This window comes from Magnolia sinica, chromosome 8 (genome assembly GCF_029962835.1).
Source record: "Magnolia sinica isolate HGM2019 chromosome 8, MsV1, whole genome shotgun sequence".
Classification (NCBI taxonomy): domain Eukaryota; kingdom Viridiplantae; phylum Streptophyta; class Magnoliopsida; order Magnoliales; family Magnoliaceae; genus Magnolia; species Magnolia sinica.
In genome coordinates this window covers 45,395,948-45,540,126 of record NC_080580.1, presented here as the reverse complement: position 1 = coordinate 45,540,126, position 144,179 = coordinate 45,395,948, and the positions used below count along the sequence as shown (strand labels likewise).

General features: G+C 41.3%; 1 protein-coding gene across 1 annotated transcript; it reads left to right on the top strand.

Moving 5' to 3' along the window:
* Positions 1–66,857: 66,857 nt before the first annotated feature.
* On the top strand, positions 66,858–140,846 carry LOC131253286 (U3 snoRNP-associated protein-like EMB2271). The gene is made up of 7 exons (XM_058254235.1): positions 66,858–67,400; positions 68,622–68,964; positions 69,235–69,459; positions 97,203–97,434; positions 97,711–97,886; positions 137,212–137,277; positions 140,527–140,846. The coding sequence occupies exons 1-7, from the start codon at positions 66,979–66,981 to the stop codon at positions 140,614–140,616; spliced, it is 1,554 nt and encodes a 517-aa protein (XP_058110218.1). The 5' UTR covers positions 66,858–66,978; the 3' UTR covers positions 140,617–140,846.
* Positions 140,847–144,179: the final 3,333 nt, after the last annotated feature.

The following is a 144,179-nucleotide window of genomic DNA, read 5'->3' as shown; positions in this document are numbered from 1 at the left end:
GTCTCAGAGGATGCTTGAGGTCAATACAAAGGGCTTGTCACCTAATCAGTGTAGGCTGACAGCTCGAATACAATGTCCCATACCACCGTATTCGGCTCACGAGGCGGTGTTGCTCACTAGTCACTACAAGGAGGCTCATCACCCCAGCGTAGGCTGACAGCTTGACCACGGTGTCCCATACCACCATGTCCAGCTCATGAGTCTTAGCGGATCGAGGTACCAAGGTTAACGGGGTTTCCACTGGTGAGTTTGGTACCTTAGGTTCAAGCAATAGCATCTATACATGGTGAGCATACATCGGGTCAATCGGGTTACTTGACGAGCCCAATTAGTACGAGCACACATCGAGATGATCGACATGAAGTGCGTAAGCACTCTGTGTGGCCTAACCACTGCCGACAATCGAAGTACAGCTCAGATTCATTGAACATGTCCTATGTGGTGAAAACAACTTCAACTACTTTGTCGGAACCTGTTACCAATTGCCTGGACTACGTAATAGTCCCAAACACCTTCCAAATAATAGCATTCACATATAGTAAGCCAAAACAATATGTGGTGACTGAAATCAAATACAGATCTCCCATGAGCATTTCAACAAACACATAGGGTACATGTTAGCATACATAGGCATTTCAACCATAAAGCACGTAGTAGCGATATAGGTTACATAAAAGAAACTATAGCCATAGTTAAGGAAATTGACAATCCTATCTCAACACCCTCATTACATGCATTTCAACAAGTATTTCCTCATTGGGGCATTTTATCAGACGCTTAGACTACACATATTACACATATGTAACAACTCAGTTAAAACACATATTATAGCAAATCCTTTCACAAAGGAGATGCCACGTATACAACGATCATGCATTTACAATTAATAATCATGGCAAGCACCAATCATAATTCTATATTCATTCAAGAATATCAACAAACACATGGATTTCACTTTATTCAACATAATTCATATATATGTGTAAAGTGCGGGAAACAACGCATTTAAGCATGTGGTAGCATCCAAGTCAGTCACAAATTATTAACTAAGATTGAAAGCCTTGAAAACCATAACTTAAACATTTATAATCTGCACCTTTCACCGGTAGACTCGTAACAAACTCAGTTTAAAAGCTAAGTCTTTGTCTACGGCACCACAACGACCTATAACAGGGAATAAGTTAGCTATTCCACCACTTACACTATTGGAAACCCTAAAATAGATTAGGGTTAGGTTTTCTTACCTAAGAACAGAATTAGAATCACCGAAATAATGATATGGGAAGGGTGGTTAACACGTGGAGCAGCGGGATTGAATCTAAGGAACAAACTCCAACTTTCACTCTCATTTTCTCTCTCTTTCCTTCTCTTTTCTCTCTCTTCTCTCTCTAGGGTTTGAAAATTCGTATGTGGAGGGAGGGAGAGGGTTTAAGTCCCTTATATAGGCCCAGAAGTGATGAGAATGGTCCCATGGCCATGGTACACTTAAGTTATAACCAAATACGGACTGTTCCATCCAACGGAGCACATCTGAGGGGCCCTTTTCTACATGCGATCGGACTTAAGCTCCCTGACATTGGATCTAGGTCGAGTTAAGTTTTTGGTCCGATCAGATTTACAGATCAGCCATGGTGGACCAGTTCCAGTTCAACGGTCACCGGTACTCGATCAGGGCCACAAATGCACTAACATGTGTTAGAAATTTTTCCTGATTCGAGGGTGTAATTGGGTCAGATTTCGACACTCTGAATCCTTAGATTTGTCCTATGAGCGAATGACTCAATTCACTTAAGTTTCAGTTCGTTTTCTAAAGATATTCACATTTCTCACACACTTCGCTCCGGGCTCAAGTTGTGCATTTTTGGGTACTATTAGGACTTGATTTTCGAGTTGGTTGTCAAGTCCAGTAATGCGGTCATAACCATATAGTTTTGTAGTAATCGGACTTTCGACGTGCAGTCCAAGTCCGATACGGAGTTTCAATGTACTCCCGAGAGCATCTGGGTTTAGGGATTGATTTTAGATTTCAAGGTAATGTAGCGTTAATGATTCTACACGTTTTGGGTCTTGCAGTTCATATTTAAAGTGATTAGTGCTAATTCCACAGGTAGTCTCGTTTAGCACTTATAATTCTTGTCTAATTTCTAAAGGATTTGGTCCGTAGTGATTTCTGCCTGAGGTGGTACTCGGGTCTCTGTACGAATTTTTCTGAGACGTTACAATACTCCTACCTTAAAAGATACAAGTATGTCTGCAGCTGCAACCACAACATTATGAGATAGTTCGTGAACCCCAATACTTGAATCCAAGGTTGTTGGAGTCGGAATGTCAACAGGACCAGAAAAGAATTCCAATCTCCGAGCTACCAGTTAGATGGGAGAAGGACGCGCAATGGAGGATTTCTCAACATGGACAAGGATATCAACAATTGCAATAACAACTGGTGAAGCTTATATAGTATCCTGGTTCACTTCTATGCTCTGAGGAAAAAATAAATTCTTCGCTTCTACTTGAGTGCTAAATAAGGGAATTTCTGCTTCTCTAGATGTCGAAACCTCCACTATAGTCGGGAGAGCAGTGTGGCTCTGAGCAATTACCTCGGCAGCTTCTACAATACAAGGGGAGTATGAAGCATCGAAAGAATTAAAAATGTTTGCACCTGGAGAACTGCTAGAACCCCCGTAATTAAGTTGTTCTTCTTCAAGAGAAGTCACTCTAACCAGAGAAGAAGTATCTGGATGATCTGACTAAATTTCAATGGGTGAAATATCAGCTTTGTCCTCACCTTCCTCACCAACATCCACTTCGGCATCCTCTTCTTGATTTTCATCTAAAACGTTCCCTTCATCAGTCAAGCTGGTAGAAGAAGATGTTTCACTGATTGAAGTATCTGCAGAATAATTTGATGAACTATCTTCTTCAGAAACTGTTTGTTTTTCGATAAAAGCAGTCTTTACGGGAAGAAGACGAACACCTTGAGAAGGAGAAGGATGTTATTATGCTAAAACTTTTAGAGATAAAGATTTGGCTTGTGATCAAGTCATGGGAGAAGCTGTAGTAGCGGTCTGACACGCAGTAGGAGAAATCACAGTCATAGTTCGATCTATAGTAGAAGGAGCCACAGCTGTAGTTTAACCCTCTGCTTCTCGAGTGGGAGAAGAAAGAATGGCGTCAGGGGTCTCGAATTCATCAACGGGTGTGATTTATCTTTCTGCGTGCTTGATGAGATCTAAAGGGGATCCGAAGGCAATCCACCCATCCAATGTGTTGGGCGACTTTATCTCCCTAATGGGTTCTTCTGTAGAAATTTCTGACAAAGCTGCCCTGGAGTTGCGGCATGATCTCTTTCAACAAAGTATCCTATCCCTTGTTCTGGTCTGTAATTTCTCAGTCTGGGAGGTGGAATCCAGATGGGATGATCGACGAGAAGACAATTACGCAACAATTAATACTAGTGTGACCACCAGCGCATCCAAGAATATGAAGCTTGCACTTGATGATTGAATCTGGGAAGGACAAAGTGGGAACCGAAGTTCCTGGCCAAGAGCTGCTTCCATAGTAGGGCCCAGTTGTATGAGCCGACTCCATAACTTTACATTATACAGGTAACCTCTTCTCCTGCTTGAGGCACCGTTTGGTCCTAACCAAATCGTCTTACAAACCTACTGGGGTAGTAGGGCTCTCTCTAAAATTCCACTCCTTCTTGAAGAGGCAGACTGCAAGATCGAATGCAAATCAGAAAAGTTCTTTTTATAGGTTCCAAATCATTATTGTCTTTGACTTCTCTGTCCTCAGCCTAATGAGTTAGATAGAATGGATAAAAGTCTATGGATTCCATGTTCTTAATTTTATCAACGACCCATTCGTATGCCTTCTTCACCATTTTACGCTTGAGATAATAGCATAAGGGAGGACGATCAGGATTAACATAAGCCTTCTCGGGATCATTATATGTCCATGGAAAGTATATTCCTAACCAACCAGAAAAATAGTGCCATGAGGTGAATGAAGATGTAGCTCCAACTACTGGGCTTAAGCAATGCACCACGACGTTTCCAAAAGCCCTGTACAGAGAGCATAAAATGGGGGGAGCTAGAGAATATTTCTTTTTACCTTCCATCATGGCTCCTACGGCAACAAACAAAGTCGAACAAATGGAATCTGACCATTTCGAACTAGGCAGGATGACTAGACTTAGCCAATATGCAAGGAAAGTAGCTAGTTCAGTTTCGGGGCTAAAAGTGGTCGGGCCTCTTATTCTTCGACGAGCAAATTCCAGCTCCGAGGAATGACTGCCAGAAAATCTGAGGAGAAGAGGAAAATATGAGAAAACACATAAATATATTTTTTTAAAAAGAGAGAGAGAGAGAGAGAGAGAGAGAGAGAGAGAAGAAAGGAAAGGAAAAGAAATATTAAAATTATATACTGCAAATATCTTAAGAAGTGTGCAAGGCACTGGAGTGGAGATATTTTGTGTACATCTGGAAAGTGTGACATCTCCCTGAAAAGCTCAATAGTAGAGGCAGAAATGTGAGGCACTCTTCCGGGGGCGACATAAGCAAATTCTGCATTGGTAGGAATATATTCATCAAGGAAAGAGCCTGTGAAAGGAAGGTCGGTCATTCAATGAAGATCCCATAGGGTGATGCTCACTTCACCAATTGGTAGATGGAAAGAGTTTGTGGCGGAAGACCAGTGCTTCAAAAATCCTTTATAAATCAGGGTATCTTTATGGAAGAAATCAGAGGTGGCTTCTATAACTACATATATGTTCATCACGATGAGGACTTCTTTGTATTTTTGAATGATGGCCCTAACCCATGAGCTGTAGAATTGGTGTTGAGACAAGAGACCACGTGTCCTGAATTCATCTTTTCCCCACAGAGAGTCGCAATCGCGAAAGCGTTGTTGGACAGTTACGAAGTAATGAGTGGGATACAGAGTATGGGGATTATAGCATTGAGTGAAGAAGCACGGGTATGATATTTGACCAGTCTTCTGTACTAGACATTTCTCTGTAAGGTAACCTTTCAGAATCTTTAGTTCTTTTATAACCCAGTTTGCTACATATAATAGCCAGTTCTATGTCATGTGATTGGAAGGCTCACTCTGAATTATAGAAAGATTACGTTGAAGATCCAAAGGAATGATGACAGTCTCGTTCTTATAAGGATTCTTAAATTTGATCATGTCTACCTAAGATTTGATCATATCCTAGACGTTCTGATAATGTCTCTTATTATGATCTTTTATCTTGTCCTGGAGAATTTCATCTTTGCTCTTCTACTTCTTGCTCTTCAAAATGGAGCGAGGGGAAGATTCAGCAGGGGCAGGGCGAGAGTCATCAGTTCGAAAGTTGGCAGCAGATTTCAGCTAGTTTTCGCAATCAGATTCGTGACCCTCTTTTGGCAGTCCCTCCAGTTCTCTCATTAATACGACATGACGAATGGGATCAGGAAGACGTTGTATTCGATCAGCAAAATTAATAATGGGTAGAGCTGGTATTCTGAAAAAAGAAGAGTAATTTTCAGTCGATCGAGTCTTTTTCTGGGGACGATCTTCTAATGGTTGAGGATTTGAGGATTCAGCGGCATGTTTGTCAGGGGAGGAATGCGGTCTTTGAGAACGAGTCGTTGAAGAAGGAAAGTTCAGAGAAAATTCGAAGCGCTTAGGAATTTTTTTTGACAGAGGTTCTGGTTATGCAGAATGGATTGTGAGTAAAATGCAGTTGTACATTGGAGTAGGTTGTGCGTAAAATGCCGTTGTGCCCAAAAGTTCGGTTGTGCGCTGGAGTAGGTTGTGCGCAGAATGTTGTTGTGCGCAAAGGTGTGTTGTGCGCTAAGAAGCGTTGTGCAGAAGAGGTATCGCACAGAGAGGATCAAATGAGAATTCTGAATGAGTGGAATGGGACCAAGTCTGGCTTATATAGAGCTCCTAGCCTGAGTTGTGCATAGACATATGTTGTGCGCTGAGATGGTTGTGCATAGGATGCATTGTGCACAAACGTATGATTGTGCGCATGGAAGGAAAAGTACAATTTATTAAAGATTGATCCTACATTTTTTACTTTAAAGATAGAAAAAATAAAAATGCAGGATCAAGGGGGCATCTGTTGAGGCATAAAATTGATCAGAAGAAGAAAGAAGATTCTCGAAAAGAAGATAGATTTTCCACCATTAAGTTGTGCGGCGCACAACAGAAGGTGATTGAAGAGTAGTGTTGTGCGGTGCACAACACTAGTTACTAAGGGAGAGTCGTTGTGTGACGCATAACTGTTAGGGTCGCACAATGGATATGAGGGGTTGGCACGTGCGGAAGTCTATAAATACTCCATTTCTCTCTATAGTTGATTCATTGGAATAGTATCAGAGAAGCAAGAGAGAATCCAGACTTCAAGACAATCCAGGTACTGGAAGTACCTGTTGTGCAGTGCACAACAGGTGGGGCGCACAACGGAGTGGGGCGTACAACAGGTGGCCCGCACAACAGAGATGGGGCCCACAATCACTGATCCAGACAAGTGGCCCACACAATGGCCATGTGTGCACAATGGCTTTGTTGTGTGCGCACGATGGGTTTGTTATGTGGACAGTCAGCTTAAGAGAAGTGGTCGAAAGAGACACTAATTTGGGTTGAAAGATTAGAACATCTTCTCAAAAGCATGGAATCAATCAAGACAAACTACATAATTAGGACATTTGATATTGCCATTAGATTGTATAAATATTTTACTCTGGTATCAAAGGAGATAAAGGATGTAAATGAATTCAGAATAAATAAATATTGTGATTGTTCTCTTCATCATTCCTTTGTTAATTATTGAGTAAAATAACTCTCCCAAACCAAATGCGTTTACCTCTTATTGAAACAGTGTCGACCAAGGGCCGTATTACATCCACTATATTTATTTGATCGCTAGAAGTGAGATTTCCAATATAGTACTTGCACTAAAGAGGAAACAAATTGAATCATGGGAGCTTTGGAATTCTAAGACACCTGCCCAAGCCATAAAGGCAGATAGCACAAGGCTAACATAATAAAGGAGAAGAGTAGCAATGGCTAACTCAACAAAGAGGAGAGTAGCAAGGGCTAACTCAACAAACTGATAAAGGCAAGGGCAAGGCTTGTATCCATTGCCCCACATAAAATAATAAAGATCACTCATAATTAACATCATATCATAATTCCCAAAGGGAAAATAATTGTTGGCGGTAAATTAAACAATTGTGGGGAGAGAATCATAATAACGTGAAGTAAGAGGTAGGATAAATTATATCAATTAAAATCAAGGTAAGCTTAAAAGAATCCCTCACCTTTGAAACTTGATTTCTTCTTAATGTATCTAGATTTATGTTTTCGTGCCCCATTCCTAGCATAATTAACATGACTCTTCAAGTTAGGCTATCTTATTATATGAGCTATATGATTAGGATCAATCTTAGGCTAAGATTTAGGGCTAGTAATGAATTGATTTTCTGATTTAAATCAAATTAGGTGTAGATACCTTTTGGTCCGAACTACCCTCAATCTAATCAAGCTTTGGTTTTAATGAGTCATCCTTCTGAGTTAACTTAGTTTAACTCAGTTTATCATCTTACAATTATAGGTTAAGATTAACGCTTGAATAGCTCTTTGTGAGCAACTAAGGAGTGATGTTCTTACCCTTCTACTACTACCACGGCTCGAATAAGGACTCGATTCCTTCAATGTTTTTCTTCCTCAGTTGGTAGCTCTCTTTCTCTCCTTCGTTCCTTCTTCTCTCATCTCTATCTTTCACTTTCTCTCTCTTCTTTTCTGTGTGTTTACAACCCCAAGTGTAGGGTCACAATGTAGTAATAATCTCAGTGAGACTGAGGTCGAATCCTGTGAGACCCGACCCGAGTTCGCATGTGTGCATGTGTGTGTGTGAGTATGCATTCCGTCCATCTTGATCTCGCGGTCCTACCGGTCGAATCCCGGCGACCCGTGACCCTTGGATAGTGTTTGCGGTCATCCGTGAGCCCAGTCATGAAGACCCGACTCGGATCGAGTTGAGACCTATACCATTGTGACCGCATCGTCGTTGCGATTCCAACGACGCGTCTTGTGCATTCATCCGACTTATAGATCAAAAGTTGTGAGCATTTCATCATGTGGCCCACTTTTTGTACAAAAGCATATGGACCACTCTCAGGCACAAGTTCCCATGCACACCACCCACACACACTACAATTCCCATGGAATAAACACTATCCATCATAAACACTACCCACACCTAACCTACCCTAGCAAGCATTGTTTGTATCACCATAGGTCATGATTTCTTTCTCTAACCAAGGAGGGAGAGTAATGATGACTCCCCCCAGCCCTCCCTCTCCCAATTTCCAGCAACTTCCCCTTCCTTTCTTCCTCCATCTAGCCACCACAAATTCATCTTGACCATTGAACCTTTAAGCTTGGAGCTTGGAGTACCTAGTGTTGGTGGTAGCTTGAAGATTCAAGGTGGGTGATTATAATTGTTGATCTTATTTTCTACCCTTTGATCTTTTTTTTCTTTCTAGATGGATCATATGAGACCCACCAATCCATGGTGGGGATCCCATTTGATCCCATGGATGTGGCCCTTTGGCCCATCCTACATGCATGTCATGATCCATGATGAGGTCATTCTCCATGGACCCCATCATGATGTATTTAATAATCCACTCTATCTTAAGGTCATCTAGACCCTAAGGATCATGTTGGGATGGCATCCCAACCATCCATAGCAATTATATATCATGCATGTAGTGATTTTATGTTGCATGTAAAATCAATGTAGTTGTATGGGTATGATTCACTCTTGGGAGGGCCCACTAGTGGCGGGGCCCTATCCCCATGGCCGGATTACTCTCTTTCCTTCTTCTCTTTCTCTGATGTATGGATGATAGTGTGTGTGTGGCCCATTTATAGTGGGCCTTGGATGTCCCAAAATAAATAAAAATAAAAATCCAGCAAGGTGGGATGCTCTTATCACCTAACTCCATGATCATCGGACACCTTAATCAATGCAAGCAAGTGTCGTAGTCCTAGTATGTGATCTGGACTTATGTAGGGCCCACTAAGGAAGGCCACACACCCTTTTTATGGCTGGGATTATTGAGATATAGGCTGATGTGTCCAGCCATGTATTGCTGTCCAAAAACTTGGACTGTTGCATGGATTGTCATGTTCAATCTTTGGCATGGATTTTTGGATCATGAGTGTCATTATTTTCTTTATAAGTATGGGGTGTAATGAGAAGATGTGGACCCCACCATGAGGTGTGATGGGTCATACCTCAGATGGTCCATGATATGGTACCCAAAAAGGAGGCCCATAGGGGTGGGCGGTCCACCTTGTTGGGCTGTCCAACCCACATGTATGGAGGGAAAACATACACTTCAGCTTGATTTCTCTGAAGGATGGGCCACTTTTATGGACCCCACCTTACTTTATTTTATGAAGAAAATACTAAACCTCCATTTTCCCCCTCTTGGATGAAGGTTGGGCCCACCTTATTGGGTAAACAATGCATGGACAGCAACATCTCTTCCTGGACAGATTGAAATTCCTAATTTAATTAAAATATTTATGAGTGTCCAAAAATCATAAAATTTTGCAGAGAGGTGTTTCACTTATGGTAGGACCCACCTACATAATTTTGGGGTCAATGGACACCTGTACACACCATGGTGGTGGCTGGACTGGCCTATTACAAATACAGTGTCCAGATCAGTCCGATTTTTAGGACAGATTGATTTCTTTAAATAAATTAAAATATTTATATATGTCTAAAAATTTTGAAATTTTATGGAGATATGTTCCACCCATTCTAGGACTCACTTACCAAATTTCAGGGCCAATGGACCTCTGTGTACACCGTGGCAAGGGCCGGACTGGCCCACCATGTTGGGACGTCCAGGTCAGTCCGATTTTCTGGACAGTCTATTTTATTTAAATAAATTAAAATATTTCTAAGTGTCCAAAAATCTTGAAATTTTGTGGGGGTGTAGGTCACCTATGGAAGTATCACTCTGTAAAATTTTAGATCCAAAATACATTTGAGTTGCCCGTGGTATGGCTGGAAGTGGTCTGCTAGGCAGGGACGCCCAGGCTGGGGCATCTAGCCTGCTTCGTGGGCCCACCTCGATGTGTTGAATGTCCCACCACCCATCCATGTAGGGTCCTTAGGGGATCGATCATACTTGCCCCCTTTTTATTCAATTAGAACACATTAGGTGGATTTTTGGGCCAGATACCCCAGGCCCATAGGGCTGCCTACACATGAGACATCCCTGCCTTAGGCTACTGCTGGGCTTGCATTCTAATGGTCTGGCCCATTTCATATATGTATTGTATATCCTCTCTCATCTGGTGGGGCCCACAGTGATGTGTAAGCCATCCAGAATTAATTATACTAAGAAATACTTCTAATGTTGAACTCCAACCAACCCAGAAATTTGGGTGGGCTGGAATTTGGCATTGAGCCCAATAACTGTTGCCTATAGATGTTCTTTGGGGCAATATGGCCCACTAGATTTGAGGAGGATTTATGTCAGTATCTTATCATCTTAATTTTTATTTTTTTGGGCTTAATTAGTGTATGATTAAAGGCCCATCCCAAATAGGATTCTTCTTGGGCTAGTCTCTTAGTTAAGTATGGGCCTTATAGCCTTGGTTGGGCTGGAACTTTTGATAGGCCAATTGAACCCTTGGGTCCTATATTTACCATGTCATTGTGATGGGCCTTATGGGCCAAATACTCAAGTAGTTGGGCCCTTATTTGCCCACTATAATAAATCCATACTTGGGCCGAGATGTGAGGCCCAACTTACATGTGTTAAAAATTTAAGAACTTCCCATATGTTGGGATAATGGGCTGCCCATTAGGCCCACCACAATGAATGAACCTATGACCCTTATGGTTGGGCCCTAACCTTGCTTAAGGGCCCACCAGGTTGCCTTTGTTTTTGGGCTTAGTGTATGGCCCACTAGGCCATGGGTTGATTGTGCCTTGGACCTTTCTTTGCATATGTAGTAGGCTACCTTTTGGGACCCAGTTGAGGTTGGATGTCCTCCTTGGTGGCCCTAAGGTAGGCCCATAGAGGCCCTTATAGGTGGTTAAAGGCCCACCTTGGACTGTTCCTCCTTAGGATTTTGACTCTCTTAGTTTGTGGGTCATCCCAAAGTACTGGGCTCCCACTAGAGGACTTCTCTTCTTCTTAGAATACCTGTCGATGTGCCTAGATCTTGACCCTCCTTGGGACAGACGATTTCATGTTCCTCAGGTAGCACACTTACATCGTTGCAACCCATATGCATCATCTATATGAATTGATTGCATTGTATAGTGGTCATTCAGGGATGGAGTTTCTTCCCTTTTGCACATTGAGTGCCTGAAACTTGTGCATGATTTGTGTGTGCGACTCATGCATTGGCATCGCATTTCATGAGGATACCGCCCTTGCTTCATCAGGGCCTTGCCTCCATAGGGACATTTGTGGATGGCCGCATGTGTGGACACCGGAAATATTACTTGAGCATACTGGGTGCGTAGGATGCCCATGGGTGAGATTCCCAAAACTTCCATGGTACCAAGGATCTGCTCCAACGCCGTGACCGGGTGGAATACATGAGCGCACGAGGGCCTTATACCATTAGGCCGTGACTCCCACTGTCGTGTAGTCGGTTGGATAGGGGTGTGGCCTTACCTGCCTGATGTGAGGAGGCATTGCTAGGCTGAGTCTGACCAGCTCGTAAATGGGTCCACTACCTTCATGCCTTGTTGGTGATTGGTTGTCCACAGGCGGGTAGAGAGGTCTCTTACGCTCGTTTGACTATGCGGGGTCTGCAGAGCGGCAGTCATTCAGCAGTGTAATGGACCCCGGTGATTTCCTTATGATTGAAAATGTACTTGACTTATGGTTTGGATATGAGCACTGACATTACTTACATCGCATTAGCATTGGCTGTACAAGCCCCCCTTTCATACATTGCCTTGGTATGGCACTCATTACTTATTGCATCGCATTCATGGTAAGCCTTGGTAAGACTAGTGATATGTTCATTGATTATGCTTCTCTCCTTATACCTCCTACTATTCTTCTGTGCACCATTGTCACACACTTACACCACCCTCTAAGCTTCTATAAGCTTATGCACGATTGATACGTGCAGGAGACTCTAGGTAGGTGCCGTAGCAGCAGAGCGTGGAGTAGAGTTGAGCAGTGAGGACTCCAGTGTTGCTGATTTCTCTCTCTTTTCCTTTTATTCTCATGTATGTCCTTTTGGACCTTTTGGATGATTGTAAAAGTTCAAATTTTTAGTGGATTTTGTGATGTGTGCCTTTGTTATTCTCAGATGTACTTGCTGTGATCTTGGGTATGCTCGCATTGGAAGTGATTATATTGTTATGAAAATCCTCCTTGTAGGATCCAGGATCGGAACCTACCTCAGGAGCCGAGAATGGGGTACTACGGAGGCTGTTGCGGCTAGAACCGGCCATCGGGTTCCTTGTGAGTCCGGTTACCGAGTCTGGGACGTGATAAATCCAGAGGGACTAAACTTGTACATTTTTTAAAATAACTAGAACTAAAACTAGAACTAGAAGAAGGTTTGAATTAGAAATCTAGAATAAAGGGAGTAATTGTGAATATTGTAGATTTAAACAATAAATTCAAAGGTGGGAACTAGGGTGCCAAGGATCCACTTGTAGCTATCAGGATGCTACCTCATTTGATTCAGGAAACACAATTGGAATAGAGTCCCATCTTATCCAATTGGAAGAAGAAATAATCAAATCTTTAAACTTTTCATTGAACCAATCCACAATGGAGGAGAATTGTGATTTTTAGAATGGATTCCATCACCCTACCATGCCCAGCAGACGATGGTGAACAACAGGATTTACTAATCCCACAATCTCAAAACAAGAAAAGAAGATATCTAAAGCTATCGCAGTGTCACTGTAATTTAAGTCACAATAAACCATTGAAAACTAAAAATATTCCTTAAAATCAACTATAAATGTAACGCCCAGAAATTCGGGGGTCGAGCATAACTCAGCTCCCGAGTTCCAAAACATCACTTATGCAACATATTTAATGATGGATGTATGTTGACTGTATTAGTGCATAAAACATGGAATAGATTAAGCCAAAACATAGATATGATTCAGGGATAAGTGAATAAAGTAAGTGGAAGACTTATAGAAAAATATGTGTACAAGTGTAAATTCCTGAAGTACATATACAAGCCAGGTCGTATGAAAGTGTTATTTAACAAAATTGTAAGTATCAAGTTACATCGTTTAAGTTCCCAAAAATAATCCCAAAGATCCCGCGCATCAGACCAAGGCTCGCTAGAACCCGTCTGAAAACTGCATATACGAGAACGCAGCCTCATCATCATCCATTTCTCGCTCTGCCTCAGACGTCGCATCCACATCTGCAACATCAGAACCTAAGACAGAGTCTGGTGGGTGTTTAACACCGCCCCAGAACGTGGGAGTGAGTGATCAACTCAGTGGAACAATAAGGCACTGGTTAACATGTTATCAGTTCAATCAAGCAGTAATGATAAAGCAGAACAATTAAATAAATCCTAAGTACTCTTGTTAATACAAGGATATATGCAAAATGATGCGTGCCCTCACGCATACACCCTCAGCGTCTTCATCTTACGTTACGCATGACATTACCTCAAAGTGCGCCACATCTACAAAGCACATGTAAATGTAGTGCATGGATATGATAACTAAGTTGTTATTAGTCCATTTCACACAGCAGGATTGGGAAGCTAAGATACCTTCCTCATATCATCATCCAAACAGTGATCCACACTAGGGTCATCAATCCTAGACATCTCATACGATCATATGTTTGAGGTCGTAGCAAAGGGCTCGTCACCAATCAATGCACGCCTTTCATGCCCTTACTACCACAGTTCGGCTCGTCACCTCCTTGCGGTATCCAGGTATGCTCGAGGTCACTACAAAGGGCTCGTCACCAATCAGTGTAGGCCGACAGCACGAATATAGTATCCCATACCACCATAATCAGCTCACGAGTTTAGTTGCTCACTGGTCACTATGGGGAGGCTCGTCACCCCAGCGTAGGCCGATAGCATATCAGGAAAGGAACGTATACGGTACTTTATAAATACACATAGAATACACAAATCTCAATATAGCACATGCATATTTTATACGTATACGGTACTTTATAAATACACATAGAATACACAAATCTCAATATAGCACATGCATATCAGGAAAGGAATATAAACACAACATTTGGCATGCGAAATCTCATCCATAACAAGAATAAATCACTAACTGGCATTGAAAGCCTTGAAAACCATAACCTATACACTTAAAGTCCGCACCTTAAGCAAGGAAAGAACACCGAACTGATTTAGACGAGTTGTCTTCGTCAACGGCGATAGGATACCCTAAAACAAGGATAGAAATGAGATACAACAACACCAAGACTAATCTAAGCTCTAACATAGATTAGGGTTAGGTTAACTTACCCCAAATAGAACTCAGAATCGTCAGAAGAACGATTCAAAGTGAAGGTTCAAAGATGAAGAAGAACAAGGAAGAATCCAAGATGATTCACCAACTTATCTCTCTCACTTTCTCTCTCTTTTCCACTCTCTTTCCAAGCTAGGGTTAGAGAAAATTCGTATGGAAAAGAGGGCTAGCATTTAAGGACTATAAATAGGCCTATTATTGATGAAAATAACCCCAGGGACAAGGTATACTTAGGTTATAACCAAAGCATGCCTTCCTCGATCCAATGAAGCACTTCTAGTGGGCCTTTAACCACGAAAGATCGGACTTAAGCTCCTTGACCATGGATCTAGGTCAAGCTGAGTTTTCGTACCGACCGGCTCTTCAGATCAGCCATGGCGGACCACACTCAATTCAACGGTAACGGAATCTCGATCAGGTCCACAAGCACTAGGATATGTCTGGGCCAACTATCCTAATCAGAGGGTGAAATTGGGTTAGAATCCAAAGGTCAGATAGCTTAAAATCGTCGCGCAAGCGACACGACTCAGACTTCATAAAAACTTAATAAATTCCAACCGTTCTCACACTCTTCACTCCGAACTCAATCAAATCGACCCAGAACATCACATGGACTTGATTTTCGAGGTGATGGTCAAGTCCAACTCGGTGACCGCAACAGCCTAAGATCATCGCTATCGGACTTTCGACGCGCGGTCCAGGTCCGATCCAGATCTTCCAAAAATTTTCCAGAATAACTGGATTTAGCGATGGATCCCAGATTTTAGAGTAACGTAGTGCTAACTAATCTACAAGTTTAGAGCCATGCAGATACAATTTAAAGTGATTGATGCGAATTTCACAAGCAATCGAGTATAGCGCTAATTACCCCAAAAACAACTACTTAAGGAAAGATTAGCACAAAAATTCCAAGGTCGTTACAATAAATCAATGAAGTTCAATATAAACAAGAATCACAGCAAGATAAACATCATAATCACACTTCAAGCCTCACCTCTTAGCCCTGTCTAAGAGGTTTAGTTAACCATAGACAAGATTAAACCAAAATCTCTTAAACAAAACAAGAAAACAAACTAAGGAAGAAGAAGAAAGACTCTTGGTGGCAGCTCTCCACCCTAGATGATACTTAGGAACATCTTAGGGACTCCTATTTATAGTTGTGAATCGCCATCCTACACACCGCCTTGGAATTTCCACAATTGGATCACAAAACCGCCTCAACTTACGTGGTTGCGTTATCCATCGGTTGGATTGAAGTCAACTTCGGTCGGACCGAAGTCACATTCAAGTCGAGACAGGATTCTGTTTCAGCAGTTTCCCGATTTCAATCAAATTGAACTTAAGTTATCAGTCAGACCGAATTAATCTTTGGTCGAACTGAATTTACTCCAAAATTCATCGTTCTTTGCTAGAGCTTTTTATGCACTTTCGATCACACTGAATCCTCCCTTCGGTCGAACCGAACTGGGTTTCAGTCAGACCGAATTAAACTATGGTCGAACCAAATTAGCTTTTAAATTTCAACTTTGGACTCTAGACTGTTTTGTGCGATTTTGGTCAGACTGAACTTGTCTGTTTTGTGTTGTGGGTTCTGAAGTCTTTCAAGTCCTTTCTTCATCCTTTGTACTTGGTTTCCTTGAATCTTTGGCATGTGAACTCTTCATTCTTAGTATGCTAAGATCCATCCTTTGCCTTGGTGATTCTTAAGCATCAAATCCATGCTTTTAGCATTCTTTTCAATACAAGCTCTCAGATTCACCTTGCAACACAAACATGTATAAAATATACTAATAAGCATTATCATAGTCCTAAAACCAAGATATAAATGGGGGAAAATTTGTAATATTTGACATTTAACACACTCCCCAACCAGCATTTTGCTAATCCCAAGCAAAATATGCATGAAATAAACTTACATTCTCAAAGTTCAAAACTTCTTTCAAAAAATAGTCTTTTATGCAGATGAGTATGAATGAGTATAATCTAAAGAAGCGAAAGTAAAATTTTAAAAACCTAGAACCGAACCAAGTGAGCAATCAATCAATTAGGTTCTTCATTAATCATTCAAGAGCATAAGTTCATATATCAAGTTTTTCCAACGTGCTCAATAAAGTTTAACTTACTTTCCATAAAAATTATATCAATTCATAATGGTAGCCATGCTCATCAGCTCAAGATTAATTGAATAATCAAGTATTAATTTCGAACTTATCCCATTTTCCTTATTTTTCCAATTTTTTATTTTATATCAACGGTCACTTTTTATTTATTCATTCTTCTCAATCTTTTCATCATCATTCTTTTCAAATTTTTCATTCTTTTCATCATACATGACCTTTTTGTCGATCTCACTATTTTTTTACTGGTTCTTTTCATCTTTTAAGGTGGATGAAATTCTCCAAACTTAATCTTCACATCTATCAATGATTTACATGCTAACAATCAGTAATTCTAGCACAACTCTCAGAGAGCAAATTGAATGTGTCTTGTGATTTAGATCAACATCATATTCAAACTTTCTCTTAATCAATTAAGTGCAAGAACTTTAAGTAATAGACTACTCAATTGATCAAATTCCAACAATTCAAATTTCAATCTTCATCTTATCATACTCAAAACATTCTTAAAGAATGCACAAACTATCGCTTTTGAAACAGGTTTTTCCTTTGAAAATTTGAAATTTTCCACAGTTTTTGCTTAAAAACTAAGAAAAACTGATTAGTTAACCTAATCTACACACTCCCAACCTAAAATCTACATTATCCTCAATGTAAAAGATATCTTCTGAAAGGACAAGCTATAGATGTCCTAAAGGGGGGTGAATAGGACAATACCAAATAATTCAATACAATGTGGAATAATATATCAATTAAATACAATATTGCAAACTATTAAATCCTTGATACTAAATAGTTCGTAGGACAACCTTTCACCTAAAAGATTTAGGTAGGACAACCTTATGTCACGACGTCTTTGAAATTAAAAACTCAAACTAATGCAAAGAATAAGAAAAACACAATAGCATAATTAATAATATCCAATCACCACAATACACAAAAGAATTATAGTGGTTCGATGCCTCAATGCAACCTACTTCACTCCCAAAATTACTACCCTCATAATTTTGGCTTTCACTATTTCAATATTTTCCAAGGTCACCTTAACATCCTTATATAGTTATTGCGATTTTCACGAGCTATCACAATCAAACACGCTTTGTGATTTTACAGGGTCACCACAAACAAACCCAATGAGATTTCTGGGCAATCTTAGAAAAACTCAAAACTGAAGTAATTAAAACAAATAGTACTTATCTTCGATTCGGTAAGTTGAAGTCATAACTGTATCTTGAGTGCAGCGATCTTCTTGAAGGATCTTTCTCTACAACACAATAAAAGAATATGAATTTTCATGATTTACAATGTAAGAGAAAGCCTCTATTTATAGCCAAGGATCTGTGTAGTTCGGCTGGCCCAAGATTCAGTTCGGTTGGCCAAACTTCAAAGATTACGTTCCTATGAGAATCTAAAAATCGCGGGATAAAATCTTTGAAAACTTCGGCTAACCTAAGCCCATGTTCGGTTGGCCGAACACCCAATTCGGCTGGCCTAAGCTCAAGTTCGACTGGCCTAACTAGCCTGGATTCTGAAATTGTTCCATTGCTGGAAACTTAACCGAACCACCTTGGGCTAGATGAAGTTAGGTTCGGCTGGTCGAACCTACCGTAAAAAAAAGGATCTTATGTGATCTAAATTTTGTCTGAATTTTACATGGTTGGTCCAAGTAGTTAGGCTCGCCAAACCGGACATCGCGTTGGCCTAACTAGTGTGTATATAATATAAACTGTAATTTAAGATATGGATGAGTGAAATATACTTAACCTATGGTCCAACTAGGTTTATACCACCTGTAGGTTGACTCATACAAAGTGTGCTGAACTTTGAATCATAAATGATCTTGCATTGAGATGTTGAATCTTCTTCCCAGATACTTAATCGAGTTGATAGCTTGTCTTCAATTGAGCTTGTGATCGTAACCGGACTACGAAATTTGACAAACTAATATGTGCTTGTAATGACCCGGAAAATTTCGTGCAAAGACCCGAGTATTACCTCAAATTGTTTAGAAGTTAATGTGAGTTAACTAGCGCTAAACTCGATTGCTTGTGAAATTAGCACCAATCACTTTAAATTTGATCTGCAAGACTCTAAACCTGTAGAATCGTTAGTGCTATGTTACCCTGAAATCTAGGATTCAACACTAAATCCAGTTGCTCTCGGGAGTACTTGGAAACTTTGTATCGGACCTGGACCACGCGTCGAAAGTCCGATAGCGATGATCTTAGACAATTATGATCACCTTATTGGGCTTGACAATCACCTCAAAAATTAAGTCCAGAAGATGTCCTGAGTCGATTTGCTTGAGTCCGGAGTAAAGAGTGTGAGAAAGGTGAGAAATTAAATATGAATTTATGAAATCTGAGTCGTGTCACTTGCGCGCCGATTTTAAACAATTTGACCGTTGGATTCTGACCCAAATTTACCCTCGGATCAAGGAAGATGGCCCAGGCATGTCATAGTGTCAGTGGACCTGATCGAGTTTCGGTGACCGTTGAATTGAGACTGGTCTACCACGGCTGATCTGTAAATCCGATCGGTACAAAAACTCAGTCTGACCTAGATCTATGGTCAGTGAGCTTAAGTCCGATCGCACGTGGAAAAGGGACCACCAGAAGTGCTCCGTTGGACCGAAATAGACCCAATTTGGTTATAACCTAAGTATACCTTGGCCCTTGGGCTATTTTCATCAATATTAGGCCTATATAAATACCTTAAACCCTCACTCTAAAATTCCATACGAATTTCCTAAACCCTAGCTAAAAGAGAGAGAGGAAAAGAGAGAGAAAGTGAGAGAGAAGTTGGTGAATCATCTTGAGATTCTTCCCGATTTTTTTGCGTCCCTAAACCATCACTTCTGAATCGTTATTCCGGCGATTCTAAGTTCATTCTTGGGTAAGTCAATCAAACCCTAACATGTTTTGGAGCTTAGAATAGTCTAAGTGTTGATGTAACTCTTTTTATTCATGCCTTAGGTTATCTAGTCGCCGTTGACGAAGACTTATCGTCTGAATCTGATCTGTTGTGCACTTCTTGGTTTAAGGTGCGGACTATATTCGTATAGGTTAGGGTTTTCAAGGCTTTCAATGTCGGTTGATGGTTTATTATTGTTGTGGGTGTAAATTTCACATGCCAAATGCGATGTTTATATTGCGTTTCTGATATATATGAGTTATATTGAGATTTGTGTATTCCTTGTATATGTAGAAAGAATCGTATACATATGAAATACGAACATGTGTTTGCCATGATTAATTGTCGTGTATTCGTGCTAGTTGTATGTGTGTCAATTCCTTGGCGAAAGGAATGGTCCAAATGTGTGTTATCACCAACATACGTCATGTATGTTGGAATATGTAGTCTAAGTGTTTGTAGAAATGTCTGAATGATCAAGTGTGTAATATATTATCCTATTTACGGGCGTTGAGAATAGATTCTCAACTATCTTATTGATGTGTATGATTTCCTACATGCAATTTACATTCTTTGTTGTTTAAATTCAGGCACAACTTATGTGTATATCCATGTTAAGTTGATATTCATCAAATGCTCACATACTGTATGATTAGAATTGTTGATCCATTACTGTTCTGAATTACTGGTATGAATATCTATTATACCTGAATGTGTTTGGGACTATGAAATAGTCCAGGGAATCGGTAACAAACTTTAAGTTTGTGGCCGAGGTTGTTTTCACCACGTAGGACGTATTTGACGAACCCGAGTCGTATTAAGGTTGTCAGCAGTGGTTTGGCCACACGGAGTGTTTGCACACTCTATGTCGTTCAACTCAATGTGCACTCGTGCTAGTCGAGCTCGTCAAGTAACCCGATTGTCCCAGTGGATGTGCACCATGTATGGACGATATTGTTTGAATCTAGGGTACCAAACTTACCAATGCAATCCTGTTAACCATTGTACCTTGATCCGCTAAGACTCATGAGCCGGGCATGGTGGTATGGGACACCGTGGTCGAGCTGTCGGCCTACACTGGGGTGACGAGCCTCCCTGTAGTGACCAGTGAGCACACCTAACTCGTGAGCCAATTATGGTGCTATGGGACACTATATTCGTGCTGTCGGCCTACATTGATTGGTGACGAGCCCTTTGTAGTGACCTCGAGCATACCTTGATACTACATTGAGGCGATGAGCCTTAGGGTAAGTTCATTCATGGGAAAGTCAATCAAACCCTAACCTGTTTTGGGGCTTAGAATAGTCTAAGTGTTGATGTAGCTCTTTTTATTCATGCCTTAGGTTATCTAGTCGCCGTTGACGAAGACTTATCGTCTGAATCTGATCTGTTGCTCACTTCCTAGTTTAAGGTGCGGACTATACTTGTATAGGTTATGGTTTTCAAGGCTTTCAATGTTGGTTAATGGTTTATTATTGTTGTGGGTGCAAATTTCACATGCCAAATGCGATGTTTATATTGCGTTTTTGATATATATGAGCTATATTGAGATTTGTGTTTTCCTTGTATATGTAGAAAGTATCGTATACGTATGAAATATGAACATGTGTTTGCCATGATTAATTGTCGTGTATTCGTGCTAGTTGCATGTGTGTCAATTCCTTGGTGAAAGGAATGGTCCAAATGTGTGTTATCACCAACATACGTCATGTATGTTGGAATATGTAGTCTAAGTGTTTGTAGAAATGTCTGAATGATCAAGTGTGTAATATATTATCCTATTTATGGGCATTGAGAATAGATTCTCAACTATCTTATTGATGTGTAAGATTTCCTACATGCAATATACATTCTTTGTTGTTTAAATTCAGGCACTACTTATGTGTATATCCATGTTAAGTTGATATTCATCAAATGCTCATACTGTATGATTAGAATTGTTGATCCATTACTGTTCTAAATTACTAGTATGAATATCTGTTATACCTGAATGTGTTTGGGACTATAAAATAGTCCAGGGAATCGGTAACAAACTTTAAGTTCATGGCCGAGGTTTTTTTCGCCACATAGGATGTATTTGATGAACCTGAGTCGTATTAGGGTTGTCGGCAATGGTTTGGCCACACAGAGTGTTTACGCACTCTATGTCGTTCAACTCAACGTGCGCTCGTACTAGTCGAGCTTATCAAGTAACCCGATTGTCCCGGTGGATATGCACCATGTATGGATGTTATTGTTTGAATCTAGGGTACCAAACTTACTAATGTAATCCTGTTAACCATTGTACCTTGATCCGCTAAGACTCATGAGCCAGGCATGGTAGTATGGGACACCATGGTCGAGCTGTCGGCCTACACTGGGGTGACGAGCCTCCTCGTAGTGACCAGTGAGCACACCAAACTCGTGAGCCAATTATGGTGGTATGGGACACTATATTCGTGCTGTCGGCCTACATTGATTGGTGACGAGCCCTTTGTAGTGACCTCGAGCATACCTTGATACTGCATTGAGGCGACGAACCTTAGGGTAGTAACTAAGGTATGTAGGCATGCATTGATTAGTGACGAGCCCTTTGCAGTGACCTAAAACCATATTATCGTATGAGATTGTCTAGGACTGACGACCCTAGAATGGATCACAGTTTGGAAATTGATATGAGGAAGGTACCTTAGCTTTTCAATCCTACTGTATGAAAAGGACTAATAACAACTTGGTAATCATGTTCATGCACCACATTGCATGTGCTTTGGCGTTGTGGGCACTGCGGGAGATTGTCATGCGTACCATAAGATGAAGACGCTGAGGGAGTGCAGGCGAGAGCATGCATTATTTCAACATACATCTTTGCATTAACAAGAGTAATTAGGACATGTTTGATTGTATTGCCGTATCATTACTGCTTGATTGATTTAATAACATATTAACTCTTACTGTATAGTTCCACTGAGTTGATCACTCACTCCCACATTCTGGGACGGTGTTTCAACACTAACCAGACTCTGTCTTAGATGCAGATGATGATGCGACCCCTGAGGCAGAACAAGAGTATGAGGATGACGAGGACACGTTTTCTTTTATGCAGTTCTCAAGCGGGTTCACGTGAGCCGTGTCCTGATCTATGGAGATTCTGGGTTTTCTTTCTAATAAATGATTTCATTTTGATACTTATATTTTGAAAACAAACACTTGTAATTATGACCTGTCAGAGCATACATATCTCAGGGACTTACATAGATATATATATATATATATATATATATATATATATATATATATATATATATATATATATATATATATATATATATATATATATATTTCTTTAAGTCTTTCGCTTGCGTCTTTCACTTATCCCTGAATTATGTTTGCAGTTTGGCTTAATCTACTCCATGTTTTATGCACTCATATAGACAACATACATCCATCATTACTTGTGTTGCATAAGTGATGTTTTGAAACTCGGGAGTTGAGTTATGCTCGACCCCCGAATTTCAGGGCGTTACAAGTTGGTATCAGAGCATGATTTGGATTAAACCAGACCTGGGTTATGGTCACACAATGCACGCTGATGCCACCTTAGTGCAGGAGGGTGCGAGATTAATCTAGAATTTGTGTAAGTTTTCCCGTTGGTCCTATTGGTAAAAGTTGACTGAAAACGATCGCCGAGATCGAGTCCGTGCACACTCCTGATCACACACAGCGACCCCAAATCTCTTCTAGACCGTCCATTGACAGGTTTAGATGGTGTATCATCCTTTTCCAGCCATTAGAAAGCCGGTAATAGTGTATATATATCAGATTCTATTCTAAGTGACCCGATAAGCGTCGAATCGGACTAGGGGCCCAATCGGGGCAATTTCAGGGGGACCCAAGGTGGGACCCACATCATTTTTTAGCTTAGGGGGCAGGAGGACCTCACCCAAATGGCGAGTCATCGCCGGACTGTCCAAAGACCGGCGATGACCTCCCCGGTTCGGCAAGCCCTCGCCGCCCAGCGGGCCAAGCCAGGCGGGCCGGCTCAGGCCGACGCATGTGGGGACTAGTGTGGCCCACTCCTCCATGGTTGCATGGTTTTAACCCCTCTCAAATCCTCTTTCCTTCACAAATCACCCTTCCATGCTTTCCTTTTCTTAAAATTTTTCTCAAAACCCAACAAAAATCCCTCCCCAAATCCTTTCTTCTTCCAATTTCGTGCATCCCCATTCTACCCATCTCAAAACCCATCTCCATTCTATTTTCCCTCTCCTTTCTTTCCATTTAAGTACTCAAATCCTTCCTTTGAGTCTCAAATTCGTGGGAGCCCCACCATTCTTCCCATTTCCCTCTTTTCTCTCATTTTCCATGGCCCTAATCGAGCTTGTTACGGTCATATTTTTCATTTCCTCCATTCTCTCTTTCATGGGGAAGAAGAGAGCTCCCGTTGATGAAGCCGGGCCTAGCCGCCCAACCGGTGCACGGAGGCCGAGAGGTGCCGCCGCGAGCACGACCGCCACTCGAGAGTTTCAAACAAAGCGAGATCTCGATCCTCAGTCTCCCGTTGGAAGAACCTTGTTGGCGGAGCTATCTCATGGAGTTTATGAGGGCCGTAGGGTCCTTTTTGAAGCACATGTAGCTCCGTGGCTATTTGGAGAATATCTCTTATTAGAGCGCCTAGAAGGGGCCGGTTGGTGTCCACTGTTCGAGGGTGAATACCGCGCCAATGTGGTACTGTCCGAGCTTTCTATGCCCACATTCAGGAACCTTCGCTGGAGCTATTGTAGTTCAAGATCCCTTGCGAAAGAGATCGGGAGGCCACGATCAACGTCGATTTGATATCCCGACTTCTGAGCGTGCCGCATGGCAAGGTTCATGCAAGTGAGAAGAATCTGAGTAGTGCGCGCGAGAGGGATCGCCGCACGTGGTTCCAGTGTGGTCGTCTGATCGAATTGCAGCCTAACAGAAGCCTTTTAGCAACCAACATGATGACTTTCGCTTGCTTCACCACATGTGCGCATTCAATGTTTATCCAAGGTGGAGCAACCGCAGCGAGTGTACGCGCCTAATAGTAGATTTCCTGTATCAGGTCGGCCAAGGAGAGAAGTTGTGTGTACCAACATACATCTTGCGTCAGATTGTCCTTATCGCTCATTCGAATAGGAGGACCGAATCACTCCCATTTAGTCGACTCATCTGTAAGCTTGCACATGAGTTTGGCTACAAACTCGGGGCAGAAAAGCCAGTACCTGTCTGTTACATTAATGTGACGACTCTTAATCAGATGGATATCGGGCCTCATCGACGACAATCCTTACTTGAAGAAAGTGAGGATGAGACTGAGAGCGATGAGGAAGAGAGTGATGAAGAAGGTGGAGCTGAGATAGAAGAAGAAGAAGAGCAGAACGAGGAAGAAGTGGAGGCCCAGGACACGAGTGAGAGTTCTCCTCCTGTGGCACCGGAGCAAGGCGCAGATCAGGCAGACAGGGATGCCCGTATAGCTTGGCTTGAGGAGGGTCAGGCTGTCCTACGCCAGGGTATTATGGATCTTCGAGGCCTCATGAAATATAAGTTCAAGAAGATGTCTCGAACTCTTAAGTCTATCCTGTGTTGTCTGTAGGATAAGGGCGCCCCTCCTCCATCTCCTAATTTCGACGAGTAGCTGCAGATGTAGTCATCCCTTGCTCTGTTTTATTGTTTGTTATTGTGTGTAGCCTTTATAGGCATAGTAGTTTGGAAGTTATTTTGTTGTTTGAAGCTTAATATGTATTAGCTCGCATGCTTTCTCTATCGCAATCCATGTAATGCTGCACTTCTTGTATTGCGACAATTTTGTTAAATGAAATGTAAGTTGTGATGTAAATGTTGTGTGAGTGGATTATGTGGATGTTGAATGTCACAGGTTGCATCCTCTGTTGAATGTAGGTATGCCTCCTAAGGGCTCGAAGACTTCGGCGCGTCTCTCTTTGGGCGAGTCGCTTGCGAGGGTTTTCCCCCTAGGCGATAGCCAGACGGATCCACAGTCGGGCCCGTCTCATTTTGGTGCTGGGCCGGACTCTCAGCTAGCTACTGGCCCCGCTGCTGGGCCGACTCGTGTGATACCACCCATGGATCCTCCAGTCACGCCTTCGGTTCCTGAGCCGAACCGTGCATCTGCGTCGACGCCTCATACATCTTCGTCCGCTCCGCCTCCTGATAAGCTTGAGCAGATGATGCTATTGATGCAGCAGCAGCAGATCCAACAGCAGCAGCAGTAGTTTTTATCTTCCATGGCTGGCATCTTTGCTCAGTCGATGGGGGCGACTCCACCTGCTTCACCTATGCACCCATCTGGGAACACTAGTGCTAGCAGCATATTTGAGCAATTCCAACGCTTACGTCCTCCCATATTTACGTGTCCTCATAGACCCGAGGAGGCCGAGTACTGGATTGATCGTATCTCTAAGATGCTGAGGCCGCTTCACTGTTCTGAGGCTGAGTAGGTCAAGCTTGCCTCCTTTATGTTTGAGAAGGTGGCCACTTTATAGTGGGACACAGTTCTCCACACAGTTGCGGAGGGTTTTGAGTGGACATGGCAAGCATTTGAGGTTCGCTTCCATGAGAAGTATTTCCTAGTCACTTACCGACACGAGAAGGAGAGTGAGTTCCTTTGCCTCCATCAGGGAGGGATGTCAGTGACTGAGTATGAGAACCAGTTTACTGAGCTGGGTCTTTATACTTCATTGCTTCTAGGTGATTAGCCGATGCGGATGCGGCATTTTTTTGAGGGGTTGAGGCCTGAGATTCGATCGAAGATGTGTTGTGCTAGCATATCTTCTTATGCTAAGTTGGTAAGCATGTCCCTGCGAGCTGAGCAGGATGGGGACAGGTCGTCCGGTATGTGAGCACCTATGGTTCCCAGACCGCGACTTGACTTTTCGAGTACACCATTTCTCGGCAAGAGGCCGCAGGCATATTCTCCTCCGAGACGTATAGCGTCGCCGGCTCAGCCGATGCGTTCTGACTTGCACTGTTCGTACTGTGGGAAGATTGGGCATTCAGATCGTAATTGCTTTACGCGAATGCCGGACAGTAGATTTACTTCACCACAGAGGATCAGCCATCCGATGCCTCAGGTCATATCAACTCCACCCCTTCGTTCAGCGCCAGCTCACCCATCCTTCAGACCTTTTATACCTCGCTTCAGGCCACCTCAATGGCCCATGGTTCCACCGCCGAATCACCCATAGAAGGCTCAAGTTCACGCACTCACAGCTGAAGCGCCTGGGGCTGACTTGGCACCGAGATCTTTTAAGGTTACAGCTCACATCCAAGGTATTCCCGTTTCCTTGTTGGTGGATACTGGATCCACTATCTCTATTATATCGTATGCGGCAGTTAAGCGCCTGAGTTTGGGCACTGTTACTATGAAGGGAGTGACATTCAATACCGCTACAGGGACCTCCTCTGATATTACCAAGATCTATATGGGTTGTTTGATTGATCTAGGGAGCAGATCGATTCTTATTGACCTATTTGTCGCATCTCTATATTATTACAATGTCATTTTGGGTACAGATTGGCTCACGAAGATGCGAGCAGAGATTGATTGTGAAGCTAGGCTGGTGACAATCCATGGACCTGAGGGTGAGACATTTACTTTCCCTGTTCAGGTCAGTTACCCTTTCCATTTTGGTTATTATACTTCTCTATTGGAGAATATTGCTGGTTCGGCGCTTGAAAGCACGCCAGTAGTTCGGGATTTTGAAGATGTATTCGAGTCGATTCCTGAATTACTCCCTCGGCGCGAGATTGATTTTACTATCGATCTCATGCATGGTGCGACACCTATTTCTTTGCCCACCTATCGTATGCCTCTGAGTGAAATGGAGGAATTGAGGAAGCAGATAGATGGCTTATTGGAGTTGGGCTTTATTCGACCTAGTGTGTCCCCTTGGGGAGCACCTGTTCTGTTTGCCAAGAAGAATGATGGTTCCTTGCGATTATGTATAGATTATCGCAGGTTAAATGAGGTGACAGTGAAGAATAAGTATCCTTTGCCCATGATCGATGATCTGTTTGATCAGTTGAAGGGGGCACGGTACTTTTCGAAGGTTGATCTGCTGTCAGGGTATCATCAGTTGCGCGTTAAGGATGAGGACGTGTAGAAGACTACATTCAGGACTAGTTTCGGCCATTATAAGTTCCTTGTGATGTCGTTCGGTCTTACGAAAGCACTGGCCATGTTCATAATTTGATAAACAGGGTGTTTCGGCCATTTTTGTTCCGATTCGTCATTGTCTTTATCGATGACATTTTGATATACTCTACGAGTCGGGAAGAGCATGAGGAGCACTTAAGAGTGGTCTTGGATACTCTCAGGAAGAATCAGCTCTTTACGCAGTACAAGAAATGTGACTTTTGGAAGGAGGAAATCAAGTTCCTAGGACATGTGGTGACCAAGGAAGGGATAGCTGTCGATCTCGTTAAGGTAGCTGCAGTTCAGGACCGGAAGCAGCCTGGTTCGGTTACTGAGGTGAGAAGCTTTCTGAGTCTAGCAGGCTATTATCGACGCTTCATACGAGACTTCTCAAAGATAGACAGACCGTTGTCTCAGTTGACACGAAAAGACTTGAAGTTTGCTTGGAATGAAAAGGCAAAAATAGCTTTTCAGGAGCTTAAGGACAAGTTGACGTCCGCCCCTATACTAGTATTGCCAGAGCAAGGGGTTAAGTATATGATATATACTGATGCCTCTCGCATTGGTCTGAGTTGTGTCCTTATGAAGAAGGATAGGGTGATTGCATATGCCTCGAGACAGTTGAGGAAACACGAAGAGAATTACCCTACACACGACCTGGACTTGGTAGCTGTCATTTTCGCATTAAAGCTTTGGAGACATTATCTCTAAGGAGAGGAATTCGAGCTCTTTTGTGACCACAAGATCCTTAAGTATATCTTCACACAGCGTGACTTAAATTTGAGGCAACACCGACGGATGGAAACATTGAAAGACTTTAAGTTCGATGTCTCTTACCATCTGGGCAAGGCAAACCTTGTGGCAGACGCGTTGAGTCGCAAGAAGGCTGTAGAGCTTGCGGCTCCGCTAATGATAGGAGAATGGGACATAATGGAGTTTGTGCGAGACTTTGAGCAGAAACTCATGGTGGAAGAGCCGTATGAGGTTATTGTACACATTTGAGTACAGCCCCTCATTGACGAGAGGATCATTACAGCTCAGGTAGATGATGAGCTATTAGCGAAGATGAGAGAGTGGGTTAGTACAGATGAGGACTCCGAGTGGAGTGTTGGTTCAGATGGGGGCCTACGATATCGTGGCCGGCTATGTGTCCCAAACATTCCGGACTTGAGATGGGAGGTTCTCGAGTTAGCCCATAATTCTAAGCTGGCGATGCATCCAGGTAGTACGAAGATGTATCAAGATATGAGAAGATCCTATTGGTGGGACAACATGAAGGTTCACATTGCTAAGTTTGTATCTCGTTGTCTCACACGCCAGCAGGTCAAGGCAGAGCATCGCCAACCTCCTGGACTGCTTCAGCCCATGCCCATAGCAGAATGGAAGTGGGACTTCATCTCTATGGATTTTATTTTAAGGTCACCGAGAATGAGGAAGGGACATGACTCTATTTAGGTGATCGTCGACCGATTGACGAAGTCGGCTCATTTCTTACCGATCAGAGTCACAAACTCTGCAGACGAGTTGGCTAGGTTGTGCATCAAGAAGATTGTACATCTGCACGGAGTTCTCATGGAGATTGTGTCTGACAGAGACACGCGATTCACATCTATCATCTGGACTCATATCCATGAAGTGATGGGTGTGAAATTGAAGTTCAGCACAGCATTTCATCCGCAGACAGACGCGCAAACGGAATGTGTGAATCAGGTTCTGGAAGACATGTTGCGAGCTTATGTTTTGAATTTCAAGGACAGTTGGGATGACTGTCTCCCTTATGTAGAGTTCGCGTATAACAACAGTTTCCAGGCGAGTATCGGCATGGCTCCCTACAAGGCATTGTATGGTCGCCCGTGTAGAGCACCGCATTTCTGGGCGGAAGTTGGCGAGCGTAGTTTGATTGGCCCAGAGTTGCTTTAGGCGACTTCAGAGAAAGTTGACATTATTCGACGTCGACTTCTAACAGCCTAGAGCAGGCAAAAGAGTTACGCTGATACGAGGCGGCGACCGTTTGAGTTCGAGGTTGGAGACCATGTATTTCTTAATGTTTCCCCTATGAATGGAGTCATGCGGTTTGATAAGAAGGGGAAGCTCACGTCGAGATTTATTGGTCCATTTCAAATACTGGATCGAGTGGGAGCGATAGCGTACCGCCTTGCTTTTCCCACACCACTCATGGGCGTGCATAACACATTTCATGTTTCTATGCTGAAGAAGTACGTTCCTGATCCTTCGCATATTATCAGTTGGGAGCAGGTGCAGCTGAGCGAGGATGCCACATATGTACTACGAACGACGCGTATCCTAGGCAGGAAGGAGCAGGTATTGTGTAGCAAGGTCATCCCTCTTGTGAAAGTACTGTGGACGCATCACAGTGAAGAAGAGGCTACTTGGGAGACTGAAGCTGAGGTCAGAAAGAACTACCCTCAGATCCTTGAGGAGTATGAGAAGGTACGAATTTTGAGGATGAAATTTTTCTTTAAGGGGGGTAGATTGTAATGACCCAAAAATTTTGGTGCAAAGACCCACGTATTACCTCAAATTCTTTAGAAGTAAATGTGGGTTAACTAGTGATAAACTCGATTGCTTATGAAATTAGCACCAATCACTTTAAATTTGATCTGCAAGACTCTAAACCTGTAGAATCGTTAGCGCTATGTTACCCTAAAATCTAGGATTCAACGCTAAATCCAGTTGCTCTTGGGAGTACTTGGAAACTTTGTATCGGACCTGGACCGCGCGTCGAAAGTCCGATAGCGATGATCTTAGACAATTATGATCACCTTGTTGGGCTTGACAATCACCTCAAAAATCAAGTCCAGATGATGTCCTGAGTCGATTTGCTTGAGTCCAGAGTAAAAAGTGTAAGAAAGGTGAGAAATTAAATATGAATTTATGAAATCTGAGTCATGTCACTTGCTCACCGATTTTAAGCAATCTGAATGTTGGATTCTAACCCAAATTTACCCTGGATCAAGAAAGATGGCCCAGGCATGTCATAGTGCCGGTGGACCTGATCGAGTTTCGGTGACCGTTGAATTGAGACTGGTCCGCCACAGCTGACCTGTAAATCCGATCGGTACAAAAACTCAGCCTGACCTAGATCTATGGTCAGTGAGCTTAAGTCCGACCGCACGTGGAAAAGGGACCACCAAAAGTGCTCCGTTGGACTGAAATAGACCCGATTTGGTTATAACCTAAGTATACCTTGGCCTTGAGGCTATTTTCATCAATATTAGGCCTATATAAAGACCTTAAACCCTCACTCTAAAATTCCATACGAATTTCCTAAACCCTAGCTAAAAGAGAGAGAGGAAAAGAGAGAGAAAGTGAGAGAGAAGTTGGTGAATCATCTTGAGATTCTTCCCTGTTTTTCTCCGTCCCTAAACCATCACTTCTGAATCATTATTCCGGTGATTCTAAGTTCATTCTTGGGTAAGTCAATCAAACCCTAACCTGTTTTGGAGCTTAGAATAGTCTAAGTATTGATGTAGCTCTTTTTATTCATGCCTTAGGTTATCTAGTCGCCGTTGACGAAGACTTATCGTTTGAATCTGATCTGTTGCTCACTTCCTAGTTTAAGGTACAGCCTATATTCGTATAGGTTATGGTTTTCAAGGCTTTCAATGTCGGTTAATGGTTTATTATTGTTGTGGGTGCAAATTTCACATGCCAAATGCGATGTTTATATTGCGTTTCTGATATATATGAGCTATATTGAGATTTGTGTATTCCTTGTATATGTAGAAAGTATCGTATACGTATGAAATACGAACATATATTTGCCATGATTAATTGTCGTGTATTCGTGCTAGTTGTATGTGTGTCAATTCCTTGGCGAAAGGAATGGTCCAAATGTGTGTTATCACCAACATACGTCATGTATGTTGGAATATGTAGTCTAAGTGTTTGTAGAAATGTCTGAATGATCAAGTGTGTAATATATTATCCTATTTATGGGCGTTGAGAATAGATTCTCAACTATCTTATTGATGTGTATGATTTCCTACACGCAATTTACATTCTTTGTTGTTTAAATTCAGGCACTACTTATGTGTATATCCATGTTAAGTTGATATTCATCAAATGCTCACATATTGTATGATTAGAATTATTGATCCATTACTGTTCTGAATTACTGGTATGAATATCTGTTATACCTGAATGTGTTTGGGACTATGAAATAGTCCAGGGAATCGGTAATAAACTTTGAGTTCGTGGCCGAGGTTGTTTTCGCCACATAGGATGTATTTGACGAACTCGAGTCGTATTAGGGTTGTCAGCAGTAGTTTGGCCACACGGAGTGTTTGCGCACTCTATGTCGTTCAACTCAACGTGCGCTCATGCTAGTCGAGCTCGTCAAGTAACCCGATTGTCCCGGTGGATGTGCACCATGTATGGACGCTATTGTTTGAATCTAGGGTACCAAACTTACTAATGCAATCCCGTTAACCATTACACCTTGATCCGCTAAGACTCATGAGCCGGGCATGGTGGTATGGGACACTGTGATCGAGCTGCCGGCCTACGCTGGGCTGACGAGCCTCCCCGTAGTGACCAGTGAGCACACCAGACTCGTGAGCCGATTATGGTGGCATGGGACACTATATTCGTGCTGTCAGCCTACATTGATTGGTGACGAGCCCTTTGTAGTGACCTTGAGCATACCTTGATACTACATTGAGGCGACGAGCCTTAGGGTAGTAACTAAGGTATGATAGGCATGCATTGATTGGTGACGAGCCCTTTGCGGCGACCTAGAACCATATGATCGTATGAGATTGTCTAGGACTGACGACCCTAGAATAGATCACAGTTTAGAAATTGATATGAGGAGGGTACCTTAGCTTCCCAATCCTGCTGTATGAAAAGGACTAATAACAACTTGGTATTCATTTCATGCACTGCATTGCATGTGCTTTGGCGTCGTGGGCACTGCGAGAGGTTGTCATGCATACCGTAAGATAAAGACGCTGAAGGAGTGCAGGCGAGAGCATGCATTATTTCTACATACATCTTTGCATTAACAAGAGTAATTAGGACGTGTTTGATTGTATTGCCTTATCATTACTGCTTGATTGATTTGATAACATGTTAACTCTTACTGTATAGTTCCACTAAGTTAATCACTCACTCCCACATTCTGGGACGATGTTTCAACACCAACCAGACTCTATCTTAGATGCAGATGATGATGCGACCCCTGAGGCAGAGCAGGAGTATGAGGATGACGAGGATGCGTTTTCTTTTATGCAGTTCTCAGGCGGGTTCATGTGAGCCGTGTCCTGATCTACGGGGATTCTGGGTTTTCTTTGTAATAAATGATTTTATTTTGATACTTATATTTTGAAAACAAACACTTGTAATTATGACCTGGCAGAGCATACATATCTCAAGGACTTACATAGATATACATATATATTTCTTTAAGTCTTTCGCTTGCGTCTTTCACTTATCCTTGGATTATGTTTGCAGTTTGGCTTAATCTACTCCATGTTTTATGCACTCATACAAACAACATACATCTATCATTACATGTGTTGCATAAGTGATGTTTTAAAACTCGGGAGCTGAGTTGTGCTCGCCCGAATTTCAAGGCGTTACAGTGCTTTAAGTATAAGCACTTAGAACTCCTCATTTGTCAATTTCGTGACAAAACAACAATATAACTCAACATAACATATTACAACATCTCAAACAACACAAATATTTTAAGTCGACACTATTAATCTTGTTACTCCCCCTAAGATCATGCATCTGTATCACTCCCCCTAAGCACTTAGTCATATCTGCAAAAATATTGTTCATAAAGTGCATGCAAATATGTGTGTGCTCATAAACAAGAGATATTGATCTCATATCCATATCACAAAAAAGTATATATAACATATTTCTCCCCCTTTTGTCAGAAGTTGACAAAGGAAGAAACAATTAATGAAGCACAATGGATATAAGGAGCAAAAAATGTAAGGATTTAGTAGCATAAAATAAGCATGGTATAGTGTCATATCTAGATGTATGTCAGCAAAAGTAAAAATATATCAAGTTATTACAGACCAAGAGTTTAAGAAAATCAGTGAGAACTGGAGGAGGATGGTGTCAGCATGTCAGGGCCACTAATCCTCAGACTCCAGTTGAAGTGATGAAAGTACTTTTTCATGTACTTCATCTATTGTTTCTGAGTCTGAAGTAATGTTTCCTGAGAAACATGTAGGTCATCCCCTTCTTCTCTTAACTTTCCAACCTCACTAATAACTAAGAGGGCTGGAAGTCAGAGTCGTCGATATCATCAGTTTCTTCCAGATTTGCAAATATATCATCCATGTTCACATCTTCTTCATGAACACCTTCCTGATGTCCTTGCTGCTCAGGTTTTAGCTCAAGTTACATCATGTTAATATTAGCATTACCAAATGGGAGCTGAGACTCCTGTGCTTCAGTTGCAGGGATTTGAACATTATAACATAATACAATGCAAGTCATGAGATATGAAAAAGGAATAGAGCCATGACGAGGATGAAGATGGTAATCGATAATCTGATAAGTAATCAAATATGGAAGACAGATACGAATACCAGAAATGACCGAATCAAGAATACACATCATATAGGGAGTAAGGTCTGTCTTATTCCCACCACGAGGATAAACATTCGAAGTAAAAATACAATACAGGACACTATAATTGGGAAGAAGATTATAGGTGGGGAGTGAGTTTTGTTAACGCCAGGTTACATTAAAACTGCATAACTCCCTAATGAGAGATTCTCTTCCCGTTTGGTACAGATCTTGAAAGATCAGTGGAATAGAGATTCCCTCTTCCGCCATATCATACCTAAGATTGATAATATGATGGAGGGTTAATGGTAACTGTCTTGCACAAACTGAATGGAAAATGATAATTGATCTAAAAATGCAGTATTTATAGATGCATACAACCCTCTTGCGATAGACCGATAGGTCGCACCACCCCACGCAAAAATCTTATCCCATCCTACCACAGATAGAATTTCTACAAGACCGAATAGGGCAATATGATTAATATTAACAGTGCGCTCAATGACAATGTTATGGGTACAAAAAATCCACACATTTTCTAGATCATTTTCATGTAAACAAATAGAGCGCACAACCCGATTAGTGAATCGAGAGGAAGAACCAATTTAAGGGCCTTGCACAGTATGCTTAGAACGAGATGCCATGATAAAAAATGACTAGATTTGTAAAAGAAATACCAACAAATGGAATGAAAAGATCTAGATCAAATTTTTATCAAAAACCCAACAAAATAGAGTTCTAGATTCAAAAAAATGATGAAATCTAGAATAATGCACAACTAGGAACTTAAATCTAGAAGGAAACTAAAAAATATTCACTTACAAGAACGCTAGAGTGATGGGTTGGCCGAAGGAATCCATGGGCTGACCGAAGAAGATGAGAATAGAATGACGGCTTTGAAAAAAAATACCCAATATAACCCATTTGTGCATGGTTCAGCTAGCCCGAGCACATCCTCAGCTGGCTGAACCAGGCAGTCAGCTCAAGGTTGGCTGAAAATATTAAAAATATATTTTATATATTTAAAAAAAATGTCATGAATACACATTATTCTATTAAAGAAATAACATAAACAATAAATTGTAATATAAAATAATTAATTAAGAAACACTGCATAAACCAGTATCATTTTTTAAATTAAAAAATCTGATACTATCAAGAGGTTTTGTCAGAATATCTGCAAGCTGTTTTTCAGTATTAATATATTCAAGCATAACACTTGCTTTCAACCAATTCTATGATATAGTGATATCGAATATCAATGTGCTTAGCACAAAAATGTTGAATAGGATCCTTGGATATATTTATTGTACTGGTATTATCACAGTATAAATGCATTGTTTCTTGATCAATACCATAGTCTACTAACATCCCTTTCATCCACATTAATTGTGTGCATGCATTTCCTGTCGCAATATATTTAGCTTCAGCAGTGGACAAATATACTGAGTTTTGCTTATTACTCATCTAAGAGACAAGACAGTTTCCGATGTAAAAACATCCACCACTTGTGGATTTTCTATCATCCACATTACCTGCCCAATTAGCATCAGTATATCCAGCAATTTGTAAAGATATATCATGAAGATACCATAAACCCAAATTAATAGTACTGGCAACATATCTAATTATTCTTTTTACTATAGCTAGATGAGAGTATTTAGGGTTAGATTAATATCTGGCAATACGCCTAAGCTGAAGGCCTGCTAGCTGTTAAATATAAGAGAGTACCAATCATACTATGGTAAAGATGAGGATCAATGCTTTTACCTGTGTTATCTTTAAATAATTTAAGTATTATAGCCATGGGAGTAGTAAATTTTTTACTCTCCCACCATGCTCATCTCAAATTTTGATTTCATAGATTCTGCAAACTTAGAAGAAAGGTCAACATTCATTGATCTATAAATAATATCATCTACATATATTTGAACAATCAACAACTCTTCATTAATTCTTTTGATGAATAGAATTTTATTAACACTACCCATTTAAAAATTTTGACTAAGAAGAAATTTTGTTAATTTTTTATACCAGGCTCTAAGAGCTTGCTTTAATCCATACGGAGCCTTTTTAATATGGTATATATTGTTAGGAAGTTTAGGATCTTCGAAACCTTTAGGTTGTTCTACATAAACTTCTTCATTTAGATCACCATTTAAGAAATCACTTTTAACACCATTTTAAGAATTTTAAAGTTTTTATGACATGCAATGGAGATAAATAGTCTAACAGATTAAAGACGAGTGACTGGAGCAAAAGTTTCATCATAGTCGACTCCTTCAATTTGGGTGTACCCTTAAACAACTAATCTCACTTTGTTTCTTAAGATATTCCCAAATTCATCAGATATATTTTTAAATATCTATTTAGTTCTAATAACATGTTTGTCAGATGGTCTAAGCACTAGATACCAAACATCACTCCTGACAAATTGATTTAATTCATCTTGCATAGCTAAAATCCAATTTTCATCAGCCAAGGCCTCATTTACATTTGATGGTTCTATTTGGGAAGTGAAGCATACATTATTACAAATGTTTTCAACTTGTCTTCTGGTTTGAACACCAGTGTAAGGGTTACCAAAAATTTAATCAGTCGGATGGTCTTTGACTAGTCTATTCTCAGTTGTATCTGATTTTGATGAAGGTTCTGATTGATTATATATAATAACCTCATCATCGTGTTTATCAGCTGAGTAATTGTTTGATCATCAATTACAATATTTATGGATTCTTGTGTCATCCGGTCCTTTTATTTAGGACACAATATGCTCTACTGTTCAGAGCATACCCTAGAAAAATACATTCGTCACTTTTTGCTTCAAATTTTTCCAAATGTTCCATATCTCGTAAAATGAAACATTTGCTTCCGAAATTACTGAAATATTTTACTGATGGTTTTTTGTAAGACCAGAGTTCATAAGCCATTTTATGTAATCCTGCTCTTACATATACTCAATTAATAATATAACAAGCAGTGTTGATAACTTCAGCCCATAAATTTTTTTACTAATTTTTTACTATTAAGCATAACAGTCCTTATTTCTTATAGAACTTTATTTTTCCTCTCAGCTATACCATTTTGTTGAGGAGTTTTAGGGGCAGAAAATTCATGTAATATTCCATGGTCATCACAAAATTTCTCAAAACTGCTATTTTGAAATTTTGTTCCATAATCGCTTCTTATCTTTTTCACGGGCAGTTCTTTTTCTGTCTGAATGCGTTTAAATAACTTTTTAACTTCGTCAAAAGCATCCGACTTTTCTCTTAAGAAGGCTACCCATGAATATATAGTGTAGTCATCAATTACAACTAGAAACTATTTTTTACCTCCTCTACTCTCCGTTCGGGTTGGCCCAATAAGGTTCTTATGGAGTAATTCGAGGGGTCTAGATGTGGCTAAAGAGTTCACCTTTTTGTCACTACTCCTAATTTATTTGCCTATTTGACAAGCACCACATACTTCCTTTTTCAATTTTTTTTAACTTAGGTAAGCCTCGAAGATGATCTCTCTTGTTGAGTTTGTATAGATCTCTAAAGTTCACATGTCCAAGATGTTGATGTCACAATTCAATTTCGTCTGTTTGGACCATATAGTAAGAGTGACTTATGGAACATGATTCATTAGTGATATAGCAATTTTCAGAGGTTCTTTGACCATTTAATATTATATGACCTTGATTATTAAGTATTTCACATCCGCGATCAGAAAATTTAACACTATGATTATTATCACAGATTTGAGATATACTTAACAAATTGTGTTTCAAACCTTCAACATATAAAATATCTTTAAAAATAGGAAGATTGGGAAGTTTTACATTAACTCTTCCGTTGATTTTACAATTGTTATCATCTCCAAATGTTACTGAGCCTCCATCAATGTGATTGATGTCTGAAAGTATCACCTTATCCCCTGTCATATGTTTAGAGCATCCACTGTCCAAGTACCATCTTGAATGGCTACTAGTTTTGAAAGCTGTGTGGATAACTAAACACTTATTTTTTGGAACCCATTTCAATATGGTTTTGGGTTTAGGAGGATCTCTGATCATATGATTAGTTTGAGAGCAATAATTTTTCTTATTCTCACTTACTCTCATAGTTGTAGAGTTGGATTTCAAAAGCTCCTTAAGTAAGTCCACTATCTTATCTACAAGAGAAGGATTATAATTTTTCTTTTGATAATTGGACTTAGTTTTTGGGTAAAAAGGTTTTTGACAAGGTTTTTTCTTTATTTCCTTTGTAGTTTCTTCTTTAGATTTTGAATATTCACCTTTAACATATATAGGAGCAGTATTTTTAAATTTTTTCTGAACGACTCTTGATATAACCCAAACCAGATTTGTTGTTACTTCGACGAGATGCAGATAATAGCTTTTCAAGTCTCGGGTCACCATGGGTATATATCCAAGTCTCTTTAGAATTTTTTAGAGAAGCAATTTATAACTGTAAATTTTTATTTTTAGTTTTGAAATCTTCAATTTCAGAATTTTTTATATTGAGTTCAAGTTTGGTTTTCTCAAAACAATTAGAAAAATGTGATTTCTCCAAAATAGATTTTTCAAATTTAATTTTAAATCAACAAATTTATCCTTTTGAATTTTTAATTTTGTTGCAATCTTACATCTTTCTTTATATAAGGCATCATAAGTTACTTAAAGTTCTTCTTCATTTTCAACATCACTTCCTAGCATTTCATAATCAGATGTTTCATCTTCATTTGAGGAAGTAAGTCTAGCTATGGTCATAAATGCCTTTTGATCATTTTTAGTTTCATGATCTAATTCGACAGTTTCTAAATCGGATTCAGATTCAAACGATTCATCCCATTTTGCGATCATGCCTCTTCTTTTAGATTCATCCTTCTTAGGACATTTTGTAGCTAGATGCCCATATTCAGAATAATTGAAACATTAAGACTTTTTAGATTTAGATTTCCAATTTCCTTTTCTTTTGTCAATCGGTTTTTGAAAATTAGATCTATTTTTATTTTAAAAAATCCTATAAAACTTTTTAGCAAGCATAGCCATGTTATCCTCATTTTCATCATTATCTGAATCTTTTGATTCAGATTTTGAGGATTTTAGGGCTATGGATTTACTTTTAAAAATTTTGAAATTCAACTCATAGGTTTATAGAGATCCCACTAATTCTTCTACCTTCATTGTATTAGTGTCCCTCAATTCTTGTATAGCAGTGACTTTAGAATTATATTGTCAGGAAGCGATCATAGGATTTTTGCACACACTTTGCTTTCAAGGACTTTTTCTCCAAGACCCCACATAGAATTAACAATGTCATTTAGTTTAATGAAGAAATCCATGAATGATTCATTTTCTTCCATATGGATTTCTTCAAACCTTGTTGTAAGGATTTGAATCTTAGATTTCTTAACAAAGTTAGTTTCTTCGTGTGTCATTTCAAGTATATCCCAAGCTTATTTTGTTGTATCACATGAGATGACTCTTTTGAATTTGTCTAGTGATAAAGCACAAGTAATAGCATTAAGTGCTTTTGCATTAGCACTACTTTCGCTTTTTTGACTTGGAGTTCATAGATTAGAAACTTGTACTTTCATGGACTTGGTTCCATCTTCACTCACTACTTCCAACATTGGAGGGACCCATTGGGTCATGGTAGCTTGCCACACACTTTCATCAATAAATTTGAGGAAGATCCACATTCTAGCTTTCCAGTGGGAGTAGTTCGAGTCATCAAAGGGCGGTGGCCGAGAAATGGATACTCTATCGAAATTTGACATTCCAATAGCTCTGGATCTAGCTCTGGGATGTTAATTCCAAAAAGAGCAACATCTCTCTAATACCACTTGAAATGACAAGCTATAGTGTCCTAGAGGGGGGTGAATAAGATAATGTCAAATAATTGAATACAATGCGGAATAATGAATCAATTAAATACAATATTGCAAAGTATTGAATCCTTGATACCAAATAGTTCGTAGGACAACCTTTCACCTAAAAGAATTAGGTAGGACAACCTTATGTCATGACGTCTTTAAAATCAAAAACCCAAACAAATGCAAAGAATAAGAAAAGCACAATAGTACAAATAATAATATCTAATCACCACAATGCACAAAAGAGTTATAATGGTCCGGTGCCTCAATGCAACCTACTCCACTCCCAAAATTACTACCCTCGCAATTTTGGCTTTCACTGTTTTGAGGTTTTCCAGAGTCACCTTAACAACCTTATACAGTAATTGCAATTTTCACAGGCTATCACAATCAAACGCACTTTGTGATTTTACGGGGTCACCATAAACAAACCCACTGAGATTTTTGAGTTATCTCAGAAAAACCCAAAACTGAAGTAATTAAAACAAAAGTACTAATCTTTGATTTAGCAAGTCAAAGTAGTAGTTGTAGCTTGAGTGTAGCGATCTTCTTCTTGGGATATTGATGAAGCCAATGTATGAGTTCAACCCAAAAAGATGCAAAAAGATCTAATAGATTTTCAATGAAATAAATGAAACCCTATTGCTACAGATTCGATTCTCCTTCTTCTCAAAGTAGAGTATGGATTACTCTTATCAAAACAATTTAATCTAACTTTGAAAAAGAGAATAGAATAAGCTAATAATAAAATATGAATTACAACATAAATAGCTTAAGCAGACTTGAAGGATCTTTCTCTACAACACAATAAAATAATATGAATTTTCATGATTTAGAATGTAAGAGAAAGCCTCTATTTATAGCCAAGGAACTATGTAGTTCGGCTGGCCCAAGATTCAGTTCGGCTAGCCAAACTTTAAAGATTACGTTCCAATCAGAATCTGGAAATCTTGGGATAAAATCTTTCAAAACTTTGGCTGGCCTAAGCCCAGGTTCGGCTAGCCTAAGCTCAAGTTCAGCTGGCCTAACTGGCCTAGATTTTAAAATCATTCCATTGCTGGAAACTTGACCGAACCACCTTGGGCTAGCCAAACCCCACCTTGGGCTAGCCGAACCTACTGTAAAAATTTAAAAAAAAAAAAAATCTTATGTGAACTGAATTTTATCTGAATTTTGCATGGTTAGTCCAAGTAGATAGGCTGGCCGAACCGGACTTTGGGTTAGCCTAACTAATGTGTATTTAACATAAAATGTGATTCAAGATATGCATGAGTGAAATCCACTTAACCTATGGTCTAACTAGGTTTATACCACCTGTAGGTTGACTCATATGAAGTGTGCTGAACTTCGAATCATGAATGATCTTACATTGAGATATTGAATATTCTTTCCAGATACTTGATCGAGTTGATAGCTTATCTTCAATCGAGCTTGTGATCGTAACCAGACTATGAAATTTGGCAAACTAATATGTGCTTTAAGTATAAGCACTACATCTTCCAAAGTTCTCAATGTGAAGATAGGTTAGCATAACGACTAAACAACTGAAAGCAAAATATCCTAGTCCTAAATCCTATGAAAGTAATAAACCTAACTACACCTTCATCAAATTAGGAGGTTAATCCTAGTAAATAGGATCAATCAGAGGTATGGACATGTCATCTGAATTAAATTTTTCAACAAATGTCCATTTACTTTAAAAACATTGCCATTTGTTTGGTTCTTTATCTCAACGGCCCCATGAGGATAGACATTAGTAACAGTGAAAGGGCCGATCCAACGAGATCTGAGTTTACCTGGAAAAAGGTGTAACAGAGAATTGTACAGGAGGACTTTTTTACTAGTTAAAAATGATTTCCAAAATGTTCCTATCATGGAACACCTTCATTTGTCCTTATAAATTCTTGAATTCCCGTATGCATTATTCTGGATTTCCTCAAGTTCGTTCAACTAAAGTTTGCGCAGCGAGCCAGTGTTATCCAAGTTAAAGTTCAAATTTTTGATAGGCCAATAGGCTCTATATTCCAACTCTATAGGCAAGTGGTAAGCTTTCCCATAGACGAGTCTAAAAGGAGACATTCCAATGGAGGTCTTAAAAGTTGTACGGTATGCCCATAAAGCATCAGTAAAATAGATTGACCAATCCTTGCAATCAAGGTTAACCATTTTCTCCAAAATTTATTTTATCTCCCTTTTGGAAATCTCAGCTTGTCTGCTTGTTTGTGGGAGGTATGGAGAGCTCACCTTATAAGAGATGTCATACTTCTTCATTAAATTCTCAAATGGCTTATTACAAAAATGTGAAGCTCCATCACTAATGATGGCCCGAGGTATTCCAAAGTGGGAAAGGATGTTTTCTTTCAAGAACCTAATGACCGTTCGATGGTCATTATTCTGGCATGGGATCGCTTAAACCCATTTAGTGACATAGTCTACTGCTAATAAAATGTAAATATTGCCAAAGGATTGGGGGAATGGTCCTATGAAATCGATGCCTCATCAATTAAATGCTTCAATGATCAGAATGGGGTTCAGAGGCATCATATTTTGATAGGATAATGCTCCCAATTTTTTACAATGCTGACAAGCTTTACAGAACTCATGAGTATCTTTGAATATAGTGGGCCAATAAAAGTCGCAGTATAGAATTTTGGTCATAGTCTTTTTAGCAGAAAAGTGACCACCACAGGCCTGAGAGTGACAGAAGGAGATAACACTTTGATGTTCATTGTCTGGCACACATCTCCTTGGAATTTGGTCTGGAAAATATTTAAACAAAAAAGGATTGTCTCACAAAAACTTACTCGAAGAAGAATTTCCTCTTATCTTGCGTAGTCCAATGTATTGGCGTAAAACCTATGGCAAGATAATTTGCAATATCAGCAAACCAAGGTGGTTAGAAGAGTTTGAACAATTATTCATCAGGGAACATGTCACTTGTGGGTGTCGTCTCAAGGGGATCAGGGAGATCAAGCCTTGAAAGATGGTCAGCCACTACGTTTTCTACTCCATTTTGTCTCGTATTTCCAAATCAAATTCCTAGAGTAAAAGGATCCATCTTATCAAGGGAGTCTTAACGTCATTCTTAAAGAGAAGGTACTTTAGCACTGCATGGTCAGTGTAGATGACGATCTTGGATCCGATCAAATAAGACCTAAATTTATCCAAAGTGAACACTAGGCTAAGAGTTCCTTCTCCATAGTAGAGTAGTTCACTTGGGCAGGATTTAGAGTTCTACTTGCATAATGAATAATGTAGGGCTTCTTTTCTTTTCTTTGGCATAACATTGCCCCAATAGTATAATCAGATGCGTCGCACATAATCTCAAAAGGGATGTTCCAATCAGGTGGCTGCATGATGGGTGCGATAGTTAACATGCCCTTAAGCTTAGTAAAAGCTTCCTGACATTGCTCAGTCCACTCGTATGATATATCCTTTTGAAGTAGATTGCATAAAGGATGAGAGAGATGACTAAAGTCCTTTCCCTTAGGAACCATGAAATGGCACTTTTCCTAATTCAAAGCTAAATTCTTCTCCTCACATCACTTCGGCACATTTTTTTAAAATTTTCAAACACTCACTGAAGGATGGACCAAAGACAAAGAAGTTGTCCATGAAGACCTCTAATTATTGTCCCACCATGTTAGAAAAAATACTCAACATGCATCGCTGAAAAGTAGTAGGTGCATTACACAGTTCGAATGGCATCCTTCGGTAAGCAAAGGTACCAAAGGGACATGTGAATGTAGTCTTTTCTTGATCTTTAAGGGCTATCTCTATTTGATTGTAGCCCGAATACCCGTCAAGGAAGCAATAGTAAGAATGACCAGCTAGCCTTTTCAAAATTTGATCAATGAAAGACAAAGGAAAGTGGTCCTTCCTTGTGATGGTATTCAACTTTCTATAGTCAATGCACATTCTCCAACGAGTAATAACTCTAGTTGGCATGAGTTCATTGTCGGCATTGATTACGATGGTGATTCCGGACTTCTTAGAAGCCACTTGAGTTGGACTCACCCTTTGACTGTCGGATATAAGATATATGATACCTACATCCAACAACTTAAGTGCCTCTCCTTTAACCACTTCTTCATGTTTGGATTTAATCGACATTGTGGTTGTCAGGAGGTTTTCATATTATCCTCAAGGTGAATATGGTGAGTACAAATCAAAGGATCAATTCCTTTAAGGTTCACAATCGACCATCCAAGAACTCCTTTACGCTCAATGAGAGTAAAAATAAGCATACTCTCCTGTTCTTTCTCAAGGTGGGAAGAAATCACCACCAGGTATTCTCATCTTGACCTAAGTAGACGTATTTAAGATCAGTGGGCAACGGTTTTAGGTCAAGCTTCAGTGCTTTGAGGTTAGACAGTAGAGGTAATTCGTTGGTCTGAAGTAATTCTTCAAATTGTGGCCTCCACCATTAACTTCAAGTACTGGCACAGCATCAAGCATGGCATCCATCTCCCTAATCGTGTCATTATCTAAATTAGGAGAGTGGGCCAATCATTTCTCTAGAGTGTCAGAGTATAAAGTCAAAAGTATTTTATCTTCCATGAAAGAGTCGATAATGTTAATGTCATGGGCATGTCATCATCCTTTGCCTGTTTTCTCATATTAAAAAATGTATTGAGCTCCAATGTCATATTTTCAAAAGATAGATTCTCAATTCCAATCCTACAATTAATAATGGCATTTGATGTTGCAAGGAATGGACGACCAAGAATGATGAAAATTTAAGTGCTCATATCCATGATGGGTTGAGTATCCAGGATGATAAAATTTATTAGATAGTAGAATTTGTCAACCTGAACCAACACATCATCAATTCCCTCTCGGTATACGAACTGAGCAATCAGCAAGTTATAATGTGGTCCAGGTGGGTTTTAATTCACCAAGACTCAGTTGTTCGTAGACCGAGTAAGGGATCAAGTTAACACTCACCCCTAAGTCAAGAAGTGCGTGTTCAATCCGGTAATTCTTAATTACACAAGTTGTAAGACCCGTGTCCTAGTCTGTACCGTTCCGTTAGCTTCTACGGTCCTTCCAGTCGAATTCCAGCAACCTTCACACTGTATCTGACGTTTACGCGCGATCCTAAACCGGGTCCCGCATACCGAAGTCGGCTCGAACCGAAACTTGTATCTTAATGACGGCGTCGTCGCCGCGGTTCCAATGCCGTGACTCGCGCACCGAACCGATACCCAGGGCAGGAGATGTAGGCCAGCGTTTGTTTCGAAGAAATGCCGCGCATTGCGAATTTTGAGAAAATATCTACCACATGTCCCATCAATCAAACAATCAATCAATGTCAAGTACAACCATACCCCAAGTATAACAACCCATCCCTACTTTTTTCAAAAGTCTACTCTCTCTCCACCTCACCATTCCCCTTTACACAATTTCAACCACAACCATACCTCTTTTACAAATTTTCAACCCAACCCATACCCTTCCTTACATCACCCCATCCATATTATTCCCATCACCTCACTCCCTCTCTCTCATTTCTCAAATCTCTCAAGCAACCCAAAATTCCAGCGTCCAAACACTCTCTCTCAACTCCAAGTGTGGCCCACCCTCTCATCTCCCATCTCAACCATTCATCTTTCATCAACCACCATCAAAAGGCAAGGCAAGGAGCATAGAAGGCTAACGGAGCAAGGAGGAGGTGTAGAGGTAGGTGATCCACCGTTAATTTTAAATTTTAGGGTCCACTTGTTGTGGGACCCACTTGATGTATGTGTTGTATAAATGGAGGGCCCATAGTGGCAGGGTCCCTCCTCTCCATCACCGTCTCTCTTGTTTCTTTCTCTCTCTCTCTCTTTCCATTGTGATGGTGTGGATCCCACCAAAATGTGTGATATCTACTCCGTTCATCAACATCAGACGGTGTGGCCCACCCTATTGTAGGTGAAGATCCACACCATCCATTGTTAAAATGGACCCATTGCTCTTCTTGTTAAATGTTATATTTTATATAATATATATATGATATATAATATAATATATTATATATATATAATATAAGATATATATATATTATATATGTATATAGGTGTTGGTGGGCCACGTACATGTGGGACCCACCATGATGCTGTGTCTATCCCAGTCGTCCAGCGTCTCTGGACGCTGGAACTGAGGCAGAGGGTTGGCTAACATGGAGTGTATGTACTGACATGGGTGTGTACTAATAAAGCTAACAAAAAAAAATTGGGATAGGCTTCCCATGTAGGCTCCACCTTGATGTATGGGGGCCGATCCATGCCATTCATTCCATTCTTCAGTTCATTTTAGGCGTTGAGCCGAAAAATGAAGCCGAACCCATTTTCTGGCGAGCCATACCATAGGAAATAGCGGTATTACCATTGAAACGCACCTTGATCCTTCTATTCGCCAAAAACAGGCTGCATATTGGACTCATTTGGTCAGTGTTAGACCGTGGAATCTAATGGTCGGAGTGGATTCATCTGATGTGGGCCCTGCAGGAAAAAAACCATGGAATTTTATATTTTCAAAAAAAGAAAACCAAAACAAGCAGGCAACGTTGCTGCCACTGGCATGCCAGAGAAGCGCAGGCGCTGCCTGCGGCGTTGGCAGACGGACGGCCTGGCAAGGACCCACGAGTCCCAGCTATGGACCCCACCACGATGCATGTGTTTCATCCAAACCGTCCAATCATTTTAGAAATTATTTTTAGGCCATGCGAAGAGGCCCATCTTGGCGTATTTATGGGCCGTTCATTGAGGCCCACTTTGATTTGTATAAGGCCTATTGTTGAGGCCCACCTTAAATTGTATAAGCCCATTGTGATGTGTGCAAGGCCCATAGGTTATGGCCCATTGCAATGTACATATGGCCCGTATATGAGGCCCATATGATTAAGCCCATCTTAATGTAGTTATGACCCATTTGATGTATTGGAGGCCCATGGGTCGAGGCCCAATGGGATGTACATGAGGCCCATTATAACGTGATTCCACCATGATTTATGTGTTGACCCTTATAGCGACAATGCCTTGGGAGCAATGTTGGTTTAATGTCCACATTGTAAGGATGATGTTGGTTAAATGTCCGCATTATTACTCTCTCCCTAGGGCTCATTAATAGGCCCATCCATACCTGTAATGTGTAGGCCGTCTAGGCCCATCTTCGTTTTGATCAGAGCCCATCACCACATAACATGTATAGCATAGATCCATGATTCATGATCATACGCATCATATGTATGTCTGATATGAGAAGTGATTGATCATAGCATATGCCTTCGGGCAGATCGTTTATGGGCTCCCTGATAGGCGGAGTTGCCCTACATGAGCGCTTGGTACGCGAAGGATTGTTACATTTTGGTAAGGTGATTCATGCACTTGCATTTGTGTGATCATGATTATTGTATGCCCTAGCAACATCAGGGCCATAGCCTCCACAGACACATCGTGGGTGGGTGGGTTGAATACCGAAAATGTTTGGTTCTAGCATACAGGAGCCATAGATGTCCCTGGGTGAAAATCTCTAAACTCGATGGTACCAGAGGATGACTCCAACGTCGAGACCGAGTGGATATATGAGCGCACAAGGGCCGAATACCAGGAGGCCGCATCTCCCACTGTGTCGTGGTCGGTTGGAAAGGGGTGTGGCCTTACTCACCCGAAGGTAGGGGACAATACAAGGCTGAGTTTGACCAGCTCGTGAATGGGTCCGCTATCGACGTGCCGAATAGGTATTGGCAGATTATTGGTCAGGCGGATAGTGAGGTTTCTTATGCTCACTTAGACTGTGCGGCTAGGAGAGCGACAGTGCCATTTGGAGTGTACTGAACCCCGATGATTATCCAAAATAAGAACTATACTAATATATAATGAGGATTGGCATGCTTGAGTTGCATTTCGCATCGCATGGCCGTGTTATTGCCAATAGCATTCATATCTTGCACCGCATAGCCTTGGTATGGATGATTGTATTCATGTACTCATCAGCATGATTCTGCATTACTCTGACCTTGCATTCTGAGCATGCTTATATTGCACACATACTTACACCACCTTCTAAGCTTTCTATAAGCTTATGCACGATTGATGCATGCAGGTGACACCAGGATACAGCCGTAGCATTGTAGCAGAAGGAGTGTGTAGACGAGCTTTTGGAGTTTCTATCTTTTGCATTATCTTGTATTCCCTTCAGATGCATTGTACTTAAAATTTTTTGAACATAGTGAATTTTGTGATGGTGTTCTTGTGGTTATTGTTCGTGGTTTATGCTTTTGGTTATGCTCATTATAAATTAAATTGATATTAGAAATCCTCCTTGTAGGATCCTAGGATCGGAACCTGGTAAATGGGTACCGGGAGCCGAGAATGGGGTTCTACGGAGGCTGTCGGCGCCAGATTTGGTGATCGGGAATTTTATGAGTCCGGTTTTCGAGTTCGGGGCGTGACACATGTAATGGTTGGGCTATCGGGATCTTTGTATTTTTGTGGCACATTTTGTTTGAGGATGGCACTTACTTTTTCTATCAAAAAGATTTTCTTTTGAATGTTTTACCGTCTTTTGGTAGTGCATAGATCTTTTAAAATTTTGGCATATGAAGGGATTTTTTTAACGGCATCTAGTAGAGGGATGTTGACCTTCACTTACTTAAGCACCTCTAGAATATCCTGAGAGTTAGAGAGAGGTTTGGTGCAATCAACCGTTAAGGGAATGATGCAATCGGCTTACTTTGAGGTTTTAATTCTAACCCATGTAGGGCAATCCTAGGTCCATCATTCTCATTTGTTTCCGAGTCCTTAGGCTTTTCAGCCTTACCGGAATAGTTTTGTCAATTTGTCATTCCACTCCTAAGAGTGGTGATAGACTTAACTTACTCCGTTTGATTTGAAGAGCTTGGGTCACTAATTTCACATCGCAGCTTTGGATTGGGGAGGGGTTAGGCTGGAAGCATCCCTTTCTCCCCACTCGTTAAGTGTGACTCAATCCATTGAATAGCCTTGGAAATGTCTTGGAAGGCTTGTAATGTGCCTTGATTGAAAAGCTCTTGATTTTGGATGTGTTTTAAAACTGGATCCTCCTGAGGCTTCTTTTGATTTAAAAGTTGAGACAAAGCCCCTTGAGGGTTAGTTGTTTGTCCATTTCTCCAACTGAAATTTGGATGGTTCCTCCAACTGGAGTTATATGTATTTGAGGTAAGCCCATTAAAAGGTCATTGGTAGTTGTTCACGGCATTCGATTGCTCATTCAATACCTCTTGAAAAGCAAGTATTATTGGACAATTTTTAGTTAAATGTATGTTGCAAGCACAAATACCGTAAACAACTTCCTTAGCCTTATCCTTCTTAACTTTCATGGCCTCGATTTTCCTTATGAGATTGGCTACTTTAGCATTTATATCATCTTCCTCTTTTAAAATATATACTCCGCCTCTCTCCTTTGATTGAGAAGTTTAAAACTGGTGCTAGATCTTTTATGGCTAACACACTCCATAATCCAAAATAGCATTTGTGCACATCTAATTGACAAATTACTAGGTAGTTCGGACCTATACCCTAAGATATTCATAATAACTAATTTACCCTAATATTTAGATGGCCCATTTAGCAGATCCAAACATGAGGATGGTCAAATGGCATGTTAAAAATAAGGAAACCTGACAGTTAGTACTCTGATCATGAATGTAGGCAGGTGTACGATCAATTTTGTAAATGGAAGAACACAATGAGTTTCTAGAATTATCAAAAGTAGAACGTGGGTACCATTAGATTCGAGTGAGTTCTTCCTGTATGTGAGTTACTCACATTATACTTTTAATGGTAGGTTAGGCCTATTCATAGGTGGCGAACAAGATGAACGGATCAGAATCTCAATCTGATGCGTGTACAACTGAATGTAGAGATCAAGTAGCTACTTTACTACGATCGGGTGGTCCAAAATCAAAGTGGACGGTTAGATGTCTCTATCTGGCAGTGAACATTTGACTGAGCGGTTGGTTATGATGGACAGGTGGGGATACTTAGATATATGATGATCCTATCTTAAAATCAATGGTCAAATTGCATGCTCTATGAATGGAGATTATTCCCAACGGTCAGATTCGTGTTGGAGAATAGATATAAGGTTAAGATAGCTATATTGATATTGTACACATGTACATATTAAGTTAAATTTCATGGTAACACTCAAGAACTTTCAATACTTGGGTATTAAAAAGTTCGAGGTGTTACAATAACTTTCACCCTGAAATGGACTATTTTCCATATGTGGCTTCGATTGAATAGGTGCCCTATGTGGATTTAGTTGTATGTTTGCCCTTAGTGGCTTGATGGAATATTTTCCCTATGTGATTTGATGGATTATTTTTGTATAATATTGCGATGGTAAGTTCCGCTCGTTATACTGCGATTGGCCACTAATAAAGGAGGTTACTATTAAACATCGTAATGTTGGAGTCTCATGAGCTGGGAATGATGGTATGGGACACTATGCCCAAGTTGTTGGCCTATACTAGGTGACGAGCCCCCCATAGTGACCTTTGAACTTCCTTAAAATGGTTGTTTGAAATTGGAATAATAATAGTTGGGTTAATCATGTATTTTTACGGCATAAGAACTTTACCCGGTGATCGATGTAAGACACGGGAGTTTCTTGGGTCACTATGGGCTATACCATAGAGTATTTTACCAGGTGATCCTAAGTTATTATTGCATACATTCAAAATGCTATGGGTTGTCCTTGTTGCATGGACTTTTTCAGGTGCCTAGTCCTCCTTAGGGCGTACCTTTGAGTACTTTTTCGAGAGACTAGTTCACCTTGGGTGTCGTCGTTATATGGTCTTTTTCGAGTGGCTAATTCTCCTTAGGGCTTACCTTTGAGTACTTTTTTGAGTGACTAGTTCTCCATGGGCGACCTTTTTGCTAGCTGGATGTGCGTCCCCAGGTCTGTGAGCATGTATATGCATTCATGCATTTAAATAAGAATATCTTTGTAGAATTTATTCAATGTATGTGTATCTGATAAACTGTCTTATTAATATGATCGTCATTGAGAAATATTCATTATAGACTGTTCCTGACAATTATGCTTAATTATCGAGATGTTTTGATAAATCTTGGGGGTTATACCTCACTGGGATAACTATTGACGCTATCAAATCATACTCAGTGTGCAGGATATGTAGCTGATGCGCATGTTGGTATTCTTATAGAGAATGAGGAGCTAAATGATCTTACGACTCTAGATTATATATTTCATTTCTGCTAAATTTGTATTTTTATGTATTGTAAAGACTTAGGACATTGGTTTGTATAAGCTTTCGGGCAACCACTTTAAATTTGGTTATGTATATTTTGACTCCCTCTTATACTTGAATTGTTTCTATTCCGTTAGATTGCTAACTCTAATATAAAAATATATATATATACATGTGAAATTTGGGCTATCTTTAGAAGTTAACACTTGGGTTTTTAGAAAACGAGTAGTGTACTCGGGTTTCGGGAACCGGGGTGTTACGGAAGGGCATGGAGGCAAAAGCAAGGAGAGCATAAAAAGGGAACCAAAATGAAGCTTGGTCCCACCCAAATGCACATGGGCCCAAGTAATCACCTTCGATCCATTTTTTACATTTAAAAAAAAAAAAGAAAAAGAAACAAACTCCCAAAGAAAATAATACTCCTTACATGTAGCTTAATTTACATGAAATATAACATCATATTGTACATATGGGAGAATGGGAGCAAAAGAGAGAAAAATGAAAAAAGTGGAAAATCTCGAAAGTGCAACTCCATTCACCACCTGAGTCTTGAAGTGTTACTACTGCCCACCATTTGACACCACACTTAAAACTTCAAAGGAGCACCTATGGAAGAAAAAAGAGGAGACACGAGAACACATACAGAGAAAAGGGAAAAATGGAAGGAAGAGAGAGCATAAATGAATCCTACCTTTTACCCTTACACTAAGAGGACACCACCTTACTTTCCAAAATTCCAAACAAAGCCCCTACTTGAAACCAAAGGATGGAGAAAAAAGAAAGAAAGAAAGAGAGCTTGAAAGGGAGAAAGGAAAGAAGGAAAGCAGAGAAAATTTAGAAGTGTAGCATGCTGGGACGAGCCACCTTAAGCTGGAATATATAGAGGAGGAGGCTACGCTCCATTACCTAGTGCCTGGAAGAAACCAGCGAGTAAAGGGAGGACCAGCAGTAGCCAGGCTGCCACCAGTCCCCCTTTTACTAATGAGACTTAGCCTAGCTCTCTCCCTTAGGAAGAGAGGGGCCTTAGGAAGACCTCCTTGTAAGGAATCTTGCACGGGTTGTCCATTATGAGGTGATGTCAGAGAGAAAATAGACCAAATGATGAAAATGGTGACAAAAATTCAAATTTTAATCCATAATCCAATAACTCATAAGAAATTGAAAAGAAATTGGAGGGATGATGTGGATGAGAGAGAAAATCCCATGCATTTTCAAGTTTCACAAAAATCCAATTCCAATAAAAACCAACATCGATTGTGACCGTCGATTCACGATCCGATGGACTGGATCCTTTTCAAAAACCCAAAACACAAGCATCGATCAAGTCCGTCAACTTGTAATCTAATGGATTGGATTCTTTCATTAAAAACCAGCATCGATCGCAACTATTGATTTGCAATCTGATGGACTAGACCTTTTCAAAAATCTAAAACATAAGCATCGATCGCGATTGTCAACTTGCAATCCGATGGACTGGATTCTTTCGATAAAAACTAGCATCGATCATGGTCGTTGATTCATGATCCGATGGACTAAATCCTTTTCAAAAACGCAAAACACCATCATCGATCACGATCATCAACTCATGATCCGATGGACTGAATTCTTCTAATAAAAACCAGCATTGATCTCGACCATCGATTCACGATTTGATGGACTGGATCCTTTTAAAAAATCCAAAATACAAGCATCAATCACGACCATCAACTTGTAATCTGATGGACTGGATTCTTCTAATAACAACCAAATATTAATTGCGATCGTCAATTCGCAATCCAATGGACTGGCCTTACAAGTCCAACAACCAACTAGGAAAATCCTAGATATATTCCATAGAATCAAAGGCAGTTCGATGCAATCAAAACTTATGTTTCAATGGCATCGAATGCATTTCAATGACATCGATATAAGGCATATTATCCCCAGCAAGCTTTGAAATACTCTAAGTATACTCGATGTAATTGAATCACTTTTGATGGCATCGAAGTAAGTTAATCGATGGCATCGAACACCGTTCGATAGCATTGAAAAGAGAACCAGTTTGTCTAGCAAGCCTACAAGGAAAATCACATATTCTCGATTGCATCGAAGACCATTCGATGACATCGATATTCAAATTTCGATGACATCAAAATTCAAATTTTGATGATATCAAAGGGTTGTTTGATTACATCAAAATATGGACCAAACTGTAGAGAGTGCTTTTATAGGAAAATCTATTTTTCACTTAATGACATCGAAGCTCGTTCAATGGCATCGAAAATAGTGCTTAATATGTCCAACAACCAAGTGATATTTTAAAAGGAAAATCCTGATGGCTTTAAGCCATCTCTCGATGACATCGAAGGGCCCATCGATGGCATCGAAGGAAGTTCGATGAAATCAAATAGAATTTGTCTTGCACTTATCATGGTGCAGAGTGTTGATGCAATCGAAGAAGGTTCGATGATATCGAAGGAAACTTCGATGGCATCGAAGACCCTTCGATGGCATCAACAATGATAAATTTCTGCCCTTTTTTTTACATTGGGATTTGACTCTATATAAACACTTGTGTTGCTTCTTGAATATTAGAGCGGGTATTGAAGAGTGCTTTGAGAGAGTTATTACTAGAGTTATTATCCTTTCTCTCAAGCTCTCTTTCCAATAGGAGTTCATCTTTCAATCTATGTCTTAAAGGCATTTATTGGTGTATCCATAGCGTGGATTGAAAAATGAACTCCAACCTTTATTGTTCATCCAGTAGCACCCTAATGTTCATCCAGTAGCACCCTAATGATAAATCATTGTGTTGGGATCTTTAAAGGCTTTGCTCATGGGAATCTTATGTAGATCTTAAATGCATATCATTAACTAGAGTAGATTAACCATATCATAAACCCAACAACCTCGGTACCTCGATTGGAGCATCTACAAGAGGTTGCGGTTCAAGGGGCTGAAGACTCTTCACTACTTGGAAGATCTTCAACAACATATGTTAAAATGGGGCTCACTCACTTATAAGTATCTCGAGTCCATTGAGCCTAAAGCTATTTCCTTGTGTCAGATTGGGATTCAGAGTTTAAGTTAACAAAATTGCTAAGTCCTTTCGTAGGCCTCCGGCAGGTGAATACGTGTAGTGTCCTTGTGTAGAACCTACTACCTTGTATAGGCATATAGGTTGCCTTGTGTAGGCTCCTACAAGTGTCCTTGTGTAGGATATGTTGCCTTACGTAGGTATAAGTTTCCTAGTGTAGGCTGCTAGAAGTGTCCTTATGTAGGACCTGTAGCCTTGTGTATACACCTAAGGTTGCCTTGTGTAGGCTCCTTAGTTTAACCTTGTTAGGTTGTAAAGGTTCATAGTTAACTTGATTTAAACCATTGGATAGTGAAATCCAGTACACTCATGGGTTGAGTGCGTCCACCGGGAGTGGAGTAGGCACATAGCCGAACCATTATATATGATCATGTTTGGGATTTTCATTACGCATTTGTTAATTATGCTTATGTTATTTAAATGCTTATTTATAATGCATCATTAGATGAATGGTTGGGCTTAATAAGAATCATATCCCATACACTCATATACATTATCTTTATAGGCTAGTTGCTTTATTTGTAAATCATTTGCAGCCTATGTGAATGGACCCTATTGGCTTAGAAGTTGTAGAATTACTTTGCCTTAGTTTGATTGGTAAATTAGTTTAAGTTACGTATTGTCTACTTTTAATAAGTAAATATTTTAAAAAAAAATTATATTCACCCCCCTCTAGGACACTTGGACATAAATCCTTTTTTCAATTAGCGGTTCGGCTAGATATCAGAGCGGGTTCCTCTTGAAGGGTTTAACAACCTAGAGGAAGATCCTAATTGATGTTGGAAATATGACCAAGGGAGAGGGATTAAAAGTCTCTCATCCACCTAGCTTCGATGGTTCAAATTATGTATATTGGAAAGCTAGGATGAACATATTTTTAGAATATTTAGATCATGATGTTTGGGACATCGTTGAGACTGGATATGTGCCACCAACTGAACTAGTGGTACTTGACAATGGCACTACCGTCTCTAAACCAAAACCAAATGCAATGTGGATTACTATAAAAAAAAGAAGGAAAACATGTGATGCCAAAGCAATGAATGTTATTTATTGTGCTGTTTCACGAGAAGAATTCAAATAAATTTGTATGTGTAAAACTTCAAAAGAAGTATGGGATTTATTGGAAACCACCAATGAAAGACAAGCACAGTAAAGTGCTCAAAGCTGCAGCTCTTGACAGTCTAATAAGAAAATATAAAAATGGACGCACATGAGACATTCATTGAGTTTTATACAAAATTGAACGATATATGTAACTCCATGTGGAGACTTGGAGAAAGGGTTCCGGTATGTAAAGCCCGACCCAACAGCACAAGATATTGTCTGCTTTGTCGAAGCTCACGAGTTTAAAACGCGTCTTTACTATTAAGGAAGGAGCCCACTTAAAGCCACCACAACTCCAGACAGCTCTTCCGATGTGGGACAGAGTTCAGCCTCTACTGTGTGCACAGTAGCCTGTCAACCACTAGTAGCTTGCTCAGGCCCTTAGGCCCCGCCCACATCAGTGTCCGCCCATGTGTGCCTGCCCACGTGTGACCACAGTGACAGGGCGTCACACGGTACCTAAAATCTATAGAAAAATCTTGAGATCCTTACCAGAACACTTCAACTCTAAAGTCTCCACTATGGAAGATTGTAGAAATATTGATGATATGAAAGTTGAAGAACTAGTGAGTTCTCTACAAACCTTTGAACTACACTTTAAAACTCCCATAAAATCCAAACACCATTTTCTCAAGACCTCCAAAAACAAATTTGAAATTGAGGAAAGTGAAGAGGATAATGGAGATGAGGAGGTAGCCCTCTTGGCCAAGCGGTTCAAAAGATTCCTCAACAAGAACCGTGGAAGGGCATTTAACAAAGGGAAAATAAATCGAACTATAGGCACCAAACAGGCAAATCATTTACAAAGTTGAAAGAACCCTAATGTTACAATTGCTGAAGATATGTGTAACGTCTCGGAAAAATCCTCATAAAGACCCTAGTACCACCTCAGGCAGAATCACCTAGGGACCGTATCTTGTCGTAATTAAGGCGGAATTTAGTTAAGTACTAAACTAAATAATCAGTAGATTAAGCATGGGGCACCATTTCCACAAATGAGAAGACAATAAACCATTAATACCACTGACTCAACGTCCCTTAAAGACCTAGGAGAAATCCCAAGAGCCTGTCGCTCTCGGAAGTACATTAAAACCCCGTATCGGACTTAGACCCATGTCGAGAGTCCGATGATAGCGAAACTATAGGATTATGTCTGTCCTATTGAGCTTGACAACCATCGCGGGAATCGAGCCCAGATAGTATCCAAAAACGCACAACTTGAGCCCTAAGTGAAGTGTGTGAGAAACGCGAATATCTTTAGAAAATGTAATGAAACTTAAGTGAATTAGGCCATTCGTTCACACGCGAAATTGAGAATTTTGGACCATCAATTTCTGACCAAACTTCACCCATGAAAAAGGAAATTTTCCCTGCACATATCCGTATAACTGTGGCCTCGATCGAGTAACTATGACCGTTGATTTGACACAGGTCCTCCACGGTTGATCAGCTTATCCGATCGCATCGAAATCACATCCTGGCATAGATCCATTGTCAGAGAGCATATCCTATGACGTAAGTGAGTAGTGGGCCTCCCTGTGTGCCCTGTTTGTCAAAAACAACTGCCCAAAGGGTATAACCCATGTATATAGTGGCCCTGAGGCCATTTGCATCACTTCTGGGCTTATAAATAGCCTTTATACCACCCCACCTCTCTCATATACGAATTTCTCCAAAACCCTAAGGGAGAGAGAGAGAAAAGAAGAGGAAAGAGGAAAGAGAGAAGAAGGATCTTAGGAGATCGTTGCAGTGATTCTCTCCCACAACTCCGCGCACCGAATCACCTCCCTGTTACGCTACACAATCTGTTTCGGCTACGATTTAGGTAAGAAAACCTAACCTTAGTATCGTTGTAGAGATCCAGATTGATTAATTATCTAACTAGCTAACCTATTTCATTATTTAGGTGCTCGACGTTCCGTTTTCGGGAATGCAGAAATCGAACCGAGTCCGAATCGAGTATTCCGACGAAAGGTGTGGACTATAAACACTTAGGTTGCGGTTATGAATGCTCTCATGTCAGCTAATGATTTATATTTGACTTGATTATTGTCGTACTATCTTACATACACCGATTTCTATATGATATACATATATGAACTGTGTTGAGTAAATGATACATCCCATGTGTTTGTTGAAATGTTTGAATGAACATTTGAAAATGATTTGTGTTTGCCATGATTACTGATCTAGGTTTCATCATTGTCATATGCATGTATAAGGAATTGATAAAACATATGCTATAACTAACCTAGTCTATATATTTGATGAAGTGTAGTCTAAGTGTTTGATGAATTGTCTGAATGAGAAATTGTTGACGATTTGTACCTATTACGAGTATTAAGACAGGATTCTTCGTTGCCTTATGCATATGTATAATTTCTTTTATGTAGTCATATTTGCCTCTATGTAATTAATTGACCAAATGCAAGTGTTTGGTAACATGATCTATGTGTTTGATGAAATGCTCAAATGAGAAATCCACTTGGATTGTTTATTAAATGCTGAGATGATTATCACATGCGTTTATTAGCTGCATATGAGTAGGATTAAGACTATAATATAGCCCAGACAATCGATAATAATACCTGTTTGGGTGGCCGAATTAGTCTCACCACATTGGGCAAACTTGACGAATCCGGGCCACACGATGATTGTCGATAGTGGCTAGGCCACGAGGGGTGTTTATGCACTCCATGTCGATTAAGTCAACGTGTGCCCGTACCAATCGAGCTTGCGTAACAAACCGATTGGCCTATTGTGTGTTTACCATGTATGGATACTGCTGCTTGAATCTAAGGTACCCCTCACCAATGTAAAGGCCCACTTTAACCAAAGTATCACGATTCACTAAGACTCATGAGCCGGGCATGGTGGTATGGGACACCGTGTTCGAGCGTCGGTCTATACTGGGGTGATGAGCCTCCCTGTAGTGACTAGTGAACAACTAAGACTCGTGAGCCGAGCATGGTAGTATAGGACACCGTGTTCGTGCTGTCGGCCTACACTGAGGTGACAAGCCTCCCTGTAGTGACCGCGAGTATAAACTTTTAAATTTGCCTATCGACTGTTTTTCATTGGGAGTGATGACCCTACAACTTGCTTATCGTATATGCTTGACTAAGAGTGACGAACTTAGATGGATCCTTCAGTTCGGATCAATGATATAAAGGGAGGTACCCTAGCTTCCCAAATCTGCTGTATGAATAAGCTTAATTAACTACTTGGCTAACATGACCATGCATCGCATTGCATTAGTTAGGACGTGCTTTAAAGACATTGAAGTCGCACCGTAGGTAGTGATACCATATGCAAAATAGGTTGTCAAAGTCGCTTTTTGAGGGAGCTTTGATGTGAGGGCATACATCATTATTTGCACTCCATTCCTGCATTAACAAGAGTAGATATGAAGTGATTGTTATGTTACTTTATCATTACTATTTGATTGACTTGATAATATATTAACTTTTACTTTATAGTACCATTAAGTTCACTCACTCCTACCCTGGGATGGTGTTTTAAAACACCAACCAGATTCTGGTTTAGATGTATGTATTGATGAAGTCTATGCAATGGAGTAGAACTTTATGGATGAGGAGGAGGAGTTCTCCTACTTTCAGCTCTCGGACAGGTCTATGTAGACCTTATACTGATTCGCAGGGAACGCTGGAATATTTAGCTTAATTGGACGCCTTACATTTCCACATTTTGTATATTTTGAAACAATACACATATATTCAGCCCGGTTACATACTCATATTCTGGAGGTTGTGAAACACTTATACAGTTAAATATATATGCTTTAGACTTCCGCTTGCTTAGTTTAACTATATTCGGAGTATGATATGTTATTTTAGTATAATCCCACTCATTTTTAACTCATTAATATGGACGAAATCTGAACATCATTATCCATATTGCATAAGTGATGCGCTGGATCTCGGGAGTAGAGCTTTGCTCGACCCTCGAAATTCAGGGCGTTACAATATGGTTATCTATTCATTGAATATCCTATAAAGAAATTAAAGGAAAGGTTATGACAGCCATATGGGATGATACTAAAGACTCCAAATAAAAAACGATTCTGAAAGTGATGGGGACTAAAAGTCATTGAAAATTCTAATGGCCTCCACCACTATTGTCATCCCAGATCTAAGGGATAATGAGGAGATACATGAGCAACCAACTAAAAAGGCCTCCACCTCAGATGATGAAGAATAAGAAGAATAAGAAAGTGATAGCATCCAAGTAGCTTATGACCAACTTTATACTCATAGTAAAAATGTTCTTAGAAAGCTTGGGCAAGCTAACAATGAGAACAAACAGCTACAAACAGACTTGGATGAAGCGTATGCTACAAATACACAATTGGCTGATAGCCTACAAGAATATTATGTTGAGAATGCCAAGCTTGAAAGGGAAGCCGCTGATGATGGATTTAAGATTGAAAAATTAATCAAAACAATGAAACATCTAGAATCAGAAATCGAGAAATTGAAAAACTGAAAATAGAAATCTGAAACTAGATGTAGAAAAGTCCAATCACTCACGGAACTTGTAACTAATTTTATGTTTAGCACACATGGATTGTCATATTTTGTAAGACAAAAGTGCTTCAAGTCAAATCGCAAGTTTGGAATGACAACGACATCTTAACTACACTACATGCCTGAAGATCAGCTCAAGATTGTCTTATGATCAGCTTAAGATCGACATATCTTCTCAAGTAGTCATCACTCGATTTCAAGACAAGATTAAGTCAAAGTTCAAGACAAGTTTTCCCATATATTTGTTAAAACAAGGGTAGGATAACCCTATAAAGACCCTAGGTTAGGATATTTCAAAAAGTCATTAAACTTAGGTTTTAATTGTCTTTCTTCTGGTTCGGCTAGCCTAACTTCAAGCCCTGGCCAAATAACAAATTCTGTTAAAAATTCGGCCAACCTAAGTTTTAGTTCGGTTAGCCCAAGCTTGAAATTCGGCTAGCCCGAGTGAGTTCGGGTCAAATTCTAATAATGCAAACTTTTGATTTTTGTAGGAATTCAGTCAGCTAAATTTTTTATAGATATTATCCCGTGAGATCCGATAACCATTAGAACGAATCTGGTGGAATCCAGTTAGTCGAAGCATTTCTTAGGCTAGCCGAATTTCTAATATCTTTGGCTATAAATAGAGGCTTCTTCTCATTCTAAATTACAACGAAAAATCACTCTAAACCTTCTACAAGAAAGAGAGAAGCTTAAGTCCTCAGTAAGCTATCTGTGTTGTATCTATAACTTATTTTTTAGATTATTCAATTCCCTTTTTCTCAAGATTATTTCAATTTGAGTTTAAAGAGTATTATATACTATCTTTGAGATTTAAAGAGAATTGAATTAAGTAGCATTTGGGTGTTTCATTTCTAAAATCTGTAGAACCCTTCACTCTTTCTGTTTGTGTGAATACTGCCTCCTCTACATTCAATAAAGAAGTTCTTCTACTACAAGCTTCTACTACGTTTTCGAATTTACATTTGAAGATAAGTATTTTACTGCTTTATTTCATTTTAGGTTTTTCTAAGATAGCCTGTGAAAATATCAGTGAGTTGATTTGTGATAGCCCGTGAAAATCACAAAAGGGGATTTTATTTGTAATAGCCTATCAAAATCACAAAAGGAGTTTTTATTGTGATAGCCCATGAAAATCCCAAGGAACTGTATTAGGTTGTTAAGATGAACCTGTGAAAACCTTATTATAGTGAAAGCCAAAATTATGAGGATAGTAATTTTGAGAGTAGAGTAAGTGTTGTTGTTTTAAGCATCTAACCAGTATAACTCATTGTACCTTATAGTGAATGCTTTATTATTTCAGTGGTAGATGTTATTTATTATTTCATTCTTTGTGGTGAATAATGTAATTCTTTTATCTTCTCTTGCTAGTTTGAAAGATTGATTTTAAAGACATTCGTGAAATAAGTTGTCCTGCCTATTATTTTAGGTGAAGGTTGTCCTACGAATCATTTAGAATCAATGTTTCAATATTCAAGCGATTGAGATTTTTATATTCTTTATATATTCTGCATTTATTTTGATTATTTGACATTATCCTATTCACCCCCTCTAAAACATCGCTAGCTCTCCTTTGCAGAACTTAGTCATAAGTTTTTCCAAATTATTGAAAAACTAGAAAAACTTTTAAGCTTAGGTAGAAACTTTAAGGATAAGAGAGGCTTGGGCTATGAAATAGGTAAATCTGGTTCTTCTGTTGTACCTCCCATGACTAAGAAATCTGTCGCATCAAGAAGCAACACAAAAACTACTCATGTCTGCCATGTATGTGGAGATATGTAGCACTACAAGTTTAAATGTCTAACACTTAGATAACCCTACTCCACTTCCGGGTTGAGCAATATAGGTAAATTTATACCAACTGGAAAAATGATAAAGAAATTAAAGAATTCTCTAAAGAATTCAAATGAGAGGAAATATCCCACTCCTCCTAAAAGGATAAAGAATAGAGGAGTTATTGAAGCAAGTAGATCAACTGAATCTGAAGACCAAAAAATTGGTGAATCAAGAAAATCTAGATCAATTGCTTAAAAACTCCAAACCACCCATGGATAGCCACCCTAAAAGAGAAAACGAAACATCATCTCCAAAAAGGATGGTCACAAAATGGGTGATCATAAATAAGAAAAATTGCCATGCGATTAATACTACACTTGAAACGGGCACTAGTAGCGATTGCTCCAAGTAGATAACTGGTAACCATGACCCACTTTTGTGATAACGCTAAATTTGATGATGGGTTAATTACATTTAAAGGGAGTTCCTCGCATATTTTCAATAAAAGCTGGCTTACTTGAAGTCCCATAAGCATCCCCGATGGAGACGACCAGTAGCTAGACCTATCTTAAAATCATCTTGCAATAAAAACCCCCACGAAGTATCACTCCCCATAGTGGGGTGACTTTTAAAATTACAAAAAAAAAAAAAAAAATATCAAAATAAAGCATCAGACTTCTGAGGCGCTAAGTAATCTTTCATATCTCTAGGTGGGAGTCAGCGTAAAATAAAATAAGATCCGATATCTCACAATTTCCTCGTAGATACCAAATCCAAATGCACATCAAAATACAATCAGACTATACTCCAGTGTCAGCTCCATTGTATCAAATGCTAATGCTCTGAAAAGACGATAGGCGAAGACTAGTAAGAAGAAATCATCCAAACGGTGAAAAAGACAAATTGTAACCTAAGTTTCAAAACCAGAATATTGCATAGAAACATGTCACCCACACATACTTGGGCGTGGATGCTTGCAGAATTTGATCGAGTCCAAGTCGGCATAGTGAATTCCCCGTAAGGCTGAAGAAAGCGCAGGGCATCTTAACCACTTTGATGATCAAACAAAGCAAGTACTCCTGGGTGATCTGGGAAGCAATTGCCAATCCAGTACCGGGTCAGTATCCTTGTAAGGTTGCAGAAAGCGCAGTGACTTTACTGTACCTATCCAATGTTAATACTGATCAGGAGTGAAAGGGTTGCAATTAGTGGCCCGCACAGGGACAATCGCTACATTTTCCTCAAACCCTTGGATATGTGCGAGTTATTTATTTACAAGTAACCAACTGACATAGACATAAAAGCATGCAACAAATCCGTATCGCAATTCATGACTAGCTGTAAAAAGGTGGGGTGTCCACTCGCTTTGGTATTCGGTTGCACACAACCTCTGTAAAAGAGGGGCATCTATAGACACCTCACCCCAGGCTGATAAGCTGATTGAGTTTGAACCGATAAATAGACAACCAAATCCCAATCCTAAACCCTAATCCTAGAAGTCTAAACCCCAGGAACCCCAGTCCTAAACCCTAAACTCAACCCATTCAACCCAGTCAGCCTAACTTTGAACCCTAAGAGCTTAAAACCCTAGAGCCTTGAGTCAACTCACCCAGTCGACTCGCTAAGTTAACTCACCCGGTCAGCCTACCTAACCCTACAACCCAATCAACTCACCTAGTTAAGCCCAAAATCAAGCCCGAACCCAAGCCTAAAAGCAAGCCCAATTGGAGAAATATGCAAAACCTCAAAGCAACAACTTTCACAGTAGAGCCTTCACATGCTTGGATGATGTTGCACACCAAAGTAGGGAGTCTAAGTGGGGATCGGCGACAGCCAGGTTGCTGCCGACCATGTGGCACTCTTTGGGGCAGCATCCCTCAAGCATGTGGAATCTCATTTTTCAAGTCATCAGTGTGTGGTTGAAGTGCATTTACTCTGATGCCCTTCTCCTTACCTAAAATTACCCTTTTACCACCTCATCCAACTTATAAGATGATACCATGTGGCAATATCCAATCTTAGCCCATCAACCATTTTTCCCCTAGGATCGCTAAGAATTACCAGAAAACTGGGTTGGGAGACTATAAATAGCCCACTTCCCTTTTCATTTCATACACCCAATAATCTTAGAAACATCAGAAACCATCCATTCTCATTTCAGAGACCACACCCATCAGGGTCTATTCCTCCACCAAGGAAAGTGAGAGTGAGAGAGAGCTCAGCCCTGGTCTAGCGTAGCTTAAAAAGAATCTAAGCTTCCTGTGCCACCTAAGTTCAAATCTAAACTACTCAATCTAGCCTTGCGACACTACAGTTCATCCAACTGTTTAAGCTTCTATCAATTTCATTGACCCCAAGCATTAACATCGTGCAACATTCATTCACTTCTCAACCCCCTTGCTCCTCATATATATCAACATCATAGGCCATTTTCATTGTTTTCTCACATCTGATTACGGGTGTATGCTCTAAGGCTTGCAGATATAATCGGATCTTGCCTAATAGAAACCTTAGCCAATTAACCGTCATTTTAGCAAATACATTGCATTCCATCGTTTTCTTGTATTTGACTGTCGGGCATATGCTCAGAGGCCTGCCGATATAATCACATCAGGTCTACTAGAAACCTTAGCTGGTTGGCTGTTGTTTTATCATAAGTATCAATACAACATCAAGTATCCCAATACACAGGTACCTTGCACCTGCACTTGATCATTTCAAATGTATGCTCTACAGCTTGCCGATATAGTTGAATACTGCTCATCAAAAATTCGGATCGGTCAATCGTCACTACCATTGTATCGCATTACATTTTCTGTACATGAAAACTAACCTTATTCTTCGGAAATTAGTTAAATCTTATGAAGTAAAGGCTGTACTTCCGTATGGGCAGAGTGGGTGCCTAACACCTTCTATCTCTGTAATCGCGATCCCGTACTTGGAATATCTGAAACGGAAACTCATGAGTTATTTTAGAGTTAAGGATCTTTGGGTTCTCAATGATAACCGTTTCTATGGGGTTAACCAACTGTAAAATCGTAATAATTGGTTAGTGGCGACTCTAGTCAAATATTACACAAATTTTTTCCTTTTATAAAAGCCCTCGAGAGAGGCAACCAATCAAAAAGAGGAGAGTCAATCTCCCATCCCCTCGAAAAATTTGCTCTTAAGCATCCACAATGAGGATAGGGGTCGAGCCCATATGCAACATCCACAGGCCCACATGGATTTTAGATATGTCCGATTTTCAGAATCCAAGTCCTATTGTGGTCTTTCAAACAGACATACGAAGTAGATTTGTCGTGGACATATCTTTTGGTCCCAAACAGCCTAAGGCACAGGTGTGTGTGTGTGTGTGTATATATATATATATATATATATATATATATATATATATATATATATATATATATATATATATATATATATATATATATATATATATATATATGAGTCATGCTCCCTTGCGCACCTACGCATGTGGGCACCTTTGCACACGTGTCATGGGTGTCTAATCTGAACGGTCCATGTGATGCGGAATCCCATGAAACCTCATATGAGAAATTTTCACCTTGATCTAAAATTCTGGTGGGCCATAGCAAAGAGAAATGTAAATCAAGGGAGGAAACTGTTTTAATTTTTCATGGCCCATCAAAGTTCTAGATCAAAGTAAAACTTGGTCCTAGGGGGTTTCACGAGGTGTTGCTTCACATGAACGGTTTAGTATGATGGGTTCTCAAAAAAGTTCGTATGTACTAGATACGAACTGGTTCACAGGTGAGCGTTTCCGTGTGTGTGTGTGTGTGTGTGTGTGTGTGTGTGTGTATATATATATATATATATATATATATATATATATATATATATATAGGGAAAAGGTACCGTGCGCTCGACCTCGCGAGTCCGTCCCATGAGGTTGAGTTGTGTGGGCCCCACCCTGATGTGTTTCGAACATCTACCCCATCAGTCAGATGCACCATTCCATCATGGGCCTAGGTATCAAAAATCAAGTCAATCCGTGACTTGTGTGGGCCACACCACATACAGAAGTGGGGAGGGGCCGTGCACCATTAAAAATTCATAATCATTTTTTGGGCCCACCGAGATGTGGTTTGCAAATCCAGCCCATCCATTATGTGTGTCCCACTTGGATGAGGGTTCAGACCAAGTTTCAGTAGCATTCAAAACTCAGGTGGGCCCCACCAAGTGCTTTTATATGTTTTAACGGTGTCGTCACATGATTTTAGATGGTATGGCCCACCTGAGTTCCGTGTACGGCTGATTTTTGGGATATCCCATAATTTAGAGGGCACCCATCAAATGCACGGTGTTGATGGTCGACACGCATCACGGTGGGGCCCACACAGCTCGACCTCATGGGAGCTCATCGTCAGTTCGAGCGCATAGTACCTTTTCCCACACACACACGTATATAGATATGTGTATATATATATATATATATATATATATATATATATATATATACACATATATATATATATATATATATATATATATATATATATATATATATATATATATATATGTGCGCCTAGGGCCACAGGCAACCAACTACCCCTATCTAAATCTCAAGTAGACAGCACCATGAGGAACCATGGAAATTGAAGGCTCGCGATTGAAAACTGGGCGGAGGACAGAAGTTTTGAATCCAACTGATACATTTATTTTCCCTTCATCAATGGAGGATAGAAGTTTTGAATACAACTATGCTTTTATTTTCCGATGACAAGGAAACATCGCTACAGACCTAGGAAGGTTTCGAGGTGGACGTCGTTACCTCCCATCGTTTTGTGGTGTTCTACTTGAGCTTGGGTATGCTTCAATTTTGGAAGGATCCCTAAAAATGAGCTGAGAAAACGGATGGTCAGCGGGGACAATGACACATGCATCGTGGTGGGCCCTCAGAGTTTACACTATCCGTGTCCCACGGGAACTCCCTGTAACACGTGTTACACGAAACTCGCGTCCCTTGAAGCCCAACCGCCAAAACAAATGTCTCTCTTCCGTAAACCCTAAACCCTAAGCCGTAGCCATACAATTCTCTCTCGCTCTCTCTTCCCGCATTCAGTCGGGCATGAAGAAGGCCAGAAGCCGCAAAAGCCCTCTCCCCGAAGGCGCTCGCAGAAGCTCTAAATCGTCCCGTTCGGAAGACCCTTTCTTCGTACCCGATCGGAAGCGACGCCGGAAGATCGACGATGATTTCATCGATAGCGACGATGAAGAAGATGAGATTGGCGGCACATCTCATGCAGAAGGAGAAAGGGAAGGGGAGGAAGAAGAAGCGGCAGAGACTGCAGACGAGAAGCGGCTGAGAGTCGCGAATGCGTATTTGGAGAAGATCCGTGCGATCACGAGGCGGGCAGCGGAAGAGGAAGAAGAAGAAGAAGAGGAAGAAGATGGGGAGAGAGAAGAGAAGAGAGATTCGTTGGTGGCGAAGATTCTGCAGCAGGAGCAGTTGGAAGATAGCGGGCGAGTTCGGAGATTGCTTGCTTCCAGGTAATTTGGTAGTCCAGCGGACTATGCTAGCTTTTTCGTTTGATGGGAGAATGATGGAAGTGTCGACCTCTGTTGGCCACCGTGATGTGTGTTGGATGTCCACTTCGTACATCATGTGTGACGCCTCAACTTCAGTCTGGATCCAAAAAATTAGGCTGATATATTCAGGTTGGCTACACCTGAGGGAACAGCTTGGCATGGTCCACTGGAGTCTCGAGATGGTGTTTTTGGTGTGTCCCTTCATTCTGGTGGGCTCACTTCTGATGAATGATGGATGACATATACACATCACGGTGCACTTCACAAACAATCTGGAGGTTATAAGGTTGGGCGTCCCCTTCTAGCCATTCTCTGTCATATGGCCCAGCTGAGTTTCCTATTGCATTATTTTGGCCCCATGCCCCGTCATTGAAGGGCACTCTTGATTGATGGATCGGATGTCATGCGCTAATCATGGCGGGGCCTGCAAAGGTCAACACTAGACACTAATGGATCATTCTCCTAGACACTACCGGATCATTCTTCTTTTTCATCTTCTTTTTAGCATTCAATTTGCCTATGTAGACTCAGTATCAATAGTATGCGTCGCCTCGTGGTGTGAGTGCATGTGTAAAAAAAAAGTATGTGTCGCCCCACTGCATTCTGCATGAATGGATGATCTGACTGATGGAACTATCCTTGTTATGCGGGCTATCATAGGCATGCCACAGTAAGAAACTTAAGCTGCTGGGATGATTCTCACAGGTGATGTATAACTGAATGTGGAGTACTGTAAAGAAGTATTTAAATGGCTGACATTCAACTCCATGAACCAACAGTCATAATCATCCTTTCAGCTCAATTATTGGACTGTAGGCCATTTGAAATAGTGCCACAAACAGTGACGGTTCTGATCATTGGACAATCTCTAAATTTGGGGCCAAATGGGTGCATGTGCTGTTGATACTGACTTGTTGATAGTAAAATCAAACTCCTTTTCGCTGTTCTCCTATGGCGGATGCTGCTTCCATGCTGCAACTTGTCCAATCTTATATGGCGGATGCATGGCATGCAGCTCTATGGGGCTGTTGATTCTGTGGGCACTGTAATGGATAGAGCATGGTTTGAAGGTACTGCTTAGACAATCGTAACTGTCTCAATTCTCCACAGCAGATGCATGATTTTGATCATCCTTTGCATTGAATGGTTTGATGCTAACATTCGCATTTTGAAACATTACAGGGTCCAAGAGCCAAAGGTGTTTGATGAATTTCATGTCGTTGCAAAGCATAGACAGTCTGTTACAGCTGTAGCTTTGGCCGATGATGATTCTAAAGGGTTTTCAGCTTCCAAGGATGGAACTATTCTTCATTGGGATGTAGTTAGCGGGAAAGGTGAAAAGTATTCGTGGCCAAACAAGGACATATTAAACTTGCATGGTGCAAAGGATCCAAAAAATCCATCTAAAAAGTTGAGCAAACATGTATTAGCACTGGCTGTTAGCTCAGATGGTCGGTATTTAGCAACGGGGGGCTTAGATCGTCATGTTCATTTATGGGATACTCGGACACGTGAGCATATTCGGGTAACACTTGTTTATTACTTTATATCGCCTGTTAATATCTCGAAAGCTGTAGAGTGACGAACATCCAGTACAACGATTGATAGATATGACAATTGGCTACTTGTATGATTTGTTTGATGCCAAGTTGAATATAGCACAAATGCTGCTTAATCTCACTGTAATTCCATTGTATTGAGCATACACACTTGATATTATATAGATCAACTCATTCTGTCATAAGTTCTTGGTTCTTATATAAGATATTTTCTGTGCCATCTTGTGATTTGGCAGGCATTTCCTGGTCACAGAGGACCTGTGTCTTGTCTGACATTTAGGCAGGGTAGTTCACTGCTTATATCTGGTTCTTTTGATCGAACAATCATGTTATGGGATGCGGAAGATAGAGCTTTCTTGCAGCCATTATTTGGTCACCAAAGTGAAGTTTTAACAATAGATTGTTTGAGGAAAGAGCGGCTATTGACTGTTGGCCGTGATCGGACTATGCGCTTGTGGAAGGTAACATCCTGCTTCTCTTAGAATGGGTTACAATTACAAATTCAGCACTTAGTAATGTGAATTTTTGCTAGAGTCTTATTTTTGATGAATAAGGAGACATTTTTCTATGATTTTGTTATTGATCATTTAGGAAACATTATAAGTTTTAGATGTAACCAGGCTCCAGCCCGCATGCGTGTTTCAAAGATCTAAAGTGGGCCCCAGGAAACCACTCATGTGAGAGAGAATGCGAAAGCCAATTGGTTGCTGAGTAAATACCCCTGCACAATAATGGAAATGATCAATTTGTCCCAATGCATGGGCTGGATGTAAAACAGTCTGTTCATATTTTTCTGGGAATTTCTTCTTCATTTAGAGTCTATTTTTAGTTGTTGATTTTCCTCTCTGTATTTGAGGCTAGGAGTCAATCTTTTATTGATTTACATAGTAAAGCCCAAATCCACTATAACTCTTATATACAAAGGTCTATAAATGAGACTGAGCCATGCATTTAGTCCCTTTTCTTTGTTTTGCTTTACTGAATAAGAGAAAAGACAAATATGGAGTTTTGTTGTCTATGGAAGGTCAAGAGGGGGGTTGCATGTGGAAGCTACCGGTTTTATTCAGGTGAGACAGCTTGTGTGGTGGTACCCGCTTTGTTGACCACAAAGAAAGAGGGAAGTTCGAGGATGTGCGTTGACAACCATGACATTAATGAGACCATTTTCAACATCGTGGTCATTCTCGTGGTAACCCTGATCAAGTGGCTATTGGAGGAGTTTAAGGGACAAGATTAGTTGCATGAGTTGGCTTGTTTCATCATGTGTTGGGTAAAGGATCTGACCATAAATTATGCTTGCCATGTTTAAAGAGGGGTTGCATCTAGTCAATCCCTATCTATATGGCAAAATCATCATAAAAAGAAGCTCTTGCATGGTTCATGCCTAGATGTTAGGATTATCCTCAGAGCCTTGTAGATTGTTTCCATGCAATTGGGAAATTAAGTCTCATTGTTTCTTAGGTGTGAGCCGCTCTTTAATTCAAAAGGCATTGATGATTTTGCTTTTTTGACTTTGCTTGTGAGGGAGTGATGGGCATGTCACTTTCTATCAGGCATTTGAAGCCCCTCCCATAGTTTTAGTGGTTTCAAATAAAATTTTGTCATTGTTACAAGTATGAGAGACACGAGAAGAGCGAGACGAGAGCACAACGCAAGAAGCGAGACAAGAGCACGACGCAAGACGTGAGGCGAGAAGCGATTTGAGAAGGCAAGGAGGGAGATTCGAAAGCAATATTCAAGGCGAGAGCCGATCGAATCAATGGAAGGATTCGAAGCAGAAGATGACAGAGGAGCCCATATCCTAACCCTCAGTTGTGGGTCTCCACTTGGGGGGAGGGAGCTCGCTAGATTGGGATGTGAGGGAGTTCAAGGGATGAGGGTGGTGGGTCGAGGGGTTTCGAGGTGATATAGGATTGGTTGGTGAGGGGTATATTGGTGAGTGAGGGGAAGATTGATGGTGAGAGGTGGAAGGTTCGGGAGGGGGGGAGGTCTAGGAGGAGCTAAGCAAAGGAGGGGAGAGGGAGTGAAGATCAGGGTATCCCAAATCGGTTATGTATCGGCCGTAACGGCCGATACGTAACGGTAACGGTGGGACCCGTTACGCGATACGGGGTCGAAACGGCCGTTACGGATTTCTGTGACCGTAACGGCCGTTACGGGCCATAACGGCCGTTACAGACCCGTAACGGCTGTTACGGGCCCTGAAAAAAAAAAAAAACAAAAAAAACAAAAAAAAAACCTTACCTTTTTTTGCTTTCTTCTCTTCTTCTTCTTCTTCTCTTTCTTCTTCTTCTTCTTCTTCTCGAGCAGCTGCGGCTGCGACTGCGGCTGCGGCTTCTCGCGCCTATTCTTCTTCTTCTTCTTCCTCTCTCTCTCTCTCACTCTCTCTCCTTCCTGTTCTTCTTCTTCTTCCTCTCTCTCTCTCTGTCAATCTCTTCTTTCCCCCTTTCCCTCTTTTTTTCTTTTCTTTCTTTCCCTCTATTTTTTCTCTTCGTTTCCCTCTCTCTCCTTTTTTCTTTTTATTTCCAGCAGCTGTAGGTACGTGTCACGCAAAGACGAGCACTGACACTCCTCGAGCTCCGAGTTGTACGAACGGTTCAAAGGAGATCAAAGTTATATGGGCTCCACGGTGATGTATTTATCACATCTACACCGTTCATCTATTTTCAGAGATCATTTTAGAGCACCAGCCAAAAAATAAATTATATCCAGCGATCATGTGGACCACGCCAAAAATAGCAGCAGAGATAATGATTTTCACAATTAATTCGTAGGGCGCACAGTAATGTTTATTGGCCCCCCGTAATGTATATATTTTACCCATATCGTCCATCCATTTTGCCACGTCATTTTAAGTCAGGATTCAAAAAATTAATAATATCCAAATCTCAGGTGGACCACACCATAGAAAATAATGATTATAGAATGTTCACCATTAAAAATTACTTAAAGTCCACTGTGATGTTTATTTTCAATCTAACCTGTTAATTGGGTCACATTGACGTGGATGAAGGGAAAACACACATGTCAGCTTGATCTAAAACTTTTCTAGCCCCCAGTAAATTTTTAACGGTGAACATTTAATTATTGTTATTTCTTATGGTGCAATCTACCTGAGCTTTGGATGTGCCTCATTTTTGGGCTCATGCCCTAAAATTATTTGGCAAAATAGATGGATGGTGTAGATATAACACATTCATCACGGGTTAGGTCCAAAAAACTTTGACACGTGTGCTGCACTTTACATCCGAGTCCCTCATAATTCAAGCTTTAAAAAATTGTACACGAGACATATATTAACTTGAAATTTGACAATTACATTATGGACTGCAATTGCTAACTCACAATGCCAAAATCAAATTATTTGAATAGTTTTAATTATTAATTTGTGAACTTTTATTTTTTAAAATAGGGCCTTTTGATTTTTTTTTATTTTTTATGATTCACTATCCAATAAATGTCCACTAATTTATAAGTGGGATAATCACAATAAATGGCATGAATTTGAGGCCGATTTGGAGAATAGATTGGTCCTCCAAGTCAGTCCCAAATTGGCAACGCCATCTACCTAAATTTAATTTCATTTTTTTAAAGAAATATTGGGAGAAATGATATCAAGTTGTTAATTATATAAATTACATATTTAAAAAATTAAATATATGAATTTTGTAGTCAAATTCAAATTACCTGGTTAAAAAATTAATCCGACAGTCCGATACAACTTCTTACCAAAGAGTGGACCGTTACACCACTATAAACATGTTCCAATTTATAAATGAATGCATATTTGGAATGCTTAGAATATTTCGGATTTAATCCATATTTTTTCATATTTTTTTGGCAAAAAAAAAAAATTTGCACCGTTACGGACCGTTACACCCCCGTATCACCGTTACGCCCCCGTATCCGTATCGGTTTCGGAGGGCACCGTTACGCCAACCGATACCGATACGGGACACCTTGGTGAAGATCATGATTGCAAGGGAAGTTAGAAGAGTAGTAAGGGTATCGGAAGAAATCGGAGAGGGAGGAGAAGTGTGATAGGGATTCCAGTAAAGGGTGGATTCTAGATGGGAAGAAAAGGAAAGGCCATTGGTGAGGTAAGACCCATGCAATGGTTGAGCCTTTTGTCGGAGTTCCACACTCTGTTCGTGGAGAACTTCCTGGAGGATTGGTCGTCTCTCAACTTCTCCACTGTTCGGAAGTGTCAATGACATGAAGGAGGTCATCATCCTCAGGTTGCATAACTCCTCGGCCATCCACCGCTTTGCCTTTGTTCAGATGAGTTCGATGGAGGAAGTTTCTTGGGTGGTGATCTCTGTTCATGGAAAAGGCTTTGGATGGAAGAAGATTTAAGTTACAAAGGCTAGATACGAGTTAGTAATAGTTAGCGAAGCCATCGTTAAGAAGGACAGCCAGAAGGGCGGAGAAGAAATGATCAAATCCAAGGAAGTAATGATTATTGAAGCCATGGTCGTCTTTGGTAAGGTAGGGGTGGAGAGGCGGTAGGAGGAGGCTTTTCGGCCAAATTGTTTAGGGAGTAGGGGTGTTGTCATGGGCAAAACCTCAAATCATACGCTGCCCGAGGGAGCATAGTTGGGTTGCAAAGAGGCGTATACAGAGAAGTAGCAGGAAGAAGAGAAATGGGTGTCGAGGTTGGGCTTGGGATTGAAGGCGAATCCTTGAGTTACCAAGAATGCTTGGCCTGCCTTGTAGGCTTTTGTTATTGCGAGAACTTGGGCTTGAGCTTCGATGGAGGCGATTTGGAAGTGGTTGGAAGCTTGTTGCCAAGTGGATGTTGTAATCAAAGCCATTGGGGAAGACGAGGTCTGGATTTCTTTCATGGCTGATATTCAACCTCGATATGGTGGTCGTGGTGAGTGTTCTCTTCCATGACAAACCTATGCTTTCAGTTAAAAAATTGTCGGAAAGTTTGGTTTTCAGCAAGGAGGTCTGGTTACCTATTCTGGGGAGCTCCTTTGGAATTGTGGTTGTGATACCTTCACTATGCTTGGATATTGTTTGGGAGAAGTGGTAGCAATTGATCCAATAATGGAGAAGGGGGAGGATCTGAGCGGAGCGAGGAGATGAGGTGAAGTTTGGTAGTAGATTGGGATTAGAGGACAGTGTGTTGTCTGATTCAATGTCAATTTTGGATATGAAAGATTTGCATTGAAATGTTGGATCAATATCTATTGATATCCGATTGTTAAAAAAATGTACTAATATCCAATATTTATTGGTTGATAGGTCATGCGTCGGTAGATATTTTAGATCATGTTCACCCCTATATGGCAGTAATAAGCCTAATTCCATTCTTTTATTCAAAAAGTGTTGCGTTGCTCCCATGGCACTAAGGCCACCTCCAAATATGTTGCAAAGAGGCTACGCTCGCATCGGTGGGCTGATGAAAAGTCTCAGGGAGACAGTGTGTCGGCGGGAATGCGCAGGTTCTCCCACTGGATTGAAGAAGAAGATTTGGTTGACCTTCCTTTGCTGGGAGCGAAATTCACTTGGACGAATGGTAGGGTGTCACCCACCTTATCTAGGATTGACCGTTTTCTGGTCTCGGCTGATTGGTTGGAAAATTTCCCCCAAGTTGTTGAATCTGCCCTTCCCAGGCCTACGTTCGACCACACCCCCATCCTTTTGGCTGTCGATGATCGCAACTGGGGCCCCAAACCATTCAGACTCGACATCGCTTGGTTCCAGTTAGAAGGCTTTCGCCAGATGATCGAAGAATGGTGGGCAGACTCTTTGATTTCTGGTTTCGCTGGGTTCAAGTTATGTAGTAAACTGCGAATGATAAAATGCAAACTTAAGGAGTGGCGAGGAGCGGAGGTGCGAAAAAGAGAAGCCAAGTTCGCGGTTATCCTCGCTGAGCTACAGAAAATTGATCGGGACATTGAAGAGGGCCAGAATTCTTCTCAGTCTTTCCTCAGAAGGATCCAACTGATTCAATCCCTCGCTGCTCAGCTGAAGGAAGACGAAATATCATGGTGCCGGAAATTGTGATGCAAGTGAATCCGTGAAGGTGACAAGAATACCAAATTCTTCCACTGCATGGCCAGTGAGCGCTTCAGATCGAACTCAATAAACAGTTTGATGATTGGGGGTACCCGAACCGAAGATAAGGATCTCATTGCGGAAGAAGCTGTTCGGTTCTACAGTGAATTGCTGAGAAGTGAAGGGTGGTCCAGGCCCTCGCTTGATGATCTTCACTTTGATTGTATCTCAGAAGAGGATGCTGCTGCCCTTGAAGCCCCTTTTTCCCCCCTTGAGTTGAAGAGGGCCATAGACGAATTGGAGGGAGACAGGGTGTCTGGGCCCGATGGATTCCCAATAGCGTTCTTTCAACGGTTTTGGGAGATCGTTCAAAGTGACGTTATGGACTTCTTTTCCGAATTCCACGCAAGAGGCAGACTGCCCAAAGGGCTAGGGTCATCGTTCATCGCCCTTATCCCCAAAAGCCCGGGAGCCAACTCTTTGGATAATTTTAGGCCGATAAGCTTGATTGGGGGTCCTTATAAGATTCTTGCCAAGGTCCTGGCTTCTCGCTTGATAGGGGTGATTGGCTCCGTCATCTCTCATCATCAAAGTGCCTTCATTCCTAGTAGGCAGATCATCGACAACGCCCTCATTGCTAACGAATGTGTACATTCCAGATTCAAATCTAAATCCAAGGGCTTAATATGCAAATTGGACATCCAGAAGGTGTATGATCATGTCGACTGGGATTTCCTCCTGTACATGCTTCAGCGGATGGGTTTCGACGAGAAGTGGAGAAAGTGGATCAAAGTTTGAAGCTATGTCGGGTCTTTGTGTCAACATGTCGAAGTCCATTTTGCTAACTTATTTTAGGTCATGAGCCCAAAAATGAGGTAGATCCAAATATCAGGTGTACCACAATTGAACACACCCCACAATTTCTTAGGGGCCACAAAAGTTTTAGATAAAGCTGATATTTGTGTTTTCCCTTCATTCATGTTTGTGTGACCTACTCAATAGATTGGATGGAAAATAAATATTACAGTGGGCCTAAGAAGTTTTTAGTGGTGAGCATTCAATCACCACTTTTCTGTTGTGGTCCACTTGAGTTTGGATCGGGCTATTTTGTGGGCTCATGCTCTAAATAATTTGGAAAAATGGATGGATGTCGTGTATAAAACACATACATAATGGTGGGGCCCACATAGCATTGTAACCTCCATGTGTGTGCAATCAGCCTCTTGATGCAACCCTACTAGCATTGCAAAGGCATCCTAGGCTATTTGAAAGAAAAGGAGGTGGCCCAACTTGATGTTTGTGTGAAATCCATGCCGTCCCACCATTTTGCCATCTTATTTTACGGCATGAGCCCATAAATGAGGTAGATCCAAATCTCAAGTGGACCACACCATAGGAAAACAGTGGTGATTGAACCCGCACCATTAAAAACTTACTAGGGCCCACTGTGGTGTGGTCCACCTATAGGCCCCACCATGATGTATGTGTTAGATCTACACCTCTTTTCCATTTTTTTTTTTCAGATTATTTTAGGTCATGATCCAAAAAATGAGGTAGATCCAAAGCTTAAGTGGACCACACAATAGAAAATAGTGGGGATTGAATGCTTACAATTGAAAACTTCTTGGGTTCACAAGTTTTGGATCAAGCTGATATTTTTTGTTTTTTTAACCTTCATCCAGGTCCGTGTGACCTTATCCACAGATTGGATGACAAGTAAAGATCGTGGTGGGCCCTAGGAAGGTTTCAATGGTGGATGTCATTGTCCCCACAACTTTTGTGGTGTCGTCCACTTGAGCTTTGGATTTGTCTCTTTTTGGCTCATGCACTAAAATGGTCTAGCAAAATGGATGGATGCTCATGGAAATAATTAAACAGCGGAAATAAAAGGAATAAATGATCTAAAATTCTAACAATAATCATCATAATTGAGAAAATCATAAAGGAAACATGCAATGGAGCGGGCCATCACTACAACCATGGAGTATGGAATTCATTTAGTACTTAGGTTGGATACGTCGAGGGATGAGACCTCCCGATCTTGCATGGTCACACCCAATCTATCAATGAAGATCACTAGTCCGAAGAACCAAGTAGTTTCTCGGATTAGGGATTTGATAATTTTGGGATTTAGGGTTTAGATCGGTTCTCAAGATTTTGATAGAAGAGGACTTAGCCAAAACAACAACTAGAAGAAAGAAAGTTATTACCTTGAGGAAGTTGGAGGGGCACAAGAAGAAATTAGAAGAAGAAGATCAAGGGGAGAGAAGAAGCACCATTAGAGAGAAGAGAGGAAGGAGGCAACCAAAGGGTTTGCTTTTCATTAATCAATAGTTGAAATTCGTGTTTAGGGCTTTACCCCACTTAAATAAGCAAATAAAGACATAAAATTACTAAAATACCCCTAGAATAAGCAAATAAAGATATAAGATTACTAAAAGACCCCTAACTAAGTCAAAAAACGCACAAATAACATAAGTATGGGAAAATTTGGGCGCTCGGTCTTCTTTCTCCAATCTTCCTTCACATGTGTCTTCCCTAAGTGGGGTCTTCTATATGTCCAATCACATGTGAAAGGTCTTCAGCTCCTCAATATTCGCCTATCCACAAGGACGACACTTGTGGTTGGCGCTTTCTTCGTTGGTACACCTTGAATGCACCTGTGTCCGCATCAATTCCCCTCGGGTGAGAAAAACTCGACTCCGACAAGTTGAAACTTTTGTAGTGTTCGAGTAGATCTGGATCAATACCTTGCAATGCGTCGCCCGACAGCCACGTAGATTCAGACGATGGTTTGTTTTTCCACCTGACAAGATACCTTTGGAAACCCCCATCTCTCGTGGATACTATCTCGTCATCCAAGATTTTCTCAATTGCTTCTTTATGGGTAATGGGTGGAGGAGGTGGTGGAAGGGGTTGGGTAGCAAACTCAGAAAAAGGCCATGAAAGGGACGATGTATCAATAATGGGAGTATGGGCACGGACTAGATCTTCCACATTAAAAGTTGGATTAATGCTCATTTCAGGTGGAAGGTCAACCCGATACGCGTTGGACCCAACCTTTTGTAATATCTTGAATGGTCCAGCACTACGCGCTTGTAATTTCTTTGCAGATCCTTGAGAGAATCGCTCTGGCCTTATTCGCACCATTACATAGTCTCCTTCTTGAAATTCTTGCACTTTACGATGAGAATCAGCTGAAACTTTATAATCATTATTGCTCTTATTTAACCGCTGTCTAATATGTGTATGCAAATCATGAATATGGCGTGCGAATGCATCGGCTGACTCAGAAGACCTTTGGGTAACAGACATAGGTAAGAGATCTATGGGCATTCTAGGTTTATAACCACTTACAATTTCAAAAGGACTCAACCCTGTAGATCTATTAATTGACCCATTATAAGCAAGTTCAGCAGTTGGTAAAATTAGGTCCCAAGTCTTAACATGTTCACCCACTAGACAACGTAGAAGATTTCCAAGGCTACGGTTTACCACTTAATTTGACCATCTGTTTGTGGGTGGTAAGCAGTAGAAAATTGCAAACGAGTTCCCATAATGTGCCACAGTGTCTTCCAAAAATAGCTAGTAAATCGAACATCACGATCAGACACTATGGTTTTAGGTAACCCATGGAGACGCACCACACCATCAAAAAAGATACGAGCAACATGAGACGCATCTGACGTCTTCGAACATGGGAGGAAATGCGCCATTTTAGAAAAACGGTCCACAACGACAAAAACGGAATCGTGCTTTTTATAGTCTTGGGAAACCCGAGCACGAAGTCCATACTAATGTCTGCCACGGAGCATGTGGCATTGGCAATGCGTGTACAGGCCGGTATTTTGCTTTCTTTGCTTTGCGAGCTGACATTCGACACCGCCCTAAAACTTTGGCTACGTCTCGCTTGAGGCTTGGCCAAGAAACGATCTTCCACGAGGGCAATGGTCTTATCACGACCAAAATGGCCACTATCCCTCCCGAATGAAGCTCCCAGATGAGGAATTCACGAAGGGACATACGGAATACAAAGTCTGTCTCCCTTGAAAAGAAAGCCATCTTTAAGAACATATTCACCCATAATATGCTGGTCACTAGAGAATGACGCGTAAGTACCCCCAAAATCAGGACATATGGGGTATTCATCTTTCAATTGCTCAAATCCGACTACCTCTACACTCAAGGAGTTGAGCAACGCCACTCTCCTACTAAGGGCATCCACTGGTTTGTTTTCAACCCCGGCCTTGTGTTTCAAAACAAACGAATATTCTGAAGAAACGCTACCCACTTGGCATGCCTTGGGTTGAGTTTCTTCTGAGAATGCAAATATCTCAAAGCCTCATGGTCAAAAAACAAAACGAATTCTTGCGGTAGGAGGTAGTGTCGCCAATGTCTCAGGGATTGCACTACCGCATAAAATTCTTTATCGTAAGTGGAGTATTTTTGTTTTGCCTCATTCAGAGTTTCTCACCGAAATAGGCCACCGGGTGTCCTTCTTGACTCAACACTCCACCTATACCGACACCAGACGCATCACACGCTACTACAAAGATTGTAGAAAAGTCAGGTAGACGCATGACAGAGCTTCCACCATCTTGCCCTTAATTTCTTTAAAAGCCTTGACGGCGGCTTTAGACCACACGAACTCTCCCTTTTTCATGCACTCGGTAATGGGAGCCATGATCGTGCTAAAACTCCTAATGAACCGACGATAAAAAGTTGCTAGGCCGTGAAAACTTCGCACCTCATGAATGTTCCTTGGTTCTGGCCACTCAACTATGGCCCTGACTTTTTCAGGGTCTGCGCGCATCCCTTCAGATGACACTATAAATCCTAAGAACATAACTTGGTTAGACATGAATGCACATTTCTTAAGATTAGCATACAACTTTTCCTTCCTAAGGACACTACAGACCTTCTTTAAATGTTCAAGGTGTGATTCCTTAGTGGTACTATAAATAAGAATATCGTCAAAGTACACCACTAGGAATTTTTCCATGAACGGCCTCAAAGCTTGGGTCATCACCCGCATGAAAGTACTAGGTGCGTTAGTCAAGCCGAAGGGCATGACCAACCACTCATACAACCCATCTTTCGTCTTAAACGCCGTCTTCCACTCATCTCCTGGGCGTATACGAATTTGGTGATATCCACTCTTGAGGTCTATCTTAGAGAATATAGTGGACTTGGCCATCATGTCAAGCATATCATCAAGTCTAGGTATAGGGAACCTATACTTGACAGTAATTTTGTTTATGGCACGGCTATCCACACACATGCGCCACGTGCCGTCTTTCTTTGGCGTCAACAATGCAGGCACGGCACACGGGCTCATACTCTCTTGGATGAAACCCTTTTGCAGAAGCTCATCAACTTGCTTCTTCAACTCTGCATGCGCTGCAGGGTTCATCCTGTAGTGAGGAAGGTTCGGTAGAGTAGACCCTGGGACAAGATCAATGGCATGCTGTATGTCCCTCATAGGTGGCAACTCATTCGGTAAGTCTTCAGGAAATACATCACTGTATTCCTTCAGGACCGAGGTCACCTCACAGGGCAACTCTGATGGAACCTCAGGTGTAATTTCTCTAGCCACAAGGGCATACACCATAGAATCCTCCTTAGCCTCTTTTTCAAACTCTCTTGCACTGATTATATGTAAAGACTTAGGTTTGGATTTCCCCATTTCTCTAGGCTCACTTGCCTTCTCATCCTTCTTCTTCCCTAGTGTATTCTCAGGTGGCATGGGATTAAGTTTGATCTTTTTACCATTATACATAAAAGTACACGCATTCGAACGGCCAAAGATCGTGACATCATTATCGAATAGCCACGGTCTACCTAGGATAACATGTCCCACATCCATAGGTAAAACATCACACCACAGGGACTCTTTGTATGACCCAAACTCGATGGGGACTAGACATTGCTGGGTGACAGGTAGGGATGTCTTGTCAACCCAAGAAACTTTATATGGGTCTGGATGAGGTGTGGATTTCAGTTTTAAGCGATCTAAGGTGCTAGTGGAAATCACATTCTGACAACTTCCACTGTCCACTATCACCTTACAATTCTTTTCACCACACTTGGCAATAGTGTAGAAGATAGTGCTTCGACGCCAGTCAACACTACTTCTAGACTGAGCTAACACACGCCTGACTACTGCAAGCGTTGCTTCTCCATCCACTTCTTCTTCATCAGTGAGTCCTCCTTCAGGGTGATACTCTTCAACTTCATAATCACCCTGGTCATCTCCACCCTCGTGGGACTCGCCTATAACTAAGGCTCTCCCACGGTTCTTCGTAGGACACTGATTAGACATGTGGCCAAGGTTGCCACACTCATAGCACCTCACTTGGCTCATGTTACTAGGACCGGCACCAAGAACCCCTTTGCCCTTGTCCTCCCTAGGCTTAGGCGGAATGGTCGCCTGTGCCCTAGGTTGATTACCAATATTAGGTCTAGTTCCTTGGGAACTAGATCTAGCATTGGAGTCTCGGGACTCAAAACGACGAAAGACAGGAGCCTTCAGATACTGCTCTAACTCCTGCACGACTTGATATGCTTCATCTAAGTCCGTTAAGGGCCGAGTAATAAGCTCGCGCTGAAGATCCGCACAAAGGCCCGTCTTAAAACGCGAGAGCGTTACTAGAGGGTCTTCTCGGATATCACATCGCATCACATACTCTTCAAATTTAGCGATGTAGTCAGCGGTAGGCATTGACCCTTGGCGTAAGGATTGCCATTGGTCAAGGAGCTTCTGACGGTATGAGAGAGGAAGGTACTTCTCCTTCAACTTCTCTTTCATCTCATACCAATGTGTGATAGGGGCTCTACCAACTCTCTCTACCCTACGCTCGGTGTTGGTCCAGAAGAGCTTGGCTTGACCCACAAGCTTCATCTTAGCAAACCGCATTTGACGGTTTTCTGACATGTCATACCACTCAAAGTAGTGGTCCATGTCAGCAACCCAGTCAAGGAATGCCTTGGGATCCAAGCGTCCATCAAAACTTGGAGCCTCAACTCTCACACTCTTCATCGCACGCTCATCTGGATCATAACGGTCTTGATGACCACATGTGGCTCGTGCCTCTCGCACCACACCACGACCGTTACCACGATCTCTATCCTCACTACCACCACGTGTGACAGCGCGTTCTTCAATAATTCCTTCCACTTGGGAGTGCACATCTTCCCCTACAGCGGGGTTTTCCTTTTGGGACGCCTCTAGTTGCTCCACCTTAGTCATGGTGGTGGTAATTTGGTTCTCAAGGCGGGCAAACTCACGCCTTTGACCCGCTTCTAGGGCGGTTATCTTTTGTATCAATTGAGCAAGTTGCTCAGATAACTGCTCGTTATTCATGGTAGGTTGAAGTCCGAAACCTCTACCTCTTCTCGTGGGCATACAATGAAGACTTGAACCAAACTCTACCTAACTAGACTACTAGGTGTTATGACTTTCAAGATGAATGCGATGAATGCAAAACTACTATGAACTGACACAATTAAGTTGAAACAGGAAACAACTCAAATCTGAAAATTTTCCAGATTAGGAACTTTCTAAAATTGAAAAGTTTCTAAAATTGAAAACTTTCTAAACCTAGAACTTTCCTAAGTTAAACCTAAAAATCAAAACCCTAATTTGATAACTCGATCTAGACAAAAACCATGCAAGCCTAGGCTTTGATACCAAAATTGACGCAAACCCTAATTATGATGCATGCTCATGGAAATAATTAAACAGCGGAAATAAAAGGAATAAATGATCTAAAATTCTAACAATAATCATCATAATTGAGAAAATCATAAAGGAAACATGCAATGGAGCGGGCCATCACTACAACCATGGAGTATGGAATTCAATTACTACTTAGGTTGGATCCGACGAGGAGACCTTCCGATCTTGCATGGTCACACCCAATCGATCAATGAAGATCACTAGTCCGAAGAACCAAGAAGTTTCTTGGATTAGGGATTTGAGAATTTGGGGATTTAGGGTTTAGATCGGTTCTCAAGATTTTGATCAAGAGGACTTAGCCAAAACAAAAAATAGAAGAAAGAAAGTTATTACCTTGAGGAAGTTGGAGGGGCACAAGAAGAAATTAGAAGAAGAAGATCAAGGGAAGAGAAGAAGCACCATTAGAGAGAAGAGAGGAAGGAGGCAACCAAAGGGTTTGCTTTTCATTCATCAATAGTTGAAATTCGTGTTTAGGGCTTTACCCCACTTAAATAAGCAAATAAAGACATAAAATTACTAAAATACCCCTAGAATAAGCAAATAAAGATATAAGATTACTAAAAGACCCCTAACTAAGTCAAAAATGCACAAATCACATAAGTATGGGAAATTTTGTGCGCTCGGTCTTCTTTCTCCAATCTTCCTTCACATGTGTCTTCCTAAGTGGGGTCTTCTATATGTCCAATCACATGTGAAAGGTCTTCAGCTCCTCAATAGTCGCCTATTCACAAGGACGGCACTTGTGGTTGGCGCTTTCTTCGTTGGTACACCTTGAATGCACTTGTGTCCGCATCAATAATGAGCAAAATGGATGGACAATGTGGATATAACACATACATTATGATGAGGCCCAAAGAACTTTGCCACGTAAACACATCTTCTAACCTATGCAATTAGCCCTTTGAAAGCTCTGGAAATTACTTAAAAAATGGAAGAGTTGTCATTTAGAAAAAGTTTTAACTCAAAATTACTTATTGCATTCTGTGTTAAGTGTTAAGCAGGAGGGAAGCTTAGGTGCTGTTTGGTAAACTGAAAAAAAAAGGGTCTGAAAGTTAATTTATATGCTGAAAACTTAAAATACTGAATTTTAATACTTGTAAGTACTGAAACTTCTGTTTGGTAATTTGTCTGAAAAAAGTCTTAATATTTGACATGAAATACTTTTTACACAAAAAATTGTTTGGTAAACATGAACAATAAATGCTTGAAAATTGGCAATTTGTCATATTTGCCCCTATTATCTCAATTTCTATCTTATGTAAAGTATGAGACAAAACGTGCTAGTGCCATGCCACCAAAATTGGTACACCTATGTGCAATTCACATGCATCTCTTAAGCATAAATTTTCAATTGATAGACCATGTACTATACGATTCTTGATAGAATAATCATAAACCTTTGATTGGTGTCCTTGAATTGGACAACTAATAAGAGAAACACAACAACATCTCATATATAACTGATAACGACTAATACAATGGTTAAGACAACTAATATATATATATTTTTTATTTTTTTATTATTAATTTAGGGTCCATCCACAGTGAGCCCCTTGTTGACAGTATTATTGATCATAAAACCAATGGGCTCACCTGTATGAGCACAATCTGAAATATGACTCAGATGGAGCATCATATAACTTCCCTTGTCCAAATATGACCCATACTTTAGTGGAGCATCATATTTGTTGAGAATTAATTTTGCCAAAGGGGTCCAAGCCAAAAACATATACGCAAAAACCATCTAAAAATAAGGTGGTCCACCTTGCATTATGTGTGAAATCCACCTCGTCTAAAAATAAGGTGGCCCAAAAATGAGGTTGATCCAAATCTCATGTGGACCACACCACATAAAATCGTGGTAATTGAATGCCCACCATTAAAAACTTCTAGGAGCCACTAAAGTTTTTGGATAAAGCTGATGTTTGTGTTTTCCCTTCATCCATGTCCTTGTAAGCTATTCAATAGGTTGGATGGAAAATAATCATTATAGTGGGCCTCGGGAAGTTTTTAATGGTGGGCATTCAATCATCACTTTTCCTGTATTGTGGTCCACTTGAGATTTTGATGAACCTCTTTTTTGGTCTCATGCCCTAAAATAAGCTAGCAAAATGAATGAATGGCGTGAATAAAATACATACATAATAGCGGGGCCCACAATGCACCAACGTGTACATTGCCTATGCCATCCCAAGGATGCAATATACATAATCCCCAGATGCAATCCGCCTTAGGATTGCATATGAGTCCGGAGTGTCCCAAAAAAATAAGATGGCCCTCCTTGATGTCTATTTTAAATCCACGCCATCCCCACCATTTTGCCAGCTTATTTTAGGGCATGAGCCCAAAAATGAGGTAGATCTAAATCTCAAGTGGACCACACCATAGGAAAATATGGTTATTGAATGCCCACCGTTAAAAACTTCTTGGGGTCACTAAAGTTTTGGATGAAGCTGATATTTGTGTTTTCCCTTCATCCAGGTCTGTGTGACGTAATCAACAGGTTGGATAAAAAATAAACATTACTGTGGGCCCTAGAAAGTTTTTAATAGTAGGCATTCAATCACCATTGTTTTCCTGCAGTTTGGTCCACACTTGAGATTTGGATCTACTTCATTTTTGGGACCATGCCTGACGTAGGGGAGGACGTGAGGTCGAGCACCGTCTTCCTCAAGAGGATAACTATTCCGAATCCACGGAACTTCTCTGGACTCCTCACAGAGACTTCTCGAATCCATTAGGAAAGAAAGTAGGAAATAGAAATAAATTCTAATAAATTCGAATTTGATTAATGAATGAATAAAAACGAGTTCACAACCCTTTAAATAGGGGTACCAAGCAATGGGAAAGAAATTAGAATCAAACCACAACTAAAACTCCTAGAATTCGCGACTGACTTTAAATAGTAAACTTACTATTTATAGACGGTCGTGATGTCTACTAGTGTGCAAGGTTTTCGGCCAAAAATAGTAAGTGTCCTATTTGGCTTCACCAAACTGTTCTCCTAATTATTCTAAGCTCTTTTCACGTTGGGCGCAACTCCTAAAGCCCGACGGATGAAGAGTTGTAATCAAACTAAAACTTACTATTTATAGTAAAACGAAATTAAAACAGGGAAATGATCGTCGATCAAGGGGTTTTTCGCAATTCCGGGCTGCGCAACCCTGCGTAACTGGGTTGGTTGGCTAAAGTAGCTCGTTCTACCCCAAAATCATATATTTTACATCAGATAACTCGTTCTGGATCGCGAGATACACCCGATCTAAGGTCCGATGGCCCGAATCACTTCTGTCGTCGACTGGGCCTTGTCTGATCCATCTTGGCCATGAAACTGTCTGCGACCCGCTCTACATCAATGCCCTAGAATGATTTGGAAAAACTGATGGACGGCTTGGATATACATCACATACATTGAGGTGGGCCCCACGGTCAGGACAACATCCGCTACCATGTTGGTCAATAACATCTAAACACCCCAGCCTAGAAATGACACCTAGGTCAGTGTGTTAGACATGGGAAAGTTCTGTGGGCTCCTCCATAATGTATGTGTTATATCCACACCATCCATTCATTTTGTCAAATCATTATAGGGCATGAACTTAAAAAATGAGGTAGATCTAAGGCTCTAGTGGACCACACTACAAAAACAACCACCAAGAAGTTTTTAATGGTGAGTGTTTAATCACCACCGTCTCCTATGAGATGGTCCACCTGAGATTTGGATCTACTTCAGTTTTTGGACTAGGTCCTATAATGATATGGAAAAACTGATGGACAGCTCGGATATACAACACATATATCGAGGTGGACCCATGGTCAGTAAAGCACCCACGAACGTGTTACCTGTAACAGCTCATCTCTGCATGTTACTTGGACTACCTGCCATTGAACACAACATTTACGTAGGTGCCTACCATGTTGACATGGCAAAGTTCTATGCCCCCCCCCCCCCACCATGATGTATGTGTTATATCAACACCTTCCATCCATTTTTTTAGGTCATTTTAGGGCGTGTAGCCAAAAATGAGGCAGATCCAAAGCTGAAGTGGACCACACCACAGAAAACAGTGGAGATTGAACGCCTACCATTGAAAACTTCTTAGGGGCAACAAGTTTTGGATCAAGCTGATATTTGTGTTTTCACTTCATCCAGGCCTGTTTGGCCTTATGAACAAATTTGTTGGCAAATCAACATCACAGTGGGCCCTAGAAAGATTTCAATGGTAGGTGTCATTATCCCATAGGTTTCTATGGTGTGGTCCACTTGAGCCTTGGGTCTGCCTCATTCTTTGGATCGTGCCCTAAAATGATATGGCAAAATTGATGCAGGACAGCCTAATCCAACCTTAAATGAGGATGGTATTTGAAAGGGGCAAATTCATGCAATCTTAAAAAACAAATAAATATCAGCCTGCTTTATACATCATAAACACAAGAAAGAAATAATGTTAAGATAGCATTGATTAGGGCCATCCATCACAAACACGAAGTATTGAATCTTAAAATCTGAATTTAGTTGGATTCGGCGAAAGATAGAACTTTCGTCTTGCAATAGGTCCGTCCAATGATCCAAGTGGATTTTCTAATCTAGAAAAAATAGGAATTTCCTGGATTGAGAAATCTGGAAAATTTAGAAAAAAAATGGTGGTTCTTCAAATTTAGATTTGGGTGATGGGTTTTATGGGGGGATGAAAATCTTTTGAGATCTAATGATTTATATAAAAAGAAACAAGATTTGGATTCTAGATCTAAAGATTCTAGGAGAAAAGGAAGGGAATGGGGTTAAAGAAAAGAGTACCTTGAGAAAAGAGAGAAGGAGAAAGAAGTTAGGGGATGAAAAATCGTTTACCTGGGCCTCACGCCCTCTTCCAATCACTGGAAGTCGAAGATGAAATCGTCAGAAGTAAAAAACTCTTTTTTTTTTTTTTTTTTCTTTTATAAACATAACATAACATGCTATGGGTTTAGGGCAACCTTATAAATTCGTAATTACATGAAATTACCAAAATACCCTTACAAAAAGTTTCAAAAAAAAGAAATTCGCACAAAATTGTGCACAAACTGTCTCAAAACTTAAATAAGTCAAATGTTCATAAACTAAATGCAAATTGAAATGCCCGATGGGCCTCGATGATAACGCCATGAAGGTGGTGTAATGAAGATGGGTTGTGACGATCCAACGGTTTGATCACACCATACTTGCGATCCAATAGTCCAAATGTCTCCTTTAAGCAACTTACACATGTCACGAACATATGTGTAAGGTCTTCAACCTCTAGAGACCCGACTCATATCTGTTATCTAACCACATTGACACGGGTAACGTACGTCTCCTGCATATACTTTGAATGGCCTGATGTCCGCATAAAAAATGGATGTACGGTATGCATATAACACGTACATCATGATGGGGCTAAAGAGCTTTGCCACGTTAATGGAGTTTCTACCCTACCATTAGCTCTTTGAAAGCTTTCTCTGGAAGTTAGATAAAGGGGAAAGTTGTCATTTACAAAATAAAAATAACTTAATTTTTCATTGAAAATTTGAATTAAGCGCTTAAAATTTTGGATTTACCAAATGCCTGTATCAAGGAAATTTACTGAAAATAGCCCATTTCAGTGATAAGTGGTGAAAATAAGCTTTCCCAAACAGGCCCTTAAAAAAATCCATTTTTTTAGTGAAAATCCAAATTAAGCACGTAATTTCTTGGATTTGTGATGTAGGATATGAAATTCTTTAATGATGTGCAGGATTTCAAATTTAAGATCACATAGTTCATAAACAATTACACAAATTCCACATCCTACACAAAAGTCCAAATATTCAATTTTAAGGGGAATCTATGTGGGTCCAGGCCTACACACGTTAGGGTTGGATCAATAAAAATTATGAACCAAACAATACTCAAAGGGAAATAGAAATCATCCACACATGCATGACAATCAATCCCTAATCCAAGGAATTCACCAATTTCGATTCAAGGAACCTTAGGGTGAGAGAAGGGGCAAATCAACTAGGGATAATATAATCTAGGGTTGGGATTTATGAAATTAGGTATAAAAAGAGGACAATAGGAAGAAACCCTGAACCTGAGGCAGCTCCTGCACGTGGACAGTGGGCCAGGTGTGTCCGCACGTGCGCTCAAGGCTGGCTGCACGTGTGGTGGGGGACCGAATCCAAAAAAGGATTCCTTGGCCTTGGTCGGCCAGGCTTGGGTTGCAAAACCTACAAATCTCACGTCGATCCGAGCTATGGTCTGGGCGTGGTGCTCCGTCGAAGTTTCAGCCCTCCTGCAGGTCAGATTTTGAAAACTGGCTGTAGAGGGATGAACAGCTGCAAAACAAACGGATTTGACGTGAAGATAGTTGTGGGATGGATGAAATAAGATGGAGGGGCGGATTAGGATAAACGTGGCTTCGCACCATGTAGTTAACCCTTCGAAAAGGGAGGGCTTCGCACCCACTTTAATTTCAGCCCTTCGAAAAGGGAGGGCTTCGCACCCACTTTAATCTCAGCCCTTTGAAAAGGGAGGGCTTCGCACCCACTTTAAATTTTCACAACTCAGAAACTTAGAGAGCAGAAAAACCACGCAGGAATTTTTATTCAACTTCAATGAATTAAAAGAACTACAAGGGGTGCCTATTTATAGGGAAAACCCTATACCCCTAAACTTGCGCCATGTGCGCAACTTATTACTTGGTGATGAATTAAACTAAAATAAAAACCAAACAAAGAAATCTAAAGCGTTCATGATGTTCTAAATAATAATAATAAGCAAAACCTAAAATATGAAATCAATCCGACTAGTGGGCCACGATCATGAGATCCTATGTTGGGCTTTTCTTGACTATCGGGCCCACTCTTTTGAATCAAAACTTCGTCTTTTAGGTAGGAGGCCCTTCCTGGACGTCGTCATAGAGCCAGATCGATGGTGGGGCCCTCCGTACGTACGTGCGTAGGGGGTGGTGTGCGCGTGATGTCCTCATCAATTCTCCCTGGCTGCGAAGATTTTGTCACTGGCGAAATAAAACTCTTGAACCGCTCCAGGATGTTAGGATCAAGTCTCTGAAGCTCCTCCTTAGTGAGCCACGTGCTGTTTGAAGTTGGGCATAATTTCCATTTAACCAGGTACTTCTGAATTCTGCCGTCCGACGTTGAAACTATCTGTTGGTCCATGATATCCTCTATTTCCTCTCTGGGTGTGTGAAGGTTAGGTATGGGATGTAGAGGCTGGGAAGAAAGGACAAAGAGTAGGTATGGGAGGCAGAGGCTGGGAAAATGGGTTGAGACGGATAGGTATGAGACGTAGAGGCTGAAAAAATGGGTCGAGAAGGGTAGGTATGGGAGGTAGAGGCTACGAAAATGGGTTGAGACGGGTAGGTATGGGATGTAGAGGTTGGAAAAATGGGTTGAGAAGAGTAGGTATGGGAGTTAAAGGATGAGAAGATGGGTCGGGAGGGCGCTATGGATTGAGGGATAAAGCTGAGGAATCAGGATGGGTGGGCAAAGGGCCGGACAAAGTATCAGTGGTCCCTTGAAAAGTAACTAGATCCTCCACAGTGAATGCGGAACCAATTCCCATGGAAGGTAGAAGATCTACCTCATACGCATTGAGACTGTTTCATTTGATAATTTTGAGGGGTCCAGCGCTATGCGCGTGTAACTTATGAACGGCCTTCGGATGATACCTCTCGGGCTTGATGCAGACCATCACAGAGCCCCCAATATTGAATTCTTTGAAACGTTCATGCTTGTCTGCAGAAAATTTGTAATGTTCATTGCTAGTAGTGATCTTCTGCCTGATTTCTTGATGTCATGAATGAATGTGATGCTCAAAAGACTCTGCAGGCTCTGACGGCCTTTGGGATAACGACATAGGGACAAGATCAATAGGTTTTCTAGATTTATAACCAGTAACGATTTCATAAGGACTGAGACCTGTGGACTTATCGACAGAATTATTAAACGCAAACTCAGCTGTAGGTATAACGGTGTCCCATGTTCTGATGTGCTCTATATCCCTCCTAGGGGGAGACTTATCTGGTAGATCATCAGGATAGACATCACGAAACTCATCCACTACCGGAATAGCCTCAGTGGGTAACTCTACACTAGCCTTTGATGCACTTTCTCCAGCCACAAGGCCGCACATGTTGTACCCCTCAAAATAATGGTCTTGATGTCCCTCATGGGGTAGGTGCACGGGTGCACGTTCATGACTAATTCCTTGACCAACTCCATTCATTGGTCTATCCTCCAGGCCACCTGTCTGAGATTAGTCATCTACCTCAATGGTGGGGTTTGTCCTGGCGATGGTCTTTAGTTGGGTAATGTGCTCATCAAACTGTTCAAAGCATTGGTCCATTTCCAAGCGCTTATCCAAAGACTCGATCTGCTGGGACAGCTTGTGTAGTGACTCTAGCAGGTTTTCCATGTTTAGTGTGGGGTGCAGACCGAAACCACGACCCGTACGTGTGGGCATATACCGACTTGCTCAACCTAAGAACCTGCTATGGTGACTATATGCGTCTAAAAGAACTAAATGACCCTATGAGACTCTATATGAAGGAGACTACATACCGTTACTAAAATTCAACCATATATATCAGGGACTACAGTCTTCTAACAGCTATATGTAATTAACTGGATGCATGAATGACTCAAACAAACTAAACCCTAAATATGTGATGCATTCCCCTATAAGAACCCTAAGCTCTGATATCAAATTTGATGCAGGACATGAAATTCTGATATGATGTGCAAGATTTCAGATTTAAGATAACATAGTTCATAAACAATTACACAAATTCCACATCCCACATAAAAGTCCAAATATTCAATTTAAAGGGAAATCTATGTGGGTCCAAGCCTACACACGTTAGGGCTGGATCAATAAAAATTATGAACCAAACAATACTCAAAGGGAAATAGAAATCATTCATACATGCATGACAATCAATCCCTAATCCAAGGAATTTACCAATTTCGATTCAAGGAACCCTAGGGTGAAAGAAGGGGCAAATCAACTAGGGATAATGTAATTTAGGGTTAAGATTTATGAAATTAGGTATAAAAAGAGGACAATAGGAAGAAACTCTGAACCTGAGGCAACTCCTGTGTGTGGACAACGGGCTAAGTGCGTCCGCACTTGCGCTCGAGGCTGGCCGCCTTGGTCGGCTAGGCTTGGGCTGCAAAACCTATAAATCTCATGTCGATCGGAGCCATGGTCTAGGCGTGGTGCTCTGTTGAAGTTTCAGTACTCCTGCAGGGCCAGATTCTGAAAACTGGCTATAGAGGGATGAACAGTTGCAAAACAAACGGATTTAACGTGAAGATAGTTGTGGGATGGATGAAGTAAGATGGAGGGGCGGATTGGGATAAACGTGGCTTCGCACTACAGTAGTTAACCCTTCGAAAAGGGGGGGCTTCGCACCCACTTTAATCTCAGCCCTTCGAAAAGGAAGGGCTTCGTACCCACTTTAATTTTTCCACAACTCAGAAACTCAGAGCAGAAAAACCACGCAGGAATTTTTATTCAACTTCAATGAATCAAAAGAACTACAAGGGGTGCCTATTTATAGGGAAAATCCCATACTCCTAAACTCGCGCCATGTGTGCAACCTATTACTTGGCGATGAAGTAAAATAAAAACCAAAGAAAGAAATGTAAAGCGTTCATGATGTTCTAAATAATAACAATAAGCAAAACCTAAAATATGAAATCAATCCGATTAGTGGGCCACGATCATGAGATCCCATGATGAGCTTTTCTTGACTATCGGGCCCACTCTTTTGAATCAAAACTTCGTCTTCTAGCAGGAGGCCCTCTCTGGACGTTGTCATCGAGCCAGATCGACGGTGGGGCCCTCCTCCTTCGTACGTACGTGCGTTTTGGGGGGGGGTAGTGTGCGCGTGATGTCCCCATCAATTTGCCAAACGATTTGAATCAGAGAAATCACTGAAAATAGCTCATTTCAGTGAGAAGCACTGAAATTAAGCTTTACCAAACAGGCCCTAAATCATAGGACCTATCTAGAAACTCCAACTATAGCAACTTTTGGACAAGTAGTGAATCGAAGCCCTCTAGGCCTGTATAATCAGTCCAATAGGGCTTTTAGGGGGCCTGCATGATGCCATATTGACATCAAATCTCAAATCCCATCACTATTTTATACCCTGATTGGTTGTAAACCATTTCTTTACTTTTTTTTTTCCCTTTTTATTTTTAAATCAGATATATTGGTTGTAACTAATGTTATCAAATTCGTACGATTCACGATATGAATTGCAGGATTCATATCGCATCATATGGGTGTACGATTTCAAATCGTACACCCAAATCGCAAATCCTAAATAATTGTATGATTATCATACAAATTGTACAATCATTATATCGAACCGTATGACTCATAAGATAATTGTGGGCTGCCTAAATGGGCCCAAAAAACTTTAATAATCAAAATTTTATTTTCAATTTTTTCTTTTTCTTTGTGCCATTTTGCTCATAAAATATGAAAAAGGCTCTCCCCTATTAAAAATATCCTCATTTTTTTTTTTCTTTTGAGAGAGAGGAGATTTGGGGATTTTGATATTCAAAAACCCAAAACAAAGAAATCAGGATATCTTTTATTCACAATGGAATCGAATGCCATTTTTCTAACATGATTTTACACAAGAAAGGTACAAAAGAATATTTTTTAAAAATGAATCTTGTATGTCTTTTAAGGTAAATTTTTCAAAAGACAACAAAAGAAAACAAAGGAAAAAGACAAGAATCCTTTACTATCATGATATGTATACCATATACATTATCTCAATTGATAATATCATGATGTGTATTGTTTTTTTGGTACATGTTGACGGTAAATTGATGATTGATGAGTTTTTAACCTTTTCTGCTATACTTATATCTTTTCAAGCGTTTTTTATATATACATCTTACGATTTACGATTCGATGTGATTCAACCCCTATTACGATTTACGATGCAATAATGATTTTGACAACATTGGTTGTAACTTGCTCAGGTCTCGTCTAAATTTCACGAACTTGGACTGTTTTGACAGTTATCTGATGGCTGTCAAATGGGATCAATTCAAGTCATTTGGTACTTGAGAAATGGTCAAAACTTGGGATGGACGAGAATCAGATTAACCCGTTGTTCTTACACGTGTAGTCCTTTTGGGGCCACTTTTGGTCCATTGCCAATTGGCATTCCAAATATCAATATTGGCGCACACCAATCTTCATGGATATAACTCTCTTTGACGCCCATGCCATAATACATTGTAGTTGCGATGCAGAATTAGCAAAGGTGAATGATTTAAGAAAGATTTTGGGTTGTTATGAAATGGTGTCAGGCCTTAAGATTAATGTGTCCAAGAGTGAGATGTTGGGCATTGATCTTTCTAAGTTGGAAGTGTCCAGTTTCGCCAAGGAGTTTGGGTGTGATGTGGGATCATTTCCATCTGCTTATCTTGGCCTTTCACTTTGTTTAGGGAAGCCACTGAAACATTTGAGCAAGGTGATAGAATGGTTTGAAAGGAAGCTATTGAAATGGAGGAATCGGCGTGTATCGTTGGGAGGGAGAATCATTCTTATAAAAGCAGCTTTATCTAATCTTCCTCTTTATTATATGACATTGTTCAAATGCCCAAAGTCTATTTTGGACAAATTGGAAAAGCTGAGGCACGATTTCTAGTGGGGAGGGGCCAAAGAAAAGCACAAGTTCCGTTTGTTGAGTTGGGACAAGTTTTGCAAGCCTATAGCTGAAGGTGGTACAGGCATTAGGGTATTGGAATCTATGAACACTGCATTGCTCGGTAAGTGGCAGTGGAGATTTGTATCCGAGGATGTTAGGTAATGGAGAAAGGTTATTGCTTCAAAATATGGTGTCCAGTCGAGGGGATGGGAGGTTAAGGAATCTTCTTATTATAGAGCTTTGGGGATTTGGAAGGCCATTAATGCAGTTGCTCCTCTATTTAAAACTTGATTAGGATTCTCTCTTGGTGATGGATCCCACATACGTTTTTGGGAGGATTCTTGGTGTGGGGATAAACCACTGGGGGTGGATTTTCCCTCTTTGGCTAACTTGGCTTCCTTGAAGAACTTGTCAGTGGCTAGTTGCTTTTCCACTGTGGGCAGTGGTGCGTGGTGTCCTCCATGCTGTAGGAACTAATCTGATCAGGAAATAGTTGAGTTTGCAGAACTAACGAAGCGGTTCTATAACATTTATCCCTCCTAGAACTCTAAAGACTCCTTGGTGTGGAAAGCCTCTTCATATGGGGAATTCATGGTACGATCTTTTTATAAGATGATTCGGCGTCCGTCAGTATCGGGCAGTCATGATTTCTTTCTTGCTTTTTGGTTCTACAGTGCCTCTCCCAAGGTTGCTTCTTTTGCTTGGTTGGTGGATAGAAAGAAGATTTTGACTATAGACAATCTTCAAAAGAGAGCTATGGTCCTCCCTAATATATGCCTTCTGTGCATGAGCAATGCAGAATCCACAGACCATCCCTGTACTCATTACTCTTTTGCTCAGCAGGTGTGGAGAGAGTTGTCTTCTCGTCCTTGGTGTGGATTGGGTAATGCCAAGGTCAGTGGATGATCTATTTTGGGTGTGGCTCGGTGCAATCTTCCCTAAGGATAAGCTTGTTGTTTGGCAGTCAAGTGGTTAGTTTTGTTAGCAGTCATATGGCATATATGGGGGGAGCAAAATAGGCACTATTTTCTCAACAAACACGGTCCATGAGGAGATGTTTTTGGGAAATCTAAGTGTGATGTTCTAGATTAGGCAGTTGGGGTTAAAGATGTAGATATTCCATTTGCTTTGGCCTTGTTTGGGCTGTAGTTGGCTGTTGGGGTGTATTCTTTGCTGCTTTGCAGCCTTTTAATAAAATTTCATCATTTATCCTTCCAAAAAAGAAAAACAAGAAAAAAAGAAAAAAAAAGTAAGGGTGTATTGACTGCAATGACTTGCAATCTTCAATATTTTTAACAGTACTCTTGCCTTGGCTTCATTTAGGTCTTTGAGCCCAATAGATTTGAGCATTGAGGTTAACTTTGTCCATTTTTATTTGTAAGGTTTCTTTCTGTTGCAACATTTGTTACCATTCTAGAAAAAAAAAGCCCTTTATAAATGTGGATGTTGGTAATAGAGAAATTGAGTGGTGGTTTTTTTTTTTTTTTTTGTTTGTTTGTTTAGGGAGAGATTCTTGGAACTTTGGTAAGTTACTATAATGATTCTTTTCAAATACCCTTGATCTGGTTCCAATAAAATTGGCTGATGTGATGCGCTGATTCTACCCTTATTCATGTGAGATCAAAATCCATGATTTTAGTTCTTATTTAAATTGTTACATTTTATTCTGAATATGTGCTCGAGGAAGAATTTGGGCTGACGATAGTGTTCCAACTGTCCTAGCATGCAACATCAAAGGCCTGTTATTGACCGATGCCTATGTTCAAAGGATCGGATTTTCATCACCAGACCATGGAAGGTTATCATTGGTATTACAGTTATCCATACCAAGTTTTGAACAATTTAAAGAAGCAATCATACAATCACCCAGTCGAAGTCCTTCACCCTCAAGTGTTGAATCTTCACAAATGGGGTCATGGATGGGTGATCCAGATCAATCTGATCATCCACATCCTGTATGGGTCATTCCCTAAGGGTCTCTCCATTGCACAAATCACAATCCTTCAAACGGTGGTCTGCAAATAGACTTTTTTTTTTTTTAACACACACACACACCACCACACACTCATGCTGTAGTGGGATTTCACCACCTATGGGTACTTGAACCCTTGACCAGGTGTTGAAACTCCTTAGCGTCTACCACTGGACCAGGTCTGCAAATATTCATTAGGAAGTAATACAACGAAGGTCCACATTAAACAGAAAAGGCGAGAAAGATTGGAGGCTACGATCCCCCCAATCTCATGAATCTTTTGGAACCTTTCTTCCTTGGGACCATCAGTTCAATGGTGCATATTACCCAGCCACAGGCCCAACGTGTACAAAACTCACACCCAAGGTTACTGTGTCTATCCTTGGCTCAAGGGTCATATAGTTCATCTTAAAAGAATAGTTGTCTTGTTAAATTGTGTTTGGAAAAGAGGAGGTTTTGATAACTTCCCCATTTAATTGACTTCTTCATAACAAATATGCAAACATCAGTAGTGACTCGTGCACGTGCACATGGAGTGTGGTGTTGTTGACGTGATGTTGAATTTATGTTGCACAAAGAAACCTTTTTGCCTTCTGTTGGTATTATGCTAATGTCATCTTTAAGTTTGTTTATATTTGATCAGACATGTTGCAACATAAGTGTTCTATCACGTTATATTATTGTCTGCATCCCTCAATCTTTACAATTGAAAGTTCAAATTGTTATGGATCATTTTCTATTATGGTTAATGTGCCCCTGAAATTTTCTTGTGCTTTTCAAAAATATTAGGTTCCTGAGGAATCACAGTTAGTTTTTAGGGCTCCCACAGCATCTTTGGAGTGTTGCCGTTTTATCAACAATGAAGAGTTCTTAACTGGATCAGACGATGGCAGTATTGAGCTTTGGAGCGTGATGCGTAAGAAGCCTACATGCATTGTAAAAAATGCACACGCCGCATCAGCCCCTCAGAATCAGTCAGATGCAAAAGATAATGGAAGCATCTCTAACGGAGATGAGTTAGGTAACAATCGATACTCATTTTTGGGCATGAACTTAATTTTTTGACTTGAAACTGTGGCCTAGATTTATTGGATTTATCTAGTTATCTTCCCTTCCAGCAATTCTGTTACTGAGATATATTGTGATGCATTTGAAGTTGAAACCATTGCTGCTGAGTTTTTCTTGGATGTGTACGTGGACGTATCAATAATTTGATCACTTGATACGTTTTTTCGCTGTTCTATGAAATGTTTTCTAATCTGTGTTCTAATGAGATGCTTTCAATATTGTTTTGCAGAAAATGGTCACGAAATCTCTGAAAGCCATTGTTCATCAGCGAAGTCATGGGTTAGTTCAGTTACTGTGTGTAGAGGTACTGATCTTGCTGCTTCTGGAGCTGGTAATGGTGTGGTTCGGTTATGGGCTGTTGAAAATGATGCCAACAATATTCGGTGGTTGTATGATCTCCCACTGGTATGTCACGCTCAACCATTGGAAATAGTACTTCTCTGATCAATGTTTTGTTTAATATGAACCAATTATAATGGGCCGTAGAAGTAAAATGCTAGACATGAAACTTCTCTGTTAAAGTTGCCTGGCCAAAATTCCATACCTTTGTCCTGAAATTAGCACTGGAGGCATTGATATTGCCTTTCTTACACCTCCAAATACATTTCCTTTGTGTGTGTCTGTTCTGTGTCTGTGGGTGGCTGTGTAGCTCTCCATGGTAATAGTGGTGGTAGACGTGCGCTCACATCATAATATTGGTGGTAGAGGTGCACTCACATGGTAATAGTGGTGATGTGAATCCATGGGTGCTGCAATGCAGGTGGGCAAAACCACTTGGAATATTTGGGTGGGCACATCTGACCAATAAAACCCTTTCAGAATGTGTGGGGCTCACCATGTTGTGTTATGCCATCCGATCCATTCATGGGATGCACCCACTAGCATGAAGGGTCACCAATGAATTAGGCCATTCCAAAACTTACGTGGACTGATTTTTGGGTTCTACAATAAAAAATGGGGCTAACATGATGGACGGAGTAGCTGTGATGCACACATCACATGTTCTCTGCAATAGCCCAATACCACCACTTGTCATGGTAGCGATACCATGCGAGTGTACCTTATATATATTCCAAGTAATTGGTGTCAGCTACAGGAATCTTGTGCAACCATTCCACTCGATCAAAGGATCATATCCTCAGTTAAAACTCTAGGTCATCAAGTCATTTTCGTACTACCTCCACTCATGTCCTTTTGGGCTTTTCTCGTCCTTTTGAAGCTTTTAACTTGAATCTACTCACTTCAAACTGGTGCAGTTCTTAGTCTGTTGCACATGGCCTAACCATCTAAGTCTACTTTCTCTCATCTTCTTACGTATTGGTGCCACTCCTAAGTTCCTTTGAATGCATTCATTTTTAGTTTTCAAAATAAAGGCAAAAGAAATCTAGTGGTGTTGTTCCTTTCTTGTTAGCTGTGAGGTTTTGCTTTTTTTTTTTTTTTGGGCTTTGTATTCTTTTCTCATTGTGGCGAGTTTCTCAATAAAATTTGTTACCTTAAAAAAATAATCTCAAAGCTGCATCATTTTATCGAATGACATGGTTGATAGCGGATAATTGGCCAACGCATCAAAAGCTCTATAGCTGTTGGGGGAGCACAAATTTATCTCTATATTTTGGCTCTCCTAGGCAAACCCAGGTGAGTCCTCCTCGTGGGCAACCCTCGCATCTCACGAGTCCTCGAATTGCACAGTCCCACAATGGGTCCCACCTCGTGGGCTACCCTACCCCTAGTGTGAAGATTTGGTGCATCATTGGAGTCGCACCAAGATGCCCTCACATCATCCACCCACCCCGGTAAGGAGACTTGATTCCTAGGCTGTCGCGTTGATACCACTTTGGTAGTGGACAATCGACCAACACACCAAAAACTTCAGAGCTGTTGGGGGAGTACCAATTTATTCCTATATTTTGGCTCTCCTATGCAAACCCCGACGAGTCCTCATCATGGGCAACCCCCGCATTACACGGGTCCCCGAATCGCGCCATCCCACAATGGGTCCCACCTCGTGGCCATCCTGCATCTCATAGGCCCCACCTTGTGGGCCACCCCACCCTCAGTGAGGAGATACGATGCATCCTTAAGAGTCACACCAAGATGCTCCTGCATCATCCACCCACACCAAGACTCGCTTGGGTTCGCCTGGGAGGGCTTACATATAGGGATAATCGATGCTTTCGCTGTGATACCACTTTGATAGGGGATAACTGGCCAACACACCAAAAGCTCCAAAGCTGTTGGGGGAGCACCGATTTATCCCCATTTTCAGGCTCTCCCAGGTAAACCTAGGCGAGACCTCCCCGTGGGCAACCCCTGCATCTCATGGGTCCCCGAATCGCATGGTCCCACAATGGGTCCCACCTCATGGGCCACCCCACCCCCAGTGTGGAGGACTCCCAACCAGGTTTCGAATCTAAGTTCCAAATATAAATAATGGCCCATTGAGGCCTATCATCAAGAATTAGAAGTTATGCAGGCTGGTGGATTTGATTAGTTTGGATGCTGGGGAGACAAATCCAGTGGTTTGATGCACTTTCGGAAGGAAAAATTATTATCTTAGATATTCATACAAGCAATGACAGGGACTAATTAGGGGATTGAGGGATCCTGTATGATGATGATGATGAGTGTAAATTTATTCCTCTTTCATTATCGTACAAAGTCTAAGGAGAGAGGAATGGATGGTGGACTCTCAAAATGAAAAGAGTATTAGATAGGATTTGATATTGTGTGAAAAAGAGAAAACATGTAAAGGTGGAGAAAGGGAGAGGTCTCTTCTCCTCCCTCTCAATTCTTTACTCCTATCCAGTGTTCAAAATATCGATATCGCATCCTTGGGATACAAATACGTATTGGTTATTGCACGGGATATATCGTTTGTATCGGGTAATTTATCGTACTTTTTGGGAAAAATTGGGAAAATAGTTGAATTTTTCAATGAAACTTTAAAGATTGTTAAAAAAGACCTCAATGCACACTTTTAAATCATAATTTCTTAAAAAAAGAAGTGCACATAATAGGTTTCCTTTGTGTAGGGTCCTAAGCTATTCGCTGTCTGGCTGAACTAATGTAACTATATTCAAATTAAATGCATAACATTTAGAGTGTATGTGATGATCATTTCATCAAATACTCCTAAATACTCTAAAATTAGTCTTAATTCATAGTCGGTTGAAGGGAAATTTTCAAAAATAAATAATATTAATTAAAATTTTATTAATTTTTAATTACAAAATGATTTTTATTTTCTGAAGATTGATAAGGACTTAATAAATTAGTAGATCAGTCCTCATACATGCTTGATTTCATGTTTGGAGTTTAGCATTGCAAACAATTTAGGAGAAATTTGGAAAATTTCAAAATTTTCCCAAATCGGACTATCTACACTCAATGTTTCAAATATTGATACTATCGGCCGATATTATCGTTATCGGCCACCGTCAACACGAAACCCTTCAGAGAGATACCAAAAATTTCCAGAATTCTTTGTATCGTGCGATATAGTGCATGATATCATGCTCGCATGATATTTTGCGATATCACCGATATTAACATCTTTCTTGTGTTTTATTGGGGGATTTTATCATTTTTCAATGTGTAATTAGCCGAAAAAATCGAAAAAAAAAAAGAAAAAGGAGAAAAACTTTCAATCCACATAAGAGGGGATTTCGGTACCCGTAGAAGCGGATTGCGTGATCCGAAGTAGAATTCGGTGGGCCATGATCAACAGCGGTGCGCCGTGAGAAAAAATATCGAATTCCCCATTTTTTATTCGAATAAATGATATATTGAAATTCCACAGACGATTTCGACAACAAAATCTCCAAAAATTCTGGAGATTTGGAGTTTGGGTGAGAGATTTTAGGGTTCCGAAACCCTCGTTGTTTAAAAAATGGCTTTGGAAGCCCTTATGAAGCAATTGGCTATTATCCCCACCACATCTAGTTACAGACAGACGGTCTTGTCGGGGGCTGTGGGGCCCACCTTAATGTATATGTTTTATCCAATCTGTCCATCCATTCTGGAAGATCATTTTAGGACATGATTCAAAAAATGAGACATATCAAGGTCTAAAGTGGACCACACCACAAGAAGTAGTGGAGATTGAATGCTTACGGTTGAAAACTTCCTAGGGACCACTGTGATGTTTATTTGCCATCAAACCTGTTCATAAGGTCAAATAGACCTAGATAAAGGTAAAAACTAAATATCAGTTTGATCCAAAACTTTTGCCGCTACAATTTTTTTTCAATGGTATGCGTTCAATCTCGACTGCTTCCTGTGGTGTGGTCCACTTAAGTCTTTAATCTGCCTCGTTTTTGAGATCACGCCCTAAAATGACCTGTGAAAATGGATAAATGGCATGGCTAAAACATTTACAATATGGTGGGCCCCATAGATCCCCTGGCAAGTCTGTCCGTCTCTTGTGCTACCCCCAATTATGAGAGCGGATTAGGTGTTACTCAGATAAAACGGGCTATTACCCTTACGGTGGGGTCCAAGTCCACCTTGATGATGTAGTTTATATCCAGATCGTGCATCCATTTTTTCAGTCCATTTTAGGATGGGGTCCCAAAAATTAAGTGGATCTAGATCTCAGGACCACACCACATGAAACTGTGGTGATTGAGTGTCTCACCATTATAAATTCCAAATAGCCCATCGTAGGGTTTTCCTAATTTTTATTTGCAATCCAACCTGTTGATAATGTCAAGAAGATCGGTATGAAGGGAAAATACAAAGATCATCTTGATCCTAAACTTTTGCGGCTTAAAAAAAGTTTTTAAGGTCATTCATCTCTGTTGCTAGTGGTATGGTCCACTTGAAATTTGGATCTTCTTAAGGTTTGGGATCACGCCTTAAAATGAGATGGAAAAACATATGAACGGCATGGATATACAAACAATACATAGAGGTGGGACCCACACGGTTAGAGTAACATCCACTAAGTGTTACCCGGGTAAGAGCTAATCCGTACTATGATGTCATGTGTTTTATCTGCACCGTTTATATATTTTGGATGATTAATCTAGGCATGAGACAAAAATTGAGATAGATCCACATTTCAGGTGGACCACACTAAAAAAAACAGTGGTGATTTAACGTCTAATATTAAAAACTTCTTTGGCCTACAATAACGTTTATTTGCCATCCAACCACTTATTAGGGCCCATTGATTTATCACATAAGATCCTGGATGAAGAGAAAACTAATATTAGCTTGATTGAAACTTTTGTGCTACCAATTTTTTTTTTAATGGTGGCCATTGAACGACCAATGTTTCGTGTGGTGTGATCCGGCTCATATTTGAATCTGCCTCATTTTTTAGCCTATGCTCTAAAATGATTTGCCAAAATGAATTGACGGTTTAGATGCACCATATTACATCGAGGTGGCCCCACGGTCAGGGTCCCACCCAATGCGTTGGTTGGTCACTATTAGAGGAAGCGGATTGCGTAGTAGGCGTGGATTTAGGGAAGCCGACTAAACTCTTTGGGGCCTACCTTGATGTATGTATTGCATATCCAAGCCGTCCATTTGTTTGGGCTACTTATTTTATGCCATGATCCTGAAAATGAAGCAGATATAAGTTTCAAGTCGACCATACTATAAGAAACAGTGGTCAATGATCTCTCACCATTAAAAACTTCCTAGGGTCCACTATAATGGATATTGACCATCCAACCTGTTGATAAGTTCATATAGAAGTGGATGAAAGGGAAAAAAACAAATATCAGTTTGATCTAAAAAATTTGTGGCCCACAAAAGGTTTTTAATAGTCAATAACCACTATTTTGTGTGGAGTGGCCCACATCCACCTAAAATTTGTATCTACGTCTTTATTTTATTATTATTATTATTATTATTTTGCTTTTGAATAAATTAATTATGTTTTCACATGTCTTGATATATTTTTAAATGTTATGCATTCCCTATACAAACTAAACCTATTATATGCACTTATTTTTTGAGATGTTATGATTTAAAATTGTATATTAACATATTTATTAACAATCCTTAAAGTTTCATTGAAAAATTCAACCATTTTCTCAATGTTTCCTCATGTTTTCCAAAAAGTGCGATAAATTATGCGATACAAACAATATATCCCGTGTGATAACCGATATGTATCTGTATCCCAAGGGTGCAATACCGATATTTCGAACACTGCCTACACTCAAATTTCGAAATTAGTGATGATCATTTAATCAAATACTCCTAAATACTTCGAAATTAGTCTCAATTGACAGCTGACTAAAGGAAAATTTCGAAAAAAAAACATGGAGAACATGAAGAACCAATGGATATTGAAATCAAAGCTCTAACTCCATGATTTTTCATACAAAACATGAAGAACTAATGGATTTATAACCATTTGACACTTATTGAACATAATTTCAACAAAAAAAGGGATCTGGAATTGAAAATGCTCACCAGATCAAACATATGGGATATATCGGCACTATATATGCGTTTTGTATCGCACAGATGGGATACAAGACATATCGTGCAATATATTAGCCGATATCGTCGATATTTAAAACATCGCTCCACAGACCGCTATTTATATAATAGAACTTGATAACAATATGCAAGTCTCAAAATAAATGCCTATGGAATCTAGAAGGTAAACCATTATCTTCATGATGTGGTGTACCACATGACTACTGCATGCGTCTACTCTCGCACTCAAATATCTTGCAATGCATTGCTACTGCATGCGTCTCCTCTCATACTCAAATATCTTGCAATGTGTGTTACTGTATGCGTCTACTCTCACACTCAAAATCTCTTGCAATGCGTGTATGCTTAAGACTGTACTCTTAACTGTTTCAAACCCAAGCTTTATGTGTGCGCGCGCATGCAAAAACATTAATATAATTTACCAGTGACATAAATTAAGTTACAAATTCCTTGATGTGATATCTGACACGTGGTCTGTTCAATTGTTAAATAGCAACTCTAGATATCTAGGGTGTCAAATGTTAGCTTGAGTACTCAAATTGGCTGTTGCAATGTGCTTTGATGATAGCCTTTCATGTAGGTTGTATTGCAACTAAAATACTTGAAATGCATGTCCATGTCCTTGGCTGCATTATTCAAGTGTGTTGTTCTCTTTCCACGTGGTTATAGATGCTGTTAAAAGAACCACATTCATGACTCATGGAGGCAAACAGGCGTGTTCTGCTACCCGACAGCTGCTTTTCTGGAATCCTAAATCTGGCCAATCCCTGATAGACCAAACCATAAGGAACAATTGGGATGGCTATGCCCACCAATAGTTGCATGTGGAACCCATTCTGGTGTTGACATGCTATCCAAAATATTATCTGCTATCTTCACCAGGATTTTTTTTTTTGAGAGGCAACAACAATTTATGAAAAGCTGCAAAAGGAAAGAATTCACCCCGCCAAAAAGAAAACCACTTGAGATGGCCTTGACATGAGCTAACATATATGACACTAACTTTTTAGCTTTACAAATGACCTCTTCAACACCTGCACACTCATTCCCAATACAACAACCATTTCTAGCTCTCCATAAAACCTGAAAAACAATCATCAATACCAATCTCCAAATGGCCTTCCTGGATTCGCCAACTCCTCCGCCATGCCACGCCCAAAGCAACTTATCCATAGATTTCAGCATCACCCAATCAACCTACTGCAAGCCGAGGAAATGATCCCACACTCAAGCATATATTATGGAAAGCTAAAGATCTCCTCTGAAGATTGTCCACTATAAGAATTCTCTTTTGGCCAATGAGCCAAACAAAGACTGCCACGCGAGGGGGGACTCCATGTAACAAATATTGAAACGGCTGTTACAGACGTTGCTGTTAGGGAGACTTTGAAATCGGCTCAAAGGACTTAATCGAGAACTCTCTAGAGCGAGAACTTTCTAGAATGATTCCTCGACCAATAAATTGAGTCTTCTTCATGGATTGCAGTCCTGGCATTCTTGAGAAGATCCAAAATGTTGGCAACCTCATCGATCTCGCCCTCCAACAAGTTTCTACGACAAGGAGGGGCCCTTACCACCTCTCCCTCAACAATGTAGAAACAATCGACCACACAAGCATAGCAGTCAGGAGCAAGCCGAGCGATCCTTGGAAAGAGAACTTGAAGCCAATGTTCAAAATATCAGTATCTTGCAATGTATCGCACCCGTGGGATATAGATACATATTAGTTATTGCACGGGATATATCGACACACTTTTTGGGAAACATGGGGAAACATTGGGAAAATAGTTGAATTTTTCAATGAAACTTTAGGGATTGTTAAAAAAGACATTAATACACACTTTTAAATCATAAAATCTTAAAACAATATGCACATAATAGATTTCCTTTGTATAGGGTCTTAAGCTATGCATTGTCTATTTGAACTAAGGCAACTATCTTCAAATATAATGCCTAACATTTATAAATGTATGAAGACGTATGAAATCAGAAAGTAATAATCAGAGTGATGTGCATCCAAAGGTGTACCCACATGATTAACTTCAAAATTTCAAATGGCTCAAATAGATAAATAATAACATACACAACATACATGAGCCTTCATGTGCATATATTAATGTCCTTTCTGGCCTGTAAATTCACCTGGTTCACTAATCAGGTGGGCCCCACACTTGAAATCAATGGATAGATAGTGGTCTTATACGGTGTGAAAGTGCAACCCACCTAATATATGGTTCACTTGAATTTATATCCTTCTCATTTTTGAGCTCATGGTCTAAAATGATTTGGAAAAATAGATGGACGACATGGATAAAATAAACACATCATGGTGGCCCTCATAATGCACTGACAACGTCAATAGGCAATTTGCGGAACACGGATTTAGGCCATCATCTTGTGCTGGGATGCTAGGTGGGGCCCACCGTGATGTTTGTGAGAAATCCACCCCATTCATCCATTTTGAGAGCTCATTTTAGGACATGCAACAAAAAGGAAATGGATTCGAAACTCACGTGGGCCACACAAGAGGAAACAATGGGGATTCAGTGACCACCGTTGAAACATTCGTATGGCCACAAAAGTTTCGTATCAGGCTAATTTTTTTGTGCTTTCACTTCATCCCAATGGGAATGACCTTATAAACGTGTTAGATGGCATATAAACATCAAGGTGGAGCTCGGGAAGGTTTCAATGATAAGAAACTCTTTCCCCAGTTTTCCCTCTCGTGCGGCCCACATGACTTTTGGATTTACCTCATTTTTGGTCCAATGTCCTAAAATGAGCTCTCAAAACAGATGAATGAGGTGGATTTCTCACAAACATCATGGTAGGCCCCAGCTAGCATCCCTGCATAGGAACTTCCTGTGGAAGGCTTTCGCAAAAAATCTGTCCCCCAATCCGCATCCAACCTGGTGGGGGTAGTACCCAATCCGCGCGCAATGGAACGAGGATTTAGCTGGGATCTTGACTGTGGCCCGACCATGATGTATGTGTTGTATCCACACCGTTCATCCAGGTCTTTATGACCTTACCAACAGGTTGTATGGAAAATCAACATTCCGGTGCACCCCATGAAGTTTTAATGGTGGGGATTCAATTACTACTATTTCCTATGTTATGGTCCACCTAAGATTTGGATATGCTTCATTTCTAGGATCATACCCTAAAATGAGCTTGCGAAATGATGGATGGTGTGGATGTAAGGCACATACATCACTGTGGGCCCCACAAGGAACCACTGAGGATCAACCCAATCCGCCCACGGAACTAGTGATTTAGGCAACCACCCAAACCGCACAGATGGAGCAACGATGTGGGTGTGACCTCGCCCCACCATGATGTATGTGTTGTATCCACACTGTCCATCCATTCAGAGAGACCATTTTAGGGCATAAGCCAAGAACGAGGCCGTTCCAAAGCTCAAGTAGACCCCACCATAGAAAACAGTGGGGACAATGATGGCCATCGTTGAAACTTGAAACCATTTATGGGGGGCCCACCATGATGCTTATATGAGATCTAACCTGTTCATAAGTTCAAACAAATATGGACGAAGGGAAAGTGATGGGGACATCCCGCGCACGCCGTCCACACGTGCACGCACACCACCCCCTACGCTCGTACGCCAAAAGGAGGGCCCCACCATCGATCTGGATCGATGACGACGTCCAGGGAGGACCTCCTAGCTAGAAGACGAAGTTTTGATTCAAAAGAGTGAGCCCGTTAGTCAAGAAAAGCCCATCATGAGATCTCATGATCGTGGCCCACTAGTCAGATTGATTTCATATTTTAGGTTTTGCTTATTGTTATTATTTAGAACATCATGAACGCTTTAGATTTCTTTGTTTGGTTTTTATTTTAGTTTACTTCATTGCCAAGTAATAGGTTGTGCACATGGCGCGAGTTTTGGGTATAGCATTTTCCTATAAATAGGCACTCCTTGTAGTTCTCTTGATTAATTGAAGATTAATAAAAATTCTATGTTTTCCTACTCTCTGAGTTGTGAAGGCTAATTAGGTGCGAAGCCCTCCCTTCATCGAAGGGTTAACTACCGTGGTGCGAAGCCACATCTATCCCGATTCGCCCCCCATCCATTGCCATCTCTACTACCCATCTTCTACCATCCTTTCTTCTTATCTCACCCCATCAACTACACTTCGAATCAATCATCTCTTGCAGCAATTCTCCTCCCCACATCAGAATTTCAGAGTCTGGCCCTATAGGAGGGCTGAAACTTCGGCAAAACACCATGCACAAACCGTACATCGGATCGAGCTGAGATTTGGGGGTTTTGGAGTCAATCCCTGGCCGGCCAGGGCCAAGGTGGCCTTTTTTTGAATAGTGGGCCCTACACGCGTGCAGCCAGGATCACACGCACGTGCGTTTGGGCCATTGTTGTTGTCCGCGCATGCGGTACTTCTCTGGTTCGTCTCTCTTCTCTCTTTCACTCCGCTTTCGCCCAAAATCCCTAAACCTAACCCTAAATTACTCAAATCTCCAATTTTATGCCCCTTTTCTTACCCTAGGGTTCCTGGATTTGAAATTGGTGAATCTCTTGGATTAGGGACTGATTACTATGCATGTGTGGATGATTATTTCTTATCTTTGAGTATCGTTTGGTTCATAATTTTTATAGATCCAGCCCTATCATGTGTAGGCCTGGACCCGCATAGATTCCCCTTAATTGAATGTTTGGACTTTCATGTTGGATATGGAATTTGTGTAATTGTTTCTGAACTAACGTGATCTTAAGCTTGAAATCTTGCATATCATATTTAATTTTCCATGTCCTGCATCAAATTTGGTATCAGAGCCTAGGGTTATTGTAGGGGAATTCATTACACGTTTAGGGTTTGGTTGTTTATGTCCATTACGCATCAATTCTCATCATATATGGCTGTTTAGAAGTCCATAAACCCTGACATAAGCTGCTGAAATTTTCTGTTATCCCCTTATTTGAATTATTTTAGAACTTAGTTTTCTATTTCTAGGTTTAGAAACTTTCCTTTTCTGTTTTTTAAGGAACTAATTTTTTAGAAACTTTCTTAATCTGTTTTTAGAAACTAATTTCCTTTCCTTTTTCTTTTTTAGAAACTAGTTTACTTTCCTTTTTTCTTTTTTAGAAACTTTCCTTTTTCTTTTTCTTTAGAAACTAGGTTGTTTTTTTAGAAACTTTCTAATTTGTTTGTTTGGTTTTTTTTTTTTTAAGCTTTAACTTTCCTAATTTGTTTTTAGAAACTTTCCTTTTTCGTTTTTAGAAACTAGGTTGCTTTTCTTTAGAAACTTTCCTAATTTGTTTTTTTTTAGAAACTTTCCTTTTTCATTTTTAGAAACTAGGTTGCTTTTTTTTTTTTTAGAAACTTTCCTAACTTGTTTAAAAAAACTTTCCTTTTTTTCGTTTAAAAAAAAACTAGGTTGTTTCTTATTAAAAAAAAAAAATCTTATATTTTGACAACTATATTGCTGAAGTTTGGTTGGCACCTTATACTAAACATGGAACAATTGCAAGAGTCACTAAACAAGCTGTCCCAAAAGTTAGAGTTTATGATTAAGCGCTTGGAAATGGACCAATACTTTGAACAACTTGATGTATGCATTACTCGATTAAAGACCATCGCCAAGACAAACCCCACCATTGGGGTAGATGTCCAATCTCAGGCAGGTGGCCTGAAGGATAGACAAATGAATGGAGTTGGTAAAGGAATCAATTATGGGTGTGCACCTACCTCATGAGAGACATCAAGACCACTATTTTGAGGGGTACAACATGTGCGGCCTTGTGGCTGGAGAGAGTGCACCAGAGGCTAGTGTAGATTTACCGACTGAGGTCATTCCAGTAATGGATGAGTTACGTGATGTCTTTCCTGATGATCTACCGGATGAGTCTCCCCCTAGGAGGGATATAGAGCACACCAAAGCATGGGACACCGTAATACATACCGCCGAGTTTACGTTGAATAGTTCTGTCGATAGGTCCATAGGTCTAAGTCCTCGTGAAGTCGTTACTGGTTATAAACCTAGGAAACCTATTGATCTTGTCCCTATGTCACTGTCCCATAGGCCGTCAGAGTCTGCAGAGTCTTTTGTGCATCACATTCATTCATGGCATCAAGAAGTCAGGCAGAAGATCATGACTAATAATGAACATTGCACATTTTCTGCAGACCAGCATAAACGTTTCAAATGATTCAATATTAGGGACTTTGTGATGGTCCGCAGCAGCCCCGAGCGGTACCCTCCGAGGGCCGTTCGTAAGTTACACGCGCATAGCGTTGGACCCTTCAAAATTATAAAACGAAACGGTCTCAATGTGTATGACGTAGATCTTCCACCTTCCATGGGAATTAGTTTCACATCCGATGTGGAGGATTTAATTACTTTTCAGGGGACCACTGATACTTTGTCCGGCCCTTCGTCCAGCCATCCTGATTCCCCATATTTATTCCTTGAACCATGTCCCCTTCCCGACCCATTTTCCCAGCCTCTACCTCCCATACCTACCCTTCCCGACCCATTTTTTCAGCCTCTACGTCCCATACCTACCTATCCCGACCCATTTTTTCAGCCTCTACCTCCCATACCTACCCTTCTCAACTCATTTTCCTAGCCTCTACGTCCCATAACTACTCGTTCCGACCCATTTTCCCAGCCTTTATCTCCCATACCTACCCGTCCCGACCCATCTTCCTAGCCTCTATATCCCATACCTATCCTTCCCGACTCATTTTCCCAACCTCTACCTCCCATACCTAACCTTCACACACCCAAAAAGGAAATAGAGGATATCCTGGACCATCAGATAGTTTCAATGTCGGACGGTGGGTTTCAGAAGTACCTGGTCAAGTGGAAGTCACGTCCAACTTCAACCAATACGTGGCTCACTGAGGAGCTTCAGAGACTTGATCCTTACATCTCGGAGCAGTTCAGGAGTTTTATTTCGCCAGTGGCGAAATCTTCGCAGTTGGGGAGAATTGATGGGGACATCCCGCGCACGCCATCCACACGTGCACGCACACCACCCCCCTACACTCGTACGCCAGAAGGAGGGCCCCATCGTCGATCTGGATCGATGACGACGTCCAGGGAGGGCCTCCTAGCTAGAAGACGAAGTTTTGATTCAAAAGAGTGGGCTCGTTAGTTAAGAAAAACCCATCATGGGATCTCATAATTGTGGCCCACTAGTCGGATTGATTTCATATTTTAGGTTTTGCTTATTATTATTATTTAGAACATCATGAACGCTTTAGATTTTTTTGTTTGGTTTTTATTTTATTTTACTTCATCGCCAAGTAATAGGTTGTGCACATGGCGCGAGTTTTGGGTAAAGGATTTTCCGATAAATAGGTACCCCTTATAGTTCTTTTGATTAATTGAAGATTAATAAAATTTTTATGTTTTCCTACTCTGAGTTGTGAAGCCTAATTGGGTGCGAAACCCTCCCTTCATCGAAGGGTTAACTATCGTGGTGCGAAGCTACATCTATCCCGATTCGCCCCCATCCATCGCCATCTCTACTACCCATCTTCTACCATCCCTTCTTCTCATCTCACCTCATCATATACACTTCGAATCAATCATCTATTGCAGTAATTCTCCTCCCCACATCAGAATTTCAGAGTCTGGCCCTATAGGAGGGTTGAAACTTCGGCGGAGCACCACGCACAAACCGTACATCGGATCGAGCTGAGATTTGGGGGTTTTGGTGTCAATCCCTGGCCGACTAGGGCCAAGGTGGCCTTTTTCTGAATAGTGGGCCCCACACACGTGCGGCCGGGATTACACGCATGTGCGTCTGGGCCATTGTTGTTGTCCACGCATGCGGTACTTCTCTGGTTCGTCTCTCCTCTCTTTCACCCAAAATCCCTAAACCTAACCCTAAATCACTCAAATCTCCAATTTTATGCCCCTTTTCGTACCCTAGGGTTCTTTGATGTGAAATTGGATCCCTTGGATTAGGGACTGATTACTATGTATGTGTGGATGATTATTTCTTATCTTTGAGTATCGTTTGGTTCATAATTTTTATTGATCCAGCCCTATCATGTGTAGGCTTGGACCCGCATAGATTCTCCTTGATTGAATGTTTGGACTTTTATGTAGGATATGAAATTTGTGTAATTGTTTCTGAACTAACGTGATCTTAAGCCAGAAATCTTGCATATCATATTTAATTTTCCATGTCCTGCTTCAGAAAGCACAAATATTAGCTTGATCGAAAACTTTTATGGCCCCAAAGAAGTTCTTAATGGTACGTGTTCAATCCCCATTGTTTTCTGTGGTAGGGCCACTTGAGTTTTGGATTTGTCTCATTCTGTCTCATGCAATGTTGTCAAACCGCATAGGCGGTTCTGTGCGATCGGATATGCTTGTGCGCATATACGATCGCACAATCGCATATGGCATAATTTTTATTTTTATTTTTATTTTTGAAAAAAAAACAAAAAAATAAGGAGAAAAATTGAAAAAAATGTAGAAAAATATAAGAACTTAGGAGAAGCTTCCCTAAGTCAATAGATAACTAATATAGTAATTTTACATATATAAAGTTAGTTTGTGACTTGTTAGAAAAATGAATGAAGTATATCAAATTCAACATTCAACAATATAGTTAAGTAACAAAACAATCAATAAGCTATTTTTTTTTTTTTCCAAAGATAACGATAATATATTAAATGGAAACAGGAATACAAAAGATAAATCTGCTAAGATAGCAGAAGAAGAGAAGAAGAAAAAACTAAAAACCTAAAAAAAGCAGATCGCAATTATTGAACCCTTTGATGTAAACCACTCATTCTGTAATCATTTTTTTGCCCTTGCCCAAACTACCTGAACCGTAGACTGATTATCATTAAAGCATCTTTCATTTCTTTCCTCCCAAACGGACCACCATATGGCGAGGATCGCCATCCTCCAAAGCCGAGTTTTGACGTTTCCAAGTTTAAAACCATGCCACGAAACCATCATATTGGAGCTGGAATTCGGAATACACCTGTTGACGTTGAATCTCTGGAAGAATTCAGCCCAAATCTGAGATATGAATGGGCAGTGAAGCAGTAAATGATCCACCGACTCTTCATCCCGCATGCAACAAAGACATATATTAACCAGCTGCATTCCTCTTTTTCTTAAGTTATTGACAGTTAGGATCCGGTTTTTTGCAGCCAGCCAAGCAAAACATATGTATTTGGGAGGAGTAGGATATTTCCAGATGAAAGGAAGGGCCAAAGAAGATGATATGGGAGGAGGGGTGAGGATGGAGTAAAAAGACCTGACTAAGAACACGTTAGATTTGGCTCTGTTCCAAATCATAGCGTCAGTAGTAGAGGAGTCCGACACCATCCTAGAGATGCATTCTAACAGATCCACGTATTCAGCAACCTCCCAATCGTGCAGGTTTCTAATGCACTTGACTTCCCAAACGATGCTGGAGGCCGTCCCAATGAAGCAGCTAGCAACAGAGATGTGATTATCAGGGGCGAGACGGTAGATACGGGGAAATCTGATTTTAAGGGGTTCCTCACCCACCCACCGGTCCTCCCAAAATATGATCGCAGTTCCGTTGCCCAGACTGAAGCTGATATTGTCCGTCACTGCCTTCTTGGATCGCAGAATCCCTCTCCAGATGTAGGAGGCTCTATATGCGGTGGAGTCCTTGGTCCACCAACCTCCAGGGGAGCTGCCATACTTGCCTTTAACGATGGAAGCCCAAAAGGAGTTGCGTTCATTGCCCAACCTCCACGTCCACTTTCCAAAAAGACCCCTATTCATAATTTTCAGATTCCTGATACTAGCGTCCCCTTCCTGAAAATGTTTACAAACTTGTTGCCAGTCCAGAAGATGTAGCTTCTTCTAGTTATCTTTTCTGCACCAAAGGAAATCACGGTGAAGATTATCAATTTTTTGCAACACCGACTGGGGACATCTGAAAAGCGTCATGAAGTAGACGGAGATTAGTGAGAGCTGATTTGATCAAAGTCAATCGACCTCCCATTGACAGATAACGACACTTCCATTTGGCTAAATACTTCCGAAATTTGCTGACGATCTTGTCCCACATGGATTTTGGAGGGGGGCCAATGGATAGAGGAAGGCTTGCAAAAGTGGAGGGGAAAACATCAGCCGGACATCCAAGGGAATCGGCGAAGGATGTGAGCTCGTTGTCAGAGAGGTTTATACTGAATATTTTAGATTTGGCCAAATTTACTCTTTAAGCCCTGACACCGCCTCTAAACAGAGAAGAGTCGTGCGAAGATTTTCAATAGGAACCGGATCTGCTTCCGAGAAAATGAGAGTATCGTCAACAAATTGGATGTGGGTAATAGGCGTATGCACTCCCGACATTTTGATACCTTTAAGAATCCCCGCTGCCTGACCATGGAGCAACATCTACGAAAGAGCCTCGCCGATCAAAAGAAAGAGAAGAGGTGAGAGAGGATCACCCTACTGAATGCCCCTGGAGCTATTGAAAAAACCTTTAGGGGTCCCATTGAGTAAGATAGAAAAGTGTGCCGATCTAACACACTCGATAATCTAGCTCCTCCACTTCGCTCCGAATCCCATACAGCCCATCATATAGTGGAGGAAATTCTATTCCACATGATCGTATGCCTTTTCGATATCTAGTTTGCAGAAAATACTCTTCAGGTTGTCTTTGTGACACGTATGGAGGCACTGGTTTGCGATCGGCGCACCATCCACGATCTGTCTTCCCCTGATCAATGCATTCTGATTTTTGGATATTAACTTCCCCATCACCTTTGAAAACCTATTCGCTAGGATTTTGGTGAGAATTTTGTATGGACCCCCAATCAAGCTGGTAGGCCGGAATTCGGCAAAAGAACTCGCATCAGCTACCTTCGGGATAAGGGCAATAAAAGATGCTCCAAGGCCTTTGGATAATCTGCCCCTGAGATGAAATTCATGCAGAAAGTCCAAGATATCTTGGCGGACATTCTCCTAAAAGGTTTGAAAAAACACCATGGGGAAACCATCTGGGCCAGGGGAATTATCGCTCCCCAGTGAAGCCATAGCCTCTTTAGCTTCTTCTTCAGAAAACGGGACCTCGAGGAGACTTGCCTCTGTGTCTTCCAGTTGATTGAAAGAGATGCCGTCGACGATGGGTCTGCTCCAACCTTCAGAGGATAGAAGAGATTGGAAATGACGGATAACTTGCTCAGCTATTTCCTATTTATCATCTATCTGAGTACTGTCGACATTGATGCTTAAAATTGTTTTGGCACGAGCTTGCATGTTGGCAATGCAATGGAAATAACGGGTGTTCCTGTCTCCTTCTGAAATCCATCTGACCCTAGATTTCAGTTTCCAAGAGATTTCGTCCTCCAAAGCTCTGGCTGACAAGGATTGGATAATTTGAATGCACCTGGACAATCTTTCAACAGATATGGAACCACCTTCGGCTTCCCCGTCGAGATGTTGGAGCTTAGAGAATAAAGCTTCAGTGTCAGCGTGACGCTTGCGAAGTTCCCCTTCTTTCCATTTCTTTAACCTTTCCTTGAGAAGTCTGAGCTTGCACATCAACCTATGCCTAGCAAAGCCATCAATTTGGAAGCTGGACCACCATTCCACAATTTTCTGATGAAATTCATCAATCTGGAGCCACGCCGAATTAAATATGAAAGGCTGAGGACCCCAATTATCTTCTTCCGTGGATAACATAATCGGACAGTGATCCAACGTGGTCCTGGGAAGAGCCAGTTGAGAGGAGGTAGGGAAAGCCTCCAGCCAGTCCGTCGAAAGGAGGAATCTATCCAATCTCGATTGGATTTGATCCCTGCGGCCATTAGTCCGAGTATACGTAGCTCCAGATGGGGGTAAGTCTACCACCTCTTGATTTTGGATCTAGTCCGAGAAGGCTTCCATAGCTACCGAAATTCTTCTACGGTGAGAATGCTCCGTAGCAAAACAGACCGCATTAAAATCGCCTACAAAACAACAAGGACCAGAAAATGATTGTCTGGAAGCAGACAATGCATCCCAGAAGTCTGGTCCGATAGAATTCTTATTAGGACCATAAACAGAGGAAATAAGACAACAGAAGTTAGAAGACTTATCTTGAAGGGTAATTGACACTGAAAAGTTCCCGATGAATGTCGCCTGGACGTCGCAATTAGATGATTTCCAGGCAATTAGAATTCCACCCGACAAGCTAGATGCATCTAACGTAGCTCGCTCAGCATCGTTGGCTTCCCATAGCGAAGCCAACAGTCTCTTCATAAAAGTGGGAACTTTAGTTTCCTGGAGGCAAATGATGTCTGGATTTTTTCTCCTGATAGATTTCTTGATTAAGCACCTTTTCTGCTTCGATCCTACCCCACGCACATTCCATGATAGGATTCTCATTGGGGCATTGAACTTCCCCGATTCCCCTTATGACCTTGTTTAGCTCTGGAGGCTGCAAGGAGTCTAGGGCTCGGTTGCAGACTTTGGAGTTCCCTGTTGCTAATTGATCTGGTTACTTGTTTGATTGGGGTTCTGGTGGTATGGAGAGGTCTTCCTCTGTTTACAATATGTTGGAACGACGCGATATAATCTTCATCTCTATCTCCGAACAATAAACCGAGAGATCTACCGACGTGGCTAACTGCATCTCTGATCCATCTCTTCTTGTGGATCGATTCGAATAATTCTTCTCTAGATTTATCTTCTTTGGAATCCTGTTTGGCAGATTCCTGCTGATGATGTAGATGGTCCCCCCGCATCCGCAGAGGCTCAGCTTCGATCACGTCACCCGGTAAGGCTTCCTGAAATAAGGTGATAGGGCCCAAGTCAGCCCAATCCCGAGATTGAGGCATGGACGTAACAGGGGAGGAGGGAAGCGAGGAAACAGTTTGGGACTCAGAAAATCGGCACTTAGAATCATCGGCTCTGGAGAACTCGTCTTCCATGAGTGAGGGACACTGATGTGAAAGTAGAGGGGGAGGTAGAGGAGTATGCAATGAGGCAGAGCTGTGGAGATGGGTGAAGATATTATCTTGAATGGACGGTGGACGGGATAGGATTGATAGGTTGGGGACTTGAGTCGGGAGTGAATGATCGGGATTGGGTGTGGGTATTCGGGTAGAGGTCTTGGGGGGGTGTTGGATCCTGGTCGGGACCCGACCTGAAACTTTTGTCCCGATGTCAATAAGGGAAGTAAGGTGCTGATTGCCTGAGGCTGAAAACACGTGGATGGATGGCTGCTCATCTTCTCGGAAGTCGGTTGCCACGCGTTCGCATCTCCGGGTCTTCGAGATATGAAATCCCGTACGACTCGAGAGGAGCTGCAGAGGGGGGAGACGTGGCGCCATCTGGTCCGTAGTAAACACATTCTCAGCCGAGCCATCGCTTCGAGTTGCCGTTGCCCGAGTCGCATTAAACGCATGCAATCCACGTGTCGCAATCTGCATCTCTCTCGGAGACTTATCTTGGAAGAAAGGAGAAGCGTCTACGAAACGCCTCAGTGAAGCTTCTAGGGTCCGCCATGTATATCCCCAGCGATCAAGGCGCCGGCCCTCTCATAATTATTTGCAGAGTGATTGACAGGAGGCTGTTCTGGTGGTCCGTTGGAGTATTGAAACCGAACTCCATCTTGCGACGACTTTGATTCAGGTTCTAACGATGTAGGGTGGGGTCTTTAGTTCTCCAAATGTCTCCTCAACGGCGATATGACTCTACGAGGCACCAGGCATCTCCCTTACCACTGGCAATGTCAGTTGGCGGTCTGGTGCATTTAACAGAATATGAGAGGGCATGGGGGCTCCCTTCATCCTCCTAACATGAGCTCTAATGACTCCCACTTCTACTCCTAGTTTCGTTTTGGAATCCAATTCCAGCAAAAATCCCAAACATGAGGCTGCTGATATCAGAAACTCGTCATACCAACATTCTAATGGGAAATTCCATATAAGAACCCACACATTCTCCATCCCGAACAGAGAGTATTCATCCCAAGTCATGACTCTAATCACTGGACGAGAAGAGTGGAGGTGGCCAGCCATGGTCAGCATCTCATGGTTGAGACCGGGACAAACCTTCACCCATAGCTCGTTGTATCCCAGGGGCTTCAAAACGTAATTACCAGGGTGAAACCCGGTGCAATCCTTGATCCACTCCTTTACCTGCGTCATTGAGGCTCCTCCTTTGGTGGTAATGACCACCGTCTTCTCCAACTCTGTCTTAGCTTGGGAGAAACTTTCCAGATTGACAGAGATAACAGGCTCCGTCTGGAATTCCTTGTCTTCTACCTTATATTCTTCCTGGACCTGTCCCGACGAGGTGGTGGGACCAGTGTTAGGATGATCTTGGATACTAGAAGGCTTGTTAGGGACTGGGATAGGAGCTGAGTTACCTGGCAGAAGGACATCTTTGAAAGATTGGCCCTCCTGTCTCACTGAAAGGGAAATGGTGGGGGCATTAACGGCCGCCTTTGGGAGGTTTGCTGAAGTGGGTTTTTTGACTGAAGATCGGTTGGAGGGCCCAAATCGAGCTCTTTGCACCAGCATTGGGAGCCTCGCAAACTTCACCCCGTGTAACATTTCAACTGCCTTGGCAAGCTCAGCTTTTGAGCTCATACGAACCAGGGCAAAGCCACGATAGGCACCATTACTTCTGTCTCTTGGCATTACCACATCCATAACAACCCCCGCCTGACCAAAAATCCTGGAAATGTTAATCGGTAGCCATCTGGGTGGATAGCCTCTAACGAAGAGGGTAGGGTAGGAAAGTCTCTTTCTTCCTTCGTGGCTTGTAAACTTTTGGTTCTGCTTCCTGTCTGAAACCACTCTCCATTCGTTGGTTCCGCTGTTGTCTGATTCGATTTTGTCTTGCTCAACTTCATCAGGATTGGTCGAGCTTTCTAACCCTTTGCCTCTGAATAAATCGCCTCTACCCGATTTCATTCGGGTTCCTTCTGATCTCGTATCATCGCTACGAGTAGCACCTCACATGCTGTCGTCGTCGTCGTCTTCGTCGTCTTCGTCAAGCTTAAAGCATAGTCTTCTTTGTCGTCATGGTATTATCGTCCAAATACAATTTTGAAGTTACATCTTAATGTTTATTATTTATACATAATACATTATAACACTAACACTACTTACAAGTTACAATTTACAACTTAGTTACAATAAGTTACAACTTAGTTACACTAAGTTACATTCAACAATATACTTACACAACTTATAGTTACAAAGTTACACTACTTAGGAAAGTTTGATTTTTTGCAAAAATAAAAAATAAACAAACAAAATAATGTGCCAACAGTTGGCAGATATGCGATCGCATATGCTATTTGCGATTGCATACATCTCATATGTGATCGCATATCCTTGCACACGCATATGCACTGCAATGGCATATGCAATATGCATATGGGAATTCGCATATGCGAATATGCGGTCGCATTTAACAACGTTGGTCTCATGACCTAAAATGATCTCCAAATGGATGAACGGCATGGATATACAATACATGCATCAAGGTGGGCCCTACTGAAAGGGTGCACCGTCTTTCGTGCAGCCGGGTCTCACTGAATCCACTGTCCCTTAAGGGGCATGGATTAGGTGTCACCTGGGTAACAACTTAGTGGGTGTTAACCTTACTGTAGGGCCCACCTTGATGATATGTTGTATATTTAATTTGTCCATTCGTTTTTCCAACACATTTTAGGTCGTGGTCCCAAAAATTAAGCACATCCAAATCTTAGGTGGACCACACCACATGAAACAATGATGATTAAACGTTTGTCATTAAAAACTTCCCAAGGTCCACCTGAGATTTGGATCTGCTTACGTTTTGGGATTACGTTTTGGGATTACGTTTTGGGATAACATCCTTAAATAATCGGAAAAAACGGATGAGCGACGTGGATATGAAACACATTTATCAAGACAGACCCTACACGGTAAGGTCACGAAGTTGTTATCCGCGTAACAGCTAATCCGCTCCCTAACTTAAGAGACCGAGATAGAGTTTGAGAGTCTTTCAACTCTTTTCTTCGTTATAGATAGCTGAGAGACTGCAACGGTGTAATCCATCCCAAATTCTCACTGGAAATCGTAACATTTCCAAAACTCTCCCGAAAATCTTTCTTTTGGCAAATCCCAACCTAAATCCCCATCATCCTTTGTGGAAATATGGTTTCCTTTGAAAATAATTATCTTCGAAGAAATAAAAAAGTTATAAGGATTTTCTTATGTGATCTGACGATGTTGACCATGGCCCACCAAATCCAGACGAAAGCGACTCTCTTAGGAAGATCACAAAGGTAATATATTTTTTTCTCCGATATTGGCGATATCTATTGATGATATCGTACGATATCTTGCGATATATCGCTCGATACATGGGAGATGATCAAATTTTCTTTATTTTTTCAAATTTCTGGGGGTTTCGTATCGCTAGGCCGCAATACCAATAATATCGGCCGATACATCAGCTGATGGTATCGATATTGCGAATATTGCTTGAAGCGCATAGCCACCATGCTAGGGATCTGTCCAAAAGCAATACGGGTTTTGGTACCAAATCGGAGGAGTTCCCACGCTTAACCAAATGTTCCGCTTTTCACATGGCCGAAGCTCTCTATAATGCGAAGAGCTTCTCACAAACCAACCACCCTCGTGTGTTGTACTTGCAAGCTATCAACTGCCTCCAAAGCCTTCCTTCCTCCACGTCAAATCGCCATATCCATTTCCCAAGGAGAGTTATATTCATATCCCCCCAAACAACAACAACAACAACAACTGGCTTACAAACCTTATCCCATCTAAGAAGATGGAACTTCCTTTTGCGCCATTCCACAAAAGTTTCTTCTCATCTTTTCCAACTTGTCCAACATAGACTTGGGGCATTTAAATATGGACATGAAGTAAGCAAGCATGTTAATGAATTCCGCCTTCAATAGAGTCAGGTGACCTCCCGTAAATTAATAATGATACTTCCATGAGGCCAACTTCCTCTTTATTCTTTCAATCACCCTATCCCATAGGTGCTTGGCTGATTTTCCATATACGAAGGCAATCCTAAATATGACGTAGGGAATAAACTAGATATGCACCCGAATATGGTAGCAATATTGAGCTGAGGGCCTCCTCAATACCACAAATAAATATGGCGAGGGATGATTTCCCTGCTTGAGACCTCTAGAAACTTTGTACTAATCTTTTGGCGAACGGTTAACCAAAATAGAGAAAGAAGCCGTGTGTGCACAAGCACTAATCCACCCACTTTTGACCACATCTTAGCTGTTTGAGCATATAATCTAAAAACTCCTAGTCAACATGGTTGTACGCCTTTTCAATAACTAGCTTATAGAATAATCCAGTCTTCTTGTCCCTATGCCTGGAGTCAATACATTCATGGGCCACAAGGGCACTATCCAAAATCTGTCTACTTCTTACAAAAGCTCTTGAAATTTTCAAAATAACCTTTAGATAAAGTCGCCCTAAATCTTGACGCAAGAATCTTGTTGGGGATCCCAGTGAGGCTAATTGGCTCTTGAAATCTTTCAGATACTCTGCCCCGTCCACCCTGGGAATAGAGAGGTGATTCTGTTCCGAAAACTCTGCAACAAAGTCCATAATGTCCTTTTTGAAGGTTTGTCAAGATTTCTTGAAGAACAAGATTGGAAAACCATCTAGGCCTGGAACCTTATCCCCGCACATCGATCCAATGTTTGCTTTCGCCACCTCTTCTATGATTGGAAGGTAGGAAGCTTCCTCAAGAGTTAACGTGTTGAATTCTAAATTGTCCAACCTAGGCATTTCCCACTGCTTTTCAGACAATAGCTTCTTGTAAAAAGAAACAATTGTGTCACAAATCTTGTTTTTGTCCAAAGTGAGGGTCCCATCCACAATAAGGGATGAGATCCTGTTAGTGTGAGCTTGGGCGCTAGTAATGCAGTGGAAAAAAAAATCAAGTATTTTTATCCCATTCTTTGAGCCAATTGCCCTTGATCATCGCCGCCGTTTGATTTCCTCATCATTGGTCTGATTGGTATCTGAGAGAGATCCACCCTTTTTTGTCTATTTTTAGTAGTCAAGCTACCACCCTCTTCCAACAAATCAAGCTCGTTAATTTCTTCATAACATCTTGTCAAACTCTTTCTTCTTCCTAGAACATCTTTCCTCCATGCTTTGAGTTTCTCTTTTAACATTTTTAACTTTCTAGTAATTCTGAATCCTGTGTGGCCGTCTATAGAAAAGGAAGACCACCATTCCGCCACTAACTATTCGAACCCTTCCACTTCCAACCAAGTGGCCTCAAACTTGAAGGGCTTTGGGCCCCAATTCTCTTCCACCGCCTTAAGGACAATGGGGTGATGGTTGCAACATCAGGGAGCCCTGCTGATGAACCAGGGGGGAACTTTTCAATCCAGTCTGCTGAAATGAGAAATCTGTCCAGACACGACATTGAAGCATTAGACCAGGTACATGTGCTGCCGCTAATGCACCAGGGGACTAACCACCTCTACTTGATACTGTCAAATTCCTCCCACAAATAATCTCACAAGTTGTTCTTACAAGGGTTATACACAACAAAAAACACCCATTGGAAACCTGGTATAGGATCGCACAACAGGACAAAAAGAGAAAAAGAACCTAGGAAGGAATTGACCTTATTCCAAACATCAGATTTACAAGCAACCAAATTTCCCCAACTGCCCTTGTAACTTTAAAGGAAACCCAATCAATTATTTATTTATTTATTTTTTTTATTCCCTAGATAGAGTCAAGCATACCTTTGTCGACAGATTGAAGCTTGGATTCTTGCATTGTGATAATGTCAGCTTTGGCCTTCTTGCACAATTTCTTGACCTGAGCCCTGCCCTCTTGGCGCTGCATCTCGGCTCTCTAATGTTCCAAGTCAGAATAATCATTGGTCACAACCTTTGCCTGACCTCACCCTTTTCCCTCAGCTTCCTTTGGCTTTAGACTCGTAATTGATAGTACGTTCTAAACTCATTAGCTCCCTCTATCCTTGGAGACTTCCTGGGCTTCAACATCTAACCTGACTGCTAACACTGCACTACCCTAGCTTGAATGAACTGATAGAAATCGTAGACTTCTTCATCGCACATTCTGAAAGATATCCTCATTAGCTCCCCCACTCTGACAAGGACATCTTTTGTCCAGTAGAATTGTTCCTTCGTGATTGACCACTTTCTTCTTTGCACCTTGGAAATTGCTTCAAACCTGTCCCCGTTGTATGGGCAAACAAAAGTTGAATCATCTCATATCTTCTCGGTGCAAAGAGGAGTGACGATGATGGCTTCCTCCAAAAGATCTTCTTACTGAGGCCTCGCTTCTAGAAGTATCTCCCTGGGCTTTGGGATCACTTGCTTCCTAGATCTCAGCATTTGTCTTTGCTCCATCTCTTTCTACCACTTTTGCCTGGTGGGCCGGGCCCACATCCAACTAGGCTACGACACTTCCTTACAAAAAGTTCACCAAAGCTGATTCCTCCAAAGACAACGATCGCTCGAGAGCCCTCTAATCGACGCTTTGAGGGTTCTCCATAAATGAAATGGCCTTTTAAGCCTTGAAAGACGGTCTTCTCTGATATATGAAAATTGGGAGGGCTTTACACGAGAGGTCTCTTGATATAGGTGGGGAGTTATTTAAAGTTATCACATGTGAGTAGTTAGTGACCGAGTGAGAGGGCGAAGAGACTAAGGCCATGGGTCTTGGTTCATGGTCCACACATGCCTCGTGAAAGGAATGGTCCTCATCAATCATCATGCTACGTGTCCACTTTAGAAAGGTCACAGCTCAAAGTTGCTCCTGAGTGAGAAGAGTCTTAAATCATCAATGACCATCTTGTTTTGACATGTGTCCCCCCTAGCCAATGAAAAGCTTCCAGCTTTGGCATTGATTGGCTGGCTTGAACTAGGCTTGGCTCGAAACCTCCAATAGCCGTCCAGTTTGAGGAGCAAGCAATGGTTGGTGCTCCTGAATGACACCACCACCATGTCACCAAAAATGTCCCTCTCCCTACCAACCTTTTGCCCTCTAATCAAATTGGCGCACACACCCTCCTGGAAAACAGATGCCACAATGGAGCACCGACTCCGAACTCTGGAACTTGCAGAGTAATGGATTCCATGCCTCCCTGGCACTACCCCCACCTCCCGTAGGTTTCGGAAGACTCCCTAACCAAGCTGAGACCCTTCCGGTTCCTTATGCTGCATCCACATTACTACCCATCTTTCCCTGATGACCATTGTCACCGACCCTAGGTAGAGCTGGACATCGAGCCGATCCGAAATGAGTCGTGCCTAGCTCGACTCGGTTCAGCTAGCAGCTTACCTCGGCTTGAATTCAGCTCGGCTTGGTTCGGTCAGCAGCTCGGGCCGAGTTCGAGTTGAAGTCGTCTAGTGCGAAAAAAGGGGCCTCGGCTGGGGCGAAACTAAAAGTTTTTTTTTTTTTCTTTTATATATATAATAAAAGTAAGGGGTTGTTTTATTATTATTATTATAAAAATAAAGTATACAAATCGAGTTGAGTCGAATCGACCCGAACCGAGTTGAGTTGGGGCTGAGCTTCGAGCCAAGTCGAGTTGAGCTCAGGCCACCTCAAGCTCTACTCGATTTTTTTTTTTGAACTCAATTACATAGCTTAGCTTGGCCTGAACCCATCTTTCGATCCAAGCCGAGTCGAGCATATCCGAGCTGAGTCGAGCAAGTTAACCGAGCTATAGCTTGGTTGGTGTTCATCTCTAACTCTGTCTCCTCGGCCCTTCTTTTGCCTAACTCGAACTCTGGCCACCCCCATCTCCCCGCTCTTTGTCAGTGGGTTGATCATCATCGCTTCACCTAACATAAGAAGCAATCGCAACGAAGAAACTCCTAAACCAAAATACTAGAGGAATCTTCCATATGAAATAGTTGTGCCTCTTCTTTCCCAAACATCGAGTATTCCTCCCATCTCCGGATTTGCAAGATAGGGCCGTCTTTGTGTAAAGCTCCCGCCATTAATGGAAGTTCCACCTTCACTTTTGGCTGTAGACAAATTCAAACTTCATTGTAGCCAATCAGTTTAATTGAATACATCTCTGACGACAACCGGCAAGTTTCGTTGAGCCATTCGTTGATTTGAGAGATTTTTGCCCCTTAGCAATTGCAACAACCGAGCAGCGAAGGGATTCCCAGGACTTAGAGATCACCTCCTGATCTTATTGGACCACCGACTCCGTGCTGATAGATTCAATCCCATTTTCCTATCTCTACTTGTTTCTCCTTAGGAATCCCCAACTCCTTTCCATTGTAATCATTCAGAGCTTGTTTCCCTAAAATAGCCTCCTTGTAGGAAGATGAGCCAAATTTCTTGTTGAGGAGAGGGTTGTGTAGGCTGCCGAGCTTCCATCATCTTCGGAACCCGCAACACCGCAGTTGTGTTTGGGGTCTTTGCATTTGAGCTGCTTCCTCCTTTTTCTAAGCTCGGGACCAAACCACACTCTTTGTATTAAGAGCTTTCTCCCTCCAAAGCTCTCCCTGTGCAACATCTTCATTGCCTTAGCCAATTCCTCCTTTGAGCTCATTTGTAGGAAAGTGAAGCCTTGATAGGATGTTGTGTACCTATCCCTTGACAACACAACCTCCATCATCGCTCTTGCTCTTTTGAATACCCTGGAGAAATTGATCGAAAGCCAACTGATGCAGGACATGAAATTCAGATATGATGTGCAAGATTTCAGGCTTAAGATCACATTAGTTTAGAAACAATTACACAAATTCCATATCCCACACAAAAGTCCAAACATTTAATTAAGGGGAATCTATGTGGGTCTAGGCCTACACGTGTTAGGGCTGGAGCAATAAAAATTATGAACCAAACAATACTCAAAGGGACATAGAAATCATCCACACATGCATGACAATCAATCCCTAATCCAAGGAATTCACCAATTTCAAATCAAGAAACCCTAGGGTGAGAGAAGGGGTAGAAATTGAGGATTTAGAACAATCTAGGGTTAGGGTTAGGGAAATCAGATTAGAGAGGAGAAAAGAACCTGGAACCAACTTGCGTGCGTGGACAACACGGGGGGGGGGGGGGGGGCGGGGGGCTGAAGCACGCGCGTGAGGCCCACGAACTCAAAAAGGGCTCCCTTGGGTCTGGTCGGCCAGACCTGGGCTTCAAAACCCCTAAATCTCACGTCGATCTTACGAATGGCTTGGGCGAGGTGCTCTGCCGAAGTTCTAGCTCTCCTGCAGGGCCAGATTCTGGAAACTGGCAGAAGGGAGATGATCTGCTGCAAAAACTGATGAATTTGAAGCAAGGATGGTTGTAGAAGGTGAGAGATATGGATGGATGAAGGTAGGGACGCATGGGGATAGATGTGGCTTTGCACCACAGTAGTTAGCCCTTCTAAAAGGGAGGGCTTCGCACCTACTTGAATTTTTCCACAACTCGGAAACTTAGAGAGTAGAAAAAAACTTGCAGAAATTTATTAAACTTCAATGAATCAACAGAACTACAAGGGGTGCCTATTTATAGGGAAAACCATATACCCCAAAACTCAAATCATGTGCGTAACCTATTACTTGGCGATGAAGTAAACTAAAATAAAAACCAATGAAAGAAATCTAAAGCGTTCATGAAGTTCTAAATAATATAAATAAGCAAAACTTAAAGTTTGAACGTAATCCGACCAGTGGGCCACGATCATGAGATCCCATGATGAGTTTTTCTTGACTATCGGGCTCCCTCTTTTGAATCAAACTTCGTCTTCTAACTAGGAGGCCCTCCCTGGATGTCGTCATCGAGCCAGATCAACGGTGGGGCCCTCCGTACGTACGTACGTGCGTAGGGGGTGGCGTGCATGCACGTGTGGGCGGCGTGCGTGCGCATGCGAATGATGTCCCTATCAACTCTCCCCGGCTGCGAAGATTTCGCCACTGTAGAAAGAAAACTCCTGAACCGCTGCACGATGTCAGGATCAAGTCTCTGAAGATCCGTCGGAAGCTGGGTGTGATTTCATTTAACCAGGTACTTCTGAAACCCACCGTTCGACGTTGAAACTATCTGATGGTCCAGGATATCCTCTATTTTCTCTCTGGGTTTGTGAAGGATAGGTATGGGAGTTAAATTCGCGGGCTATCCTCTGCTTGTTTAAAGGGCGAGATTTGGCTCGAATCACATACCTCCCTAGAAGCCTCAACCCGTCGCCCCCAAGGTATATCGATCTAAACCCATTCCTCCCCCTCCAGTCATCGTGGAGGCTCCATCCTTCAAGGGGGCCCTCCTTCATCAGAATCTTTCTCGGCCTAGACAACTTAGTCATTCCCAATCGTCCGACCTCTCTCTCATTCCTAACCATCAACCCAGTAGCTCCGAACCCATTTCTACAAAGTTAGATGTTCCCATTTGTGTTAGTCTTAATAACTTCTACTGGGCCAGAGACGATCTCAAGGATACGATCGTTATTATGTGCAAAGAAGGCGCTTCTATTTCTCAGGTGAGAGACTGGATAGTAGAAACAATGGGCTTTCGTCTAGGCAACTACAACATCAAACCGCTGGGCTACAACTAACTTTGGGTTAAGGTATGCCCTGGTATCAATCCGGAAATGCTTCTCATGGCGGGTCACCTACATTCTGGAGGGCCGGTGAAGTAATGAAGTGGGACGACATTCTCCATTTTTGGTATGGAGAATGTTTGGTTCAAATTTGGGGAATTCTGTTGGAACTTTGGTATGATGAGTTCTTTATCTCGGTGGCCGCCTATCTTGGGTCATATCTCGAATTGGATTCCAAGACGAAGCTCGGGGAGGAGATTGGTGTTATCAGAGTCAGGGTTAGAAGGAAGAAGGGCTCTCCGCCGCCTTCGTCTGTTAAGGTACTCGTCGAGGATCGTTCCCTTGAGTTCCCAGTCATCAGAGAAGTCCAGGATGAACCGGTCCCTCGGTGTGGTGATCTGTGGCGAATCAGAGAAGGTCCCCCTCCGGTGCCGATGGAGATTCTTCCGTCGTCCTTAGAGGCACGTGTACCAACCCCATGCTGCAGCGGAGTACCTCCGCGGAACTCTGACATTACTACAGTTGCCATCGGATGGGATGATCGCGCCCTAGCTGCCCGGGAGACGTGGAGTGATCGAGCCGGTCCGGCCGTCTTCTCCAGCAGCGGCAGGTCCTCGAGAGCTGTGCTCTCTGACGAGCAGTATGGCTTCTTTAACGCGTGGTTACCAGGCAGCGGATTTGGGGTCGAAGGACAAGTAGGCGATGAAATACCTGGGGGATAACTCCACGCGCTCGACGGGCCATAGGCCACGTCGTCGCTCATCGTTAGGGGCAATTAATTGCCCGTCTGCCTCTCCCTCTCCCTCTCCTTCATGCAACGTGGGACTCGTGTTGCATATTGCTTCTCATCCGAGCCCAGCCTTAGGCCATGTGGCCGATCTCCAGTCTATCTCCTCCAAAGCCTCTCTTAACCCGAGTGGAGATACTTGCTCGGGTCTGGACCCGATTTCTGTAGATAGCCTCTCGGCCATTCCACAACCCTTTCACTCCTCATCCACTTCTCATTCGTTAGCCATTACCTCGTCCAAATACGTCCTTCCCCCTAGCGAACCTCATCCAGAGTATCCCAATCGCTCCGACTCCCCTGTTGTCATCTGGAAAACCCCCAACCTTCTTCTTTCTCCCTTGCATACCTCCAACCGAGTCCCTACTTCGACCCTAACGTCGAGTCTTCTAGGAGAGATGTCTAACTGCAGCTTTTCAGATTACCAGTCTCGCCCCTCATCCCCCCTTTCCCCTTCTAATTCCTTCCAGCCCTTTGTTGATTCCTTGGAGCTGGGCCCGATCACGCTATTCCAAGACAACCTTTCCAGTGACGTCCTAGTGGCGGAACCTCTTCATATGATTGCTAATCCTCAGATTGAATCAATGCGCTCGGAAGGGAATAGGTCTGATCTCATTGCCAAGCTTCAGAATAAACGATGGATTAGAGAAGCCATCGGGAAGGTCGGGAGGTCTCTCGGTTTATCTTTCAGGGATCGTATGGAGGATTACATAGCATTATTTCAGTGCATAGAGAATAGAGGCAGACCTATTGAAGAGTCCAGATCTCCAGTAAAACATTTAGCCAAGATATCCAGCAGTCGCGAGCTTCAACGATTGGAAGCCAGTCTAGGGTTTATCTCAGCTTCGAAAGACAAATCCAGGAGGCAGGGCAATCGGTGAAGTGTCCAGATCTCTAGTAATCAATGAAGATTTTCTCATGGAATGTTGGGGGGTGGGCTTCAAACATAAAAGGAGTCTGATTAAAGCCTCAATTAGTAGGAAAAATCCAGATGTTGTGTGTCTCTAGGAGACCAAGGTCTCTCTCTTCAAGGACAATCTGCTGGCTACCTTGTGGAGGGCGAATGACACCAAGTGGTTCTCCTTGGATGCTGTTGGTAGCTCGGGTGGGATTCTTGTTGCGTGGAAATCTTCCAAGAGGGACCTCCTGTCCTCCTCAAGCGGCTCTTTTTCGGTGTCGGTCAAGCTTCAAGATAAGTATTCAAATTTCCAGTGTCTCATCTCTGTTGTTTATGGGCCTAATATTGATTCCGCCAGGTCTTGAGTTCTGGGACGAATTAACTCATGCTAGACAATCCTTTTCAGGTCCGTCCTATGTGGTTGGCGACTTCAACGTCATCCGCTTTACGGAAGAACACTCTAGAAGGAGGTCTTCCTTAGCGATGCTTCATTTCTCAGAGTGGATTCAGCATCAACAACTTATTGACCTTCCGATATTAGGAGCTAGGTACACCTGGACCAATGGCTGAAGGTCTCCTCTTCAATCCAGGTTGGATAGGTTCCACGTATCTCCTGATTGGATCGAGGCTTTTCCTTCTGTTCTCCAAATTGCCTTGCCGAGAACCACTTTAGATCATTGCCCAATTTTCTGTCTGTGGAGGAAGACAACTGGGGCCTGAAACCTTTCAAGTTCAACTCTTCTTGGCTCCAGACTGATGGTCTTCGGCAAAAGATAATCAACTGGCGGTCAAGCTTCCAAGTGTGTAGGGCATAAGCTTCTTTGCAAACTTAGACTTCTCAAAATCAAACTAAAGGAATGGCATCAGCAGGAAGTTCAGAAGAGAGAGGCCAAAGTCGAAGCCCTTCTATCGGAACTCTAGTGTATTGATTTGGAGTCTGAAGCTAATTCGATATTGTCTGACTCTCTTTCCAGGCTCATTAGCATTATCCAGGCCATTTCGAACAAAGCTCTTGACGAAGAAGCCTCCTGGAGGATCAAATCCAGAGTCAGATGGATTGTGGAGGGCGACAAAAATACTAAATTCTTCCATAATATGCCCAATATGCATGCCCGATCTAAGGCCATTCTTAGCATATTTGATAACGGAAACAGAATTGAGGACAAAAAGGCGATCGAAGACCTCGCCATTAACCATTTCAAAGACCTTCTGTCGTCTGAAAACTAGACTAGACTGCGCCTCGACAACATCTCCTTCAGCAAATTGGAGGTAGTTGATGCTGAGTTTCTGGATTCCCAATTCTCTGAAGATGAGGTCAAGGCTGCAGTTGACGCTCTGGGAGGGGACGAGTCCCCAGGGCTAGATGGATTTCCAATCAGCTTTTATCAGACCTTTTGGGAGTCTGTTCATCAAGACGTCCTTCTCTTCGTCCAGGAATTTCACAGTAGAGGTAGATTATCGAAAGGGCTCGGAGCTTCATTCATTTCCCTTATTCCAAAGGTGGCTGGGGCCACCTCTTTCTCTGAATTCAGACCTATAAGCCTGATAGGGAGCCCCTACAAAATCCTCGCTAAAATTTTATCCTCTCGGCTATCAAAAGTTATAGGGAATCTCATCTCGCCTAACCAGAATGCCTTCATCAAAGGAAGACAGATCACGGACGGAGCTCTTATCGCAAATGAAGTCCTCCATTCCTGCCACAGGTCCAAGTCGAAAGGTAATTTTTGCAAGTTGGATGTGGCCAAGGTATATGATTACGTTGATTGGGATTTTCTTCTCTATATGCTTACTCGTATGGGTTTTGGGGCCCAGTGGAGAAGGTGGATTGCTGCTTGCATCTGTTCGGCTTACTTCTCCATTATTCTAAATGGATCCCCTAGAGGCTTTTTTAAAAGCTCGAGAGGGCTACGACAGGGGGATCCCCTGTCCCCTCTTCTCTTTCTTATCGTCGGCGAGGCGCTTTCTAAAATGCTGATCAAAGGGCAGGATCAAGGATCCCTCCGTGGTATTGCGATGCCTAGGTTGTCTGATCCCCTAACTCATATCTAGTTCGCTGATGACACCCTTATCTTCTCTGACTCCTTGACAGAATGCATCAAGAACCTCCACACTGCCTTGCGCTGTTTTGAAGCGATCTCTGGCCTCAGGATTAATATGAGTAGATCGAAGATGCTTAGAATTAATGTTCCTTCTCAGACTCTCCAGTCTTTTGCAGCCACGCTTGGATGCCATATAGATACATTTCCAACTTTTTTTGTCGGTCTCCCCCTCTCTGTGGGACCCCTGCCGAAATCTATTTGGGATAAGGTCATCAGCAAGTTCCAAAAGTATCTGGCCACTTGGAAATGCCGATACTTATCTATGGGAGGTCGCCTTACTCTTATTAAAGCAGCCCTTTCTAATCTTCCCCTATACTTCATGTCGCTGTCCATATGCCCAGGCCCGGTTCTAAAGTCCATCGACAAAATTAGAAGAGATTTCCTGTGGTTCGGTAAGGAAAACCAGAGGAAAATTCATCTGCTAGAATGGAAGGAAGTATGTAAATTGTTCAGGCAAGGTGGTGCCATTGTTAAAAATTTGAAAGTCATGAACATGGCGCTGCTAGGTAAATGGTCTTGGAGACTAGGCTTTGAAAAGGAGGCCCTCTGGGCCTTGATTATCAAAGGCAAGTATGGCTCTTCCCAAGGTGGATGGTGGCCTAAAGATTCTTCGTACTATAAGGCCTCTCATATCTAGAAAGGTATTCTTACAACTAAGAATCCAGTGATCGAGAATAACAACTATGTTTTGGGCAATGACTCTTCTTTTCTGTTCTGGGAAGACCTATGGGTAGGGGAAGAACCACTTAAATTTCAATTTCCTCAAATCTATCGGCTTTCTCCTGATAAAGATATCCTCATCAATAGATGCTTCTCTCTCACACCTGCTCAAATTGTTTGGGATATCAGATGTTCCAGAAATCTCAATGGCAGCGAATTCAGGGAGTTCACGGCTCTTTAGGACTGCATATCTAAGACAATGCCTCATAGAAGCCAACCCGATAGCCTCGTTTAGAAGTTAGAGAAATTAGGATCCTTTTCCATCAAATCTCTTAACTCCTATATCTATCTTGCGTCGTCCCCTTCACATGACGTTACCTCGTTCATCTGGAAGTACCCAGTTCCTCCTAAGTTCATTTGTTTCGGCTGGCTAGCAAGTCGCAATAGAATCCTTACTATTGACAACCTGTCTAAGAGAGGCATGTAGATTCTTAACATCTGTCTCTGTTGCATGCGTGAGGCAGAGTCCGTGAATCACCTGCTGGTCCATTGTTCTTTCATTTCTCAAATCTGGGCAGATTTTTGTCAGAGTTTTTTGGTCAGTTGGTGCTTTCCAGATTCGGCCGCCAATCTCCTGTCTTCTTGGAATGGTCTCAAGCTTGGGAAGACAAATCTATCATCTGGTGCATGGCTATTCTAGCTATCTGGTGGGCCGTTTGGGAAGAAAGAAATGAAAGATGTTTCAATGATAATTCTTCTTCTGTTAAGGTAGTGGGATCCAGGGCTAAAAAGATGGTGATCGAATGGGCTACAAATGTTGAGGATTTGTATACTTTTTATCTTAGTTTTTTAGGCTGCTAGGGGCTTTCTGCTATCTCAACAGATTTGCTTCTCTCCTCTCCTGTTTCCTGTTTCCTTTTTTTTTTTTTCCCCTTTTCTTTGTATCCCTTTTCCTTTTAGTTTAATAATTTTCAGTTTGTTGCCTTTAAAAAAAAAGGGTAGGTATAGGAGGTAGAGGCTAGGAAGAAAGGTCGGGAAGAGGCCATGGTTGAAGGGATAAATCTAAGGAATCAGGATGGGTGGCAAAGGGCAGGACAAAGTATCAGTGGTCCCCTGAAAAGTAACTAGATCCTCCACGTTGAATGTGGAACTAATTCCCATGGAAGGTAGAAGATCTACCTCATACGCATTGAGACTGTTTCGTTTTATAATTTTGAAGGGTTCAGCGCTACGCGCGTGTAACTTACGAACGGCCCCTGGAGGATACCGCTTGGGCTGATGCGGACCATCACAGAGTCCTCAATATTGAATTCTTTAAAACGTCTATATTGGTCTGCAGAAAATTTGTAATGTTCATTACTAGTAGTGATCTTTCGCCTGATTTCTTGATGCAATGACTCTGCAGACTCTGATGGCCTATGGGACAATGACATAGGGACAAGATCAATAGGCTTCCTAGGCTTGTAACCAGTAACAACTTCAAAAGGACTTAGACCTGTGGACCTATTGACAGAACTATTGAATGCAAACTCGGCTATGGGTAGTACGGTGTCCTATGTCCTGATATGCTCTCCCACTAAACATCGAAGTAAACTCCCTAGGCTCCTATTAACCACCTCGGTCTGGCTATCGGTCTGAGGGCGGTAGGCAGAAGAAAATTGGAGCCTAGTATTCATCATGTGCCATAGAGTCTTCCAAAAGTAACTATGAAATTCAAGACATGAAATTCAGATATGATGTGCAAGACTTCAGGCTTAAGATCACATTAGTTCAGAAACAATTACACAAATTCCATATCTCACACAAAAGTCCAAACATTCAATTAAGGGGAATCTATGTGGGTCCAGGCCTACACATGTTAGGGCTGGAGCAATAAAAATTATGAACCAAACAATACTTAAAGGGACATAGAAATCATCCACACATGCATGACAAGCAATCCCTAATCCAAGGAATTCACCAATTTCAAATCAAGGAACCTTAGGGTGAGAGAAGGGGTAGAAATTGGGGATTTAGAACAATCTAGGGTTAGGGTTTGGGAAATCAGACTGATGGTTGGCTGCACGTGCGTGGGGCCCATGAATCCAAAAAGGCCTCCCCTGGGTCTGGTCGGCCAGACCTAGGCTTCAAAACCCCAAGCTCTCACGTCGATCCGACGAACGGCCTGGGCGTGATGCTCCGCCTAGGGAGAAGATCTGCTGCAAAAACTGATGAATTTGAAGCAAGGATAGTTGTAGAAGGTGAGACATATGGATGGATGAAGGTAGGGACGGATGGGGATAGATGTGGCGTCGCACCACGGTAGTTAGCCCTTCTAAAAGGGAGGGCTTCACACCCACTTGAATTTTTCCACAACTCAGAAACTTAGAGAGTAGAAAAAAACTCGCAGGAATTTTTATTAAACTTCAATGAATCAACAGAACTACAAGGGGTGCCTATTTATAGGGAAAACCCTATAACCCAAAACTCGCGCCATATGCGCAACCTATTACTTGGTGATGAAGTAACTAAAATAAAAACCAATCAAAGAAATCTAAAGCATTCATGAAGTTCTAAATAATATAAATAAGCAAAACCTAAAGTATGAACTTAATCCGACTAGTGGGCCATGATTTTGAGATCCCATGATGGATTTTTCTTGACTATCGGGCCCACTCTTTTGAATCAAACTTCATTTTCTAATTAGGAGACCCTCCTTAGACGTCGTCATAGAGCCAGATTAGCGGTGGGGCCCTCCTTCGTACGTACGTGCGTAGGGGGGCGGCGTGCGTGCACGTGTGGGCGGCGTGCATGCGGCTGTATGCATGATGTCCCCATCACCAACCCTATGAGAATCCCTCAACATAAAGGGTTGGGTAGTCCAACAGTGGCAACCTTCTTACCCCCCAAGCACTTCATTCTTCCGTATCCACTCCATTATTTCCGCGTCTTAAATTGCAAGAATCATGCTATTTCAGAACTCAGGCGGCCCACAATGTACCTGCATGATGGACAATCCATGACAAAGGTGGGACCCACATGATGGATGGTGAACATCAAAGATGGGTCCCACATGATGGAGGGCCCACTTCAAAATGTGGCCCTGCGTGGACTATCTACATCAAGTGGGCCCCACATGATGGGCAAACCATAGAAAAGGTGGAACCCACATGATGCATGGTGGACACCAAAGGTTGGTCCACATGATGAACGACTCATATTGAAGGTGCCCCTCACATGATGAATGGTCCCTGTCAAGGTGGGCCCACATAATGCATGGTTCACATCAAAGGTGGGCTCCACATGATGGATGACCCACATCAAAGTGTGGCCCAACATGATGGACCATTCACGTTAAGTGGGCCCCACTTGATGGACGGTCCACATCAAAAGTGGGATCCACATAATGGATGATGAACATCAAAGGTGGGTCCACGAGATGGATGGTTGACATCAAAGGTGGCCCACTCGATGAACAATCTATATTGAAGGTAGGGCTCCACATAATGAATGGTCCACATCAAGGTGGCCGACATAATGGACGGAGTGGGCCTCACATGATGGATGACCCACATCAAAGTGTGGCCCCTTGTGATGGACAATCGACATCAAGTGGGCCCCACCTAATGGACGGTCCACATCCAAGGTCTCGCATGATGGACAACCCATATCCAAAGTGGCCTAACATGATGGGTGATCCACATAATGGGTGCACTCCACACGATGGATGGTGGACATAAAAAATGGGCCCCACATGATGGACAACCCACTTCGAAGGTAGGGCCACACGATGGACACATCAAATGTGGATTCCACGTGATAGGTATTGGACATTGAGGGACCCCACATAAAGGACAATTAGCATTGATGGTGGGTCTCACATGATGGATGACTTACATCAAGGTAGGCCCCACATAATGGATGGTCCACATCAAAAGTCAACCCCTAATGATGAATGGTCCACATCCAAGACAAGCCTTGCATGATGCGCGGCCCACTCTGAAGGTTTGGCTCACACAATGGACAATGCACATCAAAGGTGGGTTCCACATGATGGAGGATCCACATCCAATGTCCGACATAATGGGCAGCCCAAATGTCTTAAGACATGAAGGTTGTAGCCATCCATTCTTTTGCCATTTGGGGCATGATCAATCTATGATGAGATCCACCAAAAGAACTGTTTGGATTGTTCTTATAATGGAGTTGTAATCTTTAAAAGTGACATTAACTACCCCTAGAAGGAGCTCTTATTTGAAGGTTTTACCAAACATGCTTAATTCATATAAGAGCTTTTTAATGTTTTGAAAACCTGATTTTACCAAATGAGCTTATTTAAAACAAGAGCTAGAATAAAAAGAGCTTGTTAGAGTAGCTCTTATTAGATACGAGTAGAGATGCCAAATGAGCCCTTAGTCTATGCGTAGAAAAGTTTGTCCTGATAAAAAGAAGTAGAGGAAGGCTAAGTGTACTCTGGCTAGTGCACTACTTTTGGCACTTGCTTCACACATGGCAATGAAGCTCACCTGTTGGAGATTGGAGCTGCTCATCAGGAATCCAAACTGTGTAAGATGCCTTGCTTTTAAAAAGAAGAAGCTGATTTAGTCATCAAGTGGGCGACCCATGCAACAAAAAAAGGAATAGTTGGGAAAAATTGACCAACTGTCCACATTCTATGTACTCGTGTGGGTCACCTGATGACCAGATCAAACTATTTTTGAGACAAGGTGGAGAGTGGGGATATCCTGATGAGAGGGTCTGTTCTTGCACCTGTGCCTCATTACCACGTGTGTGAGCCAAGTTCTGAGAGAAAAGTTTACATGCTTGAAATGCACTTAGCATTGCACAAAGAAGTCAGAATGACAGCAGGAAGAGAGAATTCCATCATAAAAGCTGTTTCATCATGTCTTCCACATGTATAGTCCAAAGGAGAAAAACCATGTCTTCTACATCAAGTCTTACACATTTATCTGGCACATGTTGTCACTTTGTTATTTTTTGTTACACAACACTATTGGAATGGTTAACCTTAATGAGTGTTTTCTTGTACTCGTTATTGGAATTGGAGAACTTTTGTGCCTGTGTCAGTTATTTGTTCATGCTTTTGAGTTTTGAGTGTTATTCTTAGAGCCTGTGACCCAGTTTGATCTATTATTGTTGTTTTTTGCTAATGCCATCTGGTCCTGTTTTTGTATATTTGTTATCCCCTTGGTTTTTTAGGAATAACTTACTATGTAGCTTGAAAGTTTTTTGCAATGTTTACTTGTAAAAGTGCAATTACTTCACACTATTATGAAGCAGATACAATGATCTTCTAATAGTTTTGATGAAATGCAGGCTGGGTTTGTAAATTCCCTTGTGTTTGCGAGATCCGGGCGCTTCATTGTAGCTGGAGTTGGACAGGTGAGTTTACTCAATTATAATTCTTGTATCTTGTATCTAGGTTTTCACATTTGGTTCATTGTTTTCATTCAATCATGTCATATATATATATATATATATATATATATATATATATATAGATATAGGGAAATGCTCACCTGCACACCAGTTCGCACGGAACTGGTGCGAACTTTTTTGAGAACCCATCATATGTGATGTGGATCCAAAATCTGAACCGTTCATGTGAAGCAGCACCTCGTGAAACCCCCCGGGCCCAAGTTTTACTTTGATTTAAAACTTTGATGGACCATGAAAAATGAAAACAGTTTCCTCCCTTGATTTGCATCTCTTTGCTATGGCCCACTAGAAGTTTAGATCAGGTTGAAAATTTTTCACATGGGGTTTCATGGGATTCCGCATCACATGGACCGTTCAGATTAGACACCCATGACACGTGTGCAAAGGTGCGTAGGTGCGCAGGTGAGCATGACACTCTCTCTCTCTCTCTCTCTATATATATATATATATATATATATATATATATATATATATATTGTAAAGGAGCATATCCATAGTGTACTACAAACCCCCGTTACCACATATATGCGCTCACCACCATTACCGATATGGGGGCGTAACGACCGTTACGATCCCCGTAACGGTTGAATTTTTTTTGCCAGAAAATTTCTGAAAAAATATTTAGAAAATCCAGTATGATGTAAATATTCCAAATGTGTATTCACTTTTTGTTTTGAACATGTTTATAGTACCATAACGGTCCATGCTTTGGTGAGAGTGTTGTATCTAGTTGTCTGGTAAATTTATAAACATGGTTTATGTGTCTCTAATATTTACACCACAATTAAGCATTAGATTAGAAATTGAAAAAAGGCATAAATACTATTATTATTATCATTATTTGATTTCTTGAAAAAATGGCCCTCAGAGCTTCTATTCACCCAAATCGCTTCAATCTACAGTTTTACTATAGTAAGAGTGGTCAAAATATGCTGTAGAATAATCTAGGAAAGTTTTTGGGAAAATGATGAGAAAAATGGATTTAAATAGGAAAAAGTGACTGTTTTTCAACTGTTACAGGGGTAACAATTGTTATACTCCGTAATGGCTGATACAATCTCAAAAAACCAATTGCCCTATTTCATTCCCGTATTGCATTACGGTCATGGCCATTACTTATACGTATCGGCCTTTACGGCCGTGTCGTGACGGATACAGAACAACTTGCCTATGTAAGGCTTGTTAGATTCGTAGCGATGCAGTATCCCATACAACCATTTTTTCATAGTGGATTGATTCAGCCTCTGTAATTTGTAATGGGGTTGACCATTTCCTTTATGTAATGGCTGATATGATTGTAACATAGCCGTTTTCGAATATCATGACAGTGATGTGTGTGGCATATGAACCATTCAACAAAAAAAAGAAAAGAAAAGAAGAAAGATGTGTATGTGGCATATGACCCATTCATATGATGCGTTCCCTCGAGGAACCCCAAAAGTGAGCCAGATACACCATCTGGAATAGTGGAAAATTACACGTAAAACCTATAAAATCTCTTGGTCGAGGCCCACTCGAGTTTTGGAATGGCCCGAAAATTTGTCAGACCCTTCATCCAGGTGGGGTATGAATTGGTTGGATAGTGGGATGACATGAACATCTTGGTCTGCCCCATAGGAACCAATAGTGGATGTTCAACCTCCATTGTTCTTTTGCTTGGCTCACCTTGGTCATGGATTGGGATGGTTTTGGGCTCTGGTTCTTAAAGGGGTTAATGCACCTGATGGATGTGGTGGATGCCTGGCACATCAAGGTGGGCCCCATGGGACACTTGTCATGCCTGTGATGGGTAACATACACAACTGCATTTCAGATGTGTCGCCCAAGCCGGCTGGAAGCTCGATTAATAAATTGGCCAAGCCGTTGCATAGGTTCTGCAAAATTTTCTATTGAGGCTCAACATGAGCCTGATAATGCTTATAATGTTAACGAATTGTCTAGAACGAGGCAAAGAAGGAGGAGAATTAGCAAGTATTTACTTTTATCTAGAGAAGGGAGGAAGAAATGTCTGAAATGCCTTGCCCGTCTTGACTATTGTCTAGGAGGAGGCAAAGCAGGAGGAGAATTAGCCAATATGTGCTTTATTTGTAGAAGGCAGGAAGAAACGAGTGAACTATCTTGTCCCTCTATAACCATTATTTGGTTCCCTCATGGAACTTCTCGTGTCCCTCTATGACCATTGTTTGGTTCCCTTATGGAACTATGGTTCATTCAGCAATTTGGATCCCTCCGTCATTTCTGCTTTTCACCAGAAACACGGGAGTTGGTTTGTCACTTGAAACACAATGCATTCACTAGAAACACGGGAGTAGGCTTGTCACTTGAAACACAATGCATTCCATTTGCAAGTGCTTCGTAGGGCTGATTGGCACTAGGGATTCAGTGTTGTGGATCCTTTAGTGCTTAAAGAAGGTTTGAGAATCTTTTCATCGCTCCTTTGCTTTCATTAGGTGGGCCTCTACTCTGGATTCTGAGTCATGGACACTTGCATTCATATTTGATGAAATTCATGACTTCTGTATGTGGTCCAATGTTTCTTTTAACCACGTCTATAGGAAAAGGTCAATGAGTACAGGCAATGTCTTTTGGAAGGGCTCATGAATACCCGTTGCTAAAAGAGTAGGGGTTCCACATGCCTATGGTTATGTCGGGAACTTGTGGCCCTGGATTGATGCAAATTTAGAAGGGGTTAGGAACTTAGATAGTTAAAATCGGGGGGATCTTTGTGGAGTATGCAACCGGGGCAAAGGCCCATCAAATGAACTGTGCATCACTGAGAGATGGGCCTCATTTGTCTAAAAGCTTAAGGCTTGTGGATAATAGCAGCACGTGGGTTGAGGATGGGATAGTTCAACTTAGAATACAAAATGTAGCTTTGAAGCCATTAACTGGAAACAGGCACTGGATGTTTCCAGCAGAGAGCATAATCATGGATCGTCTTTGGCAGGATTCGAATTGAAATGTAAGATTTTGACATCTCTTATGTGATTCATTCCATATTTACACAATTGCTTTTGTTATTGTTTGAAGTTATTTTCTTCTTTTGATAATGCTTTTTTATTGACCCCCCCCCCCCCCGGGTGAATGCTGCAAAAAGTCGCGGTTGTAAATTGTGACTCTCCCATTGAAATATATGATTAAAACTGGTGTTTGAGAACAATCGTAAATGCTTTTTTTTTTTTTTCGCATCAGGAGCCACGCCTAGGAAGATGGGGACGGATTTCGTCTGCTCGGAATGGAGTTGCTGTGCATTCCCTTGCTCTTTCAGAAGAGGGTGTATGATGAACCTTGCTTTTGAAAATTTCACAATTTTGACTAAAGCTAATGCTTAGATAATTTTAAGCTTGGGGAATTCCCCAATTTTGGGTGATCAAAATGTATCTTTTGCACTGCTGCCACCATGGCATTTCTGTCCCGCTCAGATGTCTCGTATCATTTCATGTTTCAACGAGGGAAAAAAATGTAGTCATCTTTGAAATGCAATATACTTGGTTTTGTGGCTTAGAAATCAATGCCCCTCTCGGGAAGCAAAATTGTTAAAGAGGTTTTCTCAGGTCTCATTTAGCACCAGAAATTCTAGGCAATTTGCACTGGAGATTGAAGAGGCAAGTTATGGCACGTATGCAGGGTAACATATTGAGTGAGAGTGTGAAGATTAACTGAGATATGCCTTGTCTGTCAAGAGATCCCATGCAACAATTAGAATGGGCTACCGTGGTGTGTTTATCTTCCATCAAACCTGTTAATCAGGCTTAACTCATCAGGAAGAAGAGAATAGAAAAATAAGACTGATACAAAACTAATGCAGGCCACACTGTGTGAAGCTTCTAGAGGTTTTGGATTAGCAATTTTACATTGTTCCCATTGTTTTGGCTCCTATGCTTTTTTAATTTGCCTTACCTTTTGTAGGTACAAATATATTTCTCACCTGATGGGAGTGGATTTTACACAAACAAGATGGACCCTACATAGTGTGTGTTTTGCAAGGTGTCAATGGTTTTGGCCTCTCAAATGGTGGTGCATGATGGGTGTATGGTTTCCACCTCTCAAATGGCGGTAGAAACTTTGGTACTACATTATGGGTGATACACAAGCAAACACGAATTTACTTAAAAATTGCATGCAAATAGTACAAATAAATCGAATTAAACTGTTCAAATTGTAGTTCCCAATTTAGCTGCATCACGAACGAACCAAACATTATGCTTATGTTTTTTAGCTATACGCTTGGTGGACATTTTAGTGGACGGCTACAAACTTAGATGATCGGCTGTCCTATTTCATCAAACAAGTATCCATACACCAATTGGAAGGTTAGGACTGTGGACCAATGTAATTCCGGGATGCCTCTTTAGTGACAGAGGCCTGCATTTGAATTGCCTGCAACCATGGGCTATAGAATTCCTAGAACTGTACACGAGTCGAGCTGTGTCGAGCTTGGCTCCGTCCTTGAGCCTGATTATCCAGCTTGGCTCGGTTCAGTCAGTTGCTCAGGCGGCAGCTCGAGTCAAGTTTAAGCCTGTGTGACACTTTTTCAAACACGGATCTTCGATCTCCCACTCTTCAAAATGCAAATAAGCCATTTCATCAAACACTAGGCAAGCAACATCAAGATAAAGTCCCGAGGGCAGTCTGACAATGGCTTTTTATTTATTTATTATTATTATTATTATTATTATTATTATTTTTTGTGGATTTGTTTATTTGACCGTCACTTGAATATCCATTTCACATGATGGTAGTACAAAAAACAAATAATTTGTTGATGCATTTCATTAAACACTCGGTGAGCAACGTCAAGATCAAAATGATTGGGTCACCGAGCTGACTCGATCTGAGTTGAGTCGTGCTTGGGCACGCTCGAACTTGGCTTGAAAATTTTTTGAGCTCCAAAAACCAGATCAACTGAGTCCGAATCCAGTTTCAAGCTGAGGCAAGTCGAGCTTTTTCGAGTCAACAAGTCGAGCTTTTTCGAGTCAAATCAAGCGAGCTGACCGAGCTAACTGACTTGTGTACGGCTCTAAGATTTCCTTGTATCCTTGACATGGCCTAACGAAAACCGTCATGTGTGTCATCTGTGTATCAGCAGTAAAAAATAATTTGTGTCCATGTTTTAAGGAGTGATTTGGAATAAGCTGAAGGCTCTAAAATGGCATGGGGAAATTGGAGGGCCCAAAATGATGTGGATGAAGGCAGTAAGAAAAGACTTGATGACTTACTACTCTCTTTTAACAGAAGGTTTGAACCTTTGATAAAGTGGAATGGCAGAAAAATGATTCACGTGGCCTATTTCAATTAATTGGGATGAGGCATAAGATGATGACTACGATGATTTTAGTTGGGTTAATGTGAGTTAATGTAGTCGTGTACAATTTCTGGTTGGCTGCCTATGTGTATCAACGAACTCCACTTTTGTAAGTTTTGAGATATTATCCATGAGAAATTATCATTTATGGTTCACATAGAGACGCTTTTTGCCTGCAACTTGTCATGCGTACAAGATATGCTCTCTGTGGAAAAAGATGGCCCATAATATTTTACCTTTTTTTATTTTTTATTTGTTCACTCTTATAATTTCCATATGATAGTGGATTCTCATGCATATCAGCTTGTCATGATGAACCATAAAAATCTTGTGTTTTCTTGTAGATTATGGTTGTATTTAATTTTCTTCATTTAGTTGCACATGACTCTTGATGTTGGTAATTATTGGTTGTGCAAACAACGTGTTCGTGATTTTGCTTAAATCAATGACTAGTTTGTAAGTGGTGGTGTTGGTTGCTACAAGTGGTATCAGAATGCCCGGGATTTGTGTAACACTTGTGGGAAATGTGTGACTAGTTTGTAAGTGGTGGTGTTGGTTGCTACAAGTGGTATCAGAATGCCCGGCATTTGTGTAACACTTGTGGGAAATGTGTAATAGTAAATTTGAAATGGAGAAATTCGATGGTGGGAAGGATTTTTTTTTTTCTTTGAAAATTTAAAGTTCAAATTTATTAGTACAACAAGTGCAACACAAGCCGTTTTTAGGGTAGGCAAAGAAACCAGAACCTATGACAAATGATGCTTGGTAGGAGATGGATCTTAAAACTTTATCAACCATTTGCCCATATCTAATGGAAAAAGTTTTGTTCAACATGATGAGTGAAAAGACTATGGAAGATATGTGCGCAAAGCTAGAAAGTTTGTATCAAACCAAATCTTTTTTCTGATCGAAGTCAGAGGGGAATTATGTGAAAAGTACTGGTTGAAAATGGGGCAAAACCGTTTATATGAGAAATCATTGTTGGCAAAGAAGGGGTGCCGAATCGATAAAAAACTCCAATTTGATTAAAGAGAAGAAAATTTTCGAATCTAAAAACGAAGTAAATCAAGAATAGTGGATTTTGGTATCAACCAGTAGTAAGTTGTTGATGGCCTCTGCTTTGTGATCTCGAGTTGTGAAGCAGAAGGCTGCGAGCTGCCGGTGACTTGGAAGCCGCTCAAAGTTATTCGATCATTCAAGCCATTCAGCTTGTCCCCTTCGATAGAGGACAGCATGTTGTTCATGGAGCTGGATGTCAAAATCACCACGGGCAGCACCGAGGTGAGCATGGTGAATTCCACCTTCTTAGCTGGCTAGAAAAAGGAAGTAGGCAGCTTCTGCTGAGCACCCGATGGCTTTGGACTTCTGCATTTTCAATCTCTTACTTGACTCTCTGGAGAAGGTAGCGTAGGTTCGGTGATCATCATAGTGGTCCTGTTCTTCTTCTTCATTGGAGAAGGTGTTTGCTGAGGAGGCACCTATAAAGCTGGGCATCAGTCCGGATCGGATCGGATTGAGTCCAACTTGATCCAATCCGAAA

Bases quoted from the DNA above. Each gene is read 5' to 3' on its own strand.
- LOC131253286 (XM_058254235.1), top strand. From the start codon at position 66,979: ATGAAGAAGGCCAGAAGCCGCAAAAGCCCTCTCCCCGAAGGCGCTCGC. The intron at 67,401-68,621 runs GTAATTTGGTAG...GAAACATTACAG, and splicing joins CGGAGATTGCTTGCTTCCAG to GGTCCAAGAGCCAAAGGTGT. The intron at 68,965-69,234 runs GTAACACTTGTT...GTGATTTGGCAG, and splicing joins GGACACGTGAGCATATTCGG to GCATTTCCTGGTCACAGAGG.